Genomic DNA, 127,875 nt, shown 5'->3' with positions numbered 1-127,875 from the left:
AATTATCCGTATCCGTCCTTTTGGTTTTTAAGTTTCCTTTTTTGGCGTATCGCTTTTATCCATTTCCTATTTCGCCCGCATTTCGATTCAGCGTTATCCACCGCTACGTCGTTCCTGGATCGTAGATTAAGGCGAACTTGTGTTCTGCAAACATGACCAAATCTCCCGATTTAAGGTCAGAACAAGAAAAAGGAAATACGATGGGAAAATGTTTCAAAGCTTCTGTACACTTGGAGAAAGACGATTTAGGAAAAGTTTCCCTCACGTTCGCTGTGAAAGGAAATTCAACCGGAATTCTGTCCGAATACCAATATCAATTCCATCCCTCTCCGTCCCTTCCAAAATGATCCGAAATGGCGCTGAAATATACCACGACCATCTCCTTTTGCGATACAACTGCCAGCATGCTGTTTCTTGCGGAGTTGTGAGTTTTACGGCGCTCTCTTCTTTCTCAGCACTGACCACCAAGCCATTTTTGATGATGATGATGTTCAACTACGACTATTAGCTGGAAACGCATTCGGAAAAGCTAATGGAATATGGCACAATTCACAATAATGTTTCAGGAGTGGTTTGCTAGCTTTGACTACCAAGCGTGGAGATGAACTCGTTCTGATCATCTGCTCATACCAAATGTGTCGCATTTTATATTTACCAGTAACAAAACGAATTGGAAAGAAGTTCAAGTTTTGCATCCATTTTTGTAGTACCACGAATGTCACCGAAGTACCTTCACTGTGTTGAAACATCTCCAACACAGTGTGTACTTCAGGTGAACCATATATCCTTGGAAAATACACGAAACAGAAATAGCGTCCATTGTTTCATGTAGAATACTTTAGTATGTGTATCCTGTTTGAACATTAAAAACCATTCCGTTAAGGTGTGGAGTATTGTTGAGAGGATATACCCACCGAAACACACAGTTTTGCAGGCAGCAAGAGGTGAAAATAACTTGAGGATGGAACCAACCAAAAGAGAACCGGGAATTGCCACTTCAAAAGCATATTTTTCGTTTGGATTCTTCCCCTTTGCAGAAAACTGTCACAGACAACGGATTGTACTCCAGAAAGGGCTGGGAAAGAACGTGCAAACGGCGACGGTAGAAAGCGTCGGAGGAAGATTTTGTGTTTTATCTTTTTGTCCTTTTTGTGGTCAAATGCCTGCCGGTGGTGGACAAACGTTTGGACAGGATTTCGCGAGCATGACAAAAGCCACACCGACAACAAATCAAATACACTGAAGTTAGTTTCCGAGCGAAACAAACCACTCGAGTGACTTTTGTTTCCCTTTTCGGCGTTCTTTGTGCTGTGAAATCGTTTTCTTCTGGAGGGAGTTGGTTTGGAAATGGCTCGAAATGTAATCCAAATAAATATTTTCTAGTTTTCCTTGTTTTTGATGACATAACTTCACCAAAGCTGTGGAGTGAAATGTAAGTGTTTAAACATATTTGATCTTTTGTGTGAAATCAAGCTCTATTTTATTTCATTTCTATCACTATTCTATGGTAGAATTAGAGTACGGCTAAATACAACTTAAAAGTGGAATCGTCTACCATGAAAACTACAGACTCAACGAAACGAAATTTCGAATTGTGTATCAGAAGAACTTCACTATTAGATTGTCAATATGCGCATGTTCCTCTTTCCACGACTTTCAATTACTTCTCAAACTAGAGCTTACCGAAAGGCCTCTGATGTAGAGAACAATATAGTCATACGAGGACAAATCATGGTCCTACGGTTTTTTTATGTTGGTCTGTCTTCCTGTTGGAAATAAACAAGCGCCTGTTGCGTATGCTTTATTGGAATAGGTACCAACAACCGGATGGACTGAGAATATCACTCACTACGATGTCTAACGCATGATATTGCTCGATAAGGTCATTGGAATGCCTTTTTGAGTCGTATTGGAAACGTTATTAGCCAAGGTGTGTCATATTGAATTTTCACCATACTGCGAGTTGACTGCAATCAAAGATGCTGTCGTTGTTCCATCCCACAGGCTCATGTCGCTCTTTTTAACCCAACACCGAACAATGAACATTGATCCTTTGAAACTAACGAAGAATAATGTTAAAAATAAGTAATCTCCACGTACAACATACTTTTATCACTAGAATGAGTTTATTAATTACAGGCTTTTAAAAGCAACAATATTCTTCCGGCGGGTTTGCTGCTACGAAAGGATTGCGAATTACACACTTTGCCTTGTTTTATTTTTATTACATTGATCTACGATTATGACTCTTCCTGTTGGTTCAATGAATATGAATAGAATGAAGTATTCATACATAATACTCCAATGATCGTAGTTATGATTTCAAATCGAAAGAATTCCAATAGCTCTGAGTTCATCCTTACATGTTTTTTTTTATTCATAAAGAACGGCCTGGCCGTATTGCTATCCTTGCGTGTCGTTGGGAGACCATTTAGTAAGATTGTCCGATTGCATGAAGTACGGACCAGTTATTGCCTTAAATGACTCCATGAGAAGCGTTCGATCGAAACATTTCATCCTGGGCAATCGTTATTGATTCCAGAAATTATTCCTGCAAGCTGTTGATGCTCGATAGTGTTCGTGATTGCTGATGCTATTGGAGTAACTCTTGCAAAGGGTGTGCTTTCTTGAGTGCTACACAAGAGCGATGTCGATGTGCGATGTAATTTATATGATAATTTGACGATACAAGACACCACGCCCTTGAGGCTGGCAATGAAAATGTGCTCGTTCGGAGAGAGAAACGATTGTTATTCTGTGCCAGTGCAAGAAAGTAAGGTTGACCGAGTTTTATTTGAAAGAGTTTAAATCGTGCATTGATGTAGTTTAGGTGGTGCATGCTTGTAACTAAATGATTCCTTAGGCGAATGAAACTAACTTCTTGTAGGGATCTCATGAGAGGCGAACAGTTGCCGTAATTATCCGTGAGCAAAGCGTCGTTTATAAATCTTCTTATACTCATTGTTCATTGTTTGGGTATAACTCATATTAACTGTTTAAAGATTGTCTCGCTTGTGTTGATGAATGTGCTCTGCCGCATTTTTTCCAGTACATAACCTCAATCAACTTCAATTCACGTTAGAAACGAAGAATGGCGTCAGGGAGGTTGCGTGACATGCCGCAAAAATGATGAACTTCTCCTTTTCTTCATTGTTACAACATGGCTGACGGAAAGGTAGCGAGGGAGCAAAGATAGTTTGTTTTGATTTATGGCAATGAAGTTCAGAGTATTGATTAATAGGATTCACATGCTCTGAAGCATTAAGGTAAAGTTGATGAAAGGTAACAATTCTGCTTACATGAGATTGAAAATACGCTGCTTTTAAATTAATCAGAAAAACTCGATTGTTAACAAATATAGGATTTTCGGCCAAAATCTGAAATAAGGATCCCCCTTTTCTTATCTGCGTGTAAATTTTCGTACAGGGTGGTTCGAAGGCTATGCAATGTGGCCACCGGTTGCATACTTTTCATATATTTTCATTCTAATTGCTTGTAATGGACAAGCGATCGGATTCGCTGGTTTATTCTCGAATACTAGATATACAATTAATCAGCGGGAATATGCTACGAACTGCAAAAAGTAATTTTTTTACAATTACAAATACATTGTAAGGGGATTTTCGCGTAGTGAAAAGTGATTTATTAATCGAGGAACCAAGTTCCATACCCTGTTTGTGAAACCATAAAAATTTCCTCATGTTTGAGCAATGTAGCAAAATTTATAAATGTGATATATTTTAATGCGAATTCGTTGCAATAAGTTTCTTTTCACTCATATAATGCTTTAAATTAAAAAAAGAATAAAAAATCTGAAAAAAATTTTAAAAAAATTTTAACTCGAAAAAATCATAAGGCTTACCCCTTACCATTTTTTTGAGAAATTTTGCAAAAAAAATTAAATTGATTTATTTTAATGCCAATTGGTTCAAATAAGTTTCTTTTCACTCAAATAATGCCTTAAATTGAAAAAGATTGAAAAATTGTAATAAAATAACAAAATAATCTATAAAATTGCCTATCACCTAGGCTCATTTTTGCACCAAATTTTGCCTATAACTCGGTCGGTATCCAACGGATCGCTAATCTTTAACCTGCGGTCGATAGATAGCACCAATGGCTACATTTTCTTCGTGGACGGCCATGCCCTCAGATGTCTGTGCCAGAAGTTATACAAGGAACCAAGTTCCATACCCTGTTTGAGAAAATGTAAAATTTTCTTCATTTTTGCACCAAGTTTTGCCTATAACTCTGCCGGTATCCATCGGATCGCCAATCTTTAACCTGTGGTCGATAGATGGCACCAAAGGCTACATTTTCTTCTTGGACGGCCATGCCCTCAGTTGTCTGTGCCGGAAGTTATTCGAGGAACCAAGTTCCATACCCTGTTTGAGAAAATGTAAAATTGTCCTCATTTTTGAGCAATTTAGCAAAATTTATAAATGTGATATATTTGAATGCGAATTTGTTGCAATAAGTTTCTTTTCACTCAAATAAAGCTTTAAATTAAAAAAGGAATGAAAAATCAGAAAAAAATTTTAGAAAAATTTTCCACTCGAAAATGTCATAAGGCTTACCCCTTACCATTTTTTTGAGAAATTTTGCAAAAAAAATTAAATTGATTTATTTTAATGCCAATTGGTTCAAATAAGTTTCTTTTCACTCAAATAATGCTTTAAATTGAAAAAGATTGAAAAATTGTAATAAAATAACAAAAAAATCTATAAAATTGCCTATCACCTAGGCGCATTTATGCTTCAAATTTTGCCTATAACTCGGTCGGTATCCAACGGATCGCCAATCTTTAACCTGCGGTCGATAGATGGCACCAACTGCTACATTTTCTTCTTGGACGGCCATGCCCTCAGGTGTCTGTGCCTGAATAAAAAAACACTCAACCTTCACAATTACGAATGCGAACCACCCTGCATGAAAAATAGTCACTCAGGTGAGTGACCGGGAGAGGGTAGGTCCATATTTCAGACCATAGCCCAAAATTCATCCAAAAATTACTCGAAATGCTTCTTGGGTTTTAAAACCGTAAACAAACCTTGCACGAAAAAAGTTAAAGAACCTTGAAGTCGCACCAGAATCGCAAAATTATTTTGTAAAATTGAGCTACTATTGCAGCGTTCGCAAACGCGATAATTGCTCAGCATGTAGTGACGGGTATAAAAGGAAAGAATGAGAAAGCTATTTTCATTGGAATCTAAGCACTATCATTATGTACAACTTTTCCGTCAAATCAATATGTAGAATTTGAACAATTAAATACTCTTAAGAAAACTGTTTCATAAATGTGACATTATACAATATTCGCCGAGTTTCTCGTAGCCCGCAATTAAACAGAAGATAGTTAGTTTTTCACAAACTCTATATTAATTAATGATAAAAGTAATTGAAGGCGATGTTCTTTTGGACGTGTGTTGAAAGTATCACGCCGTCCTTAAAAATGTCGGAAATGCAAATGATGTCAAATAATTCGAGCAGTTTAAAACACATGTAAAAGACAACCTTGTATTGCTGTCGGTTTTGTAGTTATGTGCTTTATTCTTCCCCATTTCATTTCTATCTAGCCGATACAACGTAAAGTTTGATGGGAATCGTCTAAAATTAATTCAATTTTTCTTAACTTTTCTCATTCCCGTTCAGAATCTCGATAATCTTGAAATGGTGGGCCACAAAGGAAAGAGACAAACGAATCAGCAATGCAGAACAGTTGACATGGCCGGCAGTTAGCGGCAGAGTTGGCTCGCCAGTTTTTCTTCCGCAATCTGTACGATCTGGATTCGGCACAATTAAGAATCTGATTGCTGGTGGCTTCTGTCCTCTGAAATTGGCGTGAGAAATTCAATTTCGTAAACTTTGCTTATGCAAAGGCTATTCTTTGTTTGTTGCGCAAAGCGTTGCTTGACGGAGATGGAGAATTTTGCATGATTTGTTTTCGAAGAACTGCGCTTGTGAGGAAAATGAAAAGAATCGCTACATTGCATCCTAGCTTCTCGACCGAATAGTTCCGTTGGTTTTATGCTGAACAAAGAATATGAACTAGGTATTAAATATTTTAAATTTCCCTACCAACAAAACCTTTACCTGGCAAATTAGTAACTTTTCGATCGTAGTCGCCACACAATGCCGTGTGATTGTCATTTGCCTTCAATGCATGTGCTATCCCTTGTTCAATTGCAAAATATATCGTCTTCCTGCAGCGCCAAATATCTGTTGAAAAGTCATTGCATCGACCACAATACTCAAATTCATCGCCAATGCAATAATCCATCATTCTCGTCATGTGTCACTGTCGCTTCACATCTGCGGGCGTCAGCGGTTCTGTGGCACAGGTCTATCATAACGGAGTCATTTGCTTAACCTTTGCTTTCACTTGTTTGATAGATGAGACTTTATTCAATGAACGCGATCCAAATACCTATGCCATGGATGCATAGCTTCGTTACAGTTGCTGTTATTTTACTACACAAATATTGATATCGAACTTACCGCAATTGTTTGAAATAATTCTTTTATACCATTGAGCATCAACAATGGATTTTAGAAACATACCGTCGTTGTATCGTTCAAATAAAAAGTTACACTACTTTTTGAACCATTGAAAATGCGATATCTACAACTAGAAACTATATTGATCCATTCTTTCTATTCCGAGAAGGCTATCGCAATGATGACAATATAAACGAATTTTCCAATACCAACATAATTCGATCCGTTCGCTTTCTACGTAGCTGATACAAGAGGCATATGAAAAGAGGAAAAATAGAAATTGTTGAAAATACAGAAATGGGGAGACTATCAATTCCACGATTGAATTTAATGCATCTCTAGGACCTAACATTGTTTCACAAACATTGGTCATGGGATGCATTGCCTAAGGTTATACAACTTGTGTACGTGGTTACACAGAAGGAAAGAATTCCCCGTGTTCTTTAATGTTTTAAGGTATTTGTTTAGGTCAGTTTTGTTACGGCAGAACTGCGAATGGAATAAAAATGTTTGAAAATACCAATGACAAAATGTGGTACTATACTAATTTAACTCTAAACGTGTTTCTCTTCATTCGAATTAAGATGTAAGAATAAAAAGCTGAACTCGAATGGTAAAATGTAAGAAAAAAGGTCTAACCGAAGACAAGTCACTCAAGATATAAATCATTTACTAAATGTGCGTCTGCTCACCGATCTAACAGAGGGATCATGAATAATTTATACAAGAGTGAAGATGACCAGATCCGTGCTAACCAAACGGTTCCAGAAGATTATCTGACCTGACCTAAAGCTATTACGAAAGTTAAGGTCAATGTGGTCGTTTTGACATTGAACCGTTGCATGCAACGGATTGGAAGCATCGCTTGTATTTTCTTGATGAATTATTGCTGACACATCGGGAATGACGAACAAATCTCCACTTCTTGAGGGTTGACTGCGATGTGTCGATATTCTTTCCAATGTCGAATCACGTTCATTTTGCTACATTCGCCACAATCCACCCTGGAGCATCATATGCTTTGTTTGAACATAGCTCATTTAGAGAGTAAAGCTCAACAGGATACGACTCTCAAGCTGTGTGTTTGTAGATTTTTTTCCTCGCAAACTATTCACAGAACATATCATAATTAACAGAAACCACGAAAAAAAACATAGAAATTTAGAATTTCATAACGAATCAATAATACCTATTATTTATTAAATTATTTATTTAAAATTATTTTATATTTTACATTGAACTTTGAACACTTCGTTTTATGCATAGGATTCAAATTCACATTATTCAAGTACGGCAAGATTAGAGAAAATTGACGACAAAAACTGTTTAAGAGGAAGATTTACATATCTTCCGAGGAATTATCGCGAAAAAGGAATCACATAATGGTTATATTGATAAAAACATATTTCGTAGATTGCTGGCAACAAAAGCACTAACCACAACACAAAAGAGTATTGCAATGTTTTGCAAACCACAGAACGATAATTACTGCTATGTATTTTCAGCTTAAATTTCTTCAATTACCTCTCCGCAGCGTATGACATCAGAAGAACGTTAAATAATCCCGATCGTGGATGCTTTCCCCGAAACCCAAATTTCATACGTTTGTCTCATCCATTCTCAACGGAGCAACTGCTGAGCTGCTTATTCTGCACGACAGCCTGGCTGCTCGCATGTCACGTAAAACTTTATTTATTCTCTCCGACACACATGACGTGCTAATGTATGGCACATTCCTTCGAAGCAATTGACGAAACTTTGTGTTACATCAATTATCGCCGTAATTACGTTAAGTTTAATGGGATACATGGACGAAATAGCATTTGTTGTTCAACCGTGAAACCGGTGGTGTTACACAACAAATTCCCTTACAGACACGCTTCTTTGGATGAGGGTAGCTCAGGTGTAAGGAGACAGAACGGTACACTGCAGGGCTTATCTGCTTTTGTCGCTCTTTGGTTTAAAATATGGCATCAACCTGTGTTTAGGGGCGGTTGCTCAAACAAAAAGTACTGCGAAATGGTGAAAATGTCTCAGGACCTGTTTGCAAACAGAACAGAGCTGGCGAAGCTTTGATGTTTTTAAGTAAAGGTAAAGAGAAACCTTTGAAGAACAATTGTTGATTCTTTATTGTGTCATAAATTCAAAGATAATATTGTCATTGTAAGGACCAGTTTCAAAAGTGTGAGAGTCGTTCATTATTGAAAGAAAGTATAATTCTTTTAAATTCAAATTTGTATAAAAAAGCTCAAATTTTCGTTTAAACTATGCTACCATTCCTCAAATGCTGATTTCAGTAAGGAAATAGAATAAAACCACCAATTAAAATAAGTATTTTTAGAGTTAATTACACAAGTGAAAAATAAACTATGAACAACCGGGTGTTTTAGGTAACATCAAACCGAACCGTTGTTACATTACGCCAGCAGAACAATTGGTCATTGTTGCAGTGGGTGACGATAAAAGCTTCACTCTTTCGTCCCATTGAATCGAGGCCTACCGGATATATCACCTTTCTGGGAAAGTACTAACCCAGAGCTTATCGTCTGCATCGTGTGTTTTTCATCCGGCCAATGATTGTGAGCATCTATTCGTATTGTGGTGTCAATCATGCAGTCAAACTGACTGCGCACGGTATTGAACGCGCTCCTGCTGCTGATGTTGGCTAGTACATTTGTTTCAATTTCCGGCACTCTGGCTAAGCGAGTGTTCCCATCCACCGCGTTTTTCCTGTAAAGGATCAGAAGGTCAGTTAATTGCTGCACGTAAATTTACATGCAAACATTCCAACTGATTGTGAATTCGTAGAACTTTGTGTTTGCTCGTACTTTCATGACGCAGCAAGCGGTAGACTACTCTTCAAACAATATCCCACAAATTTCTGACTATTTCCGCAGCCAGTAACATCACATTGTGCTTTGTGATAACTTTGCCTCATTGGAGTAATCTACTCCAAAAATCGTTCAATCTCATCTATTACTCATCTATTGTGGATAAATGACTCATAGGCATATGGCAAAGGATAATGATTTGAAGGCATGAGGACATTTAGTTACCTGAGAAGCTTCTTTGTTCGTATGCCAATCATGCCTTGTTCGTTAAGTGTATGTTTGTCTCAACAATCATTTCATATTTTCTAGTGTTGCAGAATACATTACAAAATAATATTTTCCCACAGAACAAGCCGGTTGAAAGAGAACCCGCTGAGCAAGAGTGTGATTGCAACACAACTACCAAATGGCGAACACCATCATACCACCCAGGGTACATCATACCACCCACATCGTTTACCGGGTTTTGTGAAACTGCTGCATTACAATGGTTTAAGAATGCCGAAGAATGTTCTGTAAAGCGAACGCGATAGGAGATTTTAAATGATACCACCAACCGGGTCCTACTGGTAAGGCACGATATTATGCCGGAAGGCACAGCGTGGCGTACCAATTTCCAAAAAGCCCAACACTCGCTGGGTTCTGTGTTGTAAGCAGCAGCAAATTGCCTTCGACATACGCTTACAGAACGCCGAAAACTAGAATGTTAATATTTTCTTTCAAACATGGCTATGTTACATTACAGAGTTAATGTTTGTCCTTTAAAATCTTGTTAGGTCTAGTTTAACATACTAAAATTTCTTTCTTTACTCTTAAGTTGAATGTTCTCGATTGCAGCAGGTGATTGTTCAATTGTTCGAAGTGTATTTCCCCTCATTTCTGGATGTGTGATCTACTTAGTGTTTCAGCTAATTTTGAATATATTTCCTGATTCTCCATGCTAATTCCAAATAGGTATAATTTCAACAATTCAAGACATATGTTCAATATTCTGTCCGATTCAACAATATTTCAGCAATTTTTCATACAATGGGAAATGAACAAATGGATAAAAACTACCTCATTGCTACCTTATGCTATTTTGACACAATTAACAACGCTTGTGAGGCATCTTACAGCAACTTTCAACTAAACCCTTCGTACTATGTGATTCAACCCATTGGCTAACATCAGTCGGAGATGAACTCTATGAACCTCTTCATCTCCCTCAACACTACGTTCATCAAGACCAACATCACCATGATAATTATCCCATAAATAAACACTTTTCGTTGAACGGGCTAGTAAGTGCTAAACAAACTATTTTCATTGAAAATTCTGAGGCTCTCCAGACCTGAACCCTTCTCTTATTCGCAAGGTTCATCCCATCCCTTCACGAACGCGTCCCACATCTTTTCTTCGGACGCAGTTTTCTTCTGGTGGTGAAAGCACTTAGGGAACCCGAAAACCCTATGAGTAGAGACCACCGGACCACGAACATGTGGCTCTTTCTTCCTCGTTTTCCCGTATTCCACACTCTCTGGCTTTTGTTTTGAATTTTACCGTGAGGCGCTCCCAGAACAGCTACCCATATTTGCCCTGCAGGAATCTCATATGGGTGGCCAATGCTCACATTCCCTGCTTCCGGACCGTTCATCGCCTGGCACATACAAGTTGTACATAATGGATAAAGTTTTATCGTACTTCGTTCTTCTTCCCCCTTTTGTCCACAGGAGCGGCTGACGACTAGAGAAGGCATTCGGTTACAAACGCCCAGGAGTTTACTCTCCTTCTGCCAAGTCGGGTGCGCTAAGTAAAATGCCCACGAAGGAGGACTCCTCCATCTTCAAGGCAAAATGGATATCCAAAATACATCCGAAGAACGACGCAATACTCGAAGACCTCGGACATTCAGGGAACGGACAGTATCCAGCTACGTACGGTTAAAGTCTCATTTACTCCTGGACCCTTGACCGGTCTGTTCACAATGGTCTGCATGTGGCTGCAGTGATTGCGTTGCCGGGAATGAATATAAATATGATACGTCTCTGCTATAACTTCGCTCCGATGCAGTAAAAGTCAACATAACTCATTTATCACGAGTAATATTTTCAACAGCAGTATTAACGCTGCAATGTTTTAATTTGTGTGAGGTATCTGTGTCTCGAGGGAATATTGGTTACTAGAAGAGTAAGTCGATACAGCATCATCATCATAAAATATGCAATATATTGATATATCTTATCGTTCAGTAAGTTCCCGAGCCAAAGACTGGGTGTGTTTAAGTAGAACGTGCCTTTGATTGATTAAATGTTTCACTTCATAAACGGCGATTGTATGAACTATTGACTTTTTATTTCTAATGGTCTGAGTGATGAAAATATCGGTGAATTGGTTAAACAATTCCTTACCTTATAGTGTTTTAGCAATGAAACAAAACATTCTCCTTGACTCCTTTTTTTTCCTTGACTTGATTTTATATCGTACTTCTTTCTCAATCGGACATGTTTGTACATAAAATAATGTTGAACGGCTAATCTAGCTGGAATTAAATTAAAGTTATGCAATAAATTGTACCATCATGTAGTTCCGTCCCATTAATTTCTATTTAAGCTTCTTCTTGCCAGTGGTCTTACCATCGTCTATCAAAAAGGATGCACCCAGGCGCCGTTATTTCAAGTGGCTCGCAAATTTCCGCTCCACGCTTACTACCGTCTCAAGATGCCTGAAGACTTTCATTTGCTGAAAGCCTCCATACCCACAAAGTTGGTGTTGTACATCGTCTGTTTTCTATACGGTCGCAGTTTCGTAGTTCTTCGCAACACAGCACACACGAAAGTACAAATGAAAATTAATAACAGCATACATTGTGTTGGTGCTTATGGAAGACCAGATAACGTGGAGGCTTTGCAACGCTACACACACCTCAAGTCGAATTGCATGCGTGTTCTTTGGCGAGGAACAAGTTGCAGATCGCTCGCGTTCATGTTCGACTGCATATAATGTTGAACGTATTTGTTCTTGGGGTTCTCGCTTGTATTGCAATTATCCGACTATGTAATGGAACTCGGATCAAAGCAATTGTGTTCCGCCATCTTGAATATAATATTCAGATGGTTGTTACACTGGAAACTGAACACGAGTTCTTAACATTCAAAGATGAACTATTTACGATAACTTTAGTAATTAGAATGTATTTTTAAATTTGAAAAAGCGAATTCAAAATAACGAAAGAGAAACACTATTATAAATATTTGGTCTAGCGTTTTTCATCTGTTGGTTTTAAACAACAATCAGAAAGTTTCCAACGTCAATTGAGTACCCTGTGGATTGCTTACAGTTTCCTTCCATTTGCCAATATCATGCTTGATGGGAGAACATTACTGTTCTTTCAGTTCTTTTTCAATTGACTGAGCTTGATCCCTTCCAACGCACATAAAAACACACAAGTCATCATTACAACCAATTATTCGTTCCATATCGCGATGTCTCAGTTCTTCGATCTTCAGCTCCTTCGCTCGAATACTACCGAATGTTGCCTTTGCATGTGATTGTCCGTAATATCCTTTCAGAGATGTTTTGAAAAGCGATACAAATCGTATCGAAGGATTTCCTCTGTTTTGTTTCGGTGACGATCAGAAGCAAGAGGGTTAGAAATAGCTGTAGCAAACAAATCATTGATACCCACGCAACAACCACAGAAACTGTTTTCCGAAGTTCCGGAACACCTCGGATCGAGACCGGATAACTTTGGCCGTAAATCTAAGCGACATAGAACAACGACATTCTCTCGTACGTAAAAATACATCTAGTTCAATAAAAATAAGAAGAAACCCGAATAGCCGAACGGTAAAATTTCATCTCCTCCATATCAAACGCGGTGGGAAGCTTTGATTCTGTTAACAGGTCACTAATTTAATCAATAAATCAGCCACAAACTTTGACCGTTGACATGGCGTGGAAAAGTTTGCAGTAAGTAAAGCCAGAATAAACATTCACCAATGTGAAGGTGCCAGCTTTGGTTTTCTCATCAGTATAGCTACAAGCACACGATGTACACGTGAAAATTGTTTATTGGCAGAAGATGATTTCCTTCTATAGCTAAAGAGAACATTGGACAAATTATTATCCAGCTAGACTTCTACTTAGTACTTCGTGTTGAATGTCACATGAACATGCGAAACGCGATTTTCCCTATTTTTCATTCACCACACCGCCAGCATCACATTAAGCTTTTCATCAAGTTCGTTGACATTAGCTGTCACAAACACAAATACGCGCTTCGACTTTTAAACCTCAAACCAGAGTTTGAATGTTCCAAAAGCCTACTCTTGTAACCGTTGACATCCGGAACTGGATTGAGGATTCATTCCACAAGACGTTTTAATATCCTCCACCGACTAATGACATTTAGGTTATCTGATGCATGGATATTTCCAGGGACTTCCTTAAAATGTGATTGATCTACGCCGAGTTTGCGCAACAGTTTCGTATCTTTGACTCGACCACATCAACAATGTCTCGAGAAGACTGGAGGATTTCCCAATTTCCTCGGTTACGAAACAAATCACTCAGGAGTGCCAGCTATTGTGAATTTATACTGGTCTATTTCCAATCTCTGTTTGGTAGTTGTGATCAGCAGGATTAATCGATATGTTACTCATCAATCATCATTCATGCCAGTTCCAGTGAAAGACTTTTTGTTGGTTGAACTTACAAAATTTGAGGAAATCTTTAATTCCAAAATTGGTGCGGATGGAAAATGTTGCACCCATTCTTAACATGCATTCTTATAAGAAATCATTGCAAACAACCTCTTAAAACTTGATGAAAACCAACAATAATCAATTAAGTTCAGTTTTTATTTTCAAATTCGACCTTTAGCATCCTTCTTCGATAAATGTTGAACAAACACAAAACAATATTGTTTGATTCTGTAATAACAATTCTCTTCTCAAATAAAACAATATTAGAACTAGAATCGCTTGCATCGATTTTCCATGGCAAAACGATTAATTTTCCACGTCGATTTTGTTATCGTTGTGTATTCGTTGTATTTTTGTTGCTTCTGACGAATGTATGCCACAAACATAGGTGAATTATTGAAAGGTCTTGTGTGTATGCTACATGTTGTGATAACTAAATAAACATTGCTTTCATTTGTATACTACATAAACAATATTTACGATAGCTAAACTGTTCTGAAATGTTGCAACATGATGCAGTTTTACACTCACTTTCTGCATCCTTTTGCTCCACTTGTTGGTGTGTGTGTTTCGAAATCGGTGGAACAATTTTCATTCAACCCCTTTTGTGCGCTCCATTATTGCTTGAATTTATCGCACAAACAACACCATTGATGCAGATGCTCCCCGAACAAAACAGGACTGCGGCACTGTCGGCTGATCGCAAGAGACCCATCAAGAATATTTATGCAACAAATAGGAAAAAGTTTTGAGTCCCTATAGACACACAGGTCGCCACCAGAGCCGGTCAAAAACTAGCCGCTAAACTAACTTGTTTGGATAGTCCGAAGCCTCAAATGGATGGCCAGCAGCCGAGTGTAGCGTTGAATATGCTTAGTTTCACCCCGAAAGCGGATGTACTTTAGAGCATGCGGGAGCATATGGGAGGTGGTGTTAAATTTATTCGAATGGTGAAATATGAATTTATGATGATACGATTCTGCAGTAATTATTTATCTAAGTGCATAGCAGCCTGTACATGGTAAGGGATATGATGAAAAGCTATGCTGTGGAACGAGGAGCACGCATGTCGGAGACATCACAACACAGGGACAGAGGGCGATAGCAATAGATGCAACTCTTTTTACTTGCGGTCCTGTGAAAAAGGACTCGTTGCGAATAAATCTTCCTACAACATCGAATAGAAATATGTTATCTGTTGTTGTTGTGTGCACGCAGGGAAGTGGAAGGTGTGCTTATTTGGTTCCGTTTTGTGTGTACGTGTGGAATGAGGACGTTATTTCTGTCTGAATTGAACCGATCGATGCCATTTGAGTTGGCAAGCCCTTAAACTGAAGCACCGGAACGTTTATCAATCGATTGAGCAGCGTTGAAGTGATCAATTGGGGCGTGCAATCATTGGGCGTTAAATAGAAATAAATCTGTTCATCATTTGCATTTAAAACATTCACAAGCGTTATGAACAAGTTTTCGATCGATTGAATAGAAGGGAATATATCAATTTTATTGAGAAATTATGCTTTTATTTCAATGTTACACAAAAATGCGCAGCATGCTTCAATTAGCAGGTCGGCAATGATACCCTGGGATGTCAGAAAGAATATAAAGAGGCATTCTTGGAAGTGGAGGATCGTTTGTTCATTTAACCTGAACCGATCAAGTTCCATTAAAACATATCAGTACTTCAACCTTTGAGAGAAAAAGCATTAAACAAACACGTAAATGCATTATAAAAACATTTGTTATTTTTCCATTTTTTTCGCTTTCACAAACGATTTCTGCTAACAAATTTACTGCTGCTGATAACACTCAATTTGTCTACATAACTACAATATTTATAAATTTGTTTGGTGGCCCTTTTGTGTTTGATTCACATTTATAAAATTGTACTCCCGATTAATTCTCAATTGCAAAACACCCATTGTCTGAGGCTCGCTGCACTCAGAATCGAGTTGCACACTGTTGGGACACAGTGTTGTCTGCAGTTGGTCGAATGCGGAGACAACGTTAAGTCAAAGTAGAGTTTAGTTGCATTCTTCTGTCTGCTGTGCAGTGGAGCTAGACAAATGCGCCTGGTTTCGGACAGGCGAATGTGTTCGGTCGACTAGAACGCCAGGAAAGCTCACCGGAACTTCATCATTTGGTCATTTTATTACATTCGCTCGATCGGTTGCTGCTCGATGGCCTTTCGCTTGTATCGTGCTGTCGATACATTAGATCGCTTTGCTATCTGGCTATCTTGTGAAATGACTGGAGTTTTTCACTACCTTTTATTTCTTTTTATGGAATCCTGTATGGCTGATGGTATCGTAATTCACTCCGATTCGATCCAACAGAACCTTGTTTATTTTTTTGTTAAATTATCGAATGAAATATTGAATAAATACATGGAGAAAAGTCCGATGAATGAAAAAGTCGATTAGGAGACGAATTGCAAGTTGATATGAACATTAAGCAACTGCACCACTTCTTACGATTTCAAACGATACAGGAGTAAGCCAAATAAGTTAACCAAAATCATCTACCCGTCAGTCCAGTTTTGAAAATCACCATTGTGTAGACAATTTTGTTATTTACGCTTCCGTTACTTAGCGCAAAAGTTTGGCCTTTGTTTCCATCCGTAGTTCCATCTGTGCGCTTCGTCACAGCTTATGACTTTGTTGGTTGAAGCTTTCAAAGAGCGGTTTGGACTCAAAGTTTTGTGATCCGCGAGTTGCAGCAGACGATGCAGTGTAATCAACGGATACACGGATGACACCTTTGGAACGACCCACGCCAGGATGGAAAATTTAGCTTACAACACACATTTTGCAAACAAACAAGCAAAAAATATTGAACTGTGCAACGAAAGCTATCGCAGAGGACTGCCGAAGCCACAGTTGACAAAGAAACTATGCAGAGACTTGGTCAGTGTTGCTTGCAGTGCAGTATGAAAGTTTGCTTGGGTGGTTTCGGTTCTGTAACTCGGAACAGAGCAGAAATTTCATAAAGAAAGTTGCACCAGAAAGTTTCCCGCAAAAACAAAGTCTTCTTTCTTTCCTCTTCTTATTTCGCCTTATCTCGTGTGCTCGAGTGCATAGGCGGAATGGTATCTGGATGCACTTCATACTCCGATTGCATCAAATATTCTTTCGTTGTTCATATTATCTTTAGACGTACTGCATCTTTACAAACATGTATCGACGCATTTGTATTATGTTTTTTTTTCTTTGATAAAGATAAAAGTAAAACGGATGTTTCAGAAAATTTTGTACTTTTTCGAATCTTTTGTCAAAACCTGAATAAGTATAGTATTTCCGAGTATTTTTCTACAAATTTAAAATGAACCCCATAATTATCGGAAAAACATCGATCTTTCAGTAAATTATCATTTTGTTTCAGACAAAACATCCTCGAAGAATTCAATTGTCGAAATTCGTGAAGGAAACCGAGAAGAAACTCTGTTAGAATTCAACATAATGTTGCACCTCCGGAAGCAGCCCAGCGCTAACAACTGGTCTTTTCCTGTTCGTGAAACGAACTCGTCTTATTATGCCCTCATGTCCTAGTATATCGTTGTGAGTGTCTAATGGTGCAACATCAACCGCCCGCGATTCGCTCTGAGAGACATGCGGAAGCGATGTTCCTGCGTCATCAACTGTCAAAGCAGAAGGTGCCGGAATTTGTTTTCGTTTCCGCACAACATGGGAATGTTTGTCCTTCTGTTTGCTCCTGATATTTTAGCCACTGAACCTGTACCACCGAACGACAACACTGTTTGGTGCATGGAACAGCCGGATAGCCATCTCTTCACACGGTTGTCGGGAGCCACATGTTACTACGCTACTTTGGTACGTTGTATTAGCGTCCACCCCCCAAAAAGCCATGATGCATTTTCGGCAGTTTCGTACCAACAGCCGACCAGCAGCTAACCAACCGACGAATACTGCATTTGTTCGATTCATGAAAATGGGTTCGATGACCACAAAGTTTTACGAAACCTCCCATGGGAACCACTGATGCACCAGAGAAGCCTAGAGCATGGCCCATGTCCGCGACCAGATTGCGTGAATAGTGAGGTATTGTAGATCAAATTACCAAATCTCGGACAAACGATAGATCATGATGCGATGGCCAAGTCTACACTGGCGCCATCTCTTTCTGATGCAGTATAGCCACAAATGGAGTCTGTCAGGGGAGTTGTTTCGATGCACTCCCGGATGAAGCTTCTTGAAGCGCGCGTGGACTCTGTGAGCAACGTCCCACAATCGAATAAAACGATAGTTTGTGCAAGGACGGTGTACCCGTGTCGCACATGATAACGACGTCCCGAGCAAAACGAGATACGTTAGGGCCGGCCGAATAATTAGCAGCACAGCAAATGACTCCACACGGTACGAAGTTTGGGTTCCTTGGAGATTTTCATCGGGTGTGTGATTTCCTCGAATGCTTCTCGCTGACTTGACGATCTGTTGGAGATTATTCCACCATGCTGATGATGATGATGATGATGCAAACGCGTTGTCCGAACTGGTGTCTCACGTGTGCCATATCTTCTTTTCTAGGGAAGCGGAAAAAGCGCATCCCGATAAGGGCATGGTTAGGTTGGACATAACCTGAGAAAAAATCATTAGCCTCGGGCAAGGATAATGCATCTGGTGCACTTCTGTTTGGTTCCCGTGAATTATGAGCTCCCAGATGGCCACATCAAGATCGAATTTCGCTGACACGGTAGAATACTGCCTATATGAGTAGGATTCAGACAAGTTGGTGGACATACACAGTGAACTAATCAAACCAATATTTTGTTCATTCATTGTTTGTTTGATGCAGAAATAGCTCCCGACTTATCATCACTTGGAGATATTAAAATAAAATCTGATATTAATCTGATATATAATGGGACCTGTGCAAACAAATACAATTTATTCCTTTGACTTTCAAGAATTAACTATTGAACGTTATTCAACGTAAATATTTTCACGAATTTAAACACCGCTCTTACCTGTTCGCCCAAGACAGTCGGAAAAGTTCTTTCCATAGCTTAAACTTTCCTTTTACGGTAGCAGGAGGACTTTAAGACTTAGAAGAATACCTGCGATGAAACAAAGCGAAGCGGTGATACATGAAAAAGAAAGAATATTTGGCCAAATATGAACCACTCTCCGACTTCTAAATGGCCTGCCACACAACGACCAGTGTTCTCCTTTCCCCACCAGCAATGTTCCTCATTGCTGTTGTTCCACATTCTGACCAACTGTTCTTAAAACTCGTGAAAGTAAAAAGTTTGGTAGATAAACATCGCTTTTGTCTGTACCGACATTGGGAGTGGATCCGGAAAATGACGGTGACACAACACCTAAAGACTGACACCGATGTGGACACTCCAGCAGCTGCTGTCATCGTGCCATTTCCTACGAGCACCTTGAGCGTCCGTTATTTCTCGTTTCGCTCTCACCTACCTTCCTTCACCAGCAGAAGAAAGCGAAGACACAATTTTCCCGACAGCGAAATTGGTATCATTGGACAATGGTGAGCTTCTTCTCGAAGTTTTAGGGAATATTCTTACCGCCGCATAGAAAATCACTCGAATCTTCCCATCTCCATCTCACCTGCACGTCATTATCATTTAGTGCAAAATTAGAAAATAATTGCTTTTTCTTGTTATTTATGTCTCTAAAACATTCAAGTATTCATCATTAAAAAGCGCCACCGCGCATCATTAACGGCAGCCCACCCCAGGCAGCAAAGATGCTGAGGCAGTTTGTTTGGAATCCTGTTAGCGTCCAACTGAGTGACCGGTAGCCGTGAGATGGGAAATAATGAAACTCTAGCGGAACAGCTTCATTTGCTGCGTATTCGATCTTGCTGTCTGATTACCCGGAGAGCTGATGTGCCTTTTTGGCTGTTGGAAAAGCTGGGCTTTGATTTGACGGAGGTACTAGCGGAAAACTCGACCGTGAAGAGATCGGGAAAACAGAAGAAAAGTTTGACTGTGAATGCATTCATGCGAATTTTGTTCTGCGAAATATATGAATAAAATTGAATCAATTCTTTCAAGACAATACTGTTACACTTGCATTCGTATGTCGTTTCAATGGAATGTTTTCCTCATTCTAACGTTTAACGTGAAAGTAAGCATGGAAAATTATGCCTTGATTGTTCCCAAAGGAATGTATTAAAATAGAAATCCGATAAAAGCAGACTGAAACAAACGCAATCGGGTCACTAGTGGCGTTTACTTCTATTTTTGCATGTGCCAACGTGTCTGGTGACTACGGAACCGATATTTTACTTCGTCACTTGTAACGATCAAATTTACAACCGAAAAGCGATCATACGATAGGCCATGTGAAAAACCAAGGGAATATTCACATTTGTTCGTTTGGCACGAGTTCACAAAAGGCAAATCCATCAACGGAAAGAAACAAGTTTCAGTAAATTTCGATAGCAGGACCACCATGCATTCCCACAAATCTGCAGCACAAAACCGCTGGCATTCGTCCAGGTCTCTCGCTCTCTCAAACAATTCAATCCGACAGTCTCTGCGACCGAACACGTGCAATTCCGAATGAAGATTGACACATAAATTTCCTTCCGAAACTAAACTGTCACACGACAGTGCAAAAAGCTGCTGGTTGATTCGAGCACACTGCCGATAGTTTTCCACCTTCGTCCCGCGCGGCATCTATTCTGTTTTCTCCGCAGCAGACCTTGTGATGTGGTTTGAACAGTTAGAGAGTTTTCAGCCGTTTGTCAAGGCGGGTGACATTTAACATATTTATTCACAGAAAATTGTGTGTTGCCTTCACTAACAAGAAGTGCGATCAAAACGATAGGCTTATGTTTGTACTGTGAAAATAAAAGTTGCAAAACCATTTTAGCCCAGTATTAACTTAATGCCCATAAAAATAGTTTCTATCGCTGTCTCACGAAATTTGTGGTTATTACTTTGAACTACAACAACGCATGTTATTTTTTCTAAACTAGGAACATTCTCAAACAAGGGATGCACCAAAAAAGATGCATAATAAGTCATATTACCAAAAACCTCTTTTACTCCATTACGAACCGCAACAGTATCAACATCTACCACCGAATGCAAATGAGACCGATTGAAATATTGAGACGAATAAATATCAGGAAAGATTCCATGGTGCTTTTGAAATGATACAAGATTTGCTGAGAGGAAGCAGCGATGGGATGATACTGATCCTCCCAAGCAGGGCAAATGGTTTCCAACGAATGATTGATCAGCAATGATGAAAGATGAAAGAATGTTTTATTTCAATAAACCAATAAGCCAATATTGATTCGTAATTTCAGCGCGCCTTAAGCATCTGCGTCAGTTACACCGTTTGGTAGTTCTTCCTAATTTTTGCACAGCGAAGAAGCGAGGGCAAATTATGCATTCAACCATGATTGCTTTCATCTTCCTTTCATTTCCCAGCGACTGTTTAAGAAGTTCAATAGGAAGCTTACAGCTTCTTGAGTGCAGAAACTTAGGGAACACAAAAAATGGAAAATGTTACACTTGAAACGCAAACATGTTTTTTTCTGTACGCACTTTTGGTGCTGACCACAGAATGCCATTTTCCCGATTGCTTTGAAACTTTTATTCTTCGCTTCTTGATTACCTGGAGTATCCTGGAAAATACATTGGTAAATGACATCACATACTTCCTACGAGCTTTTAGTATCAGTCATCAGAAATGGGGTTGGAATTGACCGTAAAAACGGCGTACAACGCGTACGATTTGGGTTTAGACTGTTCGTGTCCATTTGTCGTGTGCGCTACAACTCTGCTTCAAACTCACGCTTAGGGAAAGCTTTCGTACGCACAGGTGCTTCTTACCTTCGCGGAATTATTTTACGACCTATATTTTAAGACACGATAGCTACCCGACGTCGCTTGGAAGCTGTAAAAAACGCATAAATCAGAACCTCTTTCGAGAAGATCTCAGCTGCTTCTTATACATCGGATCTCTTACTGGAAAGAGGAAATGTTACACTCACTGATCGACTTATGCTGCTTATAAACCACAATACTTGCGAAGGTCAACTAATAAACGGATTGATTTTGCACCGACATTTTAGGTCGCACAGTGTTGTAATAAGTTTTCCATTAGGTCGAAGCTTCTTTCATATGCTTTATTACACTTTTTTTAACAAACAATAATTGCAATTAATATTTTCGAAGAAGGTTTAAAAATGCATTATATTTATTTATTCATTGAAAACTCTAGAAACAGATATTTTTTAGTGGTTAATGTTTTGAGAATTAATGCCTAATTCTAGTAATTTTTAAATTACCGACATGTACAACGCATGATTTTTTATTATACACAAATTCACCGATCTTTTACCGTACTCTACATGCTTTTGATTCATCTCAGCTGTAAAGCAAAAGAGTTGGTATCTTCACACAGTTTCAGAACTGTGTTTCAATGCGCATTGCTCCGAGAACCATTTATCAACAGTCCTTGGAAATTACAATTAGCAATCATTTTCTAAAACGTAGCACACCACAATACCACAAGATGTTGCCCTGTAAGTATTTGCCACAAACGAAAAAGGATCATCTTTATAGCGCTATAAAAGGCTATGGGTAACTCATTATGGAATAGTTTCGTTAACAACGAATATTACTTCCAAACTGCTTTCACAGCTATACAACAACTGCTTAGAAAATGGTGCTTATTACTGGAAATGGCTTCTTATGGACATTGAATTCAGAATGGTTGTGTGTGTTACAGATTGGGTTGAATTTTAATTACAAAACTTTGCTACTAATTGCATTCAATTGCCAGGAAAGAGTTAAAAGTATTTAAGAATGAAAGTCTAGGAAGCCAGATAACTCATTGTGTACATGGCAGGTGCTACTTCGCCGAGAAGAAGAGGACACATGACAGTTACAACATGCACAAGTTAGACTATAAATTACAGTTTCATTTTACACCATTAAATAATACAGCAAGATTATATCGTACACCTCAGAAAACCCTCACACCTCATCTACCGTACCTCTGAGTTCTGCGCCCTTTGCCAAGGGTAGGGTCCCGGGTGGCCGAGATAATCAAACGTTTCACTAAATGAGGTTATTGACAAATTAATTCTAGAGTATATTTCGTCTTAAACTAAGCACTATGCTATTTTTTTATTTCATAGTTTTTGTATCCTCACTGAGAGTTTGTGATAAGTACGGAACATATTCATGTAAGTGTGTGTTGAAAACAAATTTCTAACGCATCACAGACGCAAGGTTCGGGGTAAAAGACCACATAATAGTGGGTAATGGTACGTTAAACACCATTCAAGATACCAATGCTATCAAGCTAAAAAAGTTGGTCAGAAAAGTGCGTCAACTAATGTGCCTTCAACTGTACGAAGAAGTGTCTCTATTAGTATGAAAACGTATAAAAAGTATGAAAAGTTTTTGTCATGCATGCAGTATTAATCAAGAATTTTGTATATATCTTATTTTAGGGCACGTAAGGTAAAGTTTAACATATGTAACCTTTATCGCTTGCAACACCTATGCAACAAATCGCATCGCTGCCAGCAAACCCATTCCATTCCCCTTCCAGCGTTACGCTATAGTTGAATGATCCCTCTTGCTCCGCTTCTACAAAATGTTTGTAATTAACAGTGCAGCTGTAATAACACCCATTTCCACGCTTCATCCCTTCACGAACGCAATGGAATGGAAACTGTTTCAACAACGACACAGAGCTCTTTTCACACCTCACCGGAGACGTGGCCAACAGTTTACCGTAACAAGCATGCGAAAAATAATAAATATCCCTTACCAAAACCACACCACGATTAAAGAATCGACAGGCGAGAGAATCATCCACAAATAGAAGACGGGAAAAGTATAAAACAGGACAAAAACCGCGCAAAAATCCACCCGATATTGTTAACGGAAAATATAATCAACGAACGGTAAACCCAAACTGTTTACAGATTGATTACCGTGTCCGGGTGTTTAATGGTTTTCTTCGTTTGGGCTTTTCGCGTTTCATTCGTTATGCCCGTGTTGAAGGGTACAAACACAGGAAAAATGAAAAATAATATTTTTCTTCAGTATTTTCACGTCAGGTGTTTAAAGAGTTTGGTGATTTGTTGCAAATTGGTAAATTTTTTCGTCTACTTACTGTGATACGATCTGTTTAGTTCAAACATTACAAAATGGTTTCATATCTTACATGTTTAGCGAACAGCTATTAAGCTGCAATTGAAAGGAAGAAAGCGTTTTTTGTCTTCACTCACTATTTGTTATACACTCACAATCTCTTTTGGCGTAGTTTTGTGGTTTGCGATCTTCTCGATACTATTAAATAATTTCTTTATTAGTATTGATATTCATGGGGGCCGCCGTGTTGTATATGATAAACGGCGCCGGCCCACACAGCAGGACTGGGCTTCAAATCCCATTCGGACCGTTTCCCCATAGCATGGACTGACTATCCTGCTACGTGGTAAAATAAGTCTTGATACGGCCAGGCCGTTCTAACCGAGCAAGAAGAAAAAAAAATATATTCAAGACTATTTTAAACCAAATAATTTAAGCTATCAGCGTCATCGAAACTAAACATAGAAGAGAATTCACTGAAACAAAACCAAAATTCATAGCGCAACCACTAATTGAAAGCTATTTCTTTTGTTTTGCAAAGTGAAAGCAACAAATGATAACGTCTTAGGAACACCTGCCGCATCAATAAAAATGTGAAATATTATTTTCTTTCCATTGTGTCATTTTTCTTGGCAAATTTTCATACAAAAAGTGTACTGTTATCCTAAATCCGTGTTGAACGACAATGCTGAATACGGAAGCAACAACTAAAAGCCCAAACGAAGAAAACCATTAAACACCCGGACACGGTAATCAATCTGTAAACAGTTTGGGTTTACCGTTCGTTGATTATATTTTCCGTTAACAATATCGGGTGGATTTTTGCGTGGTTTTTGTCCTGTTTTATATTTTTCCCGTCTTCTATTTGTGGATGATTCTCTCGCCTGTCGATTCTTTAATCGTGGTGTGGTTTTGGTAAGGGATATTTATTATTTTTCGCATGCTTGTTACGGTAAACTGTTGGCCACGTCTCCGGTGAGGTGTGAAAAGAGCTCTGTGTCGTTGTTGAAACAGTTTCCATTCCATTGCGTTCGTGAAGGGATGAAGCGTAGAAATGGGTGTTATTACAGCTGCACTGTTAATTACAAACATTTTGTAGAAGCGGGGGTAGAGAAGTCTTTTATCCGGACTCATGTGTCTACGTAAGGGTAGAAACTTGTATTCAACAAACACCTTTGAGAATAGGATCCATACCTATCGTAAGCTCAGTGTGAAAAGGACTAAGCTATGCAATTAAATTTGCACTGAAGCTGATTCGGGAGAAAAAAAATCGCGATTTGTTGGTGTGGTTTAACACAAAGAGTGAAATATTTTTAGTTGCATAATTTAATTTCTTTTCTGAAGGTGTTGTACCCGGCAAACTAAAATGCTACCCATAATGAGCAACTTTCAATTTTCTCTCATGATTTTTATACAGCTAAAGATGTTAAGAAAACCGATTTGTTAAGCTTTAAGAAATTTTTCATTTAAGTAATTTTCAGTAGAATGGTTTTCAGTTAAGTTCATGAGATATGCAGCAAGCTTGAGTTTTTTTTTCTGGTGAAGTGTCATGACTAACTGTCATATTTTATCGCAACATGGTTGGTTCATTTTTATAGAAGCCACTAACGTATTAGAAATACATATTATTAACTCTGCTGTTGAATCATTTGTTAAATATTTGGTAAATATGGAATTTGGTATTAATATAATTCCTACTGCAGAAACACTCGTTAAACAATGTGACCATAAATAGTGAATATTATAAATCTATTGATCATACACCTTATGGTCTCTAGAAAATCTTAACTCAATGTTTAAAAAATCGAAAGGTGTATGGATAAAAACTAATGTGTATCGTAATCAATCATATTTTTATGCTTAAACTATCTTTTTTTTGAAGTAAACACGATTTATCAACTGTATTAAAGGAGTTTCAGGCTAATGGAAACCTTATTATAACACTGTGCGACCTAAAATGTCGGTGTAAAATCAATCCGTTTATTAGTTGGCCTTCGCAAGTATTGTGGTTTATAAGCAGCATAAGTCTATCAGTGAGTGTAACATTTCCTCTCTCCAGTAAGAGATCCGATGTATAAGAAGCAGCTGAGATCTTCTCGAAAGAGGTTCTGATTTATGCGTTTTTTACAGCTTCCAAGCGACGTCGGGTAGCTATCGTGTCTTAAAATATAGGTCGTAAAATAATTCCGCGAAGGTAAGAAGCACCTGTGCGTACGAAAGCTTTCCCTAAGCGTGAGTTTGAAGCAGAGTTGTAGCGCACACGACAAATGGACACGAACAGTCTAAACCCAAATCGTACGCGTTGTTCGCCGTTTTTACGGTCAATTCCAACCCCATTTCTGATGACTGATACTAAAAGCTCGTAGGAAGTATGTGATGTCATTTACCAATGTATTTTCCAGGATACTCCAGGTAATCAAGAAGCGAAGAATAAAAGTTTCAAAGCAATCGGGAAAGTGGCATTCTGTGGTCAGCACCAAAAGTGCGTACAGAAAAAAACATGTTTGCACTTCAAGTGTAACATTTTCCATTTTTTGTGTTCCCTAAGTTTCTGCACTCAAGAAGCTGTAAGCTTCCTATTGAACTTCTTAAACAGTCGCTGGGAAATGAAAGGAAGATGAAAGCAATCATGGTTGAATGCGTAATTTGCCCTCGCTTCTTCGCTGTGCAAAAATCAGGAAGAACTACCAAACGGTGTAACTGACGCAGATGCTTAAGGCGCGCTGAAATTACGAATCAATATTGGCTTATTGGTTTATTGAAATAAAACATTCTTTCATCTTTCATCATTGCTGATCAATCATTCGTTGGAAACCATTTGCCCTACTCGGGAGGACCAGTATCATCCCATCGCTGCTTCCTCTCTGCAAATCTTGTATCATTTCAAAAGCACCATGGAATCTTTCCTGATATTTATTCGTCTCAATATTTCAATCGGTCTCATTCGCATTCGGTGGTAGATGTGATACTGTTGCGGTACGTATAGTGGCCGTTAAAGCAAGGAAGATTGGTTTCAAGTGTTAATGGAGTAAAAGAGGTTTTTGGTAATATGACTTATTATGCATCATCTTTGGTGCATCCCTTGTTTGAGATTGTTCCTAGTTTAGGGAAAATTACATGCGTTGTTGTAGTTCAAAGTAATAACCACAAACTTCGTGAGACAGCGATAGAAACTATGTTTATGGGCATTAAGTTGATACTGGGCTAAAATGGTTTTGCAACTTTTATTTTAACAGTACAAACATAAGCCTATCGTTGTGATCGCACTTCTTGTTAGTGAAGGCAACACACAATTTCCTGTAAATAAATATGTTAAATGTCACCCGCCTTGACAAACGGCTGAAAACTCTCTAACTGTTCAAACCACATCACAAGGTCTGCTGCGGAGAAAACAGAATAGATGCAGCGCGGGACAAAGGTGGAAAACTATCGGCAGTGTGCTCGAATCAACCAGCAGCTTTTTGCACTGTCGTGTGACAGTTTAGTTTCGGAAGGAAATTTATGTGTCAATCTTCATTCGGAATTGCACGTGTTCGGTCGCAGGGACTGTCGGATTGAATTGTTTGAGAGAGAGAGAGCGAGGGACCTGGACGAATGCCAGCGGTTTTGTGCTGCAGATTTGTGGGAATGCATGGTGGTCCTGCTATCGAAATTTACTGAAACTTGTTTCTTTCCGTTGATGGATATGCCTTTTGTGAACTCGTGCCAAACGAACAAATGTGAATATTCCCTTGGTTTTTCACATGGCCTATCGTGTGATCGCTTTTCGGTTGTAAATTTGATCGTTACAAGTGACGAAATAAAATATCAGTTCCGTAGTCACCAGACACGTTGGCACTTGCAAAAATAGAAGTAAACGTCACTAGTGACCCGATTGCGTTTGTTTCAGTCTGCTTTTATCGGATTTCTATTTTAATACATTCCTTTGGGAACAATCAAGGCATAATTTTCCACGCTTACTTTCACGTTAAACGTTAGAATGAGGAAAACATTCCATTGAAACCACATACAAATGCAAGTGTAACAGTATTGTCCTGAAAGAATTGATTCAATTTTATTCATATATTTCGCAGAACAAAATTCGCATGAATGCATTCACAGTCAAACTTTTCTTCTGTTTTCCCGATCTCTTCACGGTCGAGTTTTCCGCTAGTACCTCCGTCAAATCAAAGCCCAGCTTTTCCAACAGCCAAAAAGGCACATCAGCTCTCCGGGTAATCAGACAGCAAGATCGAATACGCAGCAAATGAAGCTGTTCCGCTAGAGTTTCATTATTTCCCATCTCACGGCTACCGGTCACTCAGTTGGACGCTAACAGGATTCCAAACAAACTGCCTCAGCATCGTTGTTGCCTGGGGTGGGCTGCCGTTAATGATGCGCGGTGGCGCTTTTTAATGATGAATACTTGAATGTTTTAGAGACATAAATAACAAGAAAAAGCAATTATTTTCTAATTTTGCACTAAATGATAATGACGTGCAGGTGAGATGGAGATGGGAAGATTCGAGTGATTTTCTATGCGGCGGTAAGAATATTCCCTAAAACTTCGAGAAGAAGCTCACCATTGTCCAATGATACCAATTTCGCTGTCGGGAAAATTGTGTCTTCGCTTTCATCTGCAGGTGAAGGAAGGTAGGTGAGAGCGAAACGAGAAATAACGGACGCTCAAGGTGCTCGTAGGAAATGGCACGATGACAGCAGCTGCTGGAGCGTCCACATCGGTGTCAGTCTTTAGGTGTTGTGTCACCGTCATTTTCCGGATCCACTCCCAATGTCGGTACAGACAAAAGCGATGTTTATCTACCAAACTTTTTACTTTCACGAGTTTTAAGAACAGTTGGTCAGAATGTGGAACAACAGCAATGAGGAACATTGCTGGTGGGGAAAGGAGAACACTGGTCGTTGTGTGGCAGGCCATTTAGAAGTCGGAGAGTGGTTCATATTTGGCCAAATATTCTTTCTTTTTCATGTATCACCGCTTCGCTGTGTTTCATCGCAGGTATTCTTTTAAAAAGACTTGAAGTCCTCCTGCTACCGTAAAAGGAAAGTTTAAGCTATGGAAAGAACTTTTCTGACTGTCTTGGGCGAACAGGTAAGAGCGGTGTTTAAATTCATGAAAATATTTACGTTGAATAACGTTGCAATCAGATAGACGTTTCAAAAATTCATTCTTGGAAGTCAAAGGAATAAATTGTATTTGTTTGCATGTGCAATGGCTACAACCGATTGTTTGTAATATCAGATTTAAGTTTAATATCTCCAAAAGATGTTAAGTCAGTAGTTTTTACTTTATCACACAAAATATGAATGAACAAAATATTGGTTTGATTCGTTCACTGTGTATGTCCACCAACTTGTCTGAATCCTGCTCATATAGGCAGTATTCTACCGTGTCAGCGAAATTCGATCTTGATGTGGCCATCTGGGAGCTCATAATTCACGGGAACCAAACAGAAGTGCACCAGATGCATTATCCTTGCCCGAGGCTAATGATTTTTTCTCAGGTTATGTCCAACCTAACCATGCCCTTATCGGGATGCGCTTTTTCCGCTTCCCTAGAAAAGAAGATATGGCACACGTGAGACACCAGTTCGGACAACGCGTTTGCATCATCATCATCATCATCAGCATGGTGGAATAATCTCCAACAGATCGTCAAGTCAGCGAGAAGCATTCGAGGAAATCACACACCCGATGAAAATCTCCAAGGAACCCAAACTTCGTACCGTGTGGAGTCATTTGCTGTGCTGCTAATTATTCGGCCGGCCCTAACGTATCTCGTTTTGCTCGGGACGTCGTTATCATGTGCGACACCGGTACACCGTACTTGCACAAACTATCGTTTTATTCGATTGTGGGACGTTGCTCACAGAGCCCACGCGCTACAAGAAGCTTCATACGGGAGTGCATCGAAACAACTCCCCTGACAGACTCCATTTGTGGCTATACTGCATCAGAAAGAGATGGCGCCAGTGTAGACTTGGCCAGCGCATCATGATCTATCGTTTGTCCGAGATTTGGTAATTTGATCTACAATACCTCACTATTCACGCAATCTGGTCGCGGACATGGGCCATGCTCTAGGCTTCTCTGGTGCATCAGTGGTTCCCATGGGAGGTTTCGTAAAACTTTGTGGTCATCGAACCCATTTTCATGAATCGAACAAATGCAGTATTCGTCGTTTGGTTAGCTGCTGGTCGGCTGTTGGTACGAAACTGCCGAAAATGCATCATGGCTTTTTGGGGGGTGGACGCTAATCCAACGTACCAAAGTAGCATAGTAACATGTGGCTCACGACAACCGTGTGAAGAGATGGCTATCCGGCTGTTCCATGCACCAAACAGTGTTGTCGTTCGGTGGTACAGGTTCAGTGGCTAAAATATCAGGAGCAAACAGAAGGACAAACATTCCCATGTTGTGCGGAAACGAAAACAAATTCCGGCACCTTCTGCTTTGACAGTTGATGACGCAGGAACATCGCTTCCGCATGTCTCTCAGAGCGAATCGCGGGCGGTTGATGTTGCACCATTAGACACTCACAACGATATACTAGGACATGAGGGCATAATAAGACGAGTTCGTTTCACGAACAGGAAAAGACCAGTTGTTAGCGCTGGGCTGCTTCCGGAGGTGCAACATTATGTTGAATTCTAACAGAGTTTCTTCTCGGTTTCCTTCCCGAATTTCGACAATTGAATTCTTCGAGGATGTTTTGTCTGAAACAAAATGATAATTTACTGAAAGATCGATGTTTTTCCGATAATTATGGGGTTCATTTTAAATTTGTAGAAAAATACTCGGAAATACTATACTTATTCAGGTTTTGACAAAAGATTCGAAAAAGTACAAAATTTTCTGAAACATCCGTTTTACTTTTATCTTTATCAAAGAAAAAAAAACATAATACAAATGCGTCGATACATGTTTGTAAAGATGCAGTACGTCTAAAGATAATATGAACAACGAAAGAATATTTGATGCAATCGGAGTATGAAGTGCATCCAGATACCATTCCGCCTATGCACTCGAGCACACGAGATAAGGCGAAATAAGAAGAGGAAAGAAAGAAGACTTTGTTTTTGCGGGAAACTTTCTGGTGCAACTTTCTTTATGAAATTTCTGCTCTGTTCCGAGTTACAGAACCGAAACCACCCAAGCAAACTTTCATACTGCACTGCAAGCAACACTGACCAAGTCTCTGCATAGTTTCTTTGTCAACTGTGGCTTCGGCAGTCGTCTGCGATAGCTTTCGTTGCACAGTTCAATATTTTTTGCTTGTTTGTTTGCAAAATGTGTGTTGTAAGCTAAATTTTCCATCCTGGCGTGGGTCGTTCCAAAGGTGTCATCCGTGTATCCGTTGATTACACTGCATCGTCTGCTGCAACTCGCGGATCACAAAACTTTGAGTCCAAACCGCTCTTTGAAAGCTTCAACCAACAAAGTCATAAGCTGTGACGGAGCGCACAGATGGAACTACGGATGGGAACAAAGGCCAAACTTTTGCGCTAAGTAACGGAAGCGTAAATAACAAAATTGTCTACACAATGGTGATTTTCAAAACTGGACTGACGGGTAGATGATTTTGATTAACTTATTTGGCTTACTCCTGTATCGTTTGAAATCGTAAGAAGTGGTGCAGTTGCTTAATGTTCATATCAACTTGCAATTCGTCTGCTAATAGTCTTTTCCATTCGTCGTACTTTTCTCCATGTATTTATTCAATATTTCATTCGATAATTTAACAAAAAAAAACAACTTTCTGTTGGATCGAATCGGAGTGAATTACGATACCATTAGCCATACAGGATTCCATAAAAAGAAATAAAAGGTAGTGAAAAACTCCAGTCATTTCACAAGATAACCAGATAGCAAAGCGATCTAATGTATCGACAGCACGATACAAACGAAAGGCCATCGAGCAGCAACCGATCGAGCGAATGTAATAAAATGACCAAATGATGCAGTTCCGGTGAGCTTTCCTGGCGTTCTAGTCGACCGAACACATTCGCTTGTCCGAAACCAGGCGCATTTGTCTAGCTCGACTGCACAGCAGACAGAAGAATGCAATTAAACTCTACTTTGACTTAACGTTGTCTCCGCATTCGACCAACTGCAGACAACACTGTGTCCCAACAGTGTGCAACTCGATTCTGAGTGCAGCGAGCCTCGGACAATGGGTGTTGTGCAATTGAGAATTAATCGGGAGTACAATTTTATAAATGTGAATCAAACACAAAAGGGCCACCAAACAAATTTATAAATATTGTAGTTATGTAGACAAATTGACTGTTATCAGCAGCAGTTAATTTGTTAGCAGAAATCGTTTGTGAAAGCGAAAAAATGGAAAAATAACAAATGTTTTTATAATGCATTTACGTGTTTGTTTAATGCTTTATCTCTCAAAGGTTCAAGTACTGATATGTTTTAATGGAACTTGATCGGTTCAGATTAAATGAACAAACGATCCTCCACTTCCGAGAATGCCTCTTTATATTTTTTCTGACATCCCTGGGTATCATTGCCGACCTGCTAATTGAAGCATGCTGCGCATTTTTGTGTAACATTGAAATAAAAGCATAATTTCTCAATAAAATTGATATATTCCCTTCTATTCAATCGATCGAAAACTTGTTCATAACGCTTGTGAATGTTTTAAATGCAAATGATGAACAGATTTATTTCTATTTAACGCCCAATGATTGCACGCCCCAATTGATCACTTCAACGCTGCTCAATCGATTGATAAACGTTCCGGTGCTTCAGTTTAAGGGCTTGCCAACTCAAATGGCATCGATCGGTTCAATTCAGACAGAAATAACATCCTCATTCCACACGTACATACAAAACGGAACCAAATATGCACACCTTCCACTTCCCTGCGTGCACACAACAACAACAGATAACATATTTCTATTCGATGTTGTAGGAAGATTTATTCGCACCGAGTCCTTTTTCACAGGACCGCAAGTAAAAAGAGTTGCATCTATTGCTATCGCCCTCTGTCCCTGTGTTGTGATGTCTCCGACATGCGTGCTCCTCGTTCCACAGCATAGCTTTTCATCATATCCCTTACCATGTACAGGCTGCTATGCACTTAGATAAATAATTACTGCAGAATCGTATCATCATAAATTCATATTTCACCATTCGAATAAATTTAACACCACCTCCCATATGCTCCCGCACGCTCTAAAGTACATCCGCTTTCGGGGTGAAACTAAGTATATTCAACGCTACACTCGGCTGCTGGCCATCCATTTGAGGCTTCGGACTATCCAAACAAGTTAGTTTAGCGGCTAGTTTTTGACCGGCTCTGGTGGCGACCTGTGTGTCTATAGGGACTCAAAACTTTTTCCTATTTGTGCATAAATATTCTTGATGGGTCTCTTGCGATCAGCCGACAGTGCCGCAGTCCTGTTTTGTTAGGGGAGCATCTGCATCAATGGTGTTGTTTGTGCGATAAATTCAAGCAATAATGGAGCGCACAAAAGGGGTTGAATGAAAATTGTTCCACCAATTCGCAACACACACCAACAAGTGGAGCAAAAGGATGCAGAAAGTGAGTGTAAAACTGCATCATGTTGCAACATTTCAGAGCAGTTTAGCTATCGTAAATATTGTTTATGTAGTATACAAATGAAAGCAATGTTTGTTTAGTTATCACAACATGTAGCATACACACAAGACCTTTCAATAATTCACCTATGTTTGTGGCATACATTCGTCAGAAGCAGTAAAAATACAACGAATACACAACGATAACAAAATCAACGTGGAAAATTAATCGTTTTGCCATGGAAAATCGATACAAGCGACTCTAGTTCTTGAATATATTTTAGTTGAGAAGAGAATTGTTATTACAGAATCAAACAATATTGTTTTGTGTTTGTTCAACATTTATCGAAGAAGGATGCTAATGGTCGAATTTGAAAATAAAAACTGAACTTAATTGAATATTGCTGGTTTTCATCAAGTTTTAAGAGGATATTTGCAATGATTTCTTATAAGAATGCATGTTAAGAATGGGTGCAACATTTTCCATCCTCACCAATTTTGGAATTAAAGATTTCCTCAAATTTTGTAAGTTTAACCAACAAAAAGTCTTTCACTGGGACTGGCATGAATGATGATTGATGAGTAACATATCGATTAATCCTGCTGATCACAACTACCAAACAGAGATTGGAAATAGACCAGTATCATCACACAATAGCTGGATATTAGGATAGGAGGATATTAAATTGTCTTGTGGAATGAATCCTCAATCCAGTTCCGGATGTCAACGGTTACAAGAGTAGGCTTTTGGAACATTCAAACTCTGGTTTGAGGTTTAAAAGTCGAAGCGCGTATTTGTGTTTGTGACAGCTAATGTCAACGCACTTGATGAAAAGCTTAATGTGATGCTGGCGGTGTGGTGAATGAAAAATAAGGAAAATCGCGTTTCGCATGTTCATGTGACATTCAACACGAAGTACTAAGTAGAAGTCTAGCTCGATAATAATTTGTCGAATGTTTTCCTTAGCTATAGAAGGAAATCATCTTCTGCCAATAAACAATTTTCACGTGTACAACATTTGCTTGTAGCTATATTGAGGCGAAAACCAAAGCTGGCACCTTCACATTTGTGAATGTTTATTCTGGCTTTACTTACTGCAAACTTTTCCACGCCATGTCAACGGTCAAAGTTTGTGGCTGATTTATTGATTAAATTAGTGACCTGTTAACAGAATCAAAGCTTCCCACCATGTTTGATATGGAGGAGATGAAATTTTACCGTTCGGCTATTCGGGTTTCTTCTTACCTTCATTGAACTAGATGTATTTTTACGTTCGAGAGAATGTCGTTGTTCTGTGTCGCTTAGATTTACGGCCAAAGTTATCCGGTTTCGATCCGAGGTGTTCCGAAACTTCGGAAAACAGTTTCTGTGGTTGTTGCGTGGGTATCAATGATTTGTTTGCTACAGCTATTTCTAACCCTCTTGCTTCTGATCGTCACCGAAACAAAACAGAGGAAATCCTTTGATACGATTTGTATCGCTTTTCAAAACATCGCTGAAAGGATATTGTGGACAATCACATGCAAAGGCAACATTCGTTAGTATTCGAGCGAAGGAGCTGAAGATCGAAGAACTGAGACATCGGGATATGGAACGAATAATTGGTTGTAATGATGACTTGTGTGTTTTTATGTGCGTTTGAAGGGATCAAGCTAAGTCAATTGAAAAAGAACTGAAAGAACAGTAATGTTCTCTCATCAAGCATGATATTGGCCAATGGAAGGAAACTGTAAGCAATCCATAGGATCCACCCAATTAACGTCGGAAACTTTCTGATTGTTGTTTAAAACCAACAGATGAAACACTCCTGACCACATCTCTCCAATAGCGTTACTCTTTCGTTATTTTGAATTCACTTTTTCAAATTTAAAAATACATTCTAATTACTAAAGTTATCGTAAATAGTTCATCTTTGAATGTTTAGAACTCGTGTTCAGTTTCCATTGTAACTACAATCTAAATATTATATTCAAGATGGCGGGACACAATTGCTTTGATCCGAGTTCCAGTACATAGTCGGATAATTCCAATACAAGCAAGAACCCCAAGAACAAATACGTTCAACATTATATGCAGTCGAACATGAACGCGAGCGATCTGCAACTTGTTCCTCGCCAAAGAACACGCATGCAATTCGACTTGAGGTGTGTGTAGCGTTGCAAAGCCTCCACGTTATCTGGTCTTCCATAAGCACCAACACAATGTATGCTGTTATTAATTTTCATTTGTACTTTCGTGTGTTGTGTTGCGAAGAACTACGAAACTGCGACCGTATAGAAAACAGACGATGTACAACACCAACTTTGTGGGTATGGAGGCTTTCAGCAAATGAAAGTCTTCAGGCATCTTGAGACGGTAGTAAGCGTGGAGCGGAAATTTGCGAGCCACTTGAAATAACGGCGCCTGGGTGCATCCTTTTTGATAGACGATGGTAAGACCACTGGCAAGAAGAAGCTTAAATAGAAATTAATGGGACGGAACTACATGATGGTACAATTTATTGCATAACTTTAATTTAATTCCAGCTAGATTAGCCGTTCAACATTATTTTATGTACAAACATGTCCGATTGAGAAAGAAGTACGATATAAAATCAAGTCAAGGAAAAAAAAGGAGTCAAGGAGAATGTTTTGTTTCATTGCTAAAACACTATAAGGTAAGGAATTGTTTAACCAATTCACCGATATTTTCATCACTCAGACCATTAGAAATAAAAAGTCAATAGTTCATACAATCGCCGTTTATGAAGTGAAACATTTAATCAATCAAAGGCACGTTCTACTTAAACACACCCAGTCTTTGGCTCGGGAACTTACTGAACGATAAGATATATCAATATATTGCATATTTTATGATGATGATGCTGTATCGACTTACTCTTCTTGTAACCAATATTCCCTCGAGGCACAGATACCTCACACAAATTAAAACATTGCAGCGTTAATACTACTGTTGAAAATATTACTCGTGATAAATGAGTTATGTTGACTTTTACTGCATCGGAGCGAAGTTGTAGCAGAGACGTATCATATTTATATTCATTCCCGGCAACGCAATCACTGCAGGCACATGCAGACCATTGTGAACAGACCGGTCAAGGGTCCAGGAGTAAATGAGACTTTAGCCGTACGTAGCATTGGAGCTAGATATTCTCCGTTCCCTGAATGTCCGAGGTCTTCGAGTATTGCGTTGTTCTTCGGATGTATTTTGGATATCCATTTTGCCTTGAAGATGGAGGAGTCCTCCTTCGTGGGCATTTTACTTAGCGCACCCGACTTGGCAGAAGGAGAGTAAACTCCTGGGCGTTTGTAACCGAATGCCTTTTCTAGTCGTCAGCCGCTCCTGTGGAAAAAATGGGGAAGAAGAACGAGAGACGATAAAACTTTATCCATTATGTACAACTTGTATGTGCCAGGCGATGAACGGTCCGGAAGCAGGGAATGTGAGCATTGGCCACCCATATGAGATTCCTGCAGGGCAAATATGGGTAGCTGTTCCGGGAGCGCCTCACGGTAAAATTCAAAACAAAAGCCAGAGAGTGTGGAATACGGGTAAACGGGAAAGAAAGAGCCACATGTTCGTGGTCCGGTGGTCTCTACTCGTAGGGTTTTCGGGTTCCCTAAGTGCTTTCACCACCAGAAGAAAACTGCGTCCGAAGAAAAGATGTGGGACGCGTTCGTGAAGGGATGGGATGAACCTTGCGAATAAGAGAAAGGAAGAAAAGGGTTCAGGTCTGGAGAGCCTCAGAATTTTCAATGAAAATAGTTTGTTTAGCACTTACTAGCCCGTTCAACGAAAAGTGTTTATTTATGGGATAATTATCATGGTGATGTTGGTCTTGATGAACGTAGTGTTGAGGGAGATGAAGAGGTTCATAGAGTTCATCTCCGACTGATGTTAGCCAATGGGTTGAATCACATAGTACGAAGGGTTTAGTTGAAAGTTGCTGTAAGATGCCTCTCAAGCGTTGTTAATTGTGTCAAAATAGCATAAGGTAGCAATGAGGTAGTTTTTATCCATTTGTTCATTTCCCATTGTATGAAAAATTGCTGAAATATTGTTGAATCGGACAGAATATTTAACATATGTCTTGAATTGTTGAAATTATACCTTTTTGGAATTAGCATGGAGAATCAGGAAATACATCCAAAACAAGCTGAAACACTAAGTAGGACACACATCCAGAAATGTGAGGAAATACACTTCGAACAATTGAACAATCACCTGCTGCAATCGAGAACATTCAACTTAAGAGTAAAGAAAGAAGTTTTAGTATGTTAAACTAGACCTAACAAGAAAGGACAAACATTAACTCTGTAATGTAACATAGCCATGTTTGAAAGAAAATATTAACATTCTAGTTTTCGGCGTTCTGTAAGCGTATGTCGAAGGCAATTTGCTGCTGCTTACAACACAGAACCCAGCGAGTGTTGGGCTTTTTGGAAATTGGTACGCCACGCTGTGCCTTCCGGCATAATATCGTGCCTTACCAGTAGGACCCGGTTGGTGGGATCATTTAAAATCTCCTATCGCGTTCGCTTTACAGAACATTCTTCGGCATTCTTAAACCGTTGTAATGCAGCAGTTACACAAAACCCGGTAAACGATGTGGGTGGTATGATGTACCCTGGGTGGTATGATGGTGTTCGCCATTTGGTAGTTGTGTTGCAATCACACTCTTGCTCAGCGGGTTCTTTTTCAACCGGCTTGTTCTGTGGGAAAATATTATTTTGTAATGTATTCTGTAACACTAGAAAATATGAAATGATTGTTGAGATAAACATGCACATTCCCTGACGAACAAGGCATGATTGGCATGCGAACAAAGAAGCTTCTCAGGTAACTAAATGTCCTCACGCCTTCAAATCATTATCCTTTGCCATATGCCTATGAGTCATTTATCAACAATAGATGAGTAATAGATGAGATTGAACGATTTTTGCGGTAGATTACTCCAATGAAGCTACGCTATCACAGAACACAATGTGATGTTACTGGCTGCGGAAATAGTCAGAAATTTGTGGGAAATTGTTTGAAGAGTAGTCTACCACTAGCTGCGTCATGAAAGTTCGAGCAAACAGACCGTTCTACGAATTCACAATCAGTTGGAATGTTTGCATGTAAATTTACGTGCAGCAATTAACTGACCTTCTGATCCTTTACAGGAAAAACGCTGGGGATGGGAACACTCGCTTTGCCAGAGTACCGGAAATTGAAACAAATGTACTAGCCAACATCAGCAGCAGAAGCGCGTTCAATATCGTGCGCAGTCAGTTTGACTGCATGATTGACACCACAATACGAATAGGTGCTCACAATCATTGGCCGGATGAAAAACACGCGATGCAGACGATAAGCTCTGGGTTAGTACTTTCCAAGAAAGGTGATATATCCGGTAGGCCTCGATTCAATGGGACGAAATAGTGAGGCTTCTATCGTCAGCCACTGCAACAATGGCCAATTGTTCTGTTGGCGTAATGTAACAACGGTTCGGTTTGATGTTACCTAAAACACCCGGTTGTTCATAGTTTATTTTTCACTTGTGTAATTAACTCTACAAAATACTTATTTAAATTGGTGATTTTATTCTATTTCCTTACTGAAATCAGCCATTCCAAAAATAATGGTGGCATGGCTCTAACGAAAATTTGAGATTTTTTAAACAAATTTGATTTTAAAACGAATTTTTCTTACTTGTAATAATGAACGACTCTCACACTTTTGAAACTGGTCCTTACAATGACAATATTATCTCTAAATTTATGACACAATAAAGAATCAACAATTGTTCTTCAGAGGTTTCTCTTTACCTTTACTTAAAAACAAAAGACCACTCTTTTTCAATGATCAAAGCTTCGCCAGCTCTGTTCTGTTTGCAAACAGGTCCTGAGACATTTTCACCATTTCGCAGTACTTTTTGTTTTAGCAAACGCCCCTAAACACAGGTTGGTGCCATATTTTAAACCAAAGAGCGACAAAAGCAGATAAGCCATGCAGTGTACCATTCTGTCTCCTTACACCTGAGCTACCCTCATCCAAAGAAGCGTGTCTGCATGGGAATTCGTTGTGTAACACCACCGGTTTCACGGTTGAACAGCAAATGCTATTTCGTCCATGTATCCCATTAAACTTAACGTAATTACGGCGATAATTGATGTAACACAAAGTTTCGTCAATTGCTTCGAAGGAATGTGCCATACATTAGCACGTCATGTGTGTCGGAGAGAATAAATAAAGTTTTACGTGACATGCGAGCAGCCAGGCTGTCGTGCAGAATAAGCAGCTCAGCAGTTGCTCCATTGAGAATGGATGAGACAAACGTATGAAATTTGGGTTTCGGGGAAAGCATCCACGATCGGGATTATTTAACGTTCTTCTGATGTCACACGCTGCAGAGAGGTAATTGAAGAAATTTAAGCTGAAAATACATAGCAGTAATTATCGTTCTGTGGCTTGCAAAACATTGCAATACTCTTTACTCAATACTCTGTTGTGGTTAGTGCTTTTGTTGCCAGCAATCTACGAAATATGTTTTTATCAATATAACCAATATGCGATTCCTTTCTCGCGATAATTCCTCGGAAGATATGTAAATCTTCCTCTTAAACAGTTTTTGTCGTCAATTTTCTCTAATCTTGCCGTACTTGAAAAAATTGAATTTGAGTCCTATGTATAAAACGAAGTCGCTAATACTCGTTCGTAGGAATATGTTCAATGTAAAATATAAAATAATTTTTCAAGTGATAGGTATTATTGATTCGTTTTGAAACTCTAAATTTCTATGTTTTTTTTCGTGGTTTCTGTTAATTATGATAAGTTCTGTAAATAGTTTGCGAGGAAAAAATCTAAAAACACACAGCTTGAGAGTCATATCCTGTTGAGCTATACTCTCTAAATGAGCTATGTTCAAACAAAGCATATGATACTCCAGGGTGGATTGTGGCGAATGTAGCAAAATGAACGAGATTCGACATTGGAAAGAATATCGACACATCGCAGTCAACCCGCAAAAAGTGGAGATTTGTTCGTCATTCCCGATGTGTCAGCAATAATTCATCAAGAAAATACAAACGATGCTTCCAATCCGTTGCATGCAACGGTTCAATGTCAAACCGACCACATTGACCTTAACTTTCGTAATAGCTTTAGGTCAGGTCAGAAAATCTTGAAAGAGTTTGGTCAGCTTGGTTTGGTTTGGTGTCTGGAACCGTTTGGTTAGCACGGCACAGGTCATCTTCACTCTTGTATAAATTATTCATGATCCCTCGGTTAGATCGGTGAGCAGACGCACATTTAGTAAATGATTTATATCTTGAGTGACTTGTCTTCGGTTAGACCTTTTTCCTTACATTTTACCATTCGAATTCAGCTTTTTATTCTTACGTCTTATTTCGAATTAAGAGAAACACGTTTAGAGTTAAATTAGTATAGTACCACATTTTGTCATTGGTATTTTTAAACATTTTTATTCCATTCGCAGTTCTGCCGTAACAAAACTGACCTAAACAAATATCTTAAAACATTAAACAACACCGGGAATTCTTTCCTTCTGTGTAACCACGTACACAAGTTGTATAACCTTAGGCAATGCATCCCATGACCAATGTTTGTGAAACAATGTTAGGTCCTAAAGATGCATTAAATTCAATCGTGGAATCGATAGTCTCCCCTTTTCTGTATTTCCAACAATTTCTATTTTTCCTCTTTTCATATGCCTCTGGTATCAGCTACGTAGAAAGCGAACGGATCGAATTATGTTGGTATTGGAAAATTCGTTTATATTGTCATCATTGCGATAGCCTTCTCGGAATAGAAAGAATGGATCAATATTGTTTCTAGTCGTAGATATCACTTTTTCAATGGTTCATAAAGTAGTGTAGCTTTTTTATTGGAACGATACATCGACGGTAATTTTCTAAACTCCATTGTTGATGCTCAATTGTATAAAATAATTATTTCAAACAATTGTGGTAAGTTCGATATCAATATTCATACAGTAAAATAAAAGGAAATGTAACGAAACTATGCATCCATGCCATAGGTATTCGGATCGCGTTCATTGAATAAAGTCTCATCTATCAAACAAGTGAAAGCAAAGGTTAAACAAATGACTCAGTTATGATAGACCTGTGCCACAGAACCGCTGACGGCCGCAGATGTGACAGTGACACATGACGAGAATGATGGATTATTGCATTGGCGATGAATTTGAGTATTGTGGTCGATGCAATGACTTTTCAACAGATATTTGGTGCTGCAGGAAGACGATATATTTTGCAATTGAACAAGGGATAGCACATGCATTGAAGGCAAATGACAATCACACGGTATTGTGTGGCGACTACGATCGAAAAGTTACTAATTTGCCAGGTAAAGGTCTTGTTGGTAGGGAAATTTAAAATATTTAATACCTAGTTCATATTCTTTGTTCAGCGTAAAACCAACGGAACGATTTGGTCGAGAAGCTGGGATGCAATGTAGCGATTCTTTTCATTTTCCTCACAAGCGCAGTTCTTCGAAAACAAATCATGCAAAATTCTCCATCTCCGTCAAGCAACGCTTTGCGCAACAAACAAAGAATAGCCTTTGCATAAGCAAAGTTTAGAAAATTGAATTTCTCACGCCAATTTCAGAGGACAGAAGCCACCAGCAATCAGATTCTTAATTGTGCCGAATCCAGATTGTACAGATTGCGGAAGAAAAACTGGCGAGCCAACTCTGCCGCTAACTGCCGGCCATGTCAACTGTTCTGCATTGCTGATTCGTTTGTCTCTTTCCTTTGTGGCCCGCCATTTCAAGATTATCGAGATTCTGAACGGGAATGAGAAAAGTTAAGAAAAATTGAATTAATTTTAGACGATTTCCATCAAACTTTACGTTGTATCGGCTAGATGGAAATGAAATGGGGAAGAATAAAGCACATAAATTCAAAACCAGCAGCAATACATGGTGACTCAGTACTTGTTTTTGTAAATTCTTGTAAGATTTTATGGATCATTCCTTTTTAATGTTGGCATTTGTAAACGCATGTTTTAAATGTAACGAGAAAAATCGAGCAAATTATTTTATGTTCAAGATTTTATATTATTTTTCTGTTGTTTTAGCAATAATACAATAGTTTTCAAACATCTGGTTGACATTCAAAAATGTTCTTCAAATTCAACACACGCCTTCTGTTTTAAGTTCAATTGCTATTGAGGGCAAACTCTTTCAAAACAGAACAAAAGCTTACAAGGTTTGAGTTGATTAAGTTGTTAGTTAGGCGGCAAAACCCTTTTCGCTGTTTGTAACACCAAAACCGTCTGCATTCCCTGATAACTGTTTCTCATTTGTATGTGGTGTTCAAAACGTACAAAAGCTCTTGTTCAACATAATTGCTTTTGATAATAGAATCATAAATTGACCTTTTGATTTTTTTTAATAAATTCAATTCATTTTGTGAAATACATTCGAATATGATATGATATGATATATGTATGATATGATCATATGATATGAATTTAAATTGTTCCTTATCCTTGATTAGAAACAATTCTAGAGAAAAATTTGATAATAGCAACTAAATATAGGAATGTAATAAAACAGTTTTATTTATTTCATTTTGGAAAGGTTTTTTCGACATCGCGAGAAACGGATTTGCCAGAAAACTTCACAGACTAATAACATTTGTCTTAGTGGTAAGTGCTTTTATGTAATCTTGACGGACACATTGTTCTGACACATTTATTCGTATGGAAAATAAGGATAAGGATAAAAATGGATGGAGCAACCTGGTTTTTTCATGCTCTTCATGCTTCAACTTTTCAGTCTTCACCTATTTTATCTTTTCAAATCAGCTTCGAAATCACAATTTACTCGATGTATGTACAAAACACAGACAGATTGAGAAACGTCAACTTGCATTAATAAATAGTGTCACAACTTCCCAAGACTTCCTAAAGATCACAGAACTATTAAAAGAAAAAGAAAAAAATTTCCCCAACATTCTATAATTTTAGTTTCCATAGGTGACACATGGTGACTTTTTACTTTATGAATAAAAAGCTACTTTTTGTTGTAAGGTACTTTTTGTAAACTTTTTGTTAACCGATGAGAAATGATCGATGATATTATTTTATATTTTACGTTTGGTAATAGTTTGATTTTCTGAAACCACACCGGAGCTATTTCTGTTTTGGTTCTGTTGGTTATGATTCTAATTCTGTCCAGCTCATGCTCTTTTAAGCTAAATTGTGTGTCCGTGAGGGATGGTTTCCTTAGAGTTTTTAATGTATTTAGTTTGAGCCATACTTATACTTCAGGTACACCGCATACAAGAACGTGTGGTTTGCCATGAAAAATGAATTAGGACATGCATTTATGGCTTCTTGACCAATATTAAGAAAAAAATGTGATTTTCGGTAGGACTCCTGAAAAACGGTAGTATCAGGGTGCTCGTCTGTGAATCGGTAGGCTTATCAAAAATCGGTAGGAATACAGATAAATCGGTAGTTCTGGTCACACTGCTGATGGCAGTTAAAAAAAACAATCAGCAGGACGCGAGGTAACAGCATTAAGCCATCCATTGTGAACTTCGTACCGAATAAAAAAGTGAACTGTTACTCAAAACGAAAAACATTTCTAATTCTTCTCATACATAGGCTGAAAGAAAATTAAAATCAAATTGCTGTTACGAAAGAAAGTGCATTGTTATTATTTTTACATTGAAAAGTGCTGCATGGTGGAAAAAAAACTGTAAAACCTTAGAAAAGCTATGTGATAATGGTAGGGCAACCTCGAGACTGAATCAAAGTGAGGTTTAACAAAGGTACTTTAATCAGTGCCCGAAAATAAGCATACATACCTATAGACGTTGATGCTACGACAAGTCCTGCCAACATTCTTCTGAAAACAGCAATACTGTTAACAGTACACACTGTTCAAATGCAGATAACAACAGATTCAGGATTTCAGGAGGGTTTACAATTTGTTACGTTGATCATCGCTTTACCAACCAGAGACGACTAATCCATACACCGTATCCGTACATCAATAAGCCGGATTTGCTTTTCAGCTTGTATCAGGTTTTCGGAGACAGAAGAAAACATTATAAATACTATTTTCTGAAAAACTCTGCTCAAAAGGGAAATTTTGCTTCATATGTGTATGAAAATAACAAATCAACCATGTTACGAGTGATGCAACAAGTTCATCATATCCACGACTACATCATCGAAGGTAGAAAATGTCTTAACCAGTTATGCATATCTGCTCTGTCCAGGCTCAGTTTCATTCTCAGCAAAAGTTCATACAACCCAACGAGCACTACCTCTCGTATGAAATTTCCAAAAATGCAGGCAAAGGGATGTTTTCACTGTTTGTCCATCAGGTTTAATGCGATTATGTAAATTAAAACAGACTCCTTCCAGTGAATAACATCGACTGACTGAAAGCGTCCTGAAACATATTGCTAGCTTCAAGTTAGTTCAATGAAATTCTTTGTAAGGAGCTTGTATAAGCTGCGTTTCGATTGAGTGGATTAATTTTACCGAAAGCTGTTATTTTTCTTCCATAGATGGGAACTTAGTTGCAATAAATTGAATAAGAATACTTCAATGAGCATCAAAACTTCATCTTTTTCTTATTTTTATGAAAACAAGAAAAATTATACCATTCTTCAATATCTCGAAACAAAGAAAAATTTGTTTATTATTTATATTTAAAATTGAAATAAAATTGAAATTAAAATAATTTGTGCGCTGGCACAAAATTTAAAAGAAACGAAGCTAAACAATATATTTAACCGTTTTTTATTATAAGACCCTAATATCAATCGAAAAAAAATCTTGCACAAGTCGGATGTATTTATAAATCATCATGATTGAGTTTGTGAATATAACAGGTTAATCCGCACGTGATCATCATTCGATGTAACACTATACCTTAGTTCAGTTCTTGATGGGTTCTGTGAGCGGCATACATAATAAGCATCTTGGCTTTATGGCATTTCCGCCAACCTATTTTCGGATAAACAATCAGTAAGCCAATAATTCATCAAACCTATCAAAAGCACAGGAGTCGTCGAACGTGACGATGAGCATTTGAATGGTTGGATTGAATTGTGATGAACTGCTTAAACATGCAGAAAAGGTAGCATTTAGCTAAACGATTTATGGGGGAAAAGGTGAAAAAAGAAAGATTCTTTTTAATCGATTCGTTTTTTTTAAACTACAACGTCGAAAATATGTTAACGCTTTCGTACAAAATTGTTCGTTTTATCAACATTCATGTTGCCCGCAGTTTTGTTATGCAAAGCTCGAAAACAATAAAAAAATAGGAGCCTTGGAAAAGGTTCTGGTTATAGTAATTTCCTGATTACTTTCTAAACAACGTGTTTTCAATCGCTTGTACTCCGTATTGTTACCTTTCAACAACTTTACCTTAAGAGCTTCTGAGCATGTGAATCCTATTAATCAATACTCTGAACTTCATTGCCATAAATCAAAACAAACTATCTTTACTCCCTCGCTACCTTTCCGTCTGCCATGTTGTAACAATGAAGAAAAGGAGAAGTTCATCATTTTTGCGGCATGTCACGCAACCTCCCTGACGCCATTCTTCGTTTCTAACGTGAATTGAAGTTGATTGAGGTTATGTACTGGAAAAAATGCGGCAAGGCACATTCATCAACACAAGCGAGACAATCTTTAAACAGTTAATATGAATTATACCCAAACGAACAATGAGTATAAGAAGATTTATTAACGACGCTTTGTCCACGGATAATTACGGCAACTGTTCGCCTCTCATGAGACCCCAAAAGAAGTTAGGTTCATTCGCCTAAGGAATCATTTAGTTACAAGCATGCACCACCTAAACTACATCAATGCACGATTTAAACTCTTTCAAATAAAACTCGGTCAACATTACTTTCTTGCACTAGCACAGAATATCAATCGTTTCTCTCTCCGAACGAGCACATTTTCATTGCCAGCCTCAAGCGCGTGGTGTCTTGTATCGTCAAATTATCATATAAATTACATCGCACATGGACATCGCTCTTGTGTAGCATTCAAGAAAGCACACCCTTTGCAAGAGTTACTCCAATAGCATCAGCAATCACGAACACTATCGAGCATCAACAGCTTGCAGGAATAATTTCTGGAATCAATAACGATTGCCCAGGATGAAATGTTTCGATCGAACGCTTCTCATGGAGTCATTTAAGACAATAACTGGTCCGTACTTCATACAATCGGACAAGCTTACTAAATGGTCTCCCAACGACACGCAAGGGTGAACTGAGAGCAATTGGAATTCTTTCGATTTGAAATCATAACTACGATCATTGGAGTATTATGTATGAATACTTCATTCTATTCATATTCATTGAACCAACAGGAAGAGTCATAATCGTAGATCAATGTAATAAAAATAAAACAAGGCAACCTGTGTAATCCGCAAACCTTTTGCAGCAGCCCGCCGGAAGAATATTGTTGCTTTTAAAAGCCTGCAATAAAAAGACTCAATCTAGTGATAAGAGTATCTTGTACGCAGAGATTACAACTTTATTCGTTAGTATCAAAGGATAAATGTTCATTGTTCGGTGGTAGGTTAAAAGGAGCGACATGAGCCTGTGGGATGGAACAACGACAGCATCTTTGATTGCAGTCAATTGTCAATCATTGCATGGTTCCAATTCAATATGACACACCTTGGCTAATAACGTTTCCAATACGACTCAAAAAGGCATTCCAATGACCTTATCGAGCAATATCATGCGTTAGACATCGTAGTGAGTGATAATATCAGTCCATCCGGTTGTTGGTGCCTATTCCAATAAAGCATACGCAACAGACGCTTGTTTATTTCCAACAGGAAGACAGACCAACATAAAAAAAAACCGTAGGACCATGATTTGTCCTCGTGTGACTATATTGTTCTCCACATCAGAGGCCTTACGGTAAGCTCTAGTTTGAGAAGTAATTGAAAGTCATGGAAAGAGGAACATGAACATATTGGCAATCAAATAGTGAAGTTCTTCTGATACACAATTCGAAATTTCGTTTCGTTGAGTCTGCAGTTTTCATGGTAGACGATTCCACTTTTAAGTTGTATTTAGTCGTACTCTAATTCTACCATAGAATAGTGATAGAAATGAAATAAAATGGAGCTTGATTCCACACAAAAGATCAAATATTTTTAAAAACTTACATTTCACTCCACAGCTTTGGTGAAGTTATGTCATCAAAACCAAGGAAAACTAGGAAATATTTATTTGGATTACATTTCGAGCCATTTCCAAACCAACTCCCTCCAGAAGAAAACGATTTCACAGCACAAAGAACGCCGAAAAGGGAAACAAAAGTCACTCGAGTGGTTTGTTTCGCTCGGAAACTAACTTCTGTGTATTTGATTTGTTGTCGGTGTGGCTTTTGTCATGCTCGCGAAATCCTGTCCAAACGTTTGTCCACCACCGGCAGGCATTTGACCACAAAAAGGACAAAAAGATAAAACAGAAAATCTTCCTCCGACGCTTTCTACCGTCGCCGTTTGCACGTTCTTTCCCAGCCCTTTCTGGAGTACAATCCGTTGTCTGTGACAGTTTTCTGCAAAGGGGAAGAATCCAAACGAAAAATATGCTTTTGAAGTGGCAATTCCCGGTTCTCTCCCGGTTTCCATCGTCAAGTTATTCTCACCTTTTGCTGCCTGCAAAGCTGTGTGTTTCGGTGAGTATATCCTCTCAACAATACACCACACCTTAACGGAATGGTTTTTAATGTTCAAACAGGATACACATACTAAAGTATTCTACATGAAACAATGGACGCTTTTTCTGTTTCGTGTATTTTCCAAGGATATATGGTTCACCTGAAGTACACACTTTGTTGGAGATGTTTCAGCACAGTGAAGGTACGTCGGTGACATTCGTGGTACTACAAAAATGGATGCAAAACTTGAACTTCTTTCCAATTCGTTTTGTTACTGGTAAATATAAAATGCGACACATTTGGTATGAGCAGATGATCAGAACGAGTTCATCTCCACACTTGGTAGTCAAAGCTAGCAAACCACTCCTGAAACATTATTGTGAATTGTGCCATACTCCATTAGCTTTTCCGAATGCGTTTCCAGCTAATAGTCGTAGTTGAACATCATCATCATCAAAAATGGCTTGGTGGTCAGTGCTGAGAAAGAAGAGAGCGCCGTAAAACTCACAACTCCGCAAGAAACAGCATGCTGGCAGTTGTATCGCGAAAGGAGATGGTCGTGGTATATTTCAGCGCCATTTCGGATCATTTTGGAAGGGACGGAGAGGGATGGAATTGATATTGGTATTCGGACAGAATTCCGGTTGAATTTCCTTTCACAGCGAACGTGAGGGAAACTTTTCCTAAATCGTCTTTCTCCAAGTGTACAGAAGCTTTGAAACATTTTCCCAGCGTATTTCCTTTTTCTTGTTCTGACCTTAAATCGGGAGATTTGGTCATGTTTGCAGAACACAAGTTCGGCTTAATCTACGATCCAGGAACGCCGTAGCGGTGGATAATGCTGAGTCGAAATGCGGGCGAAATAGGAAATGGATAAAAGCGATACGCCAAAAAAGGAAACTTAAAAACCAAAAGGACGGATACAGATAATTTGGCGTAAGAAGACTTTGGAGCGAAAGGCCAAATGCCACAACCGTAGACAAGATGAACAAATTGCGGAAAAGCGGTTAATACGACAACGTGATGATTTGAAAGTCGTTTTCGGATGCCATTCGGCGGAAGGTCGGATTGTCAATGTAGATTCCCCGTACCGCAGCTGTACCGCTTGTGTAGTTTTTGGGTGAAATGGCGACAAAACACCAGGTAACAAATCACCATAAAAAGAATTGACGTGCTGACGAAAGATCTTAAATTGAACCGCAATCAAGCCGGAGTTTCCGATACCGAAGAAATTTCCGTTTTCATTTCTAATGTAACACCTTCTCCGGGAGGTTTGTAAAAGTTGAGTTTGACAACATTTTTATGGGATTTTTGTAAAAGAACTTTGTGAAAACACGATCCTGCTCTCAATCGATAACATGCAGCATGCAGTACGAATTGAAGCAAGTTGAAACAAAAGGTGCTTGAGAGTACAAATCCTACAAAAGTGTTGAAGATGACACCATATTCTCATTGTATCACAAAAAACGATAAAACATCGACCGAATCTATATTTTTAATTTTTAAGCTGTCTGAAAAAGCAATCAGTTATGTCAAATTCATAATGTTTTACACTGAAATCTCCTCAGGTTTTAACCAACAAAGAAGTTTAGGTAGAATGCAGATGTGTTCATAAAATCCATTTGAAGGTAATAGCAAACAAACTAATATGTTAGGTTTTATTAATTGAGGGTTGTTTCCCTTTGAAATTGTAATTTTAGTAAGCATTGTTCCCGCTTCATCCAATGATCGTGTCCATTTTCTCGAAGGATATTCTGGGGAAGGTTACAATTCTGTTCCTCGCAGAATACTCACAGCTGCAGCTCGTGCGGGATTATTGCTTGTAGGTTTACGAATTTATTGAGTATGCAATGCGGATTTTCCCAACTGGACGACGGAAGGTTGATATCTTCTTCCCTGTTCAAGTGGAAAATTTGTATTTTTTGTCTAGCTGTCTGGTCAGAAATTAGAGCACACCTGCAGTAATTAAGAAGCTCAACCCAAGCGAACTATTTTAACTTGGTAACCAAACATGGAATATGCTTTCCAAGAAAACAATTTTATGTAGTTGCTTGATTGCAGTCTGTGTAATTAAATACTTTTTATTGATATGAAATGTACGTTTAGGAAATTCAATTCATCCATTTTGCAGTCATATTAATAAAATTGGTAGAATGCTACATCATGCAATAAATGGATCAATTGTAATTATAACCGATATGGTTGCCACCATCAATTCAATTTTAGCGTTAATCCATCTTTCAACAGGCGGCAGGTATGGTTATCGCGTCGTAATCCATTTAGCTGCTTGTTATTGATTTATTGCGCTTAAATTAAGATTTGTTGCTTCGACGTGTGCATGCAATTAGCAAAACATTTGTTCATGAGCAATAATTTTCTATTTCTAATCTCTATTTACTTCAAGCCAAACTTTATCACTCATGTAATGGACCGATAAATAAATGAGGAATATTGCTTACACAAATTAGATATTTTACCTACGGTTGGAATAAAGTTTTTCTATTAATTTTCACAACTCTTTAATATTTAAAACAAATTGATTCAAACAGTACCCCAAACACACGTGGCAATTGATTGCTTGCCAACAGATTTTTTAATAAAATGGTTGATTTATCAGTGGTAAAACAAGAGATGCCTTCAACACGAAGCAATGGCCATTTTGATACATTTACAAAAACCTTGTGCTGCAACTCGAAAAACATTACTCAGTTGTATGGACACGTTCACATTCTTTGCTCAATAGAACCCAGTTTATGTATAGCGGAAAAATGAGGAATGGACTTTTCATTGGGAAATTAAAAATAAACCTGGATTTCTTCCAACTCTTTTGAAAGAGTAGCTCTTTGTCTGGACGGTCAGTCACTGCATGTGTAGTGTATCATTTTGTACATGACCCAAATAGACACAAAAAGTATGAATTCATTCAACGAAACAACACCATTGACCAGACTGGTTGAGAAAAAAGGCTCTAATAGACAATCTACCCGAAACTTTTCAACAGAATGAAGATAAGCTGAAGCAGAACATACAATCAACACAAAGCATGGCATGGCTGTACTCTTTTTTCATTGAATTATTCCAATATCCCGGCAGGTTTGATTAATTTCACTCTGCAATCAGCATCCCAACATAAAAAATGTCTGTAAGGGAATCATTTAAAATTGATGCCTAAATAGCACGTATTTTATGTTTAATAAATCGAAACTCTCTTCCTGGGGTCACCATGTGATAAGGGTTCAAAACTACGCTGCAGTATCCATATTCGCTGTGTGTTGGTTTTCGTACGGCTATTAACAGCACGTGTATATATCCCGATCGCTATCTATCGGTCACCGTGCACTATGGTTTCCGAAATGGCACGTGTTTAGTTCCGGCATTTGAGGCGTGATTTTGTGTTGCATCCTGCTGTAGTGCAACAGCATTTTAGTACGTGTAGAAATGGCGTTAACGTGACTAACTTCAGCGTGACTGCAGTGTTGCACTCTTATCGAACGGTTAGCTTCAACTTTTACATTCACGGAAGAGGATCACATTTGATCAAATAATTTCTTACAGGATAAGCTCAAGTTGATTAAATGGGTTGAAATTCATTAGGCCATTACCGTATTTTATTTTAAACATTTTTTCGATGAAACTTTTCGTAAAGAATGAAACAATTTCTTTAAAACGAAATATAAGTAATATTTTTTTTAACTTTGAAGCGAAATTAACTGGTGTCGCCATTTCTATCATATTCGCTTTTTTGTTGTTGAATTGGCTTATATAGTATGTATGAATGAATGACCAATCGTTCTGGTATTACATCTACATTCTCATTTTGTGACGGTATAACCTGTGATGTCATTCAACGATGATATCACAGCACATCATAGCAGTGGCATTTGATGGCGCGTACTAGCATAATTATCATATAGATTGCATTTTTCCGATATGATGCCACCGATGTACCGAACATATTCTCTGTTGACTAGTTCTTTTCCCAGTTAACTTGGTTCGTGGAAAGTAATGCAAAGAGTTGAATTTAATGTTTGGTTGTATTTACTACCATGTTTCAGTGTAGCATGTAATGATTTCACTACAGTTTTTGCTGAAATTGTTGATAAATACAACTCAAAAAGCTTTTGCACCAACCCGGAAGTCCGTTTAAACTCCATCCCTCTCTTCATTTGCTTCCAATAGATCAACAACGGTTAAAATATACGAGAAATTTTAAGCGTAAATATCGATCAGTGTATGATAGCAAATAATGTCTCATTAAATGGTTCCGGACTGGGAACAATGGCAGCTGCATTTAATCATCGGGATTTACAATCAACTTCATGCATATTTTTCCACCGATTGACACGGCGTAGTTGCACGAGAACTCATTCATTTGCGAAATTTAAGCTCAACAACTGATGCAAACATATGGTAATCAACCCGATTGAAAAACAAAAATCCATCAAGACTATGGATGAAATTTGCTCAAATCTTTTAAAGGAGCTAATTGGATAAAAACCATAATGCAACCTTTGTTTAAAGTGTATTCTGTTCTTGAAGGTTTTGTTTATCATTTAATAAGTTTAAATATTTCGAGTTTGGTATAAATTGAATAAAGTGTCATTATACTTCGTATTCAGAGGGAAAATTTATCAAACACCACGGAAAATACATATAAAAAAGAAATGCTTTGTCTCGCAAGAATAAAATACCAACAAGCAAAACCTTTCCGTCGTAATGCTCTGTCCCAACAACGATTGTGTCTCATCAGATTCATTCTAAAATATCCTTCAGCAATCGCACCTCCAACATGCCAACTGTTGTTTTCAACAGCTTTCGGCGGCAAGCTGACCAAACAGAAACCCCAACAAAATGAACCCTTGTCAAGAATTATGAAAGCACAACTGGGATACAAATCCGACGTGTCAACAATGCAGCCTATCACTCAAATCCACCCGAAACTCATATATTATTTTAATGCTTGCTATTGGCATTCAGTTATTAACGCGGCTTTACCACACATCGATACAATCGTTTTATGTATCAATGGGCATTTTCAGATAAGTCTCGTAGACTTCTACTGAATTCGGTTTTTCTAGGATTCCTTTTTAATATCATCAAGATTTAACCAATTTCTGGCGTTTAATTATCAGTTGGTATCGTTTTGTTCGTTTCACACTCAAGATAGGTATTGAATGCGACGAGTTTGGAGCGATGAATAGGAAACAACCAAAAGGTGCACAGTCGCGATGGCTTCAGTATCGTCGCAATATGCAATTTCGACTCTACGTGCTTCAGAATGATTTTCCCGGTCACATGTGTACTTCATTCACATGTCGGCAATCACAGAATTCACCTCGAACTGGGCCTTCCGTTCGCATGTCTTTCACTGCACTTCCGGATCAAATTCAATTCACCGATCATGTGAATTGACCGGTCCATTGATACGAATGTGATGCGGTTTTGGTCCGTTAAAGGTGAATGATAACACTGATTTTCGAAACAAAAGCTGTTCTTCAACCTTAGCTGCAACGATTAAACAATTCGTCAACTAAACTAAACCTACGGTAAAGAATTATTTTGTTTGTTTCGTTGCTAAAAACAACAAACCACAGGAATAAAAATGCCCAAAGGTCACCGATAGTTGATAGCTTGAAGCACGAATATAAAAACAATAGCCCATGCTTTTCTGCGAATAGTATGCAGAGATGCATTTTCATGTAGGTCTACTGCTTTGCTTTACGATGGAAAGTGGAAAAGTTTCACTTTTTGCTGCACGCTTCCGACTTTTCTCGCTTGGTTAGTTATTATACCGGCTCTAATTTTTTTGTTGTGGTTTGTTGATCGTCAACATTGTACCTCCGTTCGAACAAACAGTGTTGCGATTTACTGAGCATTCTGTTCGGTTTTCTGCTTATTTTGTTAGTTTTTATTAATGCAACCTTATGCTAACTTCTTATCCGTTTCGAGAGTTTGCAAAGAAGAAGTATATTTCTTTAAAACAGTTTAATTTTAATTCTTATGTAAAAGAATTTATTTTATAAAGTTTTCAAATTGGTAAAATATATTCAGAAAGAATTCCTTCTTTTTTTGGCTTGAAACCATCATGTTTGAAGTTGTATAATCCTTTCTAAATTATGCTCCCAAGATCCGTTTCAATTTCTTTCGAAATGTTACGGATTCAATGCAGCTATCGTAAAACATTATAGAAGCTTCAACAATTTTGAAATAACAAAAAAAAACACACCTTTCATCCGTTGCAGGTACGAAATTGGAAAGTTTGCAGAAATGTCGCATTGCATAAATGAATGTTAAAAAGACTCTGGCATGGTGCAGTGTCACCTCTGACTTTTTACTTTCTTAAAGAAGCTCTGAAATGGTTTGATTTTGTGATATTTGGGAATTGAAGAGAGTAGAACCATATAGTTTCACTAATTTTTGGACAGGTAATTATGACTTTAACATATAAACCGAATAAATTTTACAAATGATAAATGCCTCATTGAAGTTTTCCTTTGAAATCATAATGTATAACATTATACATTGTAAGATAGAATAGTTTAAGCAAAATAACAGGCTATCGGAAAGACTTCAATATTTATAGATACAATATACTTGTTTGTATACATGACTCATGGCTATGTATCCACCATTTGCATTTTACACAACAACACCTGTAAAATATGATTGTTTTATTCAACGATTACCTATGATCACATCGAGGTGAAACGATGACCACTGTCAAAAAGGCTTTATGACTAGAATGTAAAGCTTAACGAAGAAAATAAAAATAAATAAAATGTGATGAAAAGGCATCTTTTACTTTTAGCTGCTGAAAAATGATGTCTTCTAGAACGTTGATGACTTGGGACGATGGAGGTAGAAATGACTCAACTGATGATGATGGAGTAGTTATGAAAACCTGCTTTCTTTGGCTATCCAGCGGAAATAAAAACAAATGAAAAATGATATGAATGCTTAAGTAGAGGAAATGAGAAAATTTCGTCACGTTTCCATGAACAGTCGATTGAAACGATGGGGCTGCTAGGAATCAAGGGCATTGGTTCAAAAATGTTCTACGAATCAGGGCATTGGTTCAAAAAATATATTTGATTACTTGAGTGTTGAACAGATCAAACACTATGGTGATTTTATGAAGTTCTTTACACCAGACATTGACAGGAGAAATCCGGTCGGTTCTATTAGCTTTATGAATAAAAGATAAAATTACTACTGAACAACTACAATAGTCAAAACGAACGATATGACAACGCGATTAATCTTGTAAGCTATTACCAATGTATCGAGAGGAAATGCCATTAAGCAGGATCCTGGAAATCGAGAAAAAATAAGAATATTATTCCAAATACCAATTATAAGATCTCAAGCAATAATAAAGAAATTGAGAATTCAAATGCAATATTTTAGCTCTAACAAATGAATGAGGTTTTAATTGTGTTTTTTTTTATTTTGACCACACCAAACGGTTTTTGAATATGTTCTGAGAAGCAATTTTTGTCAAAAAATGCTGCAAGAAGTGAAAAGAAAAGAGAAATGGTTTAAAATTTTGAAATTCTTCTGATTTTCCTTCTACAAACTGTTATGATAATTTTAAAACAGCTATTCTACAAACGGATCAACCAATTTGATAAGAATGCAAACAAAAAGGGCACTTCTTTCGCTTTTGCCCAGTATCGTACGGGGGAGAAGGTGTGAAAAAGGTCTTTGAACCTTTTTACTGACCATCCATATTGCATGAGAAAGTTTAAAAGATTATGTCAAGATAAACTCTTGAAGATACTTTCATTGTCACCTGGTGCAAATTTAAGTAATGTTTGCTCAGTATTTTTTGACACCTATCATATTGACGCCTATTATATTTACCCGGCTTAGGTGCAGTTAAGTTGTTTGTTTCGTCAGAAAAGTCAGCTTCAACACATTTTCATTGTGATACGTTTTATCCAATAATGAATTATGCGAAATTTAAAACAATAACTTTTACTTATTAAGCAAGTATCTTTTTATTATTTTCTAGAAAACTGATGCAGTAGAAATTGTATGTAAAAGAAAACCAAACAAAACGTTTCAAAAATATTGTCTGATTAATTTTTTTATTCATTCATGTGTAAGAAGATAACGGGTAATAAACATTTTAATAAAATTGAAACGTATCGTGCCTTATAAACAATTCATTTATTTCTTAAATCTGATTGATTTCATTAATCGATTTTGTTTTATTGAAATACAAACCATGGATAAGATAAAAATTTCACATTTCGGTTCTTTATGAACTACCAGGCGTCTCCATCGAAGCATACATCGAAAACTTCTACTTCACGTTTATTGTCAATCAATCATGATAAGAAAAGTATTACATTAGTTACTCAAATCAGATGGATGTCATTTATCGATTTTGTTTTATTAAAATACAAACCAGCGTGATGATCAGAATTTCGCATTTCGATTGTTTATAAACTACTAGGCGTCTCCATCGAAACATACTATACTCCACGTTTATCGTCTATCAATGATTATAAGAAAAAGTATGAAAAAACGAATATCGTGCTAAAGCTACAAACTTGTAATTTTTGATAAAGAATTATCTTTCCAGGGTTTGTAGGTTTTTCTCTTAAAAAGCTTCAAAAGTTGTTTTTTTTTTGTACAGAACAGTCAACATCTACAGCACACGTAATGTTTTCCACGTGTACAGCTTAAGCTTGAAAACAACCCCTCGTGGATAAACGTAAAAACCCCTGAAAAGCTTACACTTTGGCTTGGCGTGTAAAGTAACCGGGATTGCTAGCTTAACTGTTAGTTCCACATAAGAGTGGTTGTGAATTTTCCGTAAATCGCCATGAAAGATGATGCGTCGAGGATAAATTTTCCATGTGACAGGTACATCAGCTCTGCTAACGTGACGCTACGTGGTGTTTCTCGTGGGACAAATATGCTATCAGTGGATCAGCATCTTACCTTTGGCGGTGGTGCTGGCACATGCACAGCTGACACCAAATTTGTTCACTCGGTTTTGCAGTCCTTTCGATGGGCGATGATGGTAGCGTACAAGGGGGAAGGATGAAGCCGGTCGTTGGTAATGATGAAGTACAGGAAAGGTGTTGCACTCGTGCAACAAGAAACATCGTTCGCATCAAAAGCTGCAATTTTATACGTCAAGTGCATCCCGTGTCAGACGCGTGCATAATGGATTAGATAACATGCTTAGACCATATTTCGTATTGGACACCGATCGCTATACGCTGTATAATTTCTGTTTCTGAAGAACGTGCCATAAGTCTAAGAAAAATGATACCAAGCATTATGAAGTATGTAAAATTTAAAATTGTTTGAATAAGCATTTTATAACAAAAATGTTTTTTTTTTTTTGCGAAAACAATGAAATATTAAAGAGCTCAACATAAAAAACGCAGTGTGCAAAGTAAAACATGCATTTCAATCTGATTTAAATACATAAATAAATAATGAATCGGTGTTGAAACACAATATTGTTTGACGAGAAATGTGACAATATCCCCCTTTTTTGCCACGAGCAAAAGCAATCACCATGCGGTAATGATACAATTTCCTTTTAAATAAAGCCATTATCCTGTTCTTTGTGTGTCTGCGTACACTGTGTGATGCATATATCCATATTTTTCATAATTTATTACCATTTTTATCCGGCGTCACATAATCCGTACATGAAGAAGGTAATGAACGTACGCTGGTAAGGGAAAATAAGGGGGAAAATAATGATTTTGGCAACTTTATGCTCGGAGTACTATGAGCTGTTGGCAGTTTTTGGTTTTTAAATCAAGATATTATGTCTTTACTTTAATTTGAAAATTTAAACTCATCCATATTCTCTGTTGCCTCATAAGTGGAATATCCAATCATTTTATTTTTCATACTATATTATTACTTAAATTAATCATGTTCTGATTTGTACTGTGCTAGGCAGAGGAACAACTTAAATTGTTAATGAAGTGAGTGTTAAATAGACGAGCTGTTTTTGCAATGGCCTTAATGATTAGAAACTTGTTTATCGAATATGCTCGTCTTTCAGGTTACATTCACATAGTGTTATGCGTTTCTTCCATTTCATATGCATTTAATTGGTAAAGTTAAGCCATTTATTTACCAACCGGTGTAGGAATTGGAACTGTTTGATACTGTTCAACTCTATAATACAAAGTTAATTAATAGAATTAGATATTTCAAGAATTTTACGTACATATATTAATATTAGAGCGACGAAATCGATAGAAAAGAGCATAAAAATTCATCTCTTGAACCAACTTAATTTGGAATCAACTTGAGGTGATTTGAATCAACTTGATGTTGATTCATTGCTAGACCATTCATACCTTTTAATGATTTTCTTTCCGTTCCACTAGATAGAAGATCGATTGCACGCCTTTCAATCATGTGCTGTTTCGTTCAATCTCTCGCTGAGCAAACTTGTGCCGGCACAACCAGTTGAACCACCCATGAAGGAAAGGTCACATGTCTTTCGTTCGTTTTGCAACAACAAACAAACCCATTGAAACTATGTAAGGTCGTTAGGAAACTGTCTTGTACTCTTGTATTCGTCACTAACCTACGTTGGTTTTTGGTTGGAATGGGAATGTTTCATTTCATGCTGTTATGCACACAACGCTTCACTAAATGTTGTACAAGAACTCAGAGAAACTGAGAAAAAGCCTTCACCAATGACACTGTACTTCTGTCATTCAAGCTTTTCAAAGTGACAGTTCGATTGTTAGTAGCGACCATTTGTACGGATTTCCCATGTTGTACCATCCCATCGTACAATAAGTTGATTTGTGAACGCTCTTACTTTTATAAATAACCAATGCTTAATGGTTTTATGCACTTCTGTTTTAATGTTGCAAGTTTTTTTCCTCTTGGTTTGCTATCGTCATTTTGTTCACATTAAACCTGTAATTGACAGCGTCGACTTACGGGCTACGTGTCATGATAACGAATGCGGTGCGCCAGGCCGGAAAAATATGATTATGTTTATGTTTGAACAATAATACTATTTTATACTCAACGGCCAGTTCCAGTAATAGTGGCGTAGCTCGTAAAACTGAATAGACAAGATGAATGCAGTTGCCGGCATCGTCCGAGCTGGGTTACACCCGTACGGATGCAGCGCTCGGGTTAATGGTGGAAAATGGAAAATTTTTCACTGCCCTTTTACTTTACCCCACTAGCGCACGGATCCCACTGGTTGATGAGTGTTGCTTTAAGCGAATGTAATAAGGAAGAAAAACAAAAATAATCCAATTTCCAATCCACCATCCGAGTGTGGCTATCCTTGTGGGACTCGCGGATACCGCAAGTTTCTGGTGTAAGCCCCAACATTGTGTGACGGTGGTGCTGTTGTTGTTGCTTCGGAAGTACTGCCAACCTAAAAAAAAAGTCAACCATCCGTGTCTGTGTGTATGTATGTGTGTATGTGTGCGAGGGTAATCAGAGCGGAACATAAAAACCGCACCTCCTGTAAAAGAATGGCAAAGGGATCTGATAAAATGGTGGACCGCTAACTAAAACCACCACCACCGACGACACATCTGTACTTCCGGCTGGCGTAGTGGGAGCATTACGATAGAATAGACGGTTAGTTTAAAAGAATAAATGGAGTTTTCCCGTGGTTTCTATGCGCTTCCACCGAACGAAAATGTTGAATATGCAATTCGTGAACCCGTTATGCTCGTTGCTAACCAAATAAAGAAATGCATTGTAATGGACAAGCAAACATACGGTTGAAGTTTGTACGAATTTTACTTTAAACCTACAATAAACTGAAGAAAAGGGAATTATTATTACTTCCATCCAAGGTAAGCAAAGATCCATTTACCAATAAACACTGAATACTTTCTTCATAATCATTTTCTTTCGCAAAATAAAACCTTTTTTATTACTTTTGAAACGACTTTTATTTATACTCCAAACAAGCATTAAGCTTTTTATAATCATTTATTCAAGCATTTTTTTAGACTGAACCAATCTAGATAAGTCTGATTCAAAAATAACGATTTTTCTATCGTTTTCTATCGATTGCGGATCAATCCCATGGGATTAATCTACGCATTACTCAAAATCAATCGAATAGAAAAAATGACAAAACACAAATTTCAACCCACGTTTGTCGACGAGCATGTTTGTTCAATGATAAAATGTTGTTTTCTAAGAGCATTTCTTGTTTTAAAAGAACTTTTTCAGAATCGGTTTGCCACATGATTTGAAATCTAATTCCTATATCTTTTAAGCAATTTCTTATTTATTTCACTTTTTAAAAAACAATTCTGACATTAAAAAGTGGCAAAAGCTCCAGAATTGTTACAATTGAAGTTAAAAAACAATTCAACAGGTCTATAAAACAACAAATAATAAAAAGCTTAGTAAGAAAATCTCGAAGCTATTCCAAAAATTCCAAGGCCAAAACAAAGGGACAATTGATAAGGCAGCTACAAGCAAAAGATGAAAATATGGTCGACATTTTAAAAACTCATCAATTCTTAAGATATTTGCTAAGAATGTTGCCTAACAGAACAAGAAGATAAAACAATTCATGCCTAACAGAAAGTCACAATTCCGATAGAAATGTGAAATGAATGATTTTTAAGAAGTTCTTAAAGGTCTCGATCTCAATTCCTGCGTTACGCAATTGTTGAGTTATCCTTTACCACTTCTTTAAAAGACAAAAAAACTCATTCGTCGTTGTTTTATTGTTGTTCTAGTGTCGTAAAGTAAGTTTAATTGGTGGATTTGTTAACTAGTGCACAATCTCGCGCCAAGCAACCCATTGCTATCATTCAACCGACTTGCCTAAGCTGATCATACATTGAACGTGATGATTTATGAAAATATGATTTACATGTGATTTATATGCTCAACACGTACCCGTGTTGCTTTGCTCTACGCTGCACAGGTTATTTACATTCCGGTAAGCGAGGACGAAAAAAGTTTTGTTACAATGTACATTTCTTTTCTATTTTCGTTTTCCATTTTCCTTCCTTACCATTCACGCACCCAACGCCGCGCGTTCAATGACATTACCTTTCGCATTTCCAAAAACAACTTTGAACGAGTCCATTGCTATAACACCATTCAGGAGCGCAAAATTTAAACCGATTATGAAGCCATTTTGCATGCATTGTCTGATCGAATGGAGTACAAAAACGTGTGAACACAAGTTGACTTCTTCACTGTTCGTTGAAGGAATCGAATGCTGTTGCTGTGGTCATGGGAACGGTACACACGTGTACACGTTCGTACAGAGCACACGTTAAAGGGGGAAAAGGGAAAATAAATTATGGATGAGATATGGGACAGTTGTCGTGGCAGTGGAAATGGTGTTACGTTTTCCCATTGCAAGCCTTACTGATTTCCCCGTCGGAAGGATTGAAAGGATTGTACACAATTTGTCGTTTTGATAACAATGTGTTAAAACGTTTCTTTTTAAGTTAAAGTGATGAAAAAATTAACTTTGGAAAAAGTATTTTCTAAACAAAAGTTTCCTGGTTCCTGGTACCTTTCAACCACATACAGCATATTCCAATCACTGGATCGAAATCATTATTTTCAATTGCACCAGATGATGAAAACATCACAGGGCGGCTCACAAGCTGAGCACATAAAAAAAGTGTACATATGCCAGTCATTAAATGTTTCCATCTGAATAGCATTCATTTTAACCCTCGTTTCTTTGAAAGCGCGTATTTCCGTTCGCTTTGATTTGAATTGTGGTAGTGAAAAGGGCAGAGAGAGAGAAAGTGAAAAAAAGCTGAGCAAATCCGTTTTGCATGACAGCATTCTGCACAATGGGGTTCTCCCATCAACTACGAGTGTAAACGGGCCGGCTTACTCCGATAAAACAATTTAAATGAACTGTTTAACTGTGAACAAACAAATAAAAAAAAGTCGTTGACAAAAAAAAGACTTTATAAACGATGTAGAACGTACAGAATGATCTTCCATCAAGCAGATATCAAGCCAGCAGAGAAGCAGGATACGCTTTCATGGCGGAAACCATTTTGTTGGCCGTGGTATGAACCACTCTCGTTATTTTTTTCCCATGTTTTACAATACAAAAACCAACCTTTTCCATAAATATATTACAGCTGCATACAGAAAATTTAATCAACAAATGGCAATGATGTGCAGCGCAAAGTGGTTACACAAGGTTAGCGATGCAATCCACTTTGGTGGGATTTTGCAAGCGGAATGATGTGTGGCCAATTGCACAAAAAGCATTTGCGTTTGAATAGTTCTATGTAACCGTCTTTTAAAGGAAAAGCTTCATATGGAAGAGCAAATAATGGAAAAACTGGAAAAATAATTAATAAAAATAGATGTGCTTCAAAAACAGAAAGAGTTTTTCAATGTAACAGGAACAGATACAATATAACAAGCGTCTGAAATTGAAAGAGAATAGAGTTTAACATGGGAAATTATAGTTATAAAATATAATTAATGCATCACATTTCACCACGTAGAAAGTAAAACATATTAAATTTGGGAATTTGTAGCGTTTATCCATAATATTTCAAAGCAACGTTTGAGTACTTAAGTTTACCAAGTACTTAAGTTTGTCACCAATACAGATGTAATTTTATTAATGATAATGATTTCGCAAATATTTATTAATCAACATTTTTAGTCGATTCAACGGTCTCAAATAATATTTTTAATGACATATTTCTTTTGAAAACATTCGTGAAAAGCAAACTAAAAGTAAAATTAATAAGGGATCTACCTTTATGGATATTTTTACTTCGTCTTTAAAATTTTCAAATATTCTTTTACACTCAACGTCAATTTTCATGCAAGTCGAACAGTAAGAGTTGAAGATAAATGCGATTGCAAATATTCATCCTCAAAGCTTTAATATAATGAGTTTAAAATAAATCTGATACCTGAAACTACTTATTTAATATTAAAAAAAACTCTGAGTATTTGAGTTTACTATTGTCACCTGGTGATGATTTCCCATTGCATTATGAAATTTTCAAGATTGTACCTATCCCGAAAAAAAATGAACAGGAAAAAAGCAGGGAAAACATTCCACCCCGAATACTCGTAGACTATGGACGAAATCAGCTGAAAGTCATCATCATCATCTCCGTCACCTATTTTTTTTCTTCTTAGTTTGCAAACGTACAATTCTGCGAGCAAAATGAAAAAACTTTTTGCGCACATTCGTAAAGAACGGCGAACAAATTGCGGCGATCTCAGATCCAATATCGAACCGAACTGGAATGTTACGCCCCGCTCGATCAACCGGCTGCTCAATCCGTAATCTGTTGGATTGAGGTAGTTTCTGAAGACGCTGCATGTCATCGGATTTTCCATTACCGCTGTCTTGAAGATTACACATTCCACGAAACGATGGTATCAACCCTTTTTTCCATGGCCCGGCTGCCAGGATGCGGATACGATTCCGGAACACGAAACTTCAACGATTATCGCTGTGCTGTGGGAAGGAAAAATATTCAACACCAAGAAGACCGAGAAAAAAAATCACATAATAGAAAGCCTTTTGCTGTGTTATGCAAATCCGTGGGAAGTCGGTTTTAAGAAACGCCGTAAAAATCTCCATCACCCGCTTTTCATTTGTTTGTTTTCGGCCCCCCTCCTTATGCCAACATCGCTGTAAACTTTCATCGTTTAAATGTTGTGTTCTGGAGGATTCTATTTAGCTACCTTTTGTCTACATTAATGAAACCGGTGTAGATTTCCAATCGCAAGCAATAGCGATGGATAATGATTTTCAGCAAACTGCAGATTAAAAATAAAAAAAGAATTTTCCACACTGTGAGTTGTTAGCACTGGTCCTTATCTATTCATTATTATCTTCTTCGTGTAAAATTTATGCAAACCCATCACGTAAAACATCAGAATAAAAATGAAAATCTGGCAGCAAACTCTTAATGTTTTGGCAAAGTGCAAACGAACAGAACACGTGTACAAATATTTTTCACTCGCAAATTGATGATGGCATGTTATCTTGACAAAAGTTTCAGAAGGAAACAACGTACGCACGCGAAGTAAAAAATAAACACTTTTTGCAGCAAAGTTTTGGAAAACGGTATCAATAATACTGGTACAAGAAAAAAAGCTTCACCTGAAGTAAAAAAAAACACAACCACCAAGGTTTTAACACAGCTAAACTTCAATGATATTTGTTTCCCCTAATTTTATTTACAAATGTCCCTTTTTTGCTGCACACCACTCAATCATTTTCTTATTTGCCTTTCCTAGAAAAACAACTTTTTCCCTGCCCATCAAAGTCCTGCAGAAACTTTCACCAGCAATGATCGAACCAATGCGTCATTAGCTAAAATACACTCACACAGTTCACTGTTTGAGTGTATTTAGCATGTTGGAATAATGCCAAACAGATTCATCATATTTATCTGCTGGTAGAAAAAAAATAATACAAACTTCACATTGATCTTCTAAATGTAATGGTAAACTAATTAAACGTAGCAAATGGTTGAAACATATCAATTTCATAAACAAACGGCGTTCTCACAGATAAATCATTTTTAATATTCCTCGTTGTTACATTTCCTTCTCTTCTCTCTCTCTCTCTCTTTCTCTCTCTCTCTTTCTGTGTCGCTCTGCTTGAAGGTTTTGTCTTCCTTTTTCAGTTTTAATAAATGTTAAAGTTTCTCACATTAAGCGTGTTTCTAATTGTACCCATGAGAGCTATATTCCTTATCCGATATCAAACATTTGACCGTCTTTAAGGCATCTTTTAATAATATCGTTCAACACGTTTCATTCGTGAGAAAACCAAGAGCTGCCAATACATCAAAAGAAAAAAAACTATGAGACATTCGTTCGTATAGTAAACAATGCTTCCTACAAGAGCTACGTTTTCGTGCCAATCATTCGCAGATTTACTCATGCGTTTACACGAAATTGGTTTATTTGTTCCACTTTTATGGCTATCGTTCTCCCAAAACAACAATTACACCAGCCACCGATCAGCATTATTGCTTTTTATTACATTCTTTTGCCGCTCCTTAAGAATGCTTAAGTTACCGTGGAACGGTTCAATTACAGGTTTTGAAATGGTGGTGTGAGTGTTCAAAGAATAATAAGCAGAAAGAATAAGATCGCAGAATCTTGACCATCGTCATGAGTGAAGCGTTAATGGACACCATTCGCCTATTTTCTGGAGGAATTAAATTTCACCACATCACAACATCAGCGCATGAAATGGATTGATGAATCATGTTGAAAAAATTAAATTGATTTTACTACTTGGAACACATATAAGAACCGAAAAAAAAATCAAAAACATAAAAATTGTTTTCGAAACAACAAACCATCGACCGAACAATGTCTAAACATACAGTTACAGAAAGCAAGAAACTACAACGCACAAACGAACGCAAAACTTATCCGCATAATATGAATATGAAAATGAAATATCGACAAGATAGGAGATAAAAAGTGTGGTAGCAGATAAAAATGCAAATGCCCCCCACCCCCCAACACTCCCAACACGAACCAACCGTGCCCGTGTGCCGTCTCAATGGCGATGCTATCAAGGCGTGCACGTAATTTATATTTCCAATTCCACCTATGTGTAATGCGGTGGGTTCCATTCTTATGACACCAGCTCCCGCAGTGTGGTGGCGTTTGCTTCAGTTCCGGAAAATGTTCGCGTATGATGAAGTTTTTCTTGGCTTCCGGTACTATTTCGGTACATTCGCTGTGGAATGTGTAACCAAACGGTCGTACCGAATCGTACCGATTGCCGTTTCTTATCGTATTTTTCTTTCCTTTTTTGTATTGCGCCTATCGTACATTTCCATCTTTTGACGGTAGTGAATTATTCGTTTCCCTTCAGGGGTAGACATTCGAGCGGCAAACAATCTCAAGAAGCAGTCGTTCTTGTGTTTCAACTTATGTTAGTTAAAAAAAATACAAGAATCTTCGTCTGTCATTCGTGATTAAGTCACAAGTGCAATGGAAAAGTTTGAGTGATTTTTCTCATTTCCCTATGTATCAGCTCCCGTACACGCGCACCCAATCATACGCGGCTCGATTAAGATTCTTATTTATACAGCAAGATTTGCACACGAAATCACCGATGACGATGTGTACCTAGGATTAATATATCTCTATACTCGAAGGCACATAATATTTATTCATCGATATAAAAGTAAAATTTTACTTCAACATACGTCAAAACCATGTATGAACTTTCGGGAAAAAATTGTTCGGGACATGAAAAAAAAACCGAACGCACCTTAATTTACTGCCAGCTGTCGGTACCAGATGAATCCATCTGAACATAAATTCGAGATGAAAGAATTCGATTATGAGCGAGTACAACAGCGATCGTACATGTCTAGTAGCTGGGTTGTGATAAGCATTGTTGCAGTAAATATATTTCTACGGGGTTGGAATTGAGTCCAAGAAGTTTTTTTTAAACTCAAACTGATTTTATTTTCAAAAACGTCATGATGCCATATTTCTATTAAATGCCTTAAATTACCGCTATCTCCTTAGAGCTTTCAAAACGTTACCACTAATGCCATCTACCGGAGATACACACACCAATGCAGCGTTTCCTTGTAGTTGTTATCAGCTATGACACGCATAAATCTTGACCTACAGGTCTTTGCCATCCACAGCATTCCAACGGCACGTATCCACCGCCCGCGTTCATAACCATGTGAGAAACCGCGAGATCAATTCCGGAGGAACGGATACTCTCATCATCACCTGATTAATCTCTTCTCACCGTACGATTCTCAGCGCATCCGGAAACCTTCTCACCCATAGTGAAAAGCTTCCCTCTCACGCGGCCATCTCTCAGCGCATGGATGCTGTGCAGCAGCAGTACCGAAGTGGTACCGGTTTTAGTACACGGCACGACGAACATTCCTTCGCACACCGATCGAGCCGTTTCGGGCGGCCAACGGGAACTGCCTTAGCTGATGGCTGCCTTAGTACTAAAGTGGACGTCAGTCATGATGGGCGCGTAGGCACGGTTTGCTGCCGTACGAAAAGTGGTGTCAAATTTTTTTGAGAGCCCAAATATATTACCCTCCTGGCAGGGTATTCACTCGCCACCTGCCCCCTATAAAACAACTGCCCAAAAATCACCATCTCACGTGGACGGAGTTGATGTGTTACCGTGAGGGTGTTTCGGCCGCCGTTTTCCGGCCTGTCCGTAATTGCATCGGAATTGGATGCTTGCTTTCATCGGTTTTTATTTGTTTGTTTGCACTGCTCAACGATTAGCGTCCGCGAGATGGTGTGAAAAAGCTGGCAAAAAGAGAGCGAGATAAAGAGAGTGTAAGTGATCATTGGTGGCGTGACAGCTCGCAGCTGGTATGGGGAGAATTTTTCACGAAAACATAGCTAAAACCTTCATCGGGCACGACCCGTTTGTAATGGCAGTGCGTACAACAGTGTGCCCTGCGGTGTTCTCGCTGTGTGTATGTAAGTGTTCTCAGAACTCAGATCCTGCGTACAGTGAGGTAAACAAATGTAAGTGTAAAAGCCCATTGCTCCATTGCTGAAAAAAACGGAAGCTTTAGCACCGTGCTAAAGAAGGGATCAACCTCCGGTGTAATGTTGGGCAAAAGTTTGCTGTTCATTTTTCATGCCAAAAAAAACCGCAAGTGTCAACAGGAAGCGGTGAGTGCTGTTCGTCAAACCTTCAGCCTCTGCTTCTACCGCATCGTTGCAAATACGTCTAAATCAAGCTGAAAGCATTTTGAAAATTGTACCGTGAAAAGGCAATAAATCACTACTGCTTCTGTTTGCGGCCAGCTGGAAAAGCAACCTGCGCTTGCCTACTGGCTACGTGTCAACGCTACTCGACCTCAAAGGATATACTTGTGTACGAGTGTTTGTGTGTGCGTGTGTTATGAAAGTGTGATTGTGTTTTTGTGTGGCTTTCTCCATATATTCGTCCAGCATTTATCAATGTCCCCGGTGGATAGTATTGAAAAGGTAGTGAAGAATCTCTAGAAGCAAAAAGAAGGAGAGAAAAAAAACATGGCGCAAAAGTTTTCCCGACCCAAGTTGAGCAACTACATTTGGAAGGTAGTTGTTTTGGGCCAAAACTTTTTCACCTTCTCGTGTTAATGGGTGAGCCGATTTTCTACTGCTGCTGGTACGGGTGGTGTTTGCGACCTTGGGATATGGTTCTGATTTGCCGTGGGGAAAAGGGAAAAATCCATTTCCCCGAATTTCCCAAGCGATTCGTGCAGGTTAATTGAATTTATTCAATAAACACTACGAGAGTTTCCAATTCCTATCTAACGCAGGGATAATAATGTGGAATAATTTCCTAACATTCAACAAATAGAAATAGTGATTTAACATTTAAAAAAAGCATTTATCATTGTCATCGGGTATATTGGGTGCCTGGCGAGATGAAAAACACATACAAACGCAAAACCCCAAAAAAAACAAGAAAACAGCATCACAACATAAATCAATCCCCAATCGATTTCAAGTGTGTGGTGATAAGGTGAAAAAGTCTCTGTAAACCGTTGACAGAAGTGTCTCGAAAGTGAAAATTCGATCGATTTTCTCCGAACAAATCCAAAGTGCCCTAAGACAAACACAAGCAATGTAACACGCACCGATAAGAAACGGAAGCAACAACAAAAAAAAGCGAAACACAACAACCCGCGTGACGCGTGAGTTCGGAAGTGAGCATCGGAATCGTAAAGCAGCTTTACGGTTGAGCGACAAAAAAGGGCTTTTCCGCTTTTCGGCATTCGTGCTCGTGTGCACGGCCGTGGTGCGTAGGCGTGAGCACTCGAAAGTCATCGCTAGCTAAGCCAGCCGTCAGCCCAGTGCGCCCGCAACCTAGTGCGCCATTTTGCCCTGGTGATGGTTTATTCAAATCAATATGTCATGGCGGTAACGATTTATTACGCCAGGCGATGTAATTTATGTTGCGTGCGGGTGAGAAACGTGCAACAGAAAAAAAATAATAGAATTTTACGATTTCAATTTTTAGAAAAACAGTGCGACAACAAATGTCACCGTGTCAGTTCGGCATGTTTAGTGAAGTTGATTTTGTTTTGCTTTTAATTGCATCACTAAATTGGGATATACAAGCTAAGAAAAAGAAAATCTAAGAAGAGGACTTTAAAAAAAGCAAACCTTTTTTTTATCTGATTGTATGATAGAATATAAAACATTCATTTTTCATTGTGTCTCTATTTCTTTAATTCCCTCAACAAGTCTTTGTTGGGGATGAGACTTCAAGCAATTCAAGTTTCCACTTTCTTCAGCAGCTCAACACGATGTTGCCCATTGAAAGGCATCTGAAAAGCTGAAAAACCGGGAAAACCGAAGCTGCTAATCTCTAAACGCTTCATGTTAGTGTTCGTGTTTTAATCTTGTATTGCAGTACAATACTGCGTGTATCTCCGGTTCGTGCTGCAGGCGGAAGCGAAAGCAAACAACGTGAAATCACCATATTTAAATGGTTCTCGGCTTCCACCGTGCATCGTTCCACCCACGTGTATCTTTATCCTGAAGAGGGGGAATCTCCCATTGTGTTGTGATTGCTGCAATTTACTTTCCACAAAAGCGTAACCAAGCAGTAGCGAGAAAAGAAAAATAGTGTCCTGTTGATCTGTTTACTTTCCTCGGAGTAAAGTTGTAAAAATAAAACAAGCAATCCTAGTCTCACAAAGTGTGTGCGTGTGTGTGTTTTTGTGTCTTGGTGTCCTGTTGTGTACAAGAGTGTGTGTGTGTGTATATATATATGTACCGGTGCGGCTACACTCAGTCGCGGAAGTTGAAAGCATAACGGGCGATAATTATGGAATTAATCACTAGCATAAGCGCCAACAGCACAGCCAGCGGTTGGCGGTCTAATAATGTCCCATCGTCAGGAGTAGTGCGAAGATCGAAACCAACCATTATGCACCCATTAGCAACCGTTATACTGCTGGTGATGTTGGCGTTCAGCCACATGCAAACGCCAGTGTTGGCCAACGCACAGCCACCAACCGAGAAGATCCCATTAGGTAGGTAAAATACGGGGGGGATTGGCATTTTCTGTTATGTTTCTTTTCTATTCACAAAATATTTCACAACGAAACGCCTGTAAGAAGCCATCTAACACACAGGCACAAAGAAAATCCTTCCCAGATAAAATGAAGACATAACTTATCCGTTGACTGACTCGTGCGAATGATGAATGTATAGCTTTCTTTGTCACTTGGTCACAACATAATCCCCATTGCGAGGCCAGAGTGAGATTAGGATTACTGTTGACTAGTTATTTTTTGATTGCTTATTGAGGTCAGAGCAAGTTGGTGAAATAGTAATTACTATTTATAACGTATTCTTCTATAGAAATACACTCGTTTGTGATGAAAATTAGTGTTCCCTATTGTGATCCACAAAACCTTTTATGTATAAGATATTTTGTTTGACGACTCAATAAAACATACAACAGGGATAGAAATCTCTATCTATCTCCTTCGAAACCTCTGGTACCTAGTGGTTCAAACATTAGTATAAGGTTATCTTTAGCTTCTTTAGCTTGAAAGTCAAACGTAACTAACTTCTCGGGAGATACACGATCTTGGCTTGCTGCAGAAGTTTTCTTAACTGCTCGCAGTCGAACGGACACGTCTCGTTATCTTACAGGGTTTCGAATCATATAAGGGAACAGTTCAATCGGTATGGAGAAAGATTCAACCGCTTAGGGGATGTTTGCAACGCTTTGGTGGAACTTTTCACTCGCTTAGGAGAATTTTGCAAGCATATAGGGGAATGTGTCAAGCAGTTAGGGGAATCGTGTAATCATAGTAGGGAATTTTGCAACCGCTGAGGAGAGCAATCTGTCAACCTCCAAAATGTCATCGTTGGTCGTCCGTTGTTTGTTTACATTGAGCAATTATCCGTAATCAAAACGTTTTCGAAAGCAGTTTATTTTATTAAGCTTATTTTAAATTCATATTTTGTGTAATTTTATGTTCATTTTTTCGTAATGCAGCTGCTCAATGTAAACAAACAACGGACGGCTAAAGTTGACATTTGGGCGGGTGACAGATTGTTCTCCTCAGCGGTTGCAAAATTCCCTACTATGATTGCACGGTTCCCCTAACTGCTTGACACATTCCCCTATATGCTTGCAAAATTCTCCTAAGCGAGTGAAAAGTTCCACCAAAGCGTTGCAAACATCCCCTGAGCGGTTGCATCTTTCTCCATACCGATTGAACTGTTCCCTTATATGATTCGAAACCCTGTATAGCCAGACCTCTCTCCAGACGCGATTAATCCATCATAATTTGGGCCTTTCACGCTTCGTCTGTCTATTAGGATGGGCGGAAAGATTATACGGGTCATCATCCCGTGTCATTCCAATGACGATGAGGATCTCACCGTAATCTGACGAGTCTAATTCGCTGGACGATAGATAGATCATCATACAACCTAAACGGGCCAAACAGTCTTCTCAGCATGTTTTTTTAAAGGCTACTTATGAGGTTTTCCAATTTTTGAACAGAGTCCGAACCTCAGAGGCGTATGTGAGTACTATAGTTGTATCTCATATAGGGTCAATGCTGTTGTCGGTGCTGACTTTAGATCGAAGATAGTTGAAACTATTGATGGATTCAGAATTGACAAGACTGGTCTGTACATCACCCCTATGTAAGTCTCTATATGTTACGCTGGTAGTAGTAGCATCAGTTGGGGTTTTGTCTTGTTTAACTCCACTTGAAGGTCTCTTTTACATGTTCGATCTTAGAGTAAATCGAGAAACATATAAATCGACCAAATCTATGACATCTATGACAGCATCACCCCAAAGTCGACACTTAATCCAAATAAAAAAAAATTAATTGTTGGTAATGGCAATTGAACTAAAATTCATCCCAACTTTATGTGAGTTTCTATCACCTTTTCACCAAAAAAAAAAAGTTCCATGAAACTATTCCAAATTCTAAGCATCAAAAGGTCTTAAAGTTCGTTCTATTACCATACAGCAAAAAGTAACTTAATATCCGTTTATTAATCTCATGTGACCGGTATCTCCTAGATGAAGCTGTCACACTTGGTTGCATCCTTAGAAACGCATTCAAGTGAATTGAAATGAAATCAGGCATGGCCCGTTTTTTTTTTGTTAAACTCACACGCACACACACAAAGGCACAAGTGTTCCAAAAACTCCTGACAGATGTGCTAGGGTGACCGTGTGCTTAGAATTCAAACAAAAAAAAATTCTGCTGTTGTCCTTCACGTCCATGTGATGAGTTTCATCGTACGCGATAAATACCCGCAAGTGTGGACAGCCACTTTTTCTTGCGATTGATTTCCTATCACCATCATCACCAGCGTACCGAGCTGAACTATGACTACGGAACAGCGATACTGATTGCGAAACAAAAAGCGAAAGGCGGACCATCCTTTTTGCTCGCGAAATTCGGTTGGTTCGTTCCTGTGACACTCTCTGCATCTTTTGCGTGTTCTGCTCAAGTCAATGGATGGTTCGTGGTGTACGTTTTTTTTGTGTGTGAACCATGCTACCATCCAACATCAATCGCATCAAACGCATTAGTATTCCTGTCGTATAGTCTTTCATCGTGGTCCTTTTTGTAGCAGTTTTAATCATGATCCTGTGGTTTTTTTTTTTTCATGATCAATTTGGCTTCAACTTTTCGTTTACAGACAATCGTAGTAAAGAGGGGAAAAAATTCTTTTAAGCAAAACTCCAGAAATTTATATTAAACCAAACGTTAATATGTTCACTTCGATGAAATTACTTCAGCTGCCTGTACATCTTAAATGTGGTTTTATTTTTATTTATTTTTTTTTTTTTGCATCATCAAATTCATCAATGTCAATCGATCCAGCTTCATCGTTCGCTTGTCATGTTGCATGTCACGACTGACTGTCTTTTATTCGGGAAGGAATCGATCCATTTTCCACCTTTCTTTTTTTGTGTTAGTCGTGCATACATTCATCTTTATGCTGTTCAAACGGACGTGTGATGTGACGACACGCCTCAAATGGTATCCTCCGTTTTTCACAGCTCGTCAACCTCACGATCCAAAATACTGCATGCACCTTGTTCGATCTATTTCAAAAGTGTACGGAAAGCTCTTCATCGAGTGCTTTTTTTCTAAGTGCATCACTGGCACGGAATGATACGTTTGAGAGAACTTGTTTTGGCATACTGTTTTTCTTTTTTTTGCAACGTTGAGAATGAGCATTGATGCATTTTGACTTTGTCGTGGAAACACATTTTCCGATTGCTTTATTCTTCTGTACGTGTTCTGAAGCATTTGCGTGTCTGTTCAAGGTGACAACCGATTTTCTTCACCTTTACTCAGCCGCTCGGATGATCAGCACAATTGCTCAAGTTGAGTGGAAAATTGATCACGCAATCGAGCTTTCAGCAGAATGCTTAGCTTTTCATAACATTAAGCACCATCTTCAGGGTACGTTTTTGATAGTTTCTATTCACGTGGAAAGGTAGATATGAAGTATGGAAAAAAAGTTCTACATCAAACAATTCTTCTGGGCAACTGAAAATGTATGGTAAAGTTTCGAGAAAAGGCTACAAGAAAAAAGATTGACGTTTCATTCGAATAAAATTACTATTCAAAAGTAAATCCGTCTCATTTCTCAAAGACCACCCACTTGGAAAGATATCCAAAATGGTAGATGAAGATGTTTAAAAATCAAAAGATTATGAATGTCATAATACATTTAATTCATTCACAGCTTGATAGACACAATTGAAAAGGGTCTTAGGTCACGTTTTCTTGTGTTGTCTGTTTTTATGTTCTTTTATCAAAAAAAATCTTCGCCAGCTCTTCGGAATGATAGCTCGTCTTAATTATTCAGGGTTAATTTTTCCACAGTTCCACCGCATCTTATTTCGCGACACTTTTTCATTTGGCGTGTAGAGAATGGAAGTGAATGTGCCAAAAAAAAGTATCCGTAAAAAGCCTGCAGAAACTGCTTCAGACTTCTTTATCGAGACACAAACAGTTCGTTTCTTTTCTTACAGTAGGATGAACAAAAAAAATATTCGAAAGAAAAAAAAATTCTTCTGGTAAAAACTTTATTTTCACAAGTCCAACATTTTTTTATTATTTCTTCACGGAGCATAACGTTTTCTTGTTCCAAACCATCCCAGACAAGGCGGGATTGTAAGAAGAAAAAAAAACGTTGAGCCTCAAACAGCTACTTCGAAACGCTTTTGTTGGTTTGACTGTTGCGGACACAGCTTTGAATCGATATTTAGTTTCATTCACGTAACAGTTTAAAGGATAAAGGCGATTAAAAAATGAGAATAAACTTTCCCCAAACATTGCAAAACTGTGGAAGCCTTTGGCAAGCAGAAAGAGCAAACATAATCTGCACCGTTTGAGAGAAGAAGAAAAATTGCTTCAAGACGCTTGAACTTTATTCGATATTTCTTTTGAACAACGGATTAATGGTGTCCGTTTAGCCTTGAAATAGTGTAAAGATCGAATTGAATTTGAAACTTCTTTCTATGGACTTTCATGCGATCTTTGCAAAATACACGAAGAAAATGGAGCAAGACTGCTTTTATTTCTTTCTTTTTTTATAGAAAAAGTGTGAAGGTGAAATAAAGCTGAACGGTTTGCCCACAAAAATCCTACATCGTTCAATGTTCTTAAGCGCCTTAAATGATGCGCAGCATTAACTTTCACTGGAATTGTTTTGTAACGAAACAAAAAGCAACTTTTTCTACCAAACACAAACAAACCACTCAAATAAACCGCAAGCACAATAAATGTTGGTTCTGTACGCTGATTGCCTGAAAATTAGGAAAGGTTATCTACTCCCTTAACCATCCACTTGCATCCGCTTCAATCATTCCATTCAAACCAATACCGACGAAAGAGCGGATATTCGGTTAAATTCAACATCTTGATGTGATTAAAAACTTCCTCATTTCACGAGAAGTAATCTTTGAAAAGCGAAACAAGATGCGGCACCGTGCTCCAGCTTGGAAACCACCAATGAAATGTGTTCGCTTGAATGTCTCTCTAGTTTCTTTATCCCGTTTCTGTTTGCTGGGGAGACGATATTCGAGAATGTGGAATTGATTGTTTATAATTAATTTCGTTTCCTTCTGCGCTTGGCACTGTAGCCGACAGCTGCTTGTCAAATAATTTACACACTTTAACTGTTACCGCATCCCGTATCTGATGTGTCGTGCTGGCAAAGATGCTACCAAATGTTGCCGGTTTAATTATGATCAATTTGTTCCAAAGCATAGCTGGGTTTGCTATCGTATAGGAGTCACTGTGTAGATTACAAGAACATGCCATTTTGTATAAATTGTTTAAGCCTTGTAATGTTCAAATTTATATATTCTAAGTAAATATATGTTTCATTAAAAAATGTATAAAAATCTTATGTCATAAAAAAACAATTACATTGTGTGTTATATACCTCACTAGCCATGCTCTACAAAGCCTAGTAAAACATCGATAATGGATGGTTTTAATTGAAAATCTTTTATCTTAGCTCAATCTCATAACTTCTATGCAACGTATATGCACACAAACAGTAATCTTTTAATTAAATCCACTTTTTACAAAAACGATACCCACGCTAAGGAAGAGCTTAAGCAAGCAAAAAAAACAGCACATCAAAAGCATTTCTATCCTTGCTTATCATTGCGTTAGTCAAATAGTTTTTCGACGCAGGAAATCATCTTGTTCACAACAGCACAAACAATTCGCAAAATATCATTTGCGACGGGTGCAATCTAGAGCAAAACAGAATTGAAATAAATTGCTGTGAAATTTATTCACAAATGTTTTACATTTTCAAAACGCTACCATCACAGCCTCAAACTCAAAAAAGACAATCGTACTTTGCATACTTTCGGGGAGTTTTTGTTTTTTGTTTGGTTTACTAAAATTGTTCAGAATAAACACACTAGCGTACTAGTCGCGTACCCGTACCAGCTTTGTCCATTCGTTTAGAGTAATAAGAATTTTAACTAACAGTAGTAAGCGCCGTGTGCCTTTCGCGAACCATGCCAAACACATTCCTGGCAGCGAGTTGGCGTGGTAAAAGCGTTCCATAAACTTTCTCCCGGAGCGTTCGTAATTCTCTCATGCCGTCCGAATGCCGAAACTCGATGCTGAAAGTTTTTAGCTAGCGATAAAAAGTGCTTATTTACATCTACCACCACAAGCTACAACCACTGCCCTGGTACGGCGGATTTGTGATACTTTTAACTTTCTAACAGTTCGCAACCGAAGCGATCTCCGGCCCCTGGGAAGCCACACCGTGGCCTCACAAAAAGTGTACCAGCACGGGGGCTTCTTGTCTTTGTTTACAACGTTTGCCAGGAACGAGTGACGCAAATAAGTGGACCCTTCCTCGATAGAAACAGCCACACGCTTTACCCTACAACGTGTCGAGATAATCATCCACAGTGAGCGAGTGGAATGGCAATGTACCGTCCCCTGAAATTTTCTCGTTTTTACCATTTCGTCGGCAAGAAACGGAAAACAGGCCACAAAAAGAGCAAAAAGCAAAAACGGCGAGCATTTTCTTTTTTTTTTGTTTATTGTACGAGGAATGCATTCAAGAGTGTCACTGAAATACCCTTCAATTCATCGGCCCCCTTCATGAGATCAAGTGGAGTGGTCTCCGAAGAAACAAGGAAATATTCCAACCGAACCCTCGATATTGCATGGAAACCAGAAAGAGAGTGAGGAGAAAAAAACCAGAAGCTTGAAATTGTGTAGACAAGATAAATATCGCACTAATTAAGATAACAAATAGGGCTGACGTTAGCAGCACTCGTTTAGGGTGGCTAGTTTGATAAGAAACTTCTGCTGAGTGTTTGAAGCCTCTCATGGGATGGGAAAGATGAGTTGAGGATAAGAATACCTGCATGCTTTCCTGTTTTCGGCACAGGAATAGTTCAAGCAGATGATGCGGATATAGAAATTATACATCGGTGAGCTTTCTTGCGGGTAAACTAATTAAGCTTTAAACTATATCTCTTTTCGATGCTGCGGATAAGATGTGTTGCGATTTGAATCACTACTCTGCAAGGGAGTTGCCTTCCACAACTATAAAGGATGAAAATTAAGACCCGAATTTATTAGACACTAGAAAAAGATACACAGTGGCACATTCACTACCAGATCGGTTCGTTCGTCAATAAATGAAAAACACCCCTTTATAATAAGACTCCCGTAAACACCCATTAAAAGGGAATAATATTTGAGAGTATTAACACCCAAAGTCTTTAAGAGTAAAACTCCAAAATGAATACACTTCATGAAGTGGTTGTACAGTACCTCTATCCGGGATGAACGTGATTTATACTGCAGTAATCGGATTAATTCTTTTTTACTGCTTTTTTGACAATGCTCAAAAATCGTTTCGCTCTTTCCATCTGCAAGCGAACGAAACAAAAAAGGCACCATTATAAAATGAAAACGATTCGGAATTTTACCATGCCCGACCGACTCCTGTGCTGACCGATGCAACATAACAAAAACATTCTTCTCGGTGTACTAAAACGAAACACGATATACATCAAACACGTGGTAGTTTTCCGTTTAACGTTACACTCATGTTACGGGGATTGTAAAAAAACAAAACGACAGTAAGGATGGAACTGTCTGGCTAGTCTGGAGATATATTTTTTCATACTTTTACTTTTTCTTTCTGAGCGGTGGGAAAAGAGTTGAGAATGTTTTTCTGCTTTTGTACGAGTTGAAATAGTTGGACGAACAGAAGGTACTTGTTGTCGAGTATTCAGCTTCAAGTATTCCTACTGAGTTTCAATCTTCAGCTAGCTATAAAAAGGATTCGAAAGTTTTGTTAAAGTTGAATTTAAAACCGAGTCTAGGAAGAACTCAAATATGAAACCATGGTAACTATGTGGCAATATCATGATAAATAACTTAAAGTTAATTTAATTGTGAAGCGACACCAATTTTAGGTATTTAGTAGCGTTATTAATCGTATTTTCAAAGAGAAATAATTCTTTTAATATGAGAAGGTTAATTATTATGAAATTAGTTTTTAATACAATCAAACAATCTTGCAAAATAGTCAGCGACCAATAACTAAGTGTAGGGACGTTGGCCCAGTGGTGTATGTGGCCATTTCTTTGCAATTTTTGATATCCAATTATACGTAATTATAATGCATAATATAAACACAATTTCTAGATAAAGCAAAAAGTTTACCATGCAACGTTAGGCCCCAAAAAGGCCTAAAAAATCATGTTTCCACTACGTCATAACGTATAGCGAGAAATAAATCGCTGCATTTACATACGTGATATTTTCCATCTTCACCAATGTGGACATGAAGCTCACACTGTGCCCACAATTCTCGGACACATTCTCCTACATATCAGTTCATTTTTTTGCCTTTCTACATAATGCTGAAAATAGCACCAACGATAGTAACCGCGCCAAAGTACTTTCGCATGGTTGGAGCAAAAATTTCCATTTAAGCGATTTTTATCACGCCTCTGTGACAAACATCAATCAATGTTGATAAAGTTAACAACACCCGTTAACGTTGAGGTCACACGTTACCCTACCACGGATGAACGCTTTATTGATTCAGTTTTTTTCCTTTATTTAATGATCATTTTTCTTGGCTTCTGGAATGGAATTACATTTTTATTGATAAATGTTTCATTTAATGTTCACCGCATTTACATGTGTTTTTTTTATTTTATTCCCTTTCCTTTTTTTCAAAAAGCAGCTCTATAGTTTTGTGGTAGAACATTACAAGCCATTTTGATTTTAGCAAAAAAAAACTTTATGGTAGTTCTTAGTGCCTGAGAATATTAACTCCAAGTTAGGAAGTTTTTTCTAAACTCGGGTCACTATTTCAGATATGGTTCCGGTCCAGAATGGTAACGGCCTGTTAACGACTGAATAAATCGCAGTCAATTGGAATTGTATTCATCTCTCCGTGTTTGCTTTCTTTATACAATATTTCGATTTCGTTAGTATGTTGGATTTCTTTTCTGTTTGTTATTTGCTTAACATGAAATTGGTCAATAAAAATGTCAGGATGGCGTTGCGGATGCGAGATCTCACGAAAAGAGAGAAGAGGAGGAAATGAAAAAAGAGAGTTTGAAATCAGTACGAATACGAATAATGTCGATTGTATACTTTTAAACGCATTTGCATTGAATAATAATGATATGACTAAATTAGAAAAAGATAATAGAAATCGAGACTCATTAATACAAAACATCAAATTGTTGTTAGAAATTACTAAAACTTCATTGTTATGCTAAAAAAACTAAAATTTTATGAAATTGTTAGCCATTTTGCCTCCTCATCCTATCACAGGAATGTGCCGAGTAAAAAGCTCAAAACTACGCTGCAGAAAAGCGTAAGTCACCCGTGTGGTTCGCACAAATTACCGATCGATCAGCTGAATTGATTCAATTAAAATTTGCATCTCAAAGTACCGCCGAGATGGCGAGAACTTCCAAGGACCAAGCATCAAAATAATGCATTCTATTCAATATTCACTAGCCACCGCTGCAATCCAATCACTTGCCACGAAGCCTTAATAAAGCAACCGGCAGCAAATATTTTGCAGGTACCTAGGGCTGGTTTTGCATTTTTTAATACCTTCCCCGTTTTCATGAAAGGCTGCAATGACGACGTCCCGTTTAGCGCAAAACATGACGAACATGAGCGAATAAGAAGGAATGGAAAGCAAAACTCTTGCGAACGATCCTCTGCACATTTAGAGCTTTGGCTAGGATAGAAATAAATCAAAATGCCATCACAAAGTTTTTCATCCATCCGGCGCATATTCCTCCGCCACCGTACAAACATCGCACAATTGCTCACAACCGCACCGCAATTCGATTTGCGTGTTTTACGAGTGTTTATATTTTGCTTAATTCGTATTCCTTCTTGCGCAATTCATTTCTGTTGTTTCGCACGTTGCAGATTTTTATTTCAATTCTTGTGCTTCGCGCTAAACAGAGCGGTGCGATTTTTGCGTTATATTTTCCATGGGCAAGACTTCCATAAGCAACACTGGCCATTTAAATCTCCCAAGGGGTACGCAAACTTTTTCGTACAAGACCAAGGGGAAGGTTTGTACCATAAAATTGAATTTCTTTTGTTTGTGTTTTTTTCCTTCTTTCTCTCTCTTTCTCTCTCTTTTTCTTTCTCTCTCTCTCACACTCTCTCCATTGCGACCAGACAAGATGTTTGACACGATGCTGCCTTAAACTTTCCAAACGCTAAGCTCAACACGTGTTCACGGGACGAAACGAGAAAATGGCGTTTATGGTAGATGATAAACAGTCCCAACAAAATACTAATTGCAGAACTTTTAATCACTTTTGTTTTCGCAATTACTGTTCAATGCAGATTTAAAAAGCTCCAAAAAATTATTTCACTGTTCCACATTCTGAATGGCGTTATTGCTGATTGTTAAAAAGTTTTCCAACAGAAATATAGGGGGCGGAGTAGAAAATGGGGAGGGATTTTTTTCTCGCATCTAACAATAGTAACTAAACATGATTTCATGTCAGTTGATTTCTTATTGCTAGACTTTATTTCTCTTCCACTCTTACACTATCGAAGCTTGTGGTTTCTCTCTCTCTCTCTCTCTCTCTCTCTCTCTCTCTCTCTCTCTCAAGCAAAACACCCAACGAGCTGCACATTTTTCATTATCCTTGAAAAAGTAAACCTTTTTATTGCGCTTTAGCCAATTCCCATTAATCTTATCGGTCGAAGTTTAAAGCTTTCACAATCAAAGGACATTCATCACCACCTGAAAGCTTTTTCGAACTCACCCGGTACGGGCAGCAAATTCTATTGAAACTTTTTCCACTGTGCGGAATGTGTGCCGCTTTAGCGCTTTTGCTAGTTGCGGGAAATAAATCACTGCTAGAAAATGTCAATGCTCAAAAGGTGTTATCGAAAAATGGTACTTTTATTTTACGATTTTACGTCCATTCACTGCGAGATATCGGCGAGCGAGACAAAGGAGACATTCAATTATTCGCCATTGACTGATAGTTTAAATTTATTACTTTCTTAAGAAATTTTACATAAGATTACATTTTAAGTTAATTCTTGAGGATAACCTTTGCGACAACTTTTAAACATATTTTTGTTTAAAAAAAATGTAAAGGTCCGCCTACACGATACGATTCTTTGATCACCAATTTTACACATACTATCACAGGCAGCTGAAACAAATGTGTTTTCGTGTTCTCACGATACAATTCTTTGTTTAAGGTTTGCTTTCTTCTCACATTTGAGGTCAGACATCAGCGAAAGATTCGTGTTTCCCACCAAAGTTGGCCTTTTACGAGGCTTTTCTGGCTAAGAAGATTGGCCAACTCTAGCAAAAATCGTATCGTGTAGACGGCAGTAATTTCAATCGAGATCTGTCAAATTGTTGACTTATGATTTGCCGAATAATCGTATCAAGTACCCATTTCTACCACCAGCGTGTGGTGTAAAATGCTATCCTGTTTGAGGCCTCATTTCAGGGTCAACCGTTGAACCTCACCCACATCGGTTTTCACCAACACCAAAGACATATCAGACGAAAACAAAGAACTAAAGATTTTGCTAATTATTTAGCATTAATCGTCGGATGAGCTCGACAAAAATCATCGTCAACCCACACGTTTAGGTTGATCCAAAACATCGACTTCCGACTGGATGATGCAAACACGCATGTGCTTTTTCACTAACCTACTCCTACACGCATCGTCTATCGCGTTGAACGTAGGCTTGAACAGTGGCAAACGTGTGCAACTAATTAAATATCATCAATCTAAATTAGGAACCATCAGAGCTTATTTTTTACTGCAATGTTAGACAGGCAGGAAGTGTGGTAGTACCCATATAATGATGAAATATTCAGACACCTTTGCTAACTCTGATGACAACGGAGGAGTTTTTTTTGGCCAAACTTCGTTAGTAAGCGAAAGAAAAATGTAATGAAAACTCGTACGATAAAAATGTTCTAAAATAATATAGTTTGCCTTTTTCTTCTTGTTCTAATATATTTTATAACTCCTCTAATACATCGCCAACACTTACCACTCAGCCTTACCAGGCTCAAAACAATACACGCCTTCTGCTTCACCTGGGAACATTTTTTGCGGACACATAGTGCCAGTGTATCACGCGAAATTCGTCCACGTTGCTCTAATATAGAAGGAATATTTTATGAGCCAGTTTCGTTGGTTCCTCCCAAAAACTCGAACGCTATCTCAACAAATCACCTTCAATTAGATGACGCTTCCCGGTCATCGTACGATGTTGCCGAGAGCTCCACTACAAAAAGCCCACTGTATGCGGACCACTCATACCACACACTAGGCGCAGGCACAGCATAGCTAATGTGAAATGCGCATCCGTTGGATATAATCGAATAATGTGGTCCGTGAGATTCTCGACCGGTCTCACCATGAACGGTCGGGCACGGTCGGTACGACACAACAGGAAGGAAATTTGGTCAGTTGTGACTCATTGGCTCTTCAGCTTCCGGGGCATTCCGACCAGTGCCACTAGCACTTTCTGTGCGGATGTTCATCGATCCAGGTAGAAACACATTTGGGTTGATGTCACCTAAATTGGATTGCAAGCGGGTCGACACACGGCGGTGAAGTTTCCTAAAATGGGAAACATTATTAATTAAATGAAACGCAACTCCGGTGGTGCTGAATGAGTCAAACTAAGCGGGGTAAGGCTTTGTCACGCAAAATGTCCTTTTTTACTGGGAACTTACCTTAACATAAACTTTATATTAAAAAAGAGCTTAAAGTATCTCAGCAATAGAGTTATGCAAGAAAAAATATATTTTAAATGCAAATTTAAGGCACTCGCTTCAAGAATACCTTGAAATATTCACCTTTAACCAGTGCCTTCCAGTACAAAAAAAAAAGTTTGTTACATGTTTTTCTAAACATTGTTTCCAATACTGAAACCCTTCTCCAGTAACTTTTTTCCCCATTTATCCTGCACATCATTGCAAACAACAATGAACTTGCTAGAGATCGTAAACTTAATTGCTCAATTCGAGTGTTATTGTTCGTCTTAAAATCAACCCCAATCCACTAAATGATGTGTACAGCTTACGGAGTAGCAACCATCCTTCCCAAATGCAAATTGTCCAAAGTCAAATAGGTCAAAGATGAATGTAACGAATGACTAAACGCCCCAAGAAGTACTATTAAAGCTAACGTTGACAAAGACAACAGAGAGCGACAGCAACCACTTGCCGCTTGTATTCCCTTTTCCCACTCTGGCCACACGTTTCGAGCCACTTGAAGAAATTGTAAAATTAATAGTTATTCAAATTGCAGCTTAAGCTCTCCGTTTGTTTACATTCACCCTTAATAAAAGGTTTATCACTCTAATCCCAAAGCAAATACAGACTCGCAAATGAGCGTCCTACGCTCATTGTGTTGCTGCGAATGCTTTCGGAAAGATCTCCAGCAACTGGTCGCTGGCATCGGAATGATAATGGTAATGGTTTTAGCATTTAGCCATTCACCCAAACCCTTACTTCCGGCACATTTATTGCCATTTGCGAGAATTCTTACTTCAAAATGGCTCTTTAAAATTTTGCGAAACAACGGTAATTATTGGCCGAGGCCATAGAACATAAGAAAATGGCAGACCACTACCTAACAGACTATGTAGCGTTATCGAAATATGATAATTATTTTATACATCAAAATATCTTTTTAATTAAGCATAAATAGTGTAAATTAATTCAAACAGCATAAAAGATTCCCATTCGCACTATCATGACTTTTGTTTTCGCATGGTAAAACATTCCACATTTAAAGTCATGTTTTGCTGTTGGGCACTTGAAATTTGTGGCCGAGTTTTTCCCCATTATCGTCATCGTTCGATCGAACTACTGATCTTGTCAAAGGTCCCCTACTGCTGGCGGTATATATTAATTAAATTCTTATCACGAACCGGGGCAATTCAGTAGCATTAGCGCTTAATGGTGGCTTAATTGCAAAATTATTATTCGACACCGGCACACTTAGTGAACCTGTTTAAATTTTCATAACCAACTTGGTTTTCGAGTTTTCAAACGACCTCCCAGGCATAGTCGGACGCTCCCGCGGGAGGGCCAACGATACTCCAAGCATCATCCGGCTCAATGTGCTCTGTCTTGCTCCGTTGCTTTTCTCGTATTTATCTAGCCACTCCCCGGTCACGTCAGCGTTCGACTTTTTCAACACACACCGCGTGCAAGCGACCTTTTCGATTTGCTCAACACGGCGCTTGTTGCAAAATTCATCATTCACCACCACATTCAACCGGCAATGGTGAATGTTTCGTGTGCGCCCACTACGAATGATAGTATCGCCGAGGATAAATTCTTCTTCACGGATCGCGGAGGCGGTTGAAATTTTAATTAATTTCTGTTCGTTTTTCTTGCACCGGTCATTTAAAGCACGAAACGTGCAAGGAAGAATTATTTTGTTTTCTCCATTTATGCTCTTTCCTTTTTAGAGCGACAGGATCACTAATACAGGAAGATACTGATATCTCCTAGACCCACGTACGGAGGAATTTTTATTTGAATTATCGTCACTCGATATTGCAAGAAGAAAAAAAATTAACCCCTTTCGCTCTGATGGAACAAATGATGAACTTTAACCGGAGCACGCGAGCAGCAATTTGATCGTTTAGATGAACGTTGAATTTAAATTGAATGTAGCATGACAACAGTTTTACTATCTTTAAAGCTTCTGTATCAAAAGGACAGAGTAAGCTTTCTAGGCTTTAATACATTTGGGACGCTTGGAAGAAAATTAAGCAAATGTGCTTCGCATATTTGGAAGCTAATCAATTATCTAAATAGCAAAGCCTGATCAGCATTGTGATGACTGTTTACATACGCCGTACGGTTCTTGCTCATCCATCAACAACCGATGTGTTCCGATGTGTCTTTTCGTGCGATTGTGACATCATGAGAGTGATGAAAGTTAAGTTTGTACAGTGATGATGTAATTATTAAATTATGGTAAATAGTATTAAGTTTTGATTGTTCAAAAGGTAGGATTTTCTGGCAGGAGTGGAATTGAAAAAGCATTTACGCATGTGACATAAAAAAAAACCTTCAAAGTAAGCTTCGCGAAATGTTTATTAACACAACTAATTGTAATTTGGGAATGTAATATTTATTATTGATTAAGGTATAACTGGTGCTTTCCCTTCCATAAAGCAAATTTGATTAACTTAGCTTGTGGTCAGCTATTAAGAATTAAAGATCAAGGTAACGATCTCCCCAAAATTGAGCACGAAGCGTCAAAATTCGTTACGCAAATATCCTTTGTGTCGTAAGACGCGTAACAAAACCTGCCTGTAAGACGAAAGATTGGACCCATCATTGGGTTCACCAAAATAGGATGTACTGGTTGATTTCACCCGTTTCGGTGAAGGTTATTTCCTGTGTATCTCCAACGACCAGATTCGGTGGCCGGAAATTGTTTTCTGTTTGGTTTCACAACCGCTCCCACGGTGGGCAGAAGGTAAGCTTAACAGTAACAAGTGAGAGGGAGTTTTTTTTGTTGTTGTTGCAACTTTTGGTGTAATTGTTTGGTGAAGATTTTCCACCCCAATGCTAAGCCTGTTTACCCTGCCATTGCATTGTTTCCGTTGCGTCCATGAACGGCAGGAAATGGTAGCAGGAAATCACAAAGGTTAGAAAGCCATTTTCCGCCAAGAAGCTACCCAGAGTACCGAGGGCTCAAGCAACAGATACGGCTGATGGAAATGAGTTCGCTGATGAATGAAATCATCCGCCTACCACATTTTCCCGCAAAATCGCTAACGGAAGCATCACATTGCTCGCATTTCAGTCCCGCAGGGACCGGTTTGGGGTACCATCAAATTAACTGTCATTCCAATTACAGCATTAACAGGCAAAGTGAACGAGGCATGTTTTGTTACAGCTGACATAATCCCCTCGCCCTACGACCGCACCAGAGCATGGCGAAGCACAGTCACCACCAAAGAAGAAAGCAATTTCCTTCCTAATTTAACAGCAAATAGCTCGTGATCTGCTTTTCATCGTAGCAATTGTTTTCCTTAACCTGGCTACCAAACGCGTCCGGTAACGGTTACATGCCTACCAATGATCTAATGATCATTTTATTTGCTTTCTTTACAGGTGCAATATTTGAGCAGGGTACCGATGAGATACAGTCCGCGTTCAAGTTTGCGATGCTTAATCATAATCTCAACGTTACTGCCCGACGGTTCGAACTACAGGCGTACGTCGACGTCATCAACACGGCAGATGCATTCAAGCTCTCCAAACTCAGTAAGTACACACGTGGGACACTGTTTGCAATCAAACATTGGGGAAGAATACAAAGCTATTTGTTGAGCTTCTCTTTCTTTGTAAACATACACTTTGCTTCAAACACCCAGCCGTGGTAATGTTTTGTAGACAATGACACTAATTCAATTTCCTACTCCAAATTCATCCTACGCGCTCATCTCCAAGGGCGTTCGAAATTTCAACTGCTCCTTTTTGACACACTCCAATTTATTTCTTCCCAAACAGCACATCAACGCTGGCACGTTGTTTTCCGAGAAAATGTAATTTGCTTCCATTTGCAGTTGAAAAATACATCGCTATTTCCTAACAGTCGCGAATGAAGCTCCAAACTCGCTATATTTCGAGCGAATAAATAAAACCGCAAATGGTATAGTAATGTTTGATTTGGATCGTAATTTCAAAACACAAATTGACAAAGCGTTCTACTTAGTTTTAGTCGCCAAGAATTAACTAAGTTATGTAAAAACATGACAGCGCTCAAACACTCATCATTTTACATCTAGTCGACGATGAAAGCACTGGAAGACGTTCATATTATTCTAATGATGGTGAACGAAGGAAAATCAACAACACTAATTTTGTTTGATACTACGAACCGCAATCTAAACACGAGGCGGACGCTTTTCATTGTTTGTTTCGTAGCAAAGTTGGAGGCATGTCGTGCAATCTCATACATTTTCACATCAACATCCAACTTGGAGTACTGTACTGTACAGTGTTTCATAGCAATGGGCTTTTCATGAATACAGCCTCACCATTCCATCTACAGAATAGACCCAATAAATACTGATATTGCGATTTCTTGCGTGCCAAGAAACAGATACTCTTGCCATGGTAGTGATTTCGTCGTCGGCACGATCCACACTGCTTTCTTTCATACATTTTTCGGATGCTTCCATCGGTGGAAGTTAACCATCTACTATCAGTGGAACTCCATTGAACTCCATTGTATACAACAGCCCAACCAAAGATACCGAAAGGCGTAACGGTGAATTAAAGGTAGAGAGTGCTTTCGGGTGCCAATGTATCAAGCTGGTTGACAAACAAAACAATAATATATAATGAAAATGTACGAGACAATTCCAGAAAAAAGGCAAATCAAACAACAAGCGCAGGAAAGAATCCGCCTTGGAACACTTCCTACCGAACACGTATCTTCAGCCTCATGTGGGCATACGCTTTGTGCAAATGTTTTGCCAAAAGAGCGAGGAAATAAATTGAATTTTTCAGTTCGTTCTGTGTCTTTGAGCGGAACCTCATCTCGTCATCGCTTGGAAAAAACGGGGAGAAAAAAAGGAGTAGCGCACATACGAGCCCAGCGACATTTTCATGGCAATGAAAATATTGGATACCTCACGAGTTCCTTTAGCGGATACATCACCATGCTCAAAGCAGATGAAATTAAATTTAGGCGACTTGTTTTGCATTAATTGAATAACGAGCACATGAACAAAAGAGTTTCCGGCTTGCCGAGAAAAAGCAATTAAGGTTGTATAATTTATGCGGTCTCACTTTGTTCCACTTTAATGATGCCACAGTAAGAAGATAACAGGACTTGTTTAATTATCAGTCTGCTGGAAGTTATAAATTTCACGAATGTGGTAAAGCTGCCCAAAAGACAATAAAAAGACAATTTTTGTTTAATTAAGGCAAAATTTGGTATTCCCAAAACAAAGCAACAACATTCAGCCATATAACACACTCCCATTTTTGTTTAAACATATTTTTTGACCAGACTTTCTTAGTCTTATTTCTTTATAAATTCTCATTACATAACGCTGGATTATTTCATGTTGGGTATGACCTCCGCCTCAATTAAGTTCCTGCCGACAGCTTTACCATCTTCTAACACCACACCCAACAGCTAGAGTTGAGCTTGCTAATCAAGCTGCCAAATTACGCTTCGCGACAATTCAATAAAATCGATCCAATCGACCTATGATGAAACCTCCGGAGGCATATAATATTGTTTCATCAGCGCATTATGTGGTGCGAAGCGGGGTTTTTGATGTTGCCGCTGACATTTCCAACAGCATCCAAAACACATCCGTAACACGGTAATTCCCAGGCATAAATGGCGGGCGTGAACACGGTAATGGGATTACTTTCTACAGCTTCAGCTCATGTAGTGTGCATCAATATTCTAAGCCTCCGAAGAAAAACAGCCTCGTGCCCTTTAGTTTCGATGATCGATAAAAGTCGTACCGATGGGGGCCAACGTAATCATCCGACGTGGAAGAAACACCTCATGTAGGCCTATGTTTGGATAATAATTCAATTTGTCTTACAATATTACCAAACCCTGCGTCGAAGCACCTGTGACGCAGTTGATGAACGCTTATTTACTTAAGAGAAATTCAGCTCAGTTACGAGAACCCATTTCGTTCGGTTTTTATGTGTTTCCATGTTGTTTCATTTACTCCCTCAAAAGTATCGTCTGCTAACTTTTGATCATCCTTAACTGTCTCACGTGATGTGAAGTAAATTTATCAAACATCCAGCAAACATTGTATCATGTCGTCTCACGCCTCCTCTTTACCCGTTTCCGTTCACAGTTTGCAATCAATTTTCACGCGGCGTCTTCTCAATGCTTGGAGCCGTCTCGCCGGATTCCTTCGACACGCTGCACTCGTACAGCAACACCTTCCAGATGCCATTCGTGACGCCCTGGTTCCCGGAGAAGGTTCTCACACCGTCGTCCGGCTTTCTCGACTTCGCTATCAGCATGCGGCCCGACTACTATCAGGCCATCATCGATACGGTGCGCTACTATGGTTGGGATCGGATCATCTACATGTACGACTCGCACGACGGTAAGTTAGAGCTGGTTAGTTATTTTTTCTAGCCCAGGGTATCATCGACTGCATGCTACAACTCTTCTCGTCGTCGTGTCAAGAAGACGTGTCAAACGCGGGGTTGGTGTATGAGTCATGCTATTTCTACGCCAACCTCATAAAACAGCGTGCATTGCGGCTTATAAAATACTCCGGAAAGGAATTTATTAGATTAACAATTTCACGCATACCATAATATGCCCTAAAGCTACGAGATGATCTTTAGTGATAGCTCAGTTTCATAGGAAATTTCTTGACGCAAGCATAAAAAATAATACAAAATAATTTATCTAAATAACTCTCTATAAATAAACAAATGCTCAAATTACAACTTTAGATATACTTGAATAAGTAAAACTCAATCTCAATTATAGACATCAGATATTTTCTTTTTACAGCTCAGAGCTTACTAAAAAACCTTTTAATACACTATTAATCGATCTCCACTATTTTATAAACCCGAGTTATGCAGAGTTCTTCTACTTCTGGTTGGCGAAACTGCTTCAAACATCATGTCTTTAGAGCTGAGTGTACACTGTGTGAAATAAAAGGTCCATCAAACAAGTGATTGTAGAAGCATTTTTCTGCTGCTGGTACACCAAATGCATTAGAGAAAAAAAAAGAACAATAACATACTTTGCATATCGAAGTTGATTTTTTCACTTTTCACTGTTTCGAATGTGTAGAACAAACAATAGGGTGGCTCAGTGCCTTCCTTCTATGTCGTAAGAGTAGAATAGATTTTTGTTTTGTTTAGTTTATATTGAACGAGCGATCAAGCAAATTGCATCAAGCATTGCTATTGGTTTTCAACTCGCTAGTCAGAAAACTTTTTTCTTGGCATCGAATTTTGCACATTTTATCCATAAAAAGCAGAATTGCACATAAAATGAATTGTTTATTTTTTCAAAAAATGAACTTGCTGAAGAACGATTTTGTATACTTTTTCCACATATTTAACTGGAATACAAAAAAACAACATTTAAAAATATTTTAACGACCTGAAGAAGAGTACAATGATACAGAAATCCTGATGACAAATCCTACACAAAACCAGGTCTCGTATGTTGTTCCACGATTAGGCAAAATAATTGCACCACAGCATATGGGAATAATATTTTCCTTCAATATCAACCACACTTGCAATGAGTTTATATACAATTCCGGTGTTTCTTTAGAAGCTTTCTCAGTACCGCTTGCGCATACAATTTCCTTCCTATCATGTGCAGACTTTATCAAAACTTCAATTGCAAGACGAAGAGCAGTGCTTGGCTGTGTGGTTGTTCTAGCAAAATATATACGCTTAGACCGACATTGAAGCTCACCCCTCCCCAACAGTGCCGCTCTTTCTACTGCCACTTGCAACAGTGCAACAGAATGAAACAATTCGCCCGCAACAACTTTCATCGGCCATAAATTTCTACCGAGAGAAGTTTTCTTGCCCTGAAACCACGATACCGGTACGGAGGCCTTAAAAATACATGCTCTCAATAAATATTCTCTAATACCGGCACAAACCGATCAAAGTACCATTGTAGGTATGGAAGCTACACTCAATAACTTTTACCGACAACCAACAAACCCTCCGGGCACTTGCTGCATCACCGACAGTGATCCATTGGGGATGAAAGTTTATTCTATCCAGCTTTTTGAGCCCAAAAACCACCGAGCAGAATGCTGCGGGATGGTGAAATCCGTCGAGAGAGGTGAATAATTGTTTCATCATTTCATTGCACCAGCCCATCCTTGCCCTGCCAATCGATCGTCCGTAAAACTGATCGTAAATGAAGCCGGGTTTGGTTCGGAAGTTTTATCGCAAAGAGAACCTGGAGCATGCTTTTTGTTGGGGCAATTATTTTGCTCTGATGCTCTGTTCATTGGAACAGCTTTCATTTTATGGACCTTAATTTTAGGATCTATTTGTCGAGTTTGCTTGTTACGAGTAGGAAAATAAAAGAAACATTAAGGCTTTCACATTTTCCACCATTGCAAAGGCGATGAGCTGAACATTTTATCTTAATTTGATGCTTTCAACAATACATCTACCTTGCACTCTAGTGAGTAGGATAATTCTTTGCGCAGCTACAAAACAAAACAAAAAAAGCGGACTATACGTATTACTTGCTGTTTGCTTTAAACGCAATAGCTGTGTCTGAAATCACCACTCAAGCGTCCGTCCGCAACAGAAGTTCTGCGAGTGAAAAGAACACCGCTGAGCCTTACTGGTGACGGGCAGGTTCCGAAGCGAATGCATAATTTCCGTGCAAACGTTTGCTGCCATTCCTTCCTCCTGTTCCCGACCTAGTTAAGCACCGGAACTGGTGCAACAACCGGGCAGGACATCCTACCAAAAACCCTCCCTGGTTAGCATCACTGTCCCACATTTTAGCACCCTTTTTACTGTGCGACGGATTTAATATTCCATGAATCCGGGTCTGGCACTCATCACTGGCTTACTGCAAGCAGCCGTGCAACGTTGTCCCTACACACCGGTGGCTTGGTGTGCGGCAGTGCTGTGGAAACGTGGAAGTGCACCAAAGTTTGCAAGTCTTCCGTCAGTCGACAAATTTCATTTCCCTAGTCGCAGGCACACGAGAAGGAGACACCCGTGGGGGAAAGTGTTCCCCGGAAGAGGCAGAACGCTTTTTTCCGTAGTTCTGAATCTTCTGTCTTGTGTTGCTGTGTTGCTGTTCCTGATAAATCACAGCGATGTGCCATGGTGCGTACTGTTTAAGTAGATTGTTTTTGCCTTCTTTTGCAGATGAACTTTTGGTTGTTGTCGGTGCGAGAAGCAAAAAATAGGCATCGTAGCATGGAAGTAAAAGAGGACTTGGAGTACTTTTTCTTATGACAAGTGTTGGTATAACATACATTTTTGTAGAAAAAAATGGAGATGATTCCCGGGTAAGGAATAACAATCAGGTCTTTTCCATTTTTACTTCTATTTTTGCACTCTACTGTGTGATTTCAAGCGAGAATTTTATAGAAATCAAGTTTTGTGAAAGTCTTGTAAACTTTTCACTGAGAACTTTTGAGTTTTAGATTGAAAATGCATTTTCATCTACACGAAAATTCTCCAAAATGTTTGCAGCTATTGCAGAGTGATTCACTCGAATGCAGACAGTTCTTTACTTAACGGCCAAAAACGAATGAAATTTATTGCTCCCTGTATCCCTCCATCCCATGTCGTTCTAAAACCAAAAGTCATCCTTCCAAAAAAGGAGGGTCCAAAAACATAAACGCCCCAAGTATTTCTCATTTGTGCTTAGTTCGCACCCATGTTTCTGTTACACTTGGTCCCGACCATTTGCGGGTCGATGCTGCAATGTTTAGACTGCAGATCCGACCGGGTGCTTTCATCCGTTTTGCAACCATTTGCTGTCGGTATCCGCGTCAAGGACTGTGGTGTGCGTACTTTCCAGCAGGATTGTTAGTAGCGCGAGATGAAAAGAAAACACAAACCAAGAACAAATGCAAACATTAAGCAAGCGGGTACCGTGGACCGCCTTCGAAAGCCTGCCGAGAATGGCAGCCGTGTTGTGCTTTGATAGAAGAAAGGATGAAGCAAAAAAAATATGACCAGTCAGGTATATATCCCACCTTGCTTTACATTACCTCACGACAGTACCATCCCATGCAGCTTTTCTCAGAAGTTTCGGCGTCCTTTGTCTAGCTCACCACCACCAGAAGGAATGGGACTTGCCGTGCCATGGCCCACATGCGTAGCTCACACAACGGTCCAACTTCAAATGACATTAGCAGTAGCGTTCCAAGGATTCGGGCCGCATTCATCTTCATCAAACGCTCGAATGTGAATATATGACACTCGGAAGTAGATGAATAGTATTCGCTGAATGGTGCTTCGGTGTCCTTACCTACAAAACCGTCCCATTCCTTCGTTGTTTCTGTGCTGAGAAGCTCACCGAAAGAGTGATGACTTTTGAAGTGACAGTCAGCATTGAACAAACGTTTTACGGTGACATTTGTACGGAAATAACGGGCGTAAAGGAATGGTCTGGAGATGCCGTTCGGGTTCGCGTAGCTAAATGCATGCGAAACTAGTGAAGACTCGTGATTAACACTTAGCAGAAACAATATAAACTTTAGCACCAGCAACACACACACTATGAACTGTAAATTGTCATGACGTCGAAAGAACGATGGCAACCATCTCACCGAAGAGTATTCACACTGCATTAATTTAAATCCACCAGCCAAGCTGATCCTTTTGCTGAAGTGCGTTGTGTAGCGAGTGTTTCTCATAATTATTATTCAAGCCTTTGGTGCACTAAAGTTTACAATGTATACATTGAATTTTATTAAGTTCTTGATGATCTATTCCAGAACACGTACTCTTTGTGGTTAAAAGTAGACTAACTCATCTTTATCTGCAGCTAGCTATAATGTATAGCTTTATGTGCCACAAATATCCGTTTCACCTTTCAAAAAATGAATTGTTCATCCGTTTCTGTTGCATTCATGTTCGATGCAAATTACCATAAGGAACGTATAAGGTTAGGTCATCCGTTTTATGAATAAAAACAAACTGGCACTAGGAAGGGATATTGCTGGAGGCAAAAGTGGCTGGATTGAAACGTTAAGACGCAAAAGCAATACACTTTGTAGATAACACCAGTTGCCTCAAAAAGCTTTATGTACTGCGTACACATAAATCCTCATTCAGCACACATTCACCAGCATGTGTCGTCTACGCACGCAGAGTGTTGCACTGATAGTCAATCCCACTCCAGGAAATGGCCATCATTTTCCAATATTTATTGTAGTTTTATGTTAAACATATCAGTACCGTGATTTATGTAGTGCTTTTTCCCCCATGTTGTATACCAGCTCTCGCTCAAATCCTGCTGTGAGCCATCATGTCATGTGCTTACATATTCCAACACGATGTGCTATTTGCTTGCCGTTCTTTTTTTGCTCTCATCCATTGCCCCCCAAGTTCTGTACATCATACAGAAGCCAGTTTCTCATACTAAAACACATACGGGGGCTTTTCAGTGAAAATGAAAAACCGCGGGCTTTTACTGAAAGGGAAAAACCGAACATCGTAGATAATGAAAACACGTTTCCATACTTTGTGACAGATCATCAGTGGCTGATAAAGTCAAATTTCTACAAATTGTGATGGCCTAGCGGCCCCCGGTTCACCGAAGCTATCACCGGAAATGGTAGGAAGAGCTTAATACCATAACTTTTATTGCTTCGGGTGTGCGATAAGACGAGTCACCGTGCTACACACATCACTCATGATGCATGTCACGCCGGCTGCTAGGTAATGCGGGCTGAGAAACTCAAGTGGAAAAGGAAGAATTATGTAAATTTAGTACCAGTCTAATCTCGTACCGTTCATAACTCATATGTTTCCAAAAAGGCTAAAGTCTACACACAAAACCACACCAAAGACAGGAGGGGAGGCGGAGAAAAAAGGAAACTAGCGAGCGATAAGATGAAAGCTTTACATAAACAGTTCGGTTCGATGCCGCTTTATCCGTGACATTAGCGGGCTAAATAAATCATCGTTAAATTGATTCATCTACGCACGGGAAGCAAGGAAAACGTTCTTGATGTGTATGTAAAGCATGCCCAAAAGTGAAGCCCACGCGCATATATATATTATAAGTTTTCAAACGATATCCCGTTTCTGTTATCCCGTTTTATGGAAGCAAATTTTCCATCCAACACTTCTGTGGAGAATAAATGAAAAACAAAACATTTTTCATCGTGAAATTTTTCCATTCATATTCTAGCGAGGAATTCTAAATCTTCCCTGATACATCACACCAAAGGAAGAAAAAGGCTTAACATGGCAAACAGTACAAAAGGGGAAGGAAAGAAAATACAAGAGTGACTTTGCTGGAAACATTTTCCAGCTTCGTTAGCCGTTCGGTTGTGGTTTTTAATATTCATTACACACAAAAGCTACATTGTAACGCCGAGTGTACATGAGCGTATGGTAAAGTATTTAATATCTTCTGGAAGCAGGCGTAAAGAGCCCATTGACAAATACTTTCAGCAACTAACGGCACGTAATGGCACGTGGGGTATGTGTGGGGCACTCGGTACGCGGGTGGCATTGTGAATAAGGTAATCAGAAATATAATAATATGAAAACTTTACATCTTTGATGTTGCTTGATACACTTGGTGGTACTCGGTAAAACATCTACCACATACTTGAGTGAAATTTTGCTTTGCTAACCATGTTGCAAGGTACACGAGGCTGTGCCGCCGCTCTACATGACCATGAATGGTGGCCCTGTTTGGTATCTGATGTGGTGATTTGGGATGAGCTACTGTAAAACTTATCACAACTGCTGCGGGAACCAGCAGCAGCTTGAGGGACGGTATCGAGGTGTGGAAAAAGGGATGATTAGACACGAGCGTCCGGACACGATACGCTCCACTGTTGCCTCAGGCACCGTCGCAAAAAACCGCATCCGGTGAAAGGCAATATTTTCTTCCCAATCTTGCCAGTTCGCTGGATATGCACAAGACCCGGCCGCAAGGTGGGCGTACAAAACTTTCCCCATTACCGGGTCCCATTTGGCATTCCGGCGGGCGAAGATCAAAACCACCTACCGCCCCTATATCCGTGTACCCTTCGTTTGCAGGTTGGACCAACCGCAGGCGTCCTAGATAAATCACTGTTCCTCTTGTAGAACACGAACGTGTGCAAGTGTTTGTGTCGTTCCGGTCCAGTCCTGTCCGACGACATGCAACAGTCTCGGAAGATGGTGAGCATTCCTGTCGTATAACAAACCAACCAACAACAAAAAAAAACACAGAGAAAAGGACCAGATTACGTGTCGATGAATGTGAACGATGTCTTCGTGCTTGGTCACTGGTACCTCATACCGTTTACTGCTGGCACGTGAAGGCAGCTTTTGATCTCGGGTTTGCCACAAAGCGAAGGATTACACCAAAATTTGGACCACATTCCAGCATGAATAAATTCCACGGTAGTGTGCCGAAATCTGAAGAGCGCTGCCCCTAACCGAATACCTTGGCTCGGCATGAACCTGAGGCATGATGTTACAAAATCGTTGTACAAATTATGGCCCACAAATGGGTACAATTCTACGACTTCCAATGGAAAGACATTGGGAAGTTGGTTGAATGTAAAGTTTTTAAAGAAGTTTTAATTAAAAATGCCATAAAATTTTAACATCTTCAATAAGAAAAATGGAAATAGGCAATTACATTTCGTTGTAAATAGTATCAATTCAAGCAAAAAAAAAATATTGAGACGGAACAAATTATTCATGTCAGTTTTTGCGATAAAAACAATTATTGTATCCAATTCCTAGGCACACTAAAAATAGACCAATAAATGTCAGTAACAAACTAGAAGCGTTTGAAAAATCCTCAAATACGGAAGCCTCCATCTACGAAAGCAAAACGAGCTCACAAGCATATAATACCACACGGATGAAAGCTTCTATCGCCAGCACAAAAACGGATACGATATCCCAAAGGAAGCGTCGATAACTCAATCCAGTTAAACCAACCAAATCAACCTTCCCATCGAGCGAGTTAACATGTGACAAAGCTTCTACATCACAACCCCCCACTTTTTGGGGGTTCGTATTCTTCTGCTTGTATAACATTTTATCATGTGTTTTATGGATAGTCACATTCAGTCGTCTGAAATCTCACTCGACTGCAGCAAAACAATCGAACGAGCTGATTTGTGGCCAAAGGAGATGCTACTTCTATTTGCGGATGATGCATTGCCGTTTGCAGCCAATTGATGGCAGTTACGGGTTTTTTGGGGAATGCAATTTGCCTATGCTAAGCGAACCATATGCCACGATGACGGTAATGTACCCGAAAAGAAAACTGGCCCATCAGACGGAACAACCTGATTGGGCGTTTGTTTGGCGAATAAAATCAGCAAACAAATTACGATCAATTTAAATGTTTACCCTTAAGAAAGGTTTTCTCAATTTTCATTGCTCTTTAAATTGAAACCTTGACATTTGGAGGGCGACAAACAATAGTTTTATTTAGAAAATTCACACTAAATTTATAATATCAAAAACTAATATATCTAAATATCAAATTTATTTGTTGTTTCCATGAACTTAAAACCAATTTTAACGTATTTACCGTACATTTAAGCTTCATGATGTACCAACAAAATGTAATACCTACAAGCTATTTCCACGAAATTACTCAAAGTATATCTTTTCGTTTAACGTGGATTACTGAGAACATTACTTAAAATCTCTATCCATCGACTCAATTCGATGAACCGATCAAACATAAAGTATATTGTATTTCGACGCAATATTTATTTCCACGAAGGCAGACGCGGGACAGTTTTCGATAATACCCGTCTTTGGCCTGAACACTGAACTGAGCTCGATTTAAAGCAAAATATATTTTAAAAAAATAGAAACAACATCTACCTAAGGTCAAACATTCACCACACGATGAAAAGCAAACGTTTGTGTTTTTTGCTATATATTTTATTTCACCCGAAGCTACAGCAAAACACTGCTGAAAGCACTACACACCACTATCGATCGATATGTTTTCTTTTTGTGTGCTGGTTTTTCTTATACTTCCTTTTTTTGCTATTGCCCGCAGCGCAAGAGATGGTTAAATGGAGGAGAGCAGCTTAACAGCAAGCAAAATTCTACGGAAAGGAATTTCATTACTTGCAGCGAAACCTTTCAGCTTCAATTTCCGCTCATTGACCGTCTTTTTTGCGTCTATTCTTCTGCAGCGCTCAAGCATCCGACGGCATGGTTACGGGGCCCATCTCTGCCCAACAACTATCGATACAATCGGCCAAGGCGAGATGTTCCTTTTGGGTTTCCGTTTAACAAAAAAAAAACACACACACAGCCCCTCAGCGTGAGCGGTCTGTGACCCAATTGAACACGAACATTTCACAAAACGGCAAGAATATTCTCTTGCCTTAAAAGGATCTAATTTAGCCGTGCTATATTTTCCCACCAAGGCAGTGCATTAACGCTAGCGTCTGTGAACGGCACAACTGATAACTTAATTAAACGCTGCTACTAGCGGACGCTTCACCAAGTCTTCGCTTAGATCAAACAACATCCTATTGGCGCGCTAGACTCTCATCGTTCATCATCCAGAATCGTACACCAGAAGAAAACTTCGCCCAACCAAACGGGCGAGTGGACATGACCGGTTTTGCAAGCCATTTGTTTAACTTTACAACACAAAAGATAGCTCAGCGGAGACTTACGTTTGTTTCTGCGATTCGTGATATCCTTCTGGATGCTGTCGTAGTCGGATTTACCACCATTTGGATTTCTCCATTACCGGACAGTTTGCAGTATTTGTTCAGAGCACAATGCGCTTTCCAAGTGGGAACACTAGTAATGGCAAATAGTGCAGGGAAAACCATTTCTTCTGCCTTCGAACGGTACCGAAGGTCTCCAAGTTAGAATATCCTTCGCGTTGAAATAAGAACTTGTTTAAATTTGGTCTCTATTTGCACAAAACAGCAAACTGAATTCACGTTCCGAGTGCTTTGCCGCAAAACTTGAATATCTGATGCCTTCGGGAAAAGGACATGTCCCAGTGAACAACCGCGCGCATGAGTGACGCTTGAGTGGATTCTTACGAGTGTGTCTGCACGAGAAAACGTTCACTTCTTGCGAGATACCGCAGAATGTACCACCGTACCTGACCATACCGCCGGCATGTCGGTGGTTGGACCAAATGCGTCGGTTCGGTTTTGCAAGCTTGTTCGGGTTCCAATTTCGATGTCAGAAAAGTTGTGTTTCGGTGTAGTGGTACGCGGTACAACCTCAGGGCGTTGTTTAGACCACGGAGCGGATTCGATTTCCCCCTAGCATAAGTTTGTTTGCACATGCCAACCATGGCATCACAGTGACAGTTAAAGGACCGTGAGAAATGTATACGACGAACGGTTCCCGCTCGTCATTGCAAACGGAACCCGAGAAAGGCGGAACGCCGTGGGCCACTAAGCGGCTGGGACACAGTGTTGATTTTATGTTGACATTTGGTTTTTTGTCACTTTTCCGATGCAGGGAAAGTTGACCCTTTTTTCCACCCCACCTACCATTATACGCGGCTGGTCAACAGAGTGAAAACAGGCTACTAGGTTCATAAACTGTAAGATGTGTGGTTTTCGCGTAGGGAAAAAATATTCAACAGACAAACACACGAGATGCGGAAAGTTTTCTATCAACAAATCGTTAAAAGTGAATCCATAGAAAAGCGATATGAAAAACGAAAATGGTTTCCGCTATCCGACCTTACTACCAGCTTGTTCCGAAGTGTTATTGGAAAACTCACTAAAAAGGATGCACCGAAGAAGATGATACGTTTTACATATATCGACCAAATGGCTTCGTAACGTGACATTCGGTATTTGGACCTCAGAACTTGTGCATTCCCTTAAAATCTGCAACCACAAATATGAAAGTAAATTTCGTGAATTTACTAAGGTAAAGGAGGTGGACTAATTTAAGAATTGAAGTGCTTTTATCAAGGCAATGATAAACAAAAATATTTACCAATTATTACCCTAATTATTACTAATTGATCGTAGGTCATTCAATTACTAACTCCATGGACCACCGTGTGAAAATTTTGTGAGAGTAATTTCCAACACATTTTTTTGCACTCTTCTTCGTCCCAGTTATTGTCCGGATTTGCATTTCTCGCACCGAATTATAATGGCGGTTCAAATGAAACAATAACAAGCTCCAGAGCATATTCTCACAAAAGGATCAGTATGCAAATTTGTTCAAGGGATAGAGCTTATGTGCTTAAACCTTCTCCCAGGAACCGTCACGAAACGTGTTTAATCTTTATTCTAGATTTCATTAGCAGGAAGCGTACACGGTTGCTCCTGAGCACTGAACAATCTAACCTGTATTTCAAGGATTTAGACGATAATGATACAGCTTTTTTGATTTATGAGAGAATATTGTCCTCCTTCATCCCTCCAGCATAAACCCGTCTTCGTAACGTAATAGTCTTAGGGTTTAACATAAATAGCTAATGCTATCTAAACCTAGACAATATGCTGCCGGACATTTTCCGGAGCCCCGGGTTTTGCAATTGTATGAGGAGGATGTTGGTTCTGTCCCGACCTTTACATTCACAGGTACTAGCTATCTTTAGAAGTAGAACACGGTCGTAGCTAGACATTTAATCAGCTGGAAGCTCAACAAAAAACTAACACCCACCAACCCGTACTGGAGAAAATAGAACAACAGTAACAGAACGTATGGAACGTCATCCAGAAACTGTGGTTTGACCAGCAGTCACCGGGCCACAACCACAGGCGCAGAACATAATCTCCGGTCTGTGGTAGTCGGATGCATCCGCCTTACTGGCCGCCATCTACCAAGAACCACCACTACGGAGACTTTGGATCCTATCTACGCATCGACATACATGCACCTAGCTTCGGTTCGTACATCATTTCCTAGTTTTATGCACGACAGCGCATCGAGATAAAGCAATGGTCCAAACCCTCTCCGGGATGTATGGGTGCATTATGCAAGGGTGTACAAAAGCTTCCATGTCCATGTGCAACAGAAAATACTATGTCTGCTGAGGATACGGTGTGAACACTCTTCCACAGCTCACACTGGAACACTGGAAAAGGAACAACTTTTCACACCGGAAACACCATTTGCAGACCGAAACACAATGGTACCGATGATCATGCGACATACATACAGACAAGTCCAGGGAACGGACTGACACACTCACACCTTGACGCCTCTTTGCTTAGTGATCTGACTGTTATCGTCTCCCCCCCGGGGGGATTGTTCTGCTCATGCGGTGTTTTCTCGCCTGATGTAATTAGTATGAGAATATCGTCCAACCGAATAAATAAGCTCTTTTCCGCATTCATCCGTTATTTTCCCGACCATAATCCCACAAATTTTCTTTCTTCCAAATCCTCCATCCGGTTTGCCTCGTGCTCTATTCTCAACATACTGTTCTACAAATACTAAGCCCTCGTTACTGCGTCGTGGAAGGAAATTTGCGAGCAAAAACTTCATCCCATCGTTTGATCGTGTCTTGTTTTTTCTTTTTTGCTTGCAAGCACTTTCATCGAGCTTACATAGTACTATCTACGCTGTATCATTGACACCTCATACAACTATGTCAAGTGTGAAAACACTGCTGCTCACTCCAATAGCTAGTGTCGAGGTGTTAAACGAAGTACCAAAGCTGAAAAAGCCGGATTAGGGAAACGCACAAACCACTACTATCAGCGTTGGGAAGAGAGAGTTTTCAGAATTCCAGGACAATGTTCTCGCTTTCCCCATCGAATCGGCGTTCTATCAAGAGACCAAAGCTGTAAAGGGAGATTTGCGATTCCAAATAAACCCTAAAAATTATTTCTTATAAGAACTTTATTAAAGGAATTGTGATCGATTTTGTATATCGACAAAAGTTAAATTTAGATCACACTCAACAGACTTTTCCTAAAACGCGTTTAATTAAACACACAAGTCGCCTGGGTTGAAAATATACCAACGAGCATGTATTCAATTGACATTTGCGAGATAGACAAAGCATTATTATTAATTGCATATTTCACTCTGTTGGTAACCTTTACCAACCAAACCAGAAGACGGAGGCTGTAAAAAAATATTCTCCATGATCGTTATCTCGGTGCGGGATTCTAGTTAGAGAAGAATTTTTAAAATTAAATCTCGTCAAAATGGACTTGCTACTAAAACTCATCAATCATTACGACCTTCAGGCTTCATTGCCTACAAGAGCAAAGCGGTAGACTGCAACGACAAGAAGAAGAACAAGCCGGAGGGATGGTCGACCGAAAGATCCAAAAAGTTTAAGCAAAACTCCACCGTTGGAACCACTTTAAATTACTGTTCGAAGCAGACCGAACAAACACAAAATCCACTATCTTGTGCAAAATATTCTCGTCTAATGTTTTTCCCATCCTTCCGGGAAGTTTGCACGTCTAAAACGTCCTTTTGATGGTTCGCGATTCAATCAATTTCATCTTAATTACATCGGAAAAAAGGGTTCAAATTGGCCGTGGGGGCTCGTTGCCATCGCTAAAAGAATGCGAAAAGTATGCCTGTGATTGATATTTTAAACGTGCAGTGTTCCTTTTTTTGTCACGAACCAACGCCTAATTAATCGCGAAAAACCTACATCAGGTAAATTTTTGCACCTGCTTAACACAGGGAACTCATTTTCACACTCAATTTGTTTCTGGAGCAATAGTATCCAACAAATATCACATCTCAATTCGATATCCAACATATTTGACACAACTTAAACGAAATATTCTCAAAGTTCACTATGAAAAACGAAAAATGTCCTTTAAAGGCAAATTATCTCTACCACAACAAAATACTCTTTAATCTGGGACTAAGCCACCACTCCTGGTGACACATTAAAACCCACGTTTCCCACAACCCAAACACCGCAAACGGAACCACAAATTTATTTTTTATTCTACCACGTGGATGCCATTAAAGGAACGTTGTTTTGAACAGGCGATTCTTGAGGTTTTTTTTCCTTTTCCCATTTTGTGTTCTATTCTCCTTCTTCCGTTTTCTCATTTTCTATCTTTCACTCTGCTGATGTTAAGCTGAAAGACTCCCTTGAAATGGTCACGCGCACCCTTTTGTGCCATTGAGCTGAGCAACTTTTAATTCAATTTAATTTAATTTATTTCATTTTGTCATGCACTAATATTACGTATGAATGTTGCTGTTACTTCCCTTGGAACGCGTTCAGTTCCGGAAGCAAACGACCGTTGCGGTAGACAGCGTCTTTTCATATCTTTTACACGATGAGAAAACTCTTCCGCTCTTAAAGCTCTCAAGCAGAGAAAATTCTTTATCATCCCATTCTGTTCACCTTTTTTTTTCTTTAACACCACACGACGTCCTATGCTTCTTTGCACGCGTATCAGCTTTGGGTAATTCTGGTGCCACTTACACAAGCATACCTCGAAAAAATGGGTTCTTAGAGACACAACACATAGGAAGAACTAATGCTCGATTTTTTTGTAATTCTTTTATTTGGTTTTTAGTTACCAGCAGCGTAAATGACTTTATTTTCCTTCGTTTATTTGGGACCTTTTTCTATTCCAGCATACCTTACCCACATTCACACACTCGATGTCAAAAACTCAGACTCGTACTTCGAATTCAAGTGCAATATTCCGGATAGTTTTTCCAACTAGATATTCTCGTCCTTGCCCAACTGTTCAACTTAATAGTGCTGTTGATAATGGCACGAGCGAAACAGAACCATCACCGAGAAAGGATGCAGCAGTTTTGAAAGGAAAGACAGAACTGGAATTTTATTCGCCCTTGGTACAAGAATGCGCCTTACACAATTCAAGCACAAGTTTACTAAGCCCTTCTGGGATTCCTTTTGTTCCCCGGAGTCACCCGTCAGAAGCTCCATTTCGCCGATGAACACTCGAAAAGGGAGCTTATTGTGGGTCGATATCAAGAAAGAGGAAGCAGCCAAGATGCAACCAGACTCAACACAAACCATTTTTTCCTCGATCTCGGTCTATCAGATTCTCCGGGGTTCTATCTACCTATTTGATTTAACCGGTTTATCCTTCTGTCGTTCTTTTGGAGACTTGGCAAAGGAAACAGAAGTCGAAAGAAAACAGTGCCTAAGGCCTTAATTCAATACAATTTATTCTCTGTACGTATGCCAATTTTCATTTGTCACCCTTGAGCCATAAGCCCGAGTTGTCGGAGTAAACCCCATTTGTCCCACATTCGGGACAGAAACTAAAAGCGCCATGATTGGAAGGATACGTATCCTAATGGGCCTCGTGTAGCCGCACACGGAGAGGACACTTTTACCTTTACACTTGTCAATTAACATCACCTTACGTCGCCAATAGAACTATCCACCTTGAGACCATTTGCGGGTGCCTGTGAACTGTTGAGGAGTGAGTCGTCTGCCCGAATCTGCTGATACTTTTCTGATGATTGTATACAAAAGTAGTGTCATTGAACGATTGTACATGTATTCTATCTTTTATCTCTCTCTCTTTCCTTCTATTCTTCACACCCTCACTTTAGGCCTATTGCGGCTACAACAGATCTACCAGGGACTGCGGCCAGGCAACGAGACCTTTCACGTCGAGACGGTCAAGCGGATAGCGAACGTAAGCGATGCGATAGAGTTCCTGCGCACCATCGAGGAGCTGAACCGGTGGTCTCGGAAGCACATCGTCCTCGACTGTAGTACCGAGCTGGCCAAGGACATCGTGGTCAGTCACGTCCGGGACATCACGCTCGGCAAGCGAACCTACCACTATCTCTTGAGTGGGTTGGTAAGTGTTTCGTTCGTCACCATTGAAGTTGTTCTTTTCCCCTTCTCGATTCCTTCCACTTTATTTCTTCTACCCTCGTCAAACCAAATGGCATATCCAACCAGTAAGAAACATTTACATACAAATCGAACTTTGAGTTTGCTTTCGATTGCGTAGGTTGAACGGTCCTCTTTTCCAGCGAATTGTCTCCAGTTTCCAATTCGCAGCAGTTAGTGATTAGGTAGAACAATAATAATAGAAAGCTGTGATTAGTTTTCCTTTTCCAGCATTTCCATTATTCTCTGTGTACGGTTGAAGCGTAAAATTAATCTCATCTCCAAAGGGTTGTTGTTCGTTGGAAGTAGGCCAACAGCGAAGCGACTTCCCACGGGTTCTAAATGTAGAAATGCAACATTCGAGGTGGCATCGGTGATTGCTCTGTTGCTCTGGTGTGACTCTACATTTACAGAAATCCTCAACAACTCTTACTTCTCGTATCCAACATTTTCCACAATTCTACAAGCCGGCAATCAATGCTCGGAGCCTTGCAATGAACCTTTTTCTAGCAGTGAGCGTGGCAGGGGGCACACAGTGGGCAGTAAAACTAGTATTTCTGATTTTATGCTTTTCCACTTATGCAACCTTCCTCAGCCGTACGACTTAATCCACAGCTCGTACTACTCAAGGGCACCTCACACAAACACAAATACTCTACGAATACATCCTCTCGTCTCTCTTGATAGCACCTTGATACGTCGCATGCTCGTACGAATGCATCCCCTGAAAGCCATCAAAATCAAATTTAATGCCCTTTTCACGCCCGATGACGTCATTGATGAGAGCTTTTCAGCAGTTTCTCCTTTAATGCGTTTCTTGCTAGTTTCATTGCCAGCTCCCAGATGTTGTAAACCCATCAGAAGGAAAGCGAGTAAGCTATTCCCTTTAGTAGCACTATCAAGCTACAGGATTGCACGAGGTTTTGTGTTGAGATTCTACCAGACAACGCAGAAGGGGTTGTCTGCTCCAACGTTCTGTTTAACATTGCATGAAATTGCCTCCTATTTCGATGGAAAGTACATAAGCCTTGCCAAGAGAGCATTGTGATTGTGCGTTCTGAGGACACGAAATAGTTATTGTCATTTCAGCCCTACTAAACCTTGGCGTGCTTACCGACAGTCAGAAGTAATTGCCCACTGTTTCAAGGAATACAAGTGAAACATTGAGGTGTACTGAGGCCTCAGTTACATCCACTGAAAGGTAGAACTGGCATCTCCTCACTAACGATGACTGTCGCGACGATGGCAGAAGGTGATTAGCTCAATCAAAGCACCAAGAACTACCGAAATTGTCGAGCAAGGGAGTGTGGTAATGAGAGAGTCAACCTCAACACTGCCACTCAAGAAACTTTGAGGAGCATCATAAGGATTTAAAGATTGACGTTGTATTTCTGAACGAGTTGGAAGCAAATGTCTATCGAAATCGAATCACATTTACTTACACAACTGGAAGACTAAAATAAAGCCACGCCTAGACAGTCGAAGGGCGTTGACAAGATATCAATAGGATTATGGCAACAAAATGGTCGCTTAAAAACAGTATTATTACCACGACATTAGACTAGTTTGATATATTAAACCAGAGTTTCTCTTGAGCCTAAGAAGGATAAGATTGATGAAAGATAGAACCAAACCACTATTGTTCACATAATGTAAAGTATGTTCATGCTTCGAATTAACACAAAAACAACCGCAACGCCATTACATCTACTTTAGCGTTGATTCATTTTGTCCATTTCACTATATCCAAAATCAGAACATGTCGACCTAAGAGAAGAAATCTCTTGGAAGCTGTTTACCGGGATATTAAATAAGCATAAACTTTAAATGCGTTTTGCATACATCGACACAGAAGGTGTGTTAGCTAAACGTTAGCCAACTCGGCACGACCATGGTCGAGAAAGGGATCCGAGGGTCATATTGCCTGCGGTGGTTTATTTGAAGGTGGTCTTCAATTAGGAGACTTGATATTACACAACCACAAATACTGTGTGTACATCCTGGTGTTGGGCTTAGATGCGACTCCGGATGGACCTAGGGTAAGACGGTTCACATTATACCGTTCGTTAAATAGTTCAATCATCTGGAAGTGGTGGGCGAAAGCGGCTGGAATAACAACATCCGATAGCAGTGAGGGAACGAAACCGCATTGCCCTACTTCTGCTCATTAAAGTTAACGTAATATATTGGACTTGGAAGGATCCTATTTGCTCTTCTGCAAAGTGAGAGCATTAGTGTGTGTGTGTGTACCGGTTCTGTACAAGGTACATGTACGAGAGTGCTGCCTGCATGGTTCAAGAAAATTTAGCTGAAGTTCCCTTCTCATTTAATATTTCAATTAGAGCGCATCATATTTCGGATAAAGAATCGTTTCCATGTAAGCCACCATACACTGTGCATGAATGATTTTAATGAAAATTATTGTATTGTTTCTTTGCATGATGCATTCGTCTGGCCTTCTTGTAGGTTAATCCGTTTGAGTTATGGTTTATCTAAAAGCTTCAACATCATTTCCAGCACAACTTCTCCATTGGTGGTCATGAAAGTAGATTCCATTTCATTTCGACTTCTCTGAATGGCGTTCATTTGTTAGAAACACCAGAGTATAACGTTTGAAAAATGTTGGTTCCTGGAATAAGAGTAATTGTTGCACCTCTCAGCGTATTTTTATACTTGTCCAGCGAATGTCCACATTTCTCTGTATTTGCAAAACCGCAAAAGTTGTCTCGCCCTGTTGCAAGAGATTTGTGGCAAAGGATATAATGTATGAACACATTGAGAGATTCCCGTTGTGTTACCTTGTTGAGAACGGAAACATGATATACTCAAGCACAATGGAATCTATTTTTGGCTGAAAGTATGAAACATCGAAATTGGATCGGTTCATTCGTTCATTAACCGCGCTTCGGTTAGCACGATATTTCTCTTTCCTTTCCTTCAGTTAACTGAAAAGTAGGTAATAAGCCACAGAATGAAATTCGACACTCATTAATAGTAGTCTGGCCTTATGCGTAGGCAATTTCATGAACTACGGACAGAAAACAATGTTGCAAACAGACAAAAACCTAAGGGCAGGAAATTTAATTTCAAAATCGGTCTATCGTGTGCTTTAAAATCCTTTAATGTATTCTCTATGCTACTACAGTTAGGAGCTTAAATCAACGCGACTTGGCTTCAAATTCAAGTTCTGCTTAGCTGAACTCTTACCATAGTCTTACCGTAGTCGAAAAACTTCTTCCTATTGAATCGTTTTTCATTCCACTAAATCGCAAAACTAACAAATGTGGATGCAAACCATAAGTCAAATACCAAATAAATTATACTCCCATTTATTTCTAGAAACTTTGCCTTAGAAAGTAAGGCAGGGTGTCTACTAGTTCTCATTCCCAAATAATAAATACCACATATACGCTCGAACGCTCTTCTCTCTCAACCACGTCATCGTCCTTAAATCATTTTCATTGTTCAACTGTAAGACTACAATGATGTAACCCATGTCTGAGTGCTTCAAACAGCTGTATCTTATGCGCACGGGATCATTCCTCAGACCACCCAGTAGCACATGAAACAAATTGAATTTTATTCAGTTAAAAATTTCTATTTGAATTCCATTTCGAAGGCAGAAATTATTATGGCTCTTGACCAAACGGATGTTTGCTCCAAATTCAAGCAGAATGCAACAAACTGCACATTGAACTAAGCTCAGCACAGCAAATATCTGATTGTATTGATGCTTTCTCCAGCTGCCTAGCAGCCTCATTCTGACATGTTTCTCATACCAACTCACACAGGATGCAAAATGTGTGTTTCAATCAGTTCATTGATAGCAGTAACGGTCATCAGTTGTTAGCCTGATGATCTGGAATCACGTCAACATCCCTAAGGACGGCCCAGCATCATCATCATCAAGTTCGTCGTCATTATCAGCGCCGATGAATTTTGTTCGTTTACCTTGCACTCGAAAGGCTTTCCGAATTGGTTACCGCAATGTCGCGTTACGACGCCAGCAACAAAGCCAAAAGTGGTTAACCATAACAACATTCCCAAACATGCTGGACAGTAGATTCTGGCTTTCTTCTATCAGGTGTGACATGGTGGTAGCCATGTTTCACTCAATCACCATGAATGCTGCAAGCAAATGGTAGAATTTCTTCCCAACTTTCAGCTCAAATTCCAATCCGTGAATTGAGTTTTAGATCTAGAGCGTTTGATGGGAAAGTAGTACATTTAACGGCTACTTTCTCTTTGAAACCAAAAAGCAGCTTATAATGTAGCCTGTTGACCATTAGTTTGTTATATGTATTTTGCACGTTTGCTTCAGCCACTCTGACTGGAAAACAACACCTAAATCATCAGTCAAACTCAAGCAGGCAAGCGGGAAGTCTACCATCGTAACGAAACGCCTTTTCCATCATTATCGGAATGTTGCTAATTGTTTCCTGTTCACCATCACTGGTAAACCACGACCAATGTATTCGTACGATGTAACGATATAAAACAAGCTGGTTGGTACCTTGTTTGTTCATACGTTTGTTATACTGAACGCTCTTACACACTACAGACTCACACGACTGGACGTTGCTCCAGCTTGGACGATCACTGAAGCGAATGAAATTCTCTTTGTCACTTGAAATAACACTAAAGTGCGGGATGTTTAAGCCATCCGTTGGACGAGTTGGCCTGGCGATGGCAAAATCTTTCTGTTTAGGTTCTTCTTGAAACCACAATTACATACAAATACGAGAATGTGCGTGTGGGAAGTTTTCAGACACTCTCGTAGCATTCAAAAGGAAAAAAAAATCTCACACATATGATCCCTTAGATGTGACTCTAAACCGCAAACAAGGGATATCAGTATTGAGCTTACATTGCCTAAAGCCTAATGACATATTGAAACTATAATGAAGGAACGAAATGTATTTTGAAATCTTTGCAATTAAATTTGATGACTATACTAATATTGGATCGAATCAGGTGTCCCTACCTTAAAGAGAAATTTCGGATTCATCCATGTGAATTCGATTGGGTAGGAAAAATTGGAAATTGTTACCCATTTAAAGTTCAACACTCGATTCTTTCATGCAGATTCTTCAATGGAGGCGCCTGGTTGTTCATGATTTTGCAATAGTCGATCAATACTTCATGATTTGATTGTAAAATAGCAACAAAAACATTAAAAGTCTAACATTTACAGCCTAACACATCGCTTGCATCCATATGAATTGGATTTGGTAGAATCACTAGGCCGATTTCAAGTTATTTAAAAATTAACAATATGTTCCTTCTCGCAGATTCTTCAATGGAGGCGCCTGGTTGTTCACGTTTTTACAGCAGGCGAACAATATTGTATGTTTTGACTTTAAAATACCAACAAAACTTCCGTAATACAATATTTACTGCCCAACACATCGATCGCATCCATATCAATTGAATTTGGCAATTTGGTTCAAAAACCCATTTAAAGTTCAACACACGATTCTTCCACGAGAATTCTTCAATGGAGGAGGCGCCTGGTTGTTCATGATTTTACAATAGTCGAACAATATTTTATGATTTTAGTAAAATACCACAAACAAATCTGACCACAGATTAAAGAAAAAAAACATAGGTAATCCAACATTTACTGATAAAAACACAACGATATATTCAACGCTTTGCGTGCATCATGATACGCCCTGGTTTCGTTAGCATTACCAAAACGACTATTACTAACGACCTTCGGCCGACCCATCTCGTTGATCATGTACCGTTTATCTTGTATGCTTATTCCATCTATCACTTACCATCTTATCTAACTTTTACGGTTCCTCGCTTTTTATCACAACCTTGGTCAGGGTTTCTAACCTTAACGTTCTCTTTCCATCACCAGCAACGATATTTTGGTGAGCGCTATGAATGCTCATCTCGATCGATCGGACCTCACTTCGAACGATTTCCAAAAAAGCCCTTCCATCGCTCATTCTCCTGCTTTCCCCTGTGAACTTCATCTCTCGTTCCTTCCATTTCCCGCCCTTACATGAACTCAATTTATTCGATCGGTGTTTCGTATTTCACCCAGTGGCCATCAACAAAGGGAACATAACTCGTCAGAACATACGCACGCTCCTCTGCTCATCCTACCATATGGTTCGTATTATTGCAAGTAAAACCGGAACCGAAATCAAAATGCGAATCGAGTGCGTATTCGCAAAACATGCGCTTCCAAGCTTCCCCGGTGGGCTTACATCAATTCAATAGAATCGAGAAGTGAAACTCAGTACAAACTTGCCACCAGTCAATTTATATGATTTAACATAAATAGACTGCTGTCGATCCGTTCCACTATCTTACCCTTGATGTTGTTACATTTACCAGTGACGCGTGACGGCTAGTCGGAGTATCAGCTGCCGGGTTTTGCAAGTCACATCCAAGCTTTGCTTTATCTAAACCCATGCATCGTTATTATGCTGAAGGCTTCATGTAAAGGCACAGTGCTCAACAATGCTCTTGTTACAGCTTGTACCACTGCAATTTTGATTTCAATATTTTCTGAAACATAGGCTGGAAAGGTTATCTAATGGACAAATATATGTCCGATGTTTAATTTCAGAAACATATTTCTCTGAGTCTGGAGAATTGAGCAATATTCAATGCTTCCTAAACAAAGTTCAAGCAATTGCACCATAAACATACAAGAAGCAAAAATTTTAAGTAGATGTATATATGAGTTTGAGATAAGTATTGAGTCATAAAATTTCTATTGCATATCGATGATGTCAGCTCAATCAACTTTCAATACACGTCTGCCATAAATATTGAACAGATCCCCACAATCGTTGAAAAGTTTGTGTTTGAATCACAGTTTTAGTTATTGTTAAACTCAAATGTTCGCAATGAACATAAAATCATTCCTTAAGCATTCAACCTCTTGGTGCATTGCTTTCCCATTCCAACATGCCTCATCCTATCCATTGCGTGCTTTCAAAACATTATCTATGTACTCATCCCTCGGCGTATCTTTCTGTTCTACTTACTATATGCTTTTCTCTCTTCCTTTCTCCTCTACAGGTGATGGATGATCGTTGGGAGAGTGAAGTTATCGAGTACGGGGCAATCAATATCACCGGCTTCCGAATCGTCGATACGAGCAAAAAGTACGTCAAGGAGTTTCTTGATGGATGGAAGCGATTAGATCCGACCACATCGCAGGGCGCCGGTAAAGAACTGATCTCGGCCCAGGCTGCCCTCATGTACGATGCCGTGTTTGTGCTGGTCGAAGCGTTCTCCAAAATTATGCGCAAAAAGCCGGACCAGTTTCGGGCGTACACGATGCGCAATCGAGGCCAGCCGTTCAACCTTCCCACCAACGGAACGCGAACATTGGACTGTAATACTTCCAAAGGGTGGGTCACCCCGTGGGAACACGGTGATAAAATTTCACGCTACCTGCGCAAGGTAAGAAATGTAGTTTTTTTTTCCTTTCATCCGACCGATCCGGCACCTATTTTTTTGACTACATATTGGGAAAATTGAGCATCAATTCATTGGTTTTATTTAAATTTTTCATTAAAAAAATGTTCAAATATTTTTTAGGAGGTAAATAAACAACTCACAATACTATTATTTTACAACTTTTCGGAAATTCAGCATTACAATCAGCTATTACGATTTTCAACGTTCTCTCACCATGCGAACTACATAAAGTTGTTTTGAGACTCTTTTCTCAGAATAGCTTGACTCAATTTCTACCTGGGTGTGTTCCTTAGCCAAATCGAGCCAAGATTTATGAGCCCATGATACATTATTATGGCAACCGGTCTTTATTTATACCATCACTTGCGCTGCGTTTGTTGCGTAGCAATATTTGGGTTTCTTTCTCGAGAAATGCAACCCTCGTGTCGGCTAATATCAGTTCGTTATTTCTATCCGTACCATCAAACTCACTGGTTCTCTCTGTCTGTTTATCGTTCTTGCAAATGGCACAACTTTTACACCTTCCCGTCTATTGGCATCTTCACCGCTACTACAATCGCCACAATTGCACGGTTGGCATTGGGCCACCAACGGGGAAAAAATCCGCTACTACCACGATTCACGACACAACATGACTGCTTTACGGCTGGCTACCTTCAAACCCACGGGTCGGGTTTTTACGACAACGTTTTCACCAAGAACAGGTGGAAATATCGGGCCTTACCGGTGATATCAGATTCAACGAGGACGGCAAACGCCAGAACTACACACTGCACGTGGTCGAGATGACAGTGAACAGCGCAATGGTAAAGGTGGCCGAGTGGTCGGACGAAGGCGGACTGGCGCCGGTCGTCGCAAAGTACACCCGGCTCAAGACGGACATGCATTACGAGCGGAACAAGACCTATATCGTGACGACCATCATCGAGGAGCCGTACATCATGCTGCGACAGCCAGAACCGGGCGAGACGCTGGAGACGAACGAGCGCTTCGAGGGCTACTGCAAGGATCTGGCCGAGCTGTTGGCGAAAAAACTCGGCATCAACTGTACGTATGAGTTCCTTTCACTTTTACATCCTTACCTGTATTCCTTGCGCTTTCTAGTGAAAAGGTACCAAACTGACACAATTTTCGACTGTTACAGCCTTAGGCTGCGGTGTACAGTGAATGTAAGCTTTGGGATTATGTTTTTCTATTGACTTGACCATGTTTGCGAGTCTATTTTGGAACCCAACGTATATTCTAGCCAAAGTTCACTTTACAAGGGAAAGTTGTTGTTCTCTAAAGTACATTTAATCCACAAGAAGGTCCTATTAGAAGGTTTAGAAGTTTGTTCATGTGTAATTAGCTTTATAACTTTTGACTCACAAATTAATTACTCTATTCTTCAACATAAAGTACTTAAACATGATACTTTCTCATGCGTGATCACTTCATCCAATTCATAGCAATTCTTTTTTCAATCATTTCTTCAATCTATCGACAAAACTTAATTTTAAGAATTGTTTTTATATCTAATGATATTTTATTTCATAATACGTAGGAGCTTACTATCACTCAGATACATTATAGTTAATTCTCAAGCTCCTTTCCGTTTTGCAAACGAAATACCCTTTAATGAAGATCTTTAATCGCTCCCTATTGGCAAAAGGAGATGAATACGTAATGTTGGTTCCAATGTCAATAGGTCCTTTTACGATAGGCCGCATTATTCCAAGGCATTGAGCGGTAAAGTGTCATCATGGAACCAGATAATGCTCTTTCGCGCTGTTGATAGTGCTTTCCTATTATTACCGCATTTTCCCTCGATAGTAGTCGTGGATGAATGTATATTATTCATGCTGATGGTCTGATAACATATGAAAGTACAACTAATCATTTATGATTCAACTCCATGGTGTAAGCATAATATGGTGATTGCGACATACGTTTTGTGTTTTTGTATTTTATACTTGTAGAATAGATTCGTGTTGATCGCTGTTTCCATTTTTGAGTAAACGCTCAAATTTCTTGAATATCCTTAAAGGTTCTCATTCCATTCATCATGTTTTCATTCTGTTTATGAATGTTACCCGAGTTCCCTGTCCAATATATCACTCGAAGCACTGAATAAATTGCAGCAATAGATGATAAAAGTATCATTACCAAATTGAAAGCTCTAAATTGTTTCCATCGGTTTCCACACTAAACAGAATTTCCCTCCTAACGGAAACCCTAGTCCTACATTCGTTTATTGCTCTTCCCATGTTCCACAGTTGACCACAATTGTACAAACCACCTTTTGGAACCCTTTTTCCTTTTTCCTCATCAAGGCCAAACCTTCCGAAAGCAAAAACAGGGACAAGAAAATTCCACTTACGGTATCTTCCGACGAAAGTTTATATTTGAAAACTTTCAAATTAGCCCCTAAGATGCGGACACGGTCCTTATTTGATGTCTAGTAGGGTAGACATACTTTCACCAGTCTCCCTTTCGGTTGCCTTTTGGTCCCTTTTCATTAGAGATTTTGTTTTGTCAGTTTCCTACGCCGGAAACTGCTTTTGCGCTTACCAACTTTCATTCAAATTAAATGTCCACCATGAAAGAAAGAAGCAGCGCAAAAGACAAAAACTTAAAATTGAATCTTTTCCATCCTCAATCATTTTTCTCCCAACAACCAGATGAGCTGCGGATAGTAAAGGATGGTCAGTATGGTTCGGAAAATCCAGACGTCAAGGGTGGCTGGGATGGAATGGTCGGTGAGCTGGTGCGAAAGGAGGCCGATTTCGCTATCGCCCCTATGACCATCACGTCCGAGCGCGAGCGCGTCATCGATTTTAGTAAACCGTTCATGTCACTCGGCATTTCCATCATGATCAAACGGCCGGTCAAGCAGAAGCCGAGCGTATTTAGCTTCCTCAATCCACTCTCCAAAGAGATCTGGGTAAGTAGTGGCGTATGCGTGCAGGAGTTAAGGACGGACTAATGAGTGCTACCGAAAACCATGACCCGTGGCAACAGGAACACGAGCTTTCGGTGGTGTTCTGGTTGTCCTGCATCAGCCTCACGACAAACTGTCATACAATCCGTCGTGTTTGAAGTTACCTCCTGAGGTGGTCAATAATGCATCTCCCTCACCGAATGCGTTATCTAATACTAATGCTGTGTTTGCGAATCCTTCGCTCGCTCTTCCGTCCTACCCTAGGTTTGCGTTCTGTTCAGCTACGTCGGTGTCAGCATCGTCCTGTACATAGTGTCACGCTTTTCGCCCTTCGAATGGCGACTAGTTAATTATAACGGTAATTAATTTCTCTGTCCAAAGGAACGGACACCATTTCACCTTTTCGGAAGTGTGCTAGCCCTAGGGGATGCAGTGTATTTCCGCCCTTACGCGGCTTCTACGTCCAAAGTCGTCGGCATCCGATGGGTCGGCACGGCACGTACCAATCCGCTCGCATTCGGATGAGTTGTGAACACTTCCGGTGGAAAACACTGCATCTCTCGCATGAGCGCACAAAAGACGTAACTTATCTCATATGTTTTCCCTATCGTCTCTTCCTCCCGAAAACCGTCCCGGGGCCGTAACACCTTTTGTGTACCGAAACGATGGGTGTTTTGCTCGTCCCGGACCATCATTGGCACGGCCTGCTGGCGACGGTACGCTGTTCGTGCTGCTTTGTGACACACTTTATGGCTAATTCGGCTACCGTGCGTTACTACCGATGCTGCTGCCCTTACCACGACCGGAAATGTCAGGCGAACAACCGGACGCAGTGCCACAGGCGACGGTAAATGAGTTTAGCATTCTGAACTCATTCTGGTTTGCTCTGGGCGCCTTCATGCAGCAGGGCTGCGACATCTCACCACGCTCGATCTCGGGCCGGATCGTTGGTTCGGTCTGGTGGTTCTTCACGCTCATCCTAATCTCGTCCTACACGGCCAACCTAGCCGCCTTCCTAACAGTCGAGCGCATGGTCACGCCAATCAACTCCCCGGAGGATCTGGCCTCGCAAACCGAGGTCCAGTACGGCACGTTGATTCATGGCTCGACCTGGGACTTCTTCCGGGTATGTATCTGCGCGGTTGTCCTGGCTTCCCGCACAGGAGCTCATTAATTTCAATACTCTTCCTCCCCTCCCCGCACGATCCGCTCCTCCTCACCACTTGTTCAACCCTACCTGCATGGAATAGAAATCGCAAATCTCCCTGTACAGCCGCATGTGGGAGTACATGAACTCCCGCAAGCAGCTATTCGTCAAGACGTACGACGAGGGTATCCGGCGGGTGCGTACTTCGAAGGGCAAGTACGCGCTGCTCATCGAGTCACCGAAGAACGACTACACGAACGAGCGGGAACCGTGCGACACGATGAAGGTTGGACGGAATCTAGATGCGAAAGGATTCGGCATTGCCACGCCCTTGGGCTCACCGCTAAGGTAAGCAGAACGAAACGTTTTGATAAGAGCTTTCGTGCGCACCGCAGCATTGCGGTGGCACAAAAATGGCAGTAACTTTGCGTAAACACGTGCACCCGGTGCTGGTGTATGGTAGGGCACGGGAAACAACACGGGAAATGCTATGAAGAAGTTGGAAAGGTCAAGAATATCCTTACGACATTCACCAAACGGTCGTACAACACATGCGCCCTCTTGTTAGAATGTTTTGAAGCTGTGTCCTTACAACGAAGAAAGCTCTCGTTCCGAACGAAAAGCTCGCATTGTTTGCAAAAGCTTTAACTATTCTTTCTAGAGAGAAAAGTTTTTCAAAATCACGTTCTCACAAAAGCTTCGTTAAGTTCATTCGTATAAAAGCATTGAGAGTTTTTTTAAAAGTTTATATACTGCTATCTTTGCAAAATAATAAGAAATTTGATCCCTTTTAAGTTTTAGCTTCAGAGCTATAAAATGGAGAAACAATCAGAAACATGTTTGTTCGTTATCTATTAAAATTAATTTTTATTAAAACCTAAAATAATATATGTATACCTCTACAAAGCTTTTTTTATACCTTACGCTTATTTTAGCTCTAGAAAAGTTCAAAGAAATATCAAACTACACTACTTATCCCGATGAAAAGGACAAAATACTTTTTAATTCACTCCCAAATTACATCCATTAGTGTATCTCGCAATGTATACACAAAACAAATGGTGTTGTTGGTAAAAAATGAAAACATGACATATTTAATCTGCATTTTCTTTCCACTTGTCTCATGCTTTTCAGCCATTTGCACTATCAGGCACCATTAAGCTCTTTCCCAAAAAACAAAAGGCAAAAATTTTTATTTGCAGTAAATATTTTCTTCCAACAAATTGCCCATTTTCACGAACGAAAAAAAACCCTCAATCTTCCCCTTTGTATAATTTGTTCCGTAAGAAATGTCACGAATTGACGAATTGTCGCAACAGAACCTTATAAACAAAATACTTCTGCGTTGCTAAACACGCGAACCCAATCCGTACGGTGCGCACTAGTCGCATAGAAAGCAAAACCTTTTCGTCATGCCAAAATATTTACTTGTCGCATGCATTCATATCGGATGCACCTATATGCCGGCTCGTGCTTTGTATTCCCGTCCTGGGGAAAGCTCGAACCGAAGGTCGACAAATTGTAAGCAACCACCGTCAACCTCCATCAACCATTCGCACGGTGCAAAGTGCACGGACATCAGCATAATTCTTGGTTTGCTTGCTTTTTTTTGTTGTTGTTTCGCGTATGCTCTTCATTCCATTTTGAGAAAATCCGTTTTTGTTTCGATTTAGACAAAACAACAAAAAGAGTTTTTTTTCCCTGCAAAATTGCCCTAGTGGATTGCCCGGGTGCATGAAACAAAAAAACTGCTGCCACTGCCCCGTACTAAATGAATATGCAACTGCACAAAAACTCACTACAAATCCGGAAAATGGAAATGCGAAATAATAAAAATTCAAACCAGCGCGGTACCACGGTGCACGAGAAAGAAAAGGTCGCCCGTAAGGGAAACCCAAAACAAAAACTTATCAAACCAAGGGCTGAACGGAGGGAGTGTGTGTGTGTGTGCAGCTTTAGTGCAGCATGCACCGAACTCAAACAAATCAACCGACCGTGTCCCATTAGTGCCGCACGAAAACCAGCTCCCTCCGCATCATTACTTCTCGAGCAGCGTTTGTCCTCTTTTTGTTCGTTTTGCTTCGTCAGCCATGCTTTCCCCCCAACCAGCAGTACAAATAGTACAGCAGGGACAAAGCAAAACGGTGAATAGAAAAAGACGAGGGTTTGAAACAACGAACGAAAAACAAAAACGGGCCGGCATACTCTCGAGACAGACCCCGTGGCGAGCTGGCGGTCCGGGCAAGGCTATATCTCTGCCGCTACTAGGTCACCTCGGCGACCCAGTCACGGCAGACGAAGATTGAGACCGTGTGACATTATTTTCACTACTGCATAATGAAGTAGCGGCAAGTGCAAGAGAAGTCATTCATTTTCCAGCACCATACCGGGGAAAGAGCGATACGACCAGGGGCCGGTATGAAGCCGTAAGCGGGGTTGGTTTGCTTGCAAAACGGCACGAAATGTGTTTCGAAACAATTAGCAATCACGCTCAACATTTGCTGGTCGCTGAGTTTTGGGCCGGGGACAGTAGATGGAAGAATCTATTTCACTCCTCTTTGATTGTTGTTGAACCTTAGCAAATCCTGCCTGCCTGGTGTGTATGCACTTGGACCATCTTCACTCCAAGATTCAACTGACTTGTCGCTTGAAATTTTGCTCCTTCGATTGTGTACCTGTCTGAAGTATTCTTAAGCCTCTCACGGTACCATCGTGCCATCTCTGTCGAAGCAGAGCCGGAAGAGCTGAATGGCAGTTAGGTGTACCGGCAGAAATGGTAGTCGTGATCCAATTGCAAAGAACCAACGCAAATGCAGGACCCCTCTCGGGGCACACCAAACAAACAAAACAAAAAAACGCTTTTTCCAGTTCGCTCCCTCGGGCCTCGTCTGAACGAGTTGTGTGTGGAGTGTACGGAAAGCCAATACATCGCACGAAAACAGACACGTCGGCTTTGTAAAGTGCGAAGAGGTGAAGAAGCAACAACACAAGAGCCACTACAGAAACGTGACCCACACTGATGCCCGTAGGAGTTCTGTCATCATGTACGGAAGACACTCACGGAGAGCATAGCACGATACACCACAGACAGCTCGGCATAAACAAACATGACGAAAAGTGTCCGATGCCCTCCGAGTGGCATATTAAAATACTCACTGCCACGTGTATGTGTATGTGTGGCTCTGTGTGTTTCTTTTTTTTATAAGATTCGTGATGAGCACGATTCGAATGGCATAACGTGCATACTTGCAGCGTATTTTGCCAGCACAAAACGCCACAAGACGGAATTAATTTGTTTGAGAAATAAGCATTCGCAAACGACACTTTCATTTCATGCTGAATGTACAGCTAATAGGCAAACATTCGTTTGCTCATCTTGCATTTAGCTTCTAGAAGATGCAATTATAATTGCCTGGCCATTTATGCCAAATTAACGCTTTTGCTTTCTAAATTATGTCCAATTTTTGATATCATGAGCTAGTATACTTGATATACATTCCAGGAAAATCATTAACATTTTTTCAACGATCAACGACTTTTCTTTTAAATCGTACAAAAGCTTTAAAATATGTAAAGATTTTTTTATTACAATAACTATGAAATTAAAAAAGAACATTTCTTTTACTCCTTTGCAGAGATCCAATCAATCTTGCAGTACTATCGTTGAAAGAGAACGGTGAACTAGACAAGCTGATGAACAAATGGTGGTTCGATAGAACGGAATGCAAACACTACGACAAGCAGGACGCATCCCGTAACGAACTCTCCCTTAGCAATGTGGCTGGCATCTTCTACATCCTCATCGGCGGGTTGCTAGTAGCGCTCGCCGTGGCACTGGTAGAGTTTTGCATGAAAAGCTCGAACCGGTCCAGCAACCGCATCCCACTCTCCGACACGATGACCTCCAACTCCAACTCCAAAAACCGGCTCACGATGCCACCGGCGGCACGGGAGTATGACAACGGTCGCATCGGGGTAAGTGGTGGCTACATCCACACACACTGGCGGACAGCAAACGAACCGTACTAATTGCAGTATCCGTTCTAGTACTACACCCCGGCGACACACACCGATCCGGATCCGATCCATGCCAACTCGCACACGCAGGTTTGATGTAAGGAGCCGCCGGAACTGCGCCTATGACGTCCACCGTACGCGCCCACCATCCGACAGATCGTGGCCAACAGCCGTCACGATGCGTCCACGTTGCTGAAGCGCGAAAACGTCCCCGGCGGAGTGCCTCCGGTAGTGCATGACAATTCCTGTCTATAAGCAAGTGTCCCGAGTAAATTGTTCCCCAAAAACCATTCCTTATTCCTCTTTCCTACCGACGCTTTGACTGGGGTAGTTCGTTAGAGGGTTCCACCACTGGAAACACCACAGTCAAAGCGATCCGTCGGGAAGCAAACATACAATTTTCATGGGCCATGCTCTGGAAGATGGGGGAGAGAGGCCCAGCAAAAAAGCTCAAATATCAATGGAGGAGCTTATGCGGTTTATAGACCGAGCTGTCAAAATAATTATGCAAAAAAAAAACAAAAAACAAAACAAAAATACATGAGATCTTCTCAGTCCGTCTCAGTGATGGCGTGATGTGTACATAGATTAGGAATTATCAATATCTTACCCATTTTGTTAGTGTTTCGCTCCGTTTTTTGTTTTCGTCCCCTGGAAACGACGTTAAGTTTTTTCGTTACGAGATAATCAAATTACTAGCGGTAAGCATGTCGGTACGCGGCACGGTTCAAACATAACCACTCCGGAAGAAAAACAATACTGTTCCGAAGGAATTTCTGTTTAAGTGTGTGCATAAGTGAGCGTACAGCGTTTCCAATAGCAAGTTATAAAAGAAAAAGGAATTGGAAACGCGAGGCGGGCGCTCGTTTGCCCTTGTAGTTAAATCATTATATCGATAATGGGTATCGAAAGTGGAATGTATGAAAGAGTGTAGGTAAGTATTAAGTATTGCTATAAGCGATGGCGAATAAAAAGCGCATGAATAGGGTACCTAGAACTGAAGTGAAGCAGAAAGAAAAACACACTGAAGGCGACTGAAAACCAGTGCAAATATATTGTACCGAATCATTGCACACAACCCACTTAAGTCAACCAAAACAACAGCAACAAACTAAGCAGAAACTTATGAAACAATCTAGGTTCGTTCTAAACTATCTTGGTAAAGTGGAGTAACCAAAAACAAAAAACACAAACTTTCAAATCAAACAAAAACATACAAAAATCAAAACATCTACTAATAAGAGCCAAGGTGGAGTAGAAAACCGAAAACAAAAATCAAAACAACCAACACCTAAAACAGGACAAAAATTGATGGCCAAGAAATGAACTATTTCCCGGTGGCTCATAGCATTACACACCGGTGTAAGCAACTAACAGTTCTCTTAATAACTCTCTGTACTACTTTATTCTAAATAAACAGAAGACTAATGCGACTCCAAACCAGTGAATCAGTAGAAAGAGCAAACACTGCGACACAAACCAGAAGAACAAACAAAACAAAACAAAAACATCTCAATCGAAAGTACTAGAAGAAAGTACTAAAGCATTACGAACCAACTCTATTGGTTTTTATGTTGTTGTTTTTTTTTTTATTTTATTAGCAAATCACAAACAAAAGGTAGCTTATCTCATCCGAACCGGGCCAGTAAACGAGTGTGATCGGTGGTGGTTCACCCATCAGCCACAGCTGTTAAATGAAGGTGAGTGAGATAAAAACATTAAAAACTTCAAAACTTAATCAGCAAAGTGGCCAGAAACAGGAAAAACACGATTGGAATTTAAAATTTCACCATTCAGTAATGCATAAACACTGACAGGACAGACAGTGGGTCAAAAAACATAACACATAACCCCATACATCATACATCCCTCCTACGGTTCCCATTTTCCAGTAAGCCAAAATAAAAAGAAACAACAACAGCGAGTGATCAAAAAATCTGTATAGAATAAGAGAACGGCTAAAAATATTGACTAAACGTAAGCTATTAAAAGAGAAGAATAAACTAACGAAATAAATAAATCTCGTCAAGCCATGTAACTAGTAACTTATCCTAAAACAAAACACGAACAAAACACACTCAGCCAAACAGCAGTCCAAACATACATACACGACGAGGGGACTAGGCTAGGCGAAACACGTTCTATGTTTGTGAGTAACGAGTAGGCGAAATGACATCACCTACATCAGTGTGTGTACAACGTTAGCAAACCGCAGTGACCGGATTGAGACATACAGCATACAACCACACACGTACACCATAAACATTACTCCTTCACGAAGCGAATACAGCAAAAGTGAATTAACGAAACAAAAAACAAAACAAACCAAACAAGAAAATCAAAGCTGTTCAATAACTATGCTAGTCGGTAAGCAGCGATTCGATCTATACAGGAAAATTATTGGTTGATTTTCGTTTTCGAGATTAACCAAAAAAAAACAAAAACTCGATTTAAACGACGGCAACGGAAACATTTAGCTATGTGCACGATTCGGATACAGTTTTCCGCCCCCCCTCTTTCGAAATGCGTTCCAAACATTTATGTGACTGTTGTGTTAGTTAACAGAAGAATCAACAGACTTACCAAAAAAAACATACCAATCGCAAATCCATTAAATGCCAAACGTGCATCAGCGCGGTGACACTGTTGTACTGTGGACAAGCAACAAAAAAGGGAAGATAAAACAAATCATGCAAAGAAAAATTACGAACATTTGTTGAGATCGTTTGAAAATAAAATCGAATTCCATAAGAAAATAAAAAAACTCTTGCTTCTGGGCGTATATTCTTTCCATTTTCCCATTTGTACATAATGCGTTTTACCCCACCAATTTCACTGCTAAGCGAATGAAATGAATTATTCAGCGCAGTGTTTCTTGTCGTTCAGATTTTATATTTCTGCATCAAGGCTTAGACCACTTCACACCCTTCACCCATAGCCCAAAACGAACAAAACATAACTTAAGATCTGCAAAAAAAGGAGCAGCTTTTGTCGTAAAAGAGCAAACAACCATCAAACCGTGCGACCTTGGAGAAATTTAGGACACTTCCGATACGTACGGTAGCGCAATCGTCCTCAACGGTCGGCCAAAATCATAAATGGTCGAAAGCGGGGCGTCTTCTTTAATCCTCTTACTATAATTGACCATTAATATATGGCCCAGAGCTGGTCGCATCCTTTTGAACCGTCTTCGCCATTCTTCCAAGGACGCATTTTTTTTATTAAGATCGTTCGATGAAGCTCATTTGTCGGTTGCATGTCTGCCAGAAATAAACTATACCTTAAATGCCATTTTTAATATAATTAATGAAAAGTTATAAACAGTAAACATTATTGCTTCTAAAACATAAATTCATATGCCATCAACTACAGTCAGAATGTATGATTCCCATGAAAAGAAACTTAATGCATAATGTTTCCTTGCACCTTCATTTAAATATAAATAGCTGACTTAAACTGCCCGGAAACCACTACAACTTTTCGCATGCAGTTGTTCTTTGTACATCTTTTATGCATTCTGTTTCCATTTTCGACCATTTATACGATTATCGTCAAAACTGAAGCTTTTATTTTGCCCGTTCCGTGCCGCTGAATAAATCATAAATCATTCAAACTAGATATTCATAGTCTTTATGATAAAACTAACAAGCAATATAAAAGCGTATAATTTTAACATATATTTTCAGTTAAAAGACATGAATAAAAACTATCACCAAATTGAGGCAGGTGTAAAAGTTTGCTACAATGTCAAGTACCAGGCGTCTCCATGACAGGTTCCTTTATGTTTTCGTATAAAAAGTTCCCATTCATAGAAAATTGTCTTACACATCTTTTGTTTCGAAAATTTTAGATATTCAATCATTTGTTTATTTTCTTACAAATTTGTTAAGTCATTGCAGTCGCAACTCTCACAAAATTGAGTAAGGTTTGACATTGAGTTTGTTAAAATGTCATGTACCAGGCGTCTCCATTACAGCTTCCTCTATGTTTTGTAATAACATTTCTCACTTATAAAAAAATGTCTTACACACCTTTTGTTTCGGAAATTTTAGAAATTCAATCATTTGTTTATTGTTAGTATTGTTAGTAGTTGCAGTTAAAATTATCATAAAATTGAGAATGGTTAAAAAGTACATTGTAAAGTACCAGGCGTCTCCATCATAGCTTCCTCTATGTTTTCGTGTTAATAGTTCTCATTTATAAAAAAAATGTCTAACACACCTTTTGTTTTGGAAATTTTATAAATTCAATCATTTGGTTATTTTCTTAAACATTCTTTTACATCTTCTCTTATTAAACATTAATAAAAGTGTTTCAAACACTTTTGTTGCGATTCTGTATAATTAATGTACTCAATGATTACAACATACAGCAAGTATTATCGCAACAAAATGATAAAACGACGCAATCAAATGACGGTTCTCTTCCGCTTGAAGGCGATTAATAAAACGGATAAATTATACACCTTATACGCATGTAACAAATACCTTCCTTCCGGGAATGGGGCAGCATCATGAATAAAAATCATTTGATCAATTATATAGCAAAGCATCCTCTCGTTACCTCGCGGACCACTAATCGTGCCACGTAGAAAAACTAATATGACACAACGACCTGCGTCGCAAAACAAGGCGACAGAGATATAAAACAACAACAACAAAAAAACAGGGACCGAACCCACCCTCTCGCCAATGGGCTGAACATTCAATAAACAGCCTCGTTACCGACCACAACCCCAAGTGCAGCAGGCTTAGAACCAATGAAATGGAAAAAGGGTTTTAACGGTGGGATTCCACCACGGGTTGCTCTGGCAATGCTTCTGACCTCGTACGGACCACCTACGGCTTTCATCCCTTGTCAAAGCTTATCTTTCACTTTCACCGAAACCGACCGGCCACAAACTAGTATCAAAAGGAAGCTTCTGTCCCTTTCCTTTCATTCGGTGCTATTCAAACGTACGAATAAAATACACACCAACCTTATAAGCAGAAACGGTTGCTTCCGCCTTTACGTGTTGTGTCTTCCTCACTTTGCACTAAGACACCGACCGGGATCGTATCTTTGGTTCGGTCTTTTTCTTGTGTTTCTTTATTCACATTTTTGTACTTGTGTGTGTGTGTGTTTTCTAGTATCCCATCGTCATTCTCGTCATGTATTCCTTTGTCATCAGTGACGCGTTTGGATTACGAAACGGCATTGCGGTGGGAAAAGCATCATCAAAAAGCATCCGCTGCTAGGGTCACAAAACCCTCACAAAAAAGGCACAAAAAAACAACACACACACACAAACACATACAAACTAACATCGCCGTGCCCGTGTATTGGCCCGGCCAGGGAAGCCAACGATAGTTTGAAATTGGAAAATAAATAACTGAAAAGGAAACATAAAGATTATATCTTATCATGGGTAAGAATACGTGATGTGAAACGCAATTGTCGCGCTTCACAAACCGTACCAGGTGAACGAGATGAAGAAGTGATTCAGGAACCTTTTGGGCCAGACTGCAGAAAACAATGCGATGGGATGGGAAAAAACCGGTACCGGTGGCGCTACAAGCTATCTTGTTGTCCCACCTGGAAAACATGCACCAAATTGAGATGGGAAACAACACGATGGGCAAGATGTATCGGTGTGTAAAGCATCAGCGAAGAATGTGCACACTCAGCGAAAAGAGAAAAAAAGAACCTCCTCCCCCTCGTCCCAACGTCCGACGGTCGCAATCGTGTACTGTTGGACTGATTTCCGGACATTTGCTTGAAGACGTTTTCCTTTTTATCACATCCGGACTATAACGGACCCGGTCGAGGTACACGGGACCATTGCTTACAACACACAAAAGCCGGTTACGGAAATTGAACTCCACACTTCAACATCACCAAGCTTTGGCACCTTGCAATAGAGTGACTCTGGTATACCGATGGGTGTACCTTTGGCGAAGCCGTTTTACTTTCCCACCCTCTAGCAAAACGGGACTGCACTTAAACCGGGACACCCTTGGGCATTGTTTATGCTCGCGTACCTCTTCACTTGCGCCAACCATTGCTGTCCGCTGATGGTATCAAACAATGTCATTGCCGGATCATGTCCGATCGTGACACAACCAACCGAAGCCTTCGGGTGCTTTTTGGGTACGTGGTTGAGTTAGAGAGTGGTGAACAACTTTAGCCAACCAAAAAGCCATGTTATGTTCGTGGTGTGCAGAAATGAATTGAAGCTATAAAATGCAATGGCAGGTGGTTTTTTTTATCTTCTCGTTTGCTACCCAAAAACAACACATTCACGGTACCGATGGAAAGTTTAACTATGGTAATTTACATTGAAATTTACCATTCCCACTTACACCGCTAGTGGTGAACGTTGTAATGAGAATGTAAATGAGCGTTTATGGTGCGATCTAATGTGCTGCTGAAGATTTTAAAATCGGACTAGAAAATGAATGTTAGATATGTAAAAAATATGATAAAACATGTATTCTGCTGAATATAAATTGTAAAACTTAAAAAAAAAAACGATATTGAATGATGATCTTGAACATGTATTTTAACTCTATTTAAATTAAACTTTAGCAATCGTTTCCAATTACTCCAATTAATTATTTCTCAATTACGAACAATGTTCACAGTTTTTTTATTTAAAAAAAAAACAAATAATGAAACAAATAACAAAATCTGTTCTGTTTCAGCAACTACATACACAACTACAAAAAAGTAATCAAAACGTGCCTCCGGTGAAGTATGAATTTGCTAAGAGAACAGTTTCTTCTTCCTTTTATGTTGTATAAAGTATTCCCGCCAGTGCGTGCGATTTTATTCGAACGTGTCCTTTCACTAGCGTAACTTGTTTGTGTCATTTACTTCTTTTTTTCTTCCTTTCTTCAGCATCATCTCGTCACTTAATGGTCAACACAGATAAACTTCTGTTTCTGCATTGCCACACAAACCTATCTCATTTGGTGCTGGGTGCGAAAGCGCCATCGGTATAAGAAAAAACTTGATCAGGCACACCTTTTTGGGACAATTTATGCCCGCTCGGTGCTTCGGGGTAATATTAAAGGACGTAGCAATTATGACAGCTGCTCCAAGCTGACCGTACAAACCATGCACACACTCACACGGCTACACACGAGCTACAAATGCTACGGCAAAGAAAATGGCAACGAAAAGAATGGCGACACAAATCTGTTCCCGAGGACAAGCTACCGACCCACCTGCCTGGGTTGGGCCTTCCGGTGCTATTAGTTTTTGTTAAAATGAAATAATAAACGTAGCTCTACCATCCATTCCACGTAACCAGAATGGATACTCCTGCCACTGTCAGCTGTACAGTGCAGAAGAAACAGAAAAGCAATATTATAAACCATACCGAGTGCGAAGAGTGTTTTGATAAAACCTACGCATTCCATCCGCTCCCAAA

At 39.3% G+C, this 127,875-nt stretch overlaps 1 protein-coding gene across 6 annotated transcripts; it reads left to right on the top strand.

The window, feature by feature from the left end:
- Positions 1–67,162: 67,162 nt before the first annotated feature.
- Positions 67,163–123,225, top strand: LOC125769833 (glutamate receptor 1-like). Of its 6 annotated transcripts, none has more exons than XM_049438725.1 (13): positions 67,163–67,877; positions 69,644–70,387; positions 86,547–86,699; positions 89,276–89,533; positions 104,637–104,890; positions 111,973–112,359; positions 113,082–113,424; positions 115,038–115,300; positions 115,562–115,655; positions 116,113–116,423; positions 116,548–116,792; positions 120,080–120,419; positions 120,480–123,225. In XM_049438725.1, the coding sequence occupies exons 2-13, from the start codon at positions 70,180–70,182 to the stop codon at positions 120,489–120,491; spliced, it is 2,868 nt and encodes a 955-aa protein (XP_049294682.1). In that variant the 5' UTR covers positions 67,163–67,877; positions 69,644–70,179; the 3' UTR covers positions 120,492–123,225. The 6 variants fall into 6 exon arrangements, with proteins under 6 accessions (XP_049294682.1, XP_049294681.1, XP_049294677.1 ...); XM_049438724.1 differs by having other exon boundaries at positions 67,298–67,682; positions 69,763–70,387; positions 120,492–123,225; XM_049438720.1 differs by having other exon boundaries at positions 67,298–67,682; positions 69,647–70,387; positions 120,492–123,225.
- Positions 123,226–127,875: the final 4,650 nt, after the last annotated feature.

This window comes from Anopheles funestus, chromosome 3RL (genome assembly GCF_943734845.2).
Source record: "Anopheles funestus chromosome 3RL, idAnoFuneDA-416_04, whole genome shotgun sequence".
In the NCBI taxonomy this organism is placed as follows: domain Eukaryota; kingdom Metazoa; phylum Arthropoda; class Insecta; order Diptera; family Culicidae; genus Anopheles; species Anopheles funestus.
The sequence above is the reverse complement of the archived record's forward strand: the minus strand, read 5'-3'. Positions and strand labels throughout refer to the sequence as shown.

Coding starts and splice junctions, on each gene's coding strand:
- LOC125769833 (XM_049438724.1), top strand. CDS start 70,180: ATGGAATTAATCACTAGCATAAGCGCCAACAGCACAGCCAGCGGTTGG. Junction 115,301..115,561: donor CACTCTCCAAAGAGATCTGG/GTAAGTAGTGGC, acceptor GTCCTACCCTAG/GTTTGCGTTCTGTTCAGCTA. Junction 120,420..120,491: donor ATGACAACGGTCGCATCGGG/GTAAGTGGTGGC, acceptor TATCCGTTCTAG/TACTACACCCCGGCGACACA.